The sequence below is a fragment of the Schistocerca piceifrons genome, chromosome X (assembly GCF_021461385.2).
Source record: "Schistocerca piceifrons isolate TAMUIC-IGC-003096 chromosome X, iqSchPice1.1, whole genome shotgun sequence".
Classification (NCBI taxonomy): Eukaryota; Metazoa; Arthropoda; class Insecta; order Orthoptera; family Acrididae; genus Schistocerca; species Schistocerca piceifrons.
Window position 1 is genome coordinate 769749071 of NC_060149.1, and position 144179 is coordinate 769893249.

General features: G+C 41.3%; 1 protein-coding gene across 2 annotated transcripts; it reads right to left on the reverse strand.

Annotated features, from left to right (window-relative positions):
• Positions 1-2848: 2848 nt before the first annotated feature.
• Positions 2849-64677, reverse strand: LOC124721898 (G patch domain-containing protein 4). Of its 2 annotated transcripts, none has more exons than XM_047247051.1 (5): positions 64302-64677; positions 57761-57927; positions 39630-39737; positions 22099-22235; positions 2849-3236 (listed from the first exon to the last, which is right to left on the reverse strand). In XM_047247051.1, the coding sequence occupies exons 1-5, from the start codon at positions 64345-64347 to the stop codon at positions 2954-2956; spliced, it is 741 nt and encodes a 246-aa protein (XP_047103007.1). In that variant the 5' UTR covers positions 64348-64677; the 3' UTR covers positions 2849-2953. The 2 variants fall into 2 exon arrangements, with proteins under 2 accessions (XP_047103007.1, XP_047103008.1); XM_047247052.1 differs by lacking the exon at positions 2849-3236 and adding an exon at positions 7506-7640 and having other exon boundaries at positions 64302-64669.
• Between the last annotated feature and the right edge of the window lie 79502 nt (positions 64678-144179).

Here is a 144179-nt window from a genome sequence, read left to right on the forward strand (position 1 = left end):
GGGACAGCGGCACAGAACAATAAATAAGGTACATCCATCCCAGGGAGTGTATATGACAAAAGAACTTGCGATGGGCCAGCATGCAGCCCTGAGCGGCTATTGACGTCCGCAGGCCAACAGGCAGTGAACCAGCTGCGGTATAAGCCGTCATTAGGACTCAAGTACCGGCCAGGCCGCACAGCAAATGCCGTCTGGAGGGCCCACGGAAAAGCCCACTTCAGCAGCAAACAATGTCCGCAGGCCCCGCAGCAAGGTGGAGTGTCACGCCATATCACATATGCAGTACTCAAAGGGTTAAAGGAATAGGTATGTAATGTCATACTTTCAAGCAAACTGATTCTGCTCTGACAGTCTCTAGAAGCTCAGGCATGTTGAGTGCATGTACAGAAGCAGACCTTTTCACATCTCTCCATTAATTGCCTTTATGATATTGTTAATGTCTGTACATCCCCTTTCTTCAATAATATATCTGCCCAGCATAAGCTCTTCGCTGTAATTTAAAAGAGATGTATAGCTCAGTCACAATCACATACTCCCCAAGGTGATAAGTATTCAAAAGCAGCTGCATGGTGTGCGGTGGCAGTCAATTTCTGAGGATTTTCACCAATTTCAATATTACAGCAATACCAGAAAAAACCCTTTTACAACACAAAGGTGAAAGTTTTACAAAATTTCCCTCTTGTCCTTTCAGAATTATAAAAAGATTGTACGATTTGAACTGTGTTCTAGTACTAGTCCATGATTTTTTCTGGGCACGTGTCTGCATTGAATGCAATAAACATCGTGATCATTACCACTACATTCTGCTCAGGAGTTTACCTCAGTAATGTTGTTCACTGTTTGTATTGGCCAATCAAGGTTGACGCAACAATAGTGTCACACACTGAGATATAAAATTTTTACTCCCCCAGTCCTGTACTAAGTCCCCACAGCCAAGCATTGTATTAGCACAGGGAGATATCAATACTAGCCAGCCACAACATGTAAACATTTTGACACAGTTAGTTGGTCACCAAGAGAGCAACACTGACAATTCTGTGTGAGAGAATAAGCTTAACAGAAAACTGTAAGACAAGAGTACACAAAACTGCCTTCGCTGCTCTTGTAAAATTAAGATGCACTAGATAGAATGCAACGACGCATATTGGGGACCTGACAGAGCTGTTACAGTTCTGCAACAACTCCATTAAGCAAATGTAGCAGAACTGGAGACCACTGACCACTCATAATAAACTGGGCCAATTTGGTCATTACAAATACTGTTGCACAGCAAAGTGTCTCCTCAGTTCAAGAAATACCCCGGCAAGCTGGCCTAGGGGTAGTCAATCAGTATGATCAATCTCAGTCACACTTGATTTTCTATTTACTATATTGTAACATCTTGTTTAAGATTGTTCCAGTGTTGTCACACTGTGCCAGTCACACTCTTGCTACTTGGCATAATGATAGCAGTTCTGCAACACTGGATAACTGATGCTGGAGTCCAGGACTGAAGCTGCCACCAATAGGTAATCCATGGGTCCACTATCACTGTTCCAGTTCAGGTCATGAGATGCTCTGATACTTCGGCATCATATGGACCAGAGGGCCCACTGAACTGATTAAACAGGATCAGCGTACATCAGACATCATGGCACCCAACACAATGGACCTTTGGGTTCTTTGGGGGCAAGAGACCAAACAGCGAGGTCATCGGTCTCATTGGATTAGGGAAGGACGGGGAAGGAAGTCGGCCGTGCCCTTTCAAAGGAACCATCCCAGCATTTGCCTGGAGCGATTTAGGGGAATCACGGAAAACCTAAATCAGGATGGGCGGACGCGGGATTGAACCGTCGTCCTCCCGAATGCGAGTCCAGTGTGCTAACCACTGCGCCACCTTGCTCGGTCCAACACAATGTACCATCTGACAGGACAACACGAGCAGTGATGAGAGGGGGACAGAGCACTCTCAGGGCGGCGCGTAAATCAATCACACAAGCACCACAGTCATCCCTCCTTCTCAGCAGATCTGCTGCAAGGAAAGCACATATGGATCAGCGTGCAGCCACAATATACCACACTGTAAGTTGCCAGCCTAAGCTATGGGTTGACACAGTGACCTCTAGGAAGCCTCCGCCACTGATGACAGCAGATTTCATTACAGCCTACGGAGAAATTGGTCACGGCTGAGGCCACAGCTATGAGATGCATATTAGACTATACAATGATTAATAACTAATTTTGTTTTATTTGCATCAAATGCCCCCCCCCCCCTCCGCGCCCCCGCCCATAGGTCGTCAGGCCAAATATCCTGACAAAAAACAGTGGGAGTTTCCAGCCCAGGAGTGGGCAACACCTACATTAGTAAAGCATAGCACAAATAAAAACAAACAATTTATGTAGAAGGGTATCCAATTCCAGAAACCTATTTTCAGTTTCTGATAACTTTCTAGGTTCAAAGTTTGTGTACTGCACAAATACAGAGTCCCGACTGACTGGCTGTCAATAATTCACTACAAAACCAAAAACCATCAACCAGAGCCACTTTCTGACATAAATGGTCGAAGGAGCTTAAACTGGTTTGTGTATGATAATACAGTCATAACAGATTGCAACCACAGTGAATTGTTGCATGCCACTTCAAAAATAGGACTGCATTTAAAGATCATGCTTTCCACATATTGGGACTAATAAAGCTTTTCATCCTAATAGTGTTCAACAGGATGAAGGAAGCAAACACACACTGCTGTAGTTTGAGGAAGTACAGTAAAACTGAAACAAAGACTGGCAAATCTTGAATCATTTCACCACAGTAACACTGGATCTCATATGACAATGAAAACGTAGAAGAAATGCTCAAACTTGATAATCTGATTTTTGTAAGTAATTTTAATTTTATTTCTGTTAATGGTAACAATATGAAATAAAATACTGAAGGAAGTTTGGCTTTCAGCCATTTGAGAGGCCTGCACTGTTACAAATCTTCAACACACTTTTCCTTTCTTTCTTTCTTCCTTTTTTTCTTCTTTTTCTTTTTCTCTTCTAATGTGCCACAGTCATTTTCTGTACATTTTTCAACAGTTTTTGTGGAATACTTGTCTGCACATTGATTTTCACTACTTTTAGAGGTTTCACAATCAGATGATAATTTTATCTTCTTCAAGTTCTGACTTCCTGATAATTGTTTAAGCAATTTCTTGTCTTGATCTTCAATTCGAGCAAGTTTGCCACTGAGTCCCAAGCCATGTCGAGCACCTCTGTTTAAAATAAATAAATGGAGAAAGGTTAGTATATTTTCAGATGTAAGAAAAATAGGTTACAAATATTAATTTATTGCGATAGTAAAACAATACAAAGCAAAATAGCACAGACTAGGTAACAAGGTATAATAACAAAACAGAAATAATTACTGCATACTGCCCACAACTCAGGACCAGGATTAAAATGGTGGTTAAATATGGGAGCAAATATAGATGAGAAAATCAGTAAGTCAATAAAATGGGAAAACAGATATTGTACTGGGAATATTCAGGTTAGAAACAGGTAGGAGCAATATCACCAGGACCATGTCGACAAACTTTGACAAATGACAGGTCACACATAGAGGGCAAATTTTTGTATAAATTAGATTATTTTCAACTCATTGCTTATTAGTTGCATATGAAATGGCTCTAATGCTCTGATAATGAATAGCTTCAACTTCCTTTCTTTTGTGTGGTAGATCATGCCATAATGCAAAATGAAACAACTTTTCAATACTATTGCAAGTGGTCTTCGTAATGGTGTATAATACTGCACAACCAGTCCCAAATGGTTCAAGTTACACAGATCTAGCAGTATTAAATATCCTGATGAAAGCCACTTGCAACAGAGGCAGATTTTTTTATCAATATGACAATTTACAATTCAAAATAATTTTATGAAAAATTGATGCCAACTACAAAAGACTACACATATACAATAACAATTTTACACACATTACATTGACTGAAGACATTTTTGAATAAATTTGCTCTGTGCCTGATACATGCTGCTGCCTTAACAGCAATGACCATTGTATTGTGTTAAGCATGGCAGGATTCTGTTTTATATCACAAAACTCATCACTTTTGTGGTAAAACAGCTCAATTTGGATGGCAATTTCAGTATTGTACACTACGCTTTCGACATTTCTCCAAATAAACGGAAAATTAAAGTGGCATTAACTCAAGCAAATGTGTTGGTTACACAATTTCTGTTCAATCTATCCAAAATTTCCCAAAGCTTAAAGCCAGCAGTGATTGAACATTAACACTGAAATGTGCTCAGAGTTCTGTAAGGCTTCCTGCTGTATCCTCCAGATGGTTACATAAACTATAACTATAGCACCTGCCACAGCAGGTATTCTGGTTGAGAATGCATAACCAAATCTCTCCATCTTGCTGTCATCAAAATTCAGTGTGTTTATGCCATGCTTCCCACCACAAACATGTTTCCTGAAGAGGTTATGAAGGGCAGCAAAAGAACTGTGATGTTTATATCTCCTGTTAAGAAACAAACGCTCACAGATTTAACAAGTGATCGGTTGTTGCCTCCCATAAAACAACCCTGTAACAATTTTTAGTCCATGCTCGATCTAGAGCATTACATGTAAAAGGAAAGAGAAAACCACACACACACACACACACACACACACACACACACACACACACACACAGAGAGAGAGAGAGAGAGAGAGAGAGAGAGCACATGGAGGTATTGGGGGGGGGGGGGGGGCAGGAAGAGGGATAGAGGGGGTAACAGAGTTGGCTTCAGTGCACTACATACAATAACCAATGTGCCTCCCAAGTCTGAAACTTAAAAATGACTTGTTAAAATCAATTTACCTCTCAAATAATCTGTGTGTTTCCTATTGTCACTTACAGCTTGTTATTTATGGCTTGGAATACCCAGGAGAAATCTGTTTTCACCAGTGTTTTAATAATCCATCAATAGTGTTATGACACAGCACGAACATTTTGTCAAGTGTGGGAGGCAGTCTACTACTGCTATGCTCATACGAGACTCCAGGCACGAATTGAGAATCAAAGGACAGGAGGTGGAATTTGGGATGGTATCTTTCTGATAGTGAGGCTCAAGCAAAGTGCATTGCTAGTTATTCTCCAAAGGGCTACTGCAGGGTGACTGGTGCCTACAAATACTAGATAGTTTGTCCTGTAGTTGAGAGGAGGAGGAAGAGTCCCAACAGCTGTTATAAATCTTTCAGAGATAGTATCGCCTTCAATGCCCAGAATTAAAGCTCCAATGTCTGCCCTGGTATCTTTTGCGCATTATTGGATATACTGACACAGTGAACTCTCATCTTTCTAAATTGGGCAGTAATTCTTTAGTTGTCTGTAGTCTAAGATCACGAGGAAAAATCATCCCTGTCACAGTTACACCCCATAAAGGCCACACTGTGGTGCATGGCATAAAACCAAATTTGTTACTTTGCGATCACTGCCCACCTGCCCATGATAAACAGGAGATAATTTGTTGATTGATCTACTTCTCATATCATCTAGTGAGGCAACTTCACCACATGTCTCATTTCTTCTCGTAAGAAAAGTGGTTGTATATTCAGGAAAGATTCGTCATCTGATGCAGATCCTGTACTGTGGTGCATACTATTCTTCATGTTTCTTAATCTTTTTTCCTCCCATGGTGTAACTACAGAAATATCTTGGGACTGTACCTTTCTACATTATATAAATCTGATCAATCAATCGAGACTGCTGTGGTTGTATGGCCACCAGCTTGAAAAGTTTGAGTCTTCTTCTTCTGTGTTGTTGCCTCGGTGGCCCAGAAGGTGGGAAAAGGGGGCTGGAAGACTGCAACAGGGGTAAGAAGCAGTGCCCAAACGGTTCGAGGTCCCATGCTTGTCATACACATGCTCATGAAAGAAACAAAACCTCCTGGAAGGGGTGGTGGGAGGGGCAGTGGGGACGAGGTTGGGAAAAATAGTACCTTGGCAATATTTCAGCATTAGTTTAAAAAAATTACAAGGCAAATCTCGAGATGTGTGAACTGCAGAGACAAAATAATCAACATGGGAATTTCCAAGAAGCAACATATGAAACATTTCACACTGCTGTTTAATGTTTAGGATGAAATTACTTGAGACTCAAAATAAAACAATGCTGTTTATTTAAACTCCAAGCTGAATATTTAGGACATAACTTAGACAAATACATTATACAGGGTTCAGCAGAACTGACTAAGCAGTTTCTATCCATTACCGCTAGGACTGTGGTGGGAGCAGGCAGTTGCACATTGTCTGCCTTTGTTCAGTCGTTGAACCCATTTCAGTAGCCAACATGGTCTGGACCGGTGCACATCGTGGTTTTGCCGTTCGTACTTATTATGAAAACAATAGATATGTCAGTGCTACACAACGAGCTTTTCGGCGACAGTCCAACATTCCACGCAACAATGGCGTTCCTAATGCAAACAAAATTCGGTCCTGGGTTCGGAAGTAGGAGCAAACTGGTAGCACACTAAGAATAGATACACATGGACGATGCAGATCCATCAGAATGTCAGAAAATGTGCAGCGGTGATTACAGCAGTTCAACAATCGCCGCAACGTTCTGCTTGTGGACATGCTGTTGCATTGGGGATTTCAGACTGCAGTTTGATGAAGGATTCTGCAATGCGATTTGAAGTTCCATCCTTTCAAAATAATGATTGCTCAAGAATTACGCCCTGCTCAGATCCCTCCTAATGCAGCTTTCTTCAGTAGTGACGAGGCATATTTTCATCTTAGTAGGTGCGTGAATAAGCAAAACTTTCACTGCTGCGCTGAAACTAACCCCTGAATTACTCATGAAAGACTGCAACATTCTCCTAAAGTGACAGTGTGGTGTGCCATACCACAATTTGGCGTGGTAGGCCCTTACTTTTTTGAGAAGGAAGGAGTGACCATGACAGTGAATTCCACACATTATGTTTCAATGTTGAAAATTTTCTGCAACCCAGAATGGACGAGATTGTTGAAAAACATGGACTGGTTGACTTGTGGTTCCAACACGATGGAGATACTGCACACACAGCTCAAATTTCACTTGATGTTTTGAGAGAAATGTTTCCAGGATGCCTCGTCTCTTTGAGGGGTGATGTTGAGTGGCCTGCACGGTCCCCATATTTGAGCATTTGTGCCTACTTTCTTTGGGTATATCTGAAGGAAAAGGTTTCCAAATGCTGCCCTCACACCCCGAGTGGATTATTGACAAAGTGAATGCCATACCCTGGCAATACGTGTGCAAGAGTTGCTCGAAACTTCAAGAATCGTCCACAACAATGTATTGATGCTAATGACCGCCATCTTGAGGACATTATTTTCAAAACTAAATGAATGTAAAATGGTATATTGTACTAATTTAGAAAATAGAAACATTATTTCTCTATACATCCAGATTTACTTTTTATTGCTCCTCAAAACTGCTTAGTCGGTTCTGCTGCACCCTGTACAACATACAGATATATAGACAGATGATAAAAATTCTTACAAATCCTTGCGAGCTGAAATAATTGAAATCTTTTCTTGGTACAAGGAACTACTATTTCAAGTTCATAAAGAATGTAGCAATGATAGTCACACCTCCACATCGGTTCTGTTGAAAATGGGTGCTGTTTATATGGTGCTGGAACATGAAACATACAAAGAAGTAGAACAACAAATACTGCAACTGCAACGCCTCTACCATTAGGAAACCTCTACCTTTAGGAAACACGCAATTATCACTGTGAATGCATTTCAGGAAAAGATTTTTTATTTTTATTTATTTTTTGTGGTAGGCATTACTCTTTGACATCAAAGCATACAGTTTGGAGTTTCTAAAGCTTTGTTCAATTATTTACAGACTACCAAAACTTCTTCACAAATTTTGTGCAAAGAATAGGATTAAGCCTTTTTTTATAGCTGCTTTCCACACTGAATCTAAGGCAAGACAGAGAGAATGGTCAGAACATTAAAGCAACAGTTGCAAACAGCTATAAGCAATCAAAACAAGGAAGCTTGTACCACACTTCCAAGGTGAATGAGAAAGACTCGGCAAAACTGCTTCATAGTAAACAGCCTTTCATACAGCTGAAGTTAATGCTACCATCAGATTCAAACCACTATCACCCAGGTATAACTAGATTCAGAGTGAATGGGATGGTATTCTTCAGGCCACCCAGGAAACACTACCTGTGGAATCCACAGACAATTGGTAAGTGTTTGGAATTAACAGCATCACAAGACATCAAAACCAAGCATATCCCAAGTATAACACATCCACCTCCACACCATTAAAGCACCTTTCCTAGTGCCACTAGTTGACTTATGAAAGTTCCAATCAGGCTTCAAAGGCTGCATACTAACAAGTAGCACCAAGCAACGTCCTCACATGATAGGAAGTGCAATATCACAGACCTCTCTGGATAAGGATGCTGACAGGGAAAAAGAACCAAAGATCTTGTCACCAATTGTTCCTTCATTCTGGCCCCTATAAAAGATGGAAGTTTCAATCAAACAGTAATTTATTTTTAAGTTACAGACTTCCAAGAGCGACACTACAGTTATGGAAAGAACACTTTTTCCATTAGCACACATCCACAAGTTGTTGTTGACCTCATCCGTGCTGTCCTCAGACACCTCAGTGTTTACTTCATCATCTAAGCAACCTTGCTTATCTATGTATTTGTTGACAACTAGGCAGCACTCTGACCAGTACAATCTTACTGGACCTGGAGTTGATGTCATTGACATCACCTGGATGGTGCTTCACTCTACTAATTACAAGCACACCCCTCACACTCTCTCTCGTCAGCCCTATCTGCTACTTCAGGCCAGTTTAATAGTTACTGTCTCTTCCATCTTCCACATGCCAACCAAGAAGCTTATAGCTCCTTTCTAAGTTGACCACACTTCTTTTTTTTTATTCCTGTGGGTGAAGATCTGTTCTTTTTGGGTTTCATCATGTCTCTTTCATGATCCACATACTTTTTACTTCATCTGTAACTTTATATATGTGTGGGGTTCAATATACTTGTTGATTGCTGAAGACTTTGAGATAACAGTCACAAATGTAATGTACACAATAATATTAATTTATTTGAGTGTGGAAGTACAAGAAACACCAATCTGGTGAATAACACAATTAATGACCACATTAATTCTGTGGTTCTATCAATTATAATTAGTAAAAGTTAACTTCACGAAGTGCAATGAGTGTGTGTATAGCTACTGAACAACGTTGGAAATATATTTTATATGCCATAATCCAGAAAAAGTAATGAGCTTAAAAACTTCCATTCTGGTTAGTGGGTGATACGGTCTGGCAATGTAAGCTATACTTCTGACAAAGCACATGACATCTGAAGACCTATTCTGATTTTCCAGTGCAAAAAAATTAAGCGTAAAATTAATTTCCATAACCATGGGAGTGGAGATGAAACTGAAATGAAACATATTGGTTCAGTTAATCATATAATCCTTGGAGCTTCATGAAAAAGTACTGACTTGGGAAGGACCAAATGGATAAATATTAGATGAAATAAAGGCTTTGTGAATTGTTTGTCAGTCTTCAACCTGCACAGAATCCTAGGGAGCACAGGTTAGTGATATGCAGAATAAAACTGAAGACTAAGTTAGAAGAATCTTTACTAATTGGGCACATAACTGTTACATGTTTCAGATAACTTCAGTGTGTGTGTGTGTGTGTGTGTGTGTGTGTGTGGGGGGGGGGGGGGGGAGGGGGGGGGGTTGTATGGTTCAGAAACAGACAGACAAGTTTGTTTGCAAGGATGCTATGGGGGAGGTTGTGCTGAGAAATAATTATTAAGAAATTAATTCCCAGTTATTTAGCACTGAAGTTAGTCAATCAGGTCACTGTACGTACAAATTCAAACACTTGTATGCACAAAAAAGTGGTAATGCATAGGGATCTGTGGTTCTGCAAGTTACTACTTGTTGAAATGCCCATTACCGGTTAAAAAGATAGTTAAGCAAAAGCTATGTTAGTTCAGTTTGAGGAAACCAAATGAAGAACACATTTGGTGACATAGCCCCGGACAGGCTGCTTGAACTTGAATGCACGACAACCTGATTGGCTAACTTCAATTGTAGATAACTTGAATATGGTGCAATGTGCTAAACTTTTTCCTTAACAACAATTTCTACCCCTGCAACATCCTTACAAGCTTTTCAGGCTGTTTATGACCAATATATGAGATAAGACAATATAACCAACATTCTTTTGGAAGTCACTTATCATACGTACCACAAACATCAAATTAAATGATATTTTAGATGAATATAACAGTCTAGAAGGATAATGTGTTAAAAAGTACACATTAGCAAAAGTGCAATATTACCGGAAGTGTGCTGCATGCAGTGTGGTGTAGCAGTTAGCACTGCTCACTGGTGTGCTGTGGGTGGCCGGTTCAAACCCAACAATCAGCAATTATATGTTATTTAGTATTTATAATTTCTGGGAAGTTCTTATGTTTGTAAATTCTGGAATACCCAAAGTCTGTATAAATAGCAGCCCTTCCCACCAGTTCTCTTCTGCTCTGGCTGTGCACTGTTGTCAGTAATAAATGTGCTTTCAGTACTAAGTGTTGTACTTTACTGATGACACTACTTTCAGGTTTGGACTTGTTTCTGGTTATGATGTGACACTGTACTGTGAAGACAGCAGGTACTTCAAAACATTACAACATTATGATTCCAATCACACAATTTAAAAGCCGTCATATACATGGACAGGAACTGCAATACAAGCAATATATCATTTCCAAGGCCTGCATATTCAAGAGTCCAATGGATTCCAAATCAACAGTGTCAGCTGCACATCAAACCTCTCAAACAGTGTTTTCTACAGATGTTGGTCAGAACCTAAGGAAATGGCTGGAAGCATTCAATAGTTGCCAAACATAACAAATAGGATAACACAATGTGTTTAGCAAGTGTTGTACTTTTACTTGGGGGGGGCACGGCCAGCATTGGTTCGAGAACAACAAAGAGAAGCCCAACAGTTGGGATGAATTCCAGGCCGAACTGAAGAAAATGTTTGGTGACAATCAGTGACAAGTCCACTTAGCAGAGGAACAATTGAAGAACAGAGCCCAACATCACAGGGAAACAATGCAGTTTTACATACACAATATTTTGGCCCTATGCCATGCTGCGAATCTGAATATGACAGAAGCTGGCAGAATATCACACTTGATGAAAGGTGTCACAGAACACACAAACTAAGCTCTTTTTGTAAAGGATGTTATTATGACACCACAAGAACTCATCAGATTATGCCAGCAATTGTGGAAATGGAACAAAAAGATTTGGAAGAAAGAGGAATGAGTGACTTTTCAATTTAGTTCTTATGGCAGTTATGGAAGACCATCATGATCTCGCCTCTCTCACATGCCAGTCAATAAAAGAAGAGATATAAATATAATAGAGGGAAACAATCCACGTGGGAAATATTTATCAAAAAACAAAGATGATGTGACTTACTAAACGAAAGCGCTGGCAGGTCGAAAGACACACAAACAAACACAAACATACACACAAAATTCAAGCTTTCGCAACAAACTGTTACCTCATCAGGAAAGAGGGAAGGAGAGGGAAAGACGAAAGGATGTGGGTTTTAAGGGAGAGGGTAAGGAGTCATTCCAATCCCGGGAGCAGAAAGACTTACCGTAGGGGGAAAAAAAGGACGGGTATACACTCGCAAACACACACATATCCATCCAAACATATACAGACACAAGCAGACATATGTGTCTGTATATGTGTGGATGGATATGTGTGTGTGTGCGCGCGCGAGTGTATACCCGTCCTTTTTTCCCCCTAAGGTAAGTCTTTCGGTTCCCGGGATTGGAATGACTCCTTACCCTCTCCCTTAAAACCCACATCCTTTCGTCTTTCCCTCTCCTTCCCTCTTTCCTGATGAGGCAACAGTTTGTTGCGAAAGCTTGAATTTTGTGTGTATGTTTGTGTGTCTTTCGACCTGCCAGCGCTTTCGTTTGGTAAGTCACATCATCTTTGTTTTTTGATAAAAGAAGAGATATAGAATTTTATGGTAGCCAGAAATGTTGGACTGAATAAACAAGAGATAATGGCCATTAATGTAGAACCCCCTATGTCACGTGTTAATAGACAATGTTGGAGAAGAGGTGTATCGACCTGTAAGTACCAATCTCCACCACCAATTGAATGTGCCAGGAAGAACGGACTTGGCGAACTTGCACTTATGCCACAACTGTCAAATGACAACCCTGCACCCGAACAAAGAAGGTACAACCAACGTGGAGTTGGTGTAAATATAATGCTCCACAGAAAAACACATTTGGAGGATACAAGGCAACATGTTGGTAAGTAACCACTATGAATACCCTGAACAAGTTGTATGGTACTGCAGAGAAAGAAGGTGAGTACACTGATGACAACTACACTGCCAGATGTCAAACATCGCAATAGTTCTATTCACACCAGTCAACTGCAGGCAATTACAGTCGACCTGTGGGACAAAGTCCAACGCCATATCCCGTATGAAGTTGTTCCCCAACATGCTGTAGTCATTCCCTGTCACAGTACAGAGGTACCTGCTGCTCATCTAGCAGTCAGATCCATGAAAACTAAGCAAGGCAACCATCTATGGGGGTGAGGCCACCCCAAATGGAATTCCTTCATGGACAATAGTCACCAAATGCCAGAAATCTCATTGTTATCTGTTATAACGTCAAGTTGAATACATATATTTCAAAACGACACAACACATATATTTCACTGAGCAAGCTGACAAAGCAAGATATGTGAACACTGTAACATTCGAATGAGCACTGAGTACAAGTCTAGCGGCCGCTGGCTGGCCGCTTAGGTGGCGCAGCTGCTGCATGGCTGGCAGACAGCGCCGCATGTAGAGGACGCGCGTAATTGCGCGGCGGCACTTTGAATGATCGGCAAGTCACAACACTTTTCTCCCCTTTCAAATGTTTTCACTGGTCTTGATGGAGGTGGCCTGTAAATTGCTAATGTCCATAGGCGTTGTGTGACTGGCCGTAAAGTCTCGAGGAGGAGGCTTCCCGTACGGACGGAAGTGTCCCCGATGATAACGAGTCGAGATGACAGGAGACGTAGGAGTCGAATCTGCTAGGGCCCCGTGCGCCAATCTGCCCGTTGCGGCAAGTCCAGTTGATATAACAGGAGACATGGGCGATGTGTCGACGTCCGTAGGAGAAGGAGGCAAGTAGATTGTCTCCGACAGATGATGGTCATCCGGTTTCTGCATGGGCACGTCTCCTGGTGGCGTCCGTTCTTGTACTGGCACCGAGATGACGGTGAGAGGGCTGCGTTGTGAGTAACGAGAGACGCCAAGATCCCGAGCACTCGGTAGAGCTGAGGGTGGTGTAGCGGCATTCGGAACAGGCGTTGCCAGCACAGGAGGCCGAAGCTGGTCCAAATGATGCACTGCAACACCCGTGTCTGTCTGGATTTCATACAGGCATCGGCCACGGTGTCATAAGGCGCGGACCGGACTCCATTTTGGCCGCCTGCCATATCCCCGTACCCAGACAAGGTCGTCGGTGGTGAACCGGCCAAGCGAAGACACCCACGGCCATGAGGTGGAAGGCCGCTGAAGATGAAGTTGCGTGCGGGGCTGTCGGCCATGTAAGAACTCAGCCGGGCTTTGGTCGCCCGTGGGGGTGAAACGGTAAGAAGCCAGAAACTGGAGAAGCACATCATCATTAGCAGAAGAAATCAGGAGTTTCCGCATCTGAGCCTTAAATATGCGGACCAGTCGTTCACCCTCACCGGTTGATTGTGGATGGAACGGAGGGGCCGTGACATGCATAACGTCGTGACGAGCACAAATATCCGCAAATTTGGAAGAGGCAAATAGCGGACCATTATCAGTAACAAGAGTAGAGGGAAGGCCTTCCAAAGAAAAAATGCGGGCGAGAGCACTTGTTGTTGCCGCGGTGGTAGGCGATGTGCAACGGACAATGAAAGAAAAGTTAGAGTAGGCGTCAATTACGAGGAGCCAATAAGTACCTAAAAAAGGTCCCGCGAAGTCTGCATGAATGCACTCCCAGGGCGTCACAGGCGAAGGCCACAGTGACAAAGATGACTTCGGGGCGGCGGCCTGTGACGCACAAGAGTCAATGCCAGGCCAGTACACATGACGGCACGCCAGAGATTCTGTGCGACACACACCCCAGTGCCCTTCGTGAAGGAGGCGCAAAACCGAAACACACAAATACGCAGGTACCACAACACGCGGCGAAACATTGTCGGTAGAAAGGAGGATGACACCATCCCTAGCCGTGAGGTGGTAGCGCAAAGCGTAGTAGTTCCGCAATGGGTCAGAAGTCTTAGCAGACGGACGATCTGGTCAACCTTTCTGAATACAGCGTAAAACCCAGGAGAGGGTAGGATCAGAACCCGTAGCTGCCGCCAGCCGGTCCCCTGTGATGGGGAATCTGTCCACAGCCCGCTGCTCGGCAACATCCAGATGGAAACACAAAAGTTCGTCCTTATCGAATGCCAGATGAGGACCCATGGGAAGGCGAGACAGTGCATCAGCATTTGCATGTTGAGCCATCGGCCGGAAACGAATCTCATAATTGAAACAAGACAAGTAAAGAGCCCAACGCTGGAGGCGATGTGCAGCCTTGTCGGGAAGTGACGTTGATGGATGAAACAAGGAAACAAGTGGTTTGTGATCTGTAACAAGATGAAATTTGGATCCATAGAGAAAAACACCAAACTTATGAAAAGCATAAATAATGGCCAAAGCTTCTTTTTCAATTTGAGAATACTTTTGTTGGGTGTCCGTGAGCGTTTTGGAGGCATAAGCAATGGGTTGTTCAGAGCCGTCTGAAAAATGGTGCACAAGGACTGCGCCGACCCCGTATTGAGCAAGAACAAGATGTTGGCCAGGTCGATAAGTAGCCAGGCATGGGGCCTGTTTCAGCATGGTCTTCAATTTCTGGAAAGCCGCATCACATGACGCGGACCATTGAAAAGGCACGTTTTTATGCAACAGGCGATGCAACGGCAGAGCCACCGAAGCAGCAGACAGTAAGAACTTGTGATAGTATGCTATTTTCCCCAGGAAGGCCTGCAGTTCCTTTACAGATGTAGGGCGAGGAAGGGCATGGATCGCAGCAACAGTTTGCTGAAGCAGACGAATACCATCCCGAGAGAGTTGAAACCCCAAGTACGTGATAGATGCCTGAAAAAATTGTGATTTCTGAAGATTACACTTAATACCGGCAGTCTGTAAGACATGAAAAAGTGTGCGGAAGTTCTGAAGATGTTCTTTAGTGGTGGAGCCAGTGACAACAATGTCGTCCATGTAATTTATACACCCAGGGACAGGGAGCAATAATTGTTCTAAGAATCGCTGAAAGAGAGCAGGGGTGCTGGCAACCCAGAATGGCAATCGTTGGTATTGATAGAGGCCGAAAGGCGTGTTAAGGACCAGAAACTGCCGGGAAGCAGCGTCGAGAGGAAGTTGATGATAAACTTCTGACAGGTCAATTTAAGAAAAATACTGGCCTCCCGCAAGTTTAGTGAACAATTCTTCAGGTCGGGGCATAGGGTAAGCGTCGATGTGGCATTGCACATTTACAGTGACTTTAAAATCGCCACAGAGACGAATGTCACCATTGGGCTTAGCAACGACAGGAGAGGACCACTCACTGGAAGTGACAGGAAGCAAGACCTCTGAAGTAGTGAGACGATCCAGCTCCCATTTTACCCTATCATGAAGGGCCACAGGAATGGGCCAAGCCCGAAAAACTTAGGCCGAGCAGTGGGTTTTAGCGTGATACAAGCTTCAAAGTCGTTTGCATGGCCTAACCCAGGAGAAAAAAAAGGGACGAAAATGTTGTCGACAAGGAATCTAATTGAGCATAAGGAAAAGCATCAGAGACGATATTGACAGAGTCGTCTATGGAGAACCCATAAATGCGAAAGGCATCAAAACCAAAAAGATTCTCTGCGTTACTCTGGTCGACCACAGATACGGGAACAGTGCGAAAGACGGATTTGTAAGATACCTCAGCAGTAAATTGTTCCAAGAGAGAAATCTTCTGTTTATTGTACGTCCGTAACTGCCGAGTGACAGGTGACAGGAGGGGAGAACCCAACTGAAGATACGTCTGAGAATTAATTATAGTGGCAGCAGAACCGGTATCCACCTGCATGCGAACATCCCGACCAAGGATTTGGACAGTGAGGAATAACTTCCCTGAAAGGGAAGAAGTGCAATTGACAGACAACACAGAATCGGAATCAGCGTCATGTTAATGAACATCATGTATGCGGTCGGATTTGCAAACGGAAGACACATGACCTTTCTTTTTGCAATTGTGACACACAGCCCAACGTTGGGGACAATCCTCGCGTGAATGTTTCGTAAAACACCGCGCACATGAAGTAAGTTGCCGGAGGTTTTGCTGCAGTTTGTTACAGGTTGTTTACGGTTAGGCTGAGGCTGCGCGTGGGAGCGTACTGCGGCCATGTCGGGCGGCGGGGACGCACCGCACGCGTCGACAACAGCGCACAGAAGTTGTATTTCCCCGACGTCACCCCACGCCTCTCGCCTCTATTTGCGCCCCAGCGGCGCAAGAAATTTCAAAAGACTGCGCAATGGATGGGACTTCATCTAGAGTCGGATTTGCCAACTGAAGGGCATGTTGCCGAACTTCTTTGTCGGGCACAGACTGGATAATAGCATCACGTACCATGGAATCCGCGTAGGATTCTTTGTGAACGTCAGTAACAAATTGACACTTTCGACTGAGGCCGTGGAGCTCAGCAGCCCAAGTGCGATAGGATTGATGCGGTTGTTTTTGACAACAATAAAAGGCAACACAAGAGGCTACCACATGTGTTTGCTTTTAAAAATAGAAAGACAGAAGTGAGCACGTTTCAGCAAAGGACAAAGACGCAGGATCTTTCAAAGGAGCCAATTGCGACAACAACCGATACATTTGAGGTGAAATCCAGGAAAGGAACAGAGACTTACATGTTTGTTTGTCCGTGACATGAAATGCCAAGAAGTGCTGTCGAAGACGTTTTTCATAATCAGACCAGTCTTCCGCCATCTCGTCGTAAGGAGGAAAAGGAGTTATAGACAATGACGAGAAACGCCCCGCATTTGATGCCGCTACGAAATCGCGAATCGCCGATGTTAGAAGCGTCTGCTGTTCAATGAGACCTTGCAATAGTTGCTCGACAGTAGCCATGGAAACCTGTGGGTCAATGATGAAAAGGAAAAATCCACTACCTCGTCGCCAATTGTTATAACGTCAAGTTGAACACACATATTTCAAAACGACACAACACATATATTTCACTGAGCAAGCTGACAAAGCAAGACATGTGAACACTGTAACATTCCAATGAGCACTGAGTCCAAGTCTAGCGGCCGCTGGCTGGCTGGCCGCTTAGGTGGCGCAGCTGCTGCATGGCTGGCAGACAGCGCCGCACGTAGACGACACGTGTAATTGTGTGGTGGCACTTTGAATGATCGGCGAGTCACAACTTTATCGACAGCCCACTATCTGTGTTCTAGTTAACTCAGGGGTTTGTTTTTCTGCACTGTCAAATGCTTATTGTCAACAGCTAAAGAGGACTGTGTTTCGATTGGTGTTGGTGTGAAGTTCTCTCTCAGTATTCTCATGATACAGTGGTGGGACTGGAGAAATTCCAGGAAAATTTGGCATCTCACTGCAGTAGTTGCCACAAGGGATGTGCCTTAGGGCAGAAGTCCTTTATAAACTGCTGTAGTATGAGCACATACCGAGAAAACTTCTAATGCCATGGATGTGTTGAAGGGTCAGAAAACCTGTGACTGTTTGTCATTTTCTCTGTATCAGGATAGACTCTTTCAATGTTCACTACATGCCTGGGATTTTTATTTCTTGTGTGACAAAGAGGCAATTTTTCAGATTCAGGCATAGGTCTGCAATCTGAAAACAGTTTAACACGATTGTTTGGTAATTTAGATGTCAGATGTCTTCAAAAAATGACATTGTCCATTTAAGACATTGAAGCAGGTTGTCCACTGTAAGTTTGAGGGTGACTAGAGTGTCACATAGTCCAAACAGAATAATTTTGAACTCATACAGGCCATCAGAAGTTACAAAGGCAGCCTTTTTCCAGTCATCCTCATCAATGTTGATTTATCAATAGACTTTCTGCATGACCATAGTTCTGAAATGCTTTGTTCCTCTCAAGCTGTCTAGGGGCTCAGTAATGTGCAACAATGAATAGATATCTTTCTTTGTGAGTTTGTTCAGTTGTTGGTTGTTGACACAGGAAAATCGTGTGGCATCCTCCTCCTTCCTAAGGACAACAGGAGAGGGCCAAGGACTCTCTGAGCATCTAGATTGACGACCGAGACTTGTCATTGAAACAGGAGGATAATGTCTTCAACAGCAAACAACTGTCCAGAACAATCTTTGTTTAGTGTACTTGCTGAAATAGCTTCATCAGTCTGGAGCTCTGATCTTTGACGGTCTATGACAGCTTGTGATGCTTTCAAGATGTCCCATCCAAGAATAACATTACGGCTACAGTCTGAGAAAATGAGAAATTTGAAGGACTGTGCTCTATCAAGCAATTCTAGTTCCTGTCAGCTGGATGTATTTCTCATTTGCAACCAGTCCGCAGCTTGTGGTCTAGTGGCTAGCATTGCTGCCTCTGGATCACGGGATCCTGGGTTCGATTCCCAGCCGGGTTGGGGATTTTCTCTACCTGGGGACTGGTTGTTTGTGTTGCCATCATCATCATCATCATCATTATCATCATCATCATCCATGACAGTGGCTAGGTTGGACTGTGTAAAAATTGGGACTTTGTGCAGTCACTGATGACCACGCAGTTAAGTGCCCCACAAACCAATCTTCATCATTTGCAACCTTCAACACAATTGAAACACAACAGTTCTACAACAAATTCAGGAAGGTGTTGATAAAGTTATAGATTATGCTTCCAGAGTACTCTCAAATTCCGATAGGAAGCACTCTCCAACCAAGAAAGAGTACCTTGCAATTACCTGAGCCATCAAGTTCTGATTGAACTTATTTGACAAACCATTCACTGTTGCGGTGTACCACCATTTTTTATGCTGGCTGACTTAGTCTGTAGGATCCATCAAGCAGTGGTGAGCTGGACACAAGTTTCAGGAATATGAAATCACAGTGGTACACAAAAATGGACACAATCTCGAGGACACTGCCTTTTAAGGACTCCTGTGGCAGAAAACAGCAGCCTGGACTAGATCTCAGTCATTGTTGCTTTAAATGGAAATGATGCTGAAAAGAGGGTGCTGCATTGCTGAAAACCATACAAACCTTGAAGAATGAGAAACTGATGAAAAGAGAACTCAAATTAATAAATGAAGCATTATATAAGAGGAATTATGATCTGACAGGATGGAAACGGTTGCTCATCTTCCAAGCTCGCCTATGGTCTACTATCCTGAAGTTTTTCCACAACGCTTGCACATCTGGTCACCAGGGATTTGTGAAAATTCTAGACAGAACCAGAAGTAGGGTTCTCTGTCCAGTTCTATACCAATCTCTTAGACACTACATGAGCCATTCTAAGGAATGCCAGCAGCGGAACCTCATTCTGCACTTACCGCCGGTGTGTCTGATACCAATTCCACTTGCAGCAGGGCTGGAATTGACCTATTGGGGAGGTTTCAGTAGTCAGTTAATAGGAATCAATTGATAATAGTCTGTACAGACAACTTCACCTGCTACACTGTCACCAAAGCTATGCTGACTGCTGAAGCTACAAAAATTTCAACATTGCTTGCAGAAGACATAATTCTGAAGCACTGAGCACCCTGTGTGATGATCTCTGATCGTTTAAAAGTTTTCAGTCAAGCCTAACATCAAAGGTAATGTCATTCAATGACATCACCCATATGAAGACAACTGCCTACCCCCACAGACGAGTAGTATCACAGTTTGCTTTAAAAAGACGTTGATGTGCTCTTGAAGTATGCTGATGCAGATCAGAGAGATTGGGATACAATACTACCCACTGCAACATTCACATACAACACAGTGAAACAAGACACTATATGTTTCACACCTGTCTTTCTGATCCACGGTTTGAGGCCAAAACAACAACGGATACAATGTTCCCATTTCGACTGGACGATACTCAGGATGACTATGTGAAATTATTCATTACCAGGACCAAAGAAGCAAGACAGCTTGTTTGCATATGATCCTTGGACACCCAGGAGAAAGACCAAGATCGGTATAATGCCAAGCACTGGCCAGTGAGATACAGCTCAGGAAATATGATATGGATTTTTACTCTTGTTCAGAAAGTGAGACTATCAGAAAAGTTACTACAGCAATACTTTGGGCTGTATCAGGTACTTCACTGCTTGGTGGACATCACATATGAAGTGAAGGATTATGACCCTTCATCAACAAGAGACAAGTGCAGAGACGTCACCCATGTCCTCTGTAGGAATCCCTACTACTGTTCTGGGGCAAAGATCAATGATGAGTGTTTCTCATTTAAGGAAATTGGTGAACCATTTGCCAATTGCGAAACTTCAATGAGAGGGGGCTACCTACAATGCTCGACATAGTGAAGATGATGTGACAACAGAACCAGAACACGAAAACTCATCAGTGCTGCCACATAAAGGAACACTGACAAGCGGTAGAACGAGGGTGCTGTAGTTGTCTCCAATGCAAACTTCTGAATTGCAGGAGAGAAATAAATGGCACAAGCTTTAGTGCATGCAGTGTGGTGTAGAAGTTAGAGTTGGTGGTTGGTGTGCTGCATGTCTCAGTTCAAACCCAACCACTAGCAATTACTTGTTATTTAGTATTTATCATTTCTGGAAGGTATTCAAAAGTTTTTTACATTTGTAATGTTTGTATATTCTAGAATATTTGAGGTTTGTATAAATATCAGCCCTTTCTGTCCTGAAGTTCAGTTCTGTTCTGCTCTGCTCTGGCTGCATGCTGGCATTCATGACAAATCTATTTTCAGTACTAAGTCTTCTAATTAATTAATGACCCTACTTTTGGATATCGACTTGATTCTGGTTACAACATGGGAATAGGATTTTCTGAACTAAAACCTTCAAGAACCTGTGTAACAAAGTATGAAAAAGGGGGGGGGGGAGGAGGAGGAGGAGGCAGGGAGAACAAATACCTTGGGTTAGCACCAATCCCTATCAGGTAGGATGTCTGACGACACTGTTGACATACAATGGAACGAAAATTGAGCAATAGAAATGACCATGAGAGGTGGATAAAGCTACAGGTTGTGAGTGGGGAGGGGAGGGTTACACTTGGGAACAGTATGATAAAAGTTTAAACAAAAACAAGGAATTAGGGAGAGGGGGTGGGCTAATACATATATTAAGCATGCACAATATTCACAGGAACACCTGCATTAGATAATTCAAGTACGTGAGAATGCTAATAACAGCCATGCGGGGATAATACTTGAATTTGAAATATCCCACGATATGCTATAATCGGAGCATTTGTCTGTAAAAAAGTAGTAGCATGTCATTTAAAAATGTAAACTCTTGAGGGGTATCACCTGAAGAGTGCTGTGAATTTACTGATCAAACACTGATGCTGCAGTAAAACCCCATTTTGTGTTGTAGTATTAACTTCTGTCACTGATTTCATTATATATTATTCACATGAGCATTAAGATTAGGCACTTACGAGTTATATCATTAGTCGCAATTGACAATGAAAGAATACTGAGAGATCTCTTTTATTTACAGTGAATTAAATGACTTTAACAAATTTTAGCTTAAACACGGCTGCTTTGGGCAAGATATGATACACTTTTTTAATGGGCTTTATACTCTTACTCGGGTTCATTTTGAAAAACCAACCAGTCAACTAATCTTCCTATCTTCCTCTCTCCCTCAGAGAGAGAAAGAGAGAGAGAGAGAGAGAGAGAGAGAGAGAGAGAGAGAGAGAGACAGTGTTTTAGAAAATGTACAGTCTGAGATCAAATTTTAGTAGTAGTGAATTGACTAACACAATATTATTCTTTACATGTGAATACAAAGACTATATCTAATATCTTACTTGTGTGCAGTGCGGCCTCCACATATCCTGAATAGCTCTTCATCTGTCAAAGAGGTGTTAGGCATCTGGATGACATCAGTTTCCTCAGTTATGCTTGGGGTCTCATTTACAGAGCCATCTGCAAGTAATGTTGATGTCTGGAAGAAAGATAAAAAATTGACTAGGTATTGATGTAGATGATACCTAGTATGTTACTGATTTTTCTGATGACACTTTTAAATGTTTCAGACATAGGAAATCAACAAAGGGTAATTGTAATAGTATAGTGTTTAATGAGGTTTTCAGCACAACTAACTCTTAAGATACATATTATTATGAGTGTTAAGGAAACCCCCACAGCTATTATTTTAGGTGCATTTATTAAGCCATGACCAGTTCCATCCTATTTGAACACCCTCATGTGTGAAACTGGTAAATAAGTACACCTACAATAACAGCTGTTGTAACACACCATGATCAGGAAGCACATTCTATAACCTCTGATGCTCAACTTCAAGTCATAAAAGTCATTCTTTCTTACTGCATATGTATGCAGCAATGTTGGCTCATACAATCTACATCTACACGGATACTCTGCAAATCGTGCCTGGCAGAGGGTTCACTGAGCCACCTTCACAATAATTCTCTATTATTCCACTCTCTAACAGCATGCACAAAAAATGAACACCTATAACTTTCTGTGCAAGCTCTGATTTCCCTCATTTTATTATGATGACCGTTTTCCCTATGAAGTCAGCACCAAAAATATTTTCATATTTGGAGGAGAAAGTTGGCGATCGAAATTTCACGAGAAGATTCCACCGCAACGATAAATGTCTGTTTTAATGGTGTCCATCTCACATCCTGTATTATGCCCTTGACACTCTTGGCCCTATTTCGCGATACTACAAAACAAGCTGCTCTTCGTTGAACTTTCTCAATGTACTCTGTTAATCCTAACTGGTAAGGATCCCAGATCGTGCATCCTCCAAATGAGGATGGGCAGGTGTAGTGTAGGCAGTCTCTTTAGTTGCATCTTCTAAGTGTTTTGCCGATATAACACAGTCTTTGGTTTGCCTTCCCCACAACATTTTCTGTGTGTTCTTTCGAATTTAAATTGTTCATAATTATAATTCCTAAGTATTTAGTTGAGTTCATGGTCTTTACATTAGACTAATCGACCATGTAACTGAAGTTTAAGCGATTACTTTAGCACTCATGTGGATGGCCTCACACTTTTTATTATTTAGGGTCAACTGCCAATTCTCGCACCATTCAGATATCTTTTTTAAATTGTTTTGCAATTTGTTTTGATCTTCTGTTGAGTTTACTGGATGGTAAAAAACAGCATCATCTACAAACAGCCTAAGGTGGCTACTCAGAATGTCTTGTAAATTGTTTATAGAGACGAGGAACAGCAGAGGGCCTATAAAATTACCTTGGGGAATGCCAGAAATCACTTCTGTTTTACTTGATGAGTTTCCACCAATTACTACGAACTGTGACACCATGAATCCAGTCGCATAACTGAGATGATATTCCATAAGAATGTAATTTCACTCCAAGCGACATGTGTGGTACAGTGTCAAAAACCTTTTGGATATCTAGAAATACGGAATCAATTTGAACTGCCTTGTCAATAGCACTCAAAACTTCATGTGTGGAAAGAGCTAGTTGTGTTTCACAGGAATGATGTTTTCTAAATCTGTAATACTGTAACTGTGTAGAATAATTATGAAATGGCTTCATCATTTTTATCATATTTTTCTTACAAGACAGAATGATTGCTATAATACATGATATGCTATTAGTAGTTGTAAGGTGATTCAAAATGGACTTTATTTACTACTTTTAATATTTCACAAATTATGCACAAATGTGAATCGTGTAACTTGCATTTGATTATACAGATAAAAAAAGTTTTAAAAATGTTCAATCCCCCCAGCCTTTAATTGTCTTGGGCTGCAAAGGTGACATCCAGAAGATAAGAGAATTCATATCACATCTGATGATAGTTTTGTCCCAAGAGTTCACTGCAGCTGTAATATGGTTTTACAGTCTGTCCAGTATTGGTAGAAGTGGAACATAACATCTTTTATAGACCTCCTGCCCGGTCATAGGGCATCTAACTTCTGTGTACTAGGCCCAATCTTGAGGTTGAAACCTTACAAGTGTTCTAACAGTGTCAAATGAATACTTTATTAACTACGACAATTGCCCTTTGTTGTGCAATCATAATCACTTTATAGATAATAAACATAATGTCCTATGTGTGAAACCTTTAAAAGTGTCAGCTGACCGTTTCTACGAGTCCTGGCAACAACTGAAGGCACTGTCTTTGGCTGATACGTCATGTGAGCCAAGATGAGTCTTATTGTTTCATTCTGGAAACAAGTCTCGACAAGTTGGGATTGGACCAATTTCCTTGGTAGATATGTGTAAGACAAACACATTCACAGGAAGTATATGTTAGGTAGGTAATGCATCCTTTCCCGGAAATGAAGTACAGGCAGAAAAGACCATTGTCATTTAGTAACAAAATCTGGATGATGAGGAAACAGACTGTTACACTTTTTGTTCAAAAAAGAATGCGTAAACAACAATCAGCAAAAATTAGTACAAATTTCTTCGTCTATAAAAAGATCGATGCGCGAAGCAAACTACCACCATCATACTTTAGTACGACATCTTGCCAAGAATATTCTGGTCTTACATGAAATCACTAAGCAGGTTGAAGGCTTCTATCCATTCATCCATTCACTTAGTGACCAGTCTGGTGTGCCAATAGAGGACACCAAAAGGAAAGATGAAGTTTTTAAATTTCATATTTAATAAATCATTTACAAGAGAGAATTGTACAAGCATACCATCATTTAAGAATTGCACAGACTCTCGCACGGAGGATGTAGTAATAGGCATCCCTGGCATAAAGAAACAGCTGAAGGAGTTGAAAAAAATTAAGTCACCAGGTCTGGATGGAACCCCAATTTGGTTCCATTTATTGTGAATGTCTCACCCAGCACAAAGTTACAAGCAACTGGAAAAAAAGTGCAGGTGATTCCCGTATATAAGAAGGGCAAAAGAATAGATTTAAAAAATTACAGACCAATATCCGTAACATTAGTTTGCTGCAGAATTCTTGAAAATATTATAAGTTCAAATATAATAAAAATCTTTGAGATGAAAAAGCTTCTACCCACAATTCAACAAGGATTTCAAAAGCATCGCTCGTGTTAAACTCAGCTTGCCCTTTTCTCACATGATATCCAGCAAAGCATGAATGAAGGGTAAGAGGCAGATTCCATAATCCTAGATTTCTGGAAAGCATTTGACACGGTGACCCACTGCAGATGACTAACAAAGTTACTAGCGTACGGACTATGATCCCAGATATGTGAGTGGCTCAAAGACTTCGTAAGTAATAGAAACCAGTACGTTGTCTTCGTAGGTGGATGTTCGTCAAGAGAAGGGTAATGTCAGGAGTGCCCCAGGTGTGACAGGACCGCTCTTATTCTCTACATCACAAATTATCTGATGGACAGGCTGAGCAAAAAATGGCAGCAGTTTGCTGACAATGCTGTGATGTACAGTATCATGTTGTCATTGAGTGACTGTAGGAGGATAAAAGTTTACACACAACATTTATGATTTGTGTGATGAATCACAGCTCACCCTTAATATGCAAAAACGTAAGCTGAAGTACACTACCAATGTGCTTACTGACAGAATCACATTGGTGAAATATATAGGTGTAACATTACACAGCAGTATGAAATGGAATGAGCATGTTAGGATGGTAGCAAGGAAGACAAATGGTCGGCTTCAGTTTATTTGTAGAATTTTAGGAAAGTGTGTTTAGTCTGTAAAGGAGACCGCTTATAGAACACTAGTGCAACTTATTCTCAAATACTGCTCAAGTTGGCTGGTTTGAGAGTAAATGGACTAAACTGCTGGGTTATCAGTCATGAGCACTGCTCAAGTATTTGGGACCCCTACCATGTTGGATTGAAGGTGGTGGTGGTGGTGGTTATTGGGAGGTTTAAGGTGGACTAAACAGCGAAGGTCATCAGTCCCCCATTCCAAAAACAGGCGAGACATAAATTCACGAAGCAGGTAAAACCCCAAGGGGAAGGAGACTCCCCCCAGGCCCTAAAAGAACACAAATGCGGCAACGAACACTACAGACACGAAGAGTACAGATGAACACCAGACAGAAAGAAACAGAAGAAAAGAAGAAGGCCGGAGACTGGTTGACTGACCATGAGAACAAAAAAAAGGGAAAGAGTCAACCATCCGACGACACACCAAAACAGCAACAAATATTGAGACGCGAGGACAAAAGACACAGAAAGGGAAAGGTGCAGGACCTCCCTAAATGGAACCATAAAAAGGACTACCACGGATAAAATTTAAAACGTCATCAGCCATGGAGGCATCGTCACATAAAATCAAAGGCAAAGTGCCCAGGAGATTAAAAGACTGCCGGAGGGTGCGCAGTCGGGGACACTCCAACAAAATGTGGGCGACCGTCAGCCGGGACCCACACCGACACAGGGGGGGGATCCTCCTGACGCAAAAGATGACCGTGCGTCAGGTAGGTATGGCCGATGCGCAGCCGACACAGGACGACAGAGTCCCTGCGAGAAGCCCGCAGGGAGGAGCGCCACACATCGGTCGTCTCCTTGACAGCCCGCAGTTTATTCGGGGATGTCATGCCACGTCACTCAGCAGTCCACATCCCAAGTACCTTACGGCGCAACGCCAGCTGCTGATCGCGAGCCGTGAGTCCAATCTCCAAAGCTGGGGCGTCGATCGCCCCTTTGGCCAGCCTGTCAACACGTTCGTTCCCCGGGATGCCAACGTGACCTGGCGTCCAAATAAAGACCACCGAACGACCAGAGCGGGTAATGGCGGAAACAGACTCCTGAATAGAGGACACCAGAGGAGAAGAGGTATAGCAGCGGTCGATGGCCTGGAGGCCGCTCAGGGAGTCACTGCTGATGACGATGGACGTACCTGAGCAGGAACGCATATGCTCAAGAGCGCGCAATATGGCCACCAGCTCTGCAGTAAAAATACTGCAGCCAGCCGGCAAGGAGCGCTGTTCAACATGGGCAGCGTGAGCAAAAGCGTAGGCAGTGCGACCATCAACCAGGGAACCATCAGTGAAGACAGTCTCACAGCCCGAAAATGAGGCGAGGAGCGCAAGAAAACGGCGACGGAGGGCCACAGGCGGAACCGAGTCCATGGGTCCCTGTGCCAAGTCCAGACGGATGGACGGCTGGGGCAAACACCAGGGAGGCGTAGGTGCACGGACCCGGAAGGGAGGCAGAAGAGGGAATGACCCCAGTTCCGACAGCAGGGACTGGACGCGGACAGCTATGGAAAGCCCAGACCGAGGTCGCCGTCCGGGCAGATGGAGGACCATGGCAGGGAAAAGCAGGCGATAATTGGGATGGCCCGGCGAGCAATGCACGTGGACAGCATAGTCGGCGAGCAGTCGATGGCAGCGAATCCGCAGCGGGGGAACCCCGGCCTCCACCAGTAGACTATCCACGGGGCTCGTACGAAAAACGCCAGTTGCAAGCCGAAGCCCACAGTGGTGGATGGGGTCTAACAACTTCAACACTGAGGGTGATGCAGACCCATAGGCCAGGCTCCCATAATCAAGCCTGGACTGCACAAGGGCTCTGTACAATCGCAACAGCGTGCAGCGATCTGCACCCCAAGACATGTGGCTCAGGCAGCGGAGGGCGTTGAGGTGCCGCCAGCACTTTTGCTTCAGCTGAGTAATATGAGGAACCCATGTGAGCCGGGCATCAAAGACGAGTCCTAAGAAGTGGCATGTGTCCACCACGGCAAGCAGGTGGCCGTTGAGGTAAAGTTCAGGATGAGGGTGGACCGTCCGACGCCTGCAGAAGTGCATAACTCGAGTCTTGGCTGCAGAGAACTGAAAACCATGAGTCAGAGCCCATGATGCTGCCTTGCGAACGGCTACTTGCAGCCTGTGTTCGGCGACTCCCGTAGTCGTGGAGCTAAATGAGATGCAGAAGTCATCGGCATACAAAGAAGGAGACACCGACGACCCCATGGCTGCAGCCAGACCATTAATGGCCACTAGAAATAAGGAGACGCTCAACACCGAGCCCTGCAGCACCCCATTTTCCTGTATATAAGATGAACTAGAGGCGGCACCCACTTGCACCCGGAAAGAGCGGTGCAATAGAAAGGTTTGAACAAAAGCCGGGAGCTGACCACGAAGGCCCCACTCATGCAACGTAGCAAGGATGTGATGCCTCCATGTAGTGTCATACGCCTTCCGCAGATCAAAAAATACAGCAACGAGATGCTGACGTCAGGCAAAGGCCGTACGGATAGCAGATTCCAGCCACACCAAATTGTCCGCAGCAGACCGGCCCCGACGGAAGCCACCCTGGGATGGAGCGAGGAGACCGCGCGACTCAAGGACCCAACACAAACACCGCCCCGCCATACGTTCGAGCAATTTGCACAAAACATTGGTGAGGGTAATGGGACGATAGCTGTCCACCGCCAGTGGGTCCGCACCGGGGTTCAAGATGGGGACAATAAGACCCTCTCGCCATTGCGACGGGAACACGCCCTCGCTCCAAATGCGGTTAAAGATGGTGAGGATGTGTCTCTGGCAGTCCCTGGAGAGATGCTTCAGCATCTGCGCGTGGATGCAGTCTGGTCCTGGTGCGGTATCAGGGCAATCGGCGAGGGCAGCGAGGAATTCCCTCTCGCTGAAAGGAGCATTGTATTTTTCAGAACGACGCGTGTGGAATGATAACGACGTCTGCTCGGCTCGCTCCTTTAGAGAGCGAAAGGCGGGGGGATAAGTTGCAGTCGCAGAGCTCTGAGCAAAGTGCGCAGCAAGGTGTTCAGCAATGGTGGCAGCGTCCGTGCAGACAGCGCCGTCCAAGGAGATCCCAGGGACACCCATAGGGGTCTGGTATCCATAAATCCGCCGGATCCGGGACCACACGAGCGAGGGGGAGACATGGGAGCCCAAGGATGAGACATACCTCTCCCAGCACTCCTGCTTACGTTGTGTAATAAGACGACGAGCCAAGGCACGGAGCCTCTTAAAGGCAATGAGGGTCTCTAGAGACGGGTGCCGCCTATGACGCTGGAGGGCCCGCCTATGGTCGCGAATAGCCTCAGCAATCTCCGGCGACCACCAGGGTACAGCCTTCCTCCGAGGGAGTCCAGAAGAGCGGGGGATGGCAGCCTCTGCCGCCGAAATGATTGACGTGGTTAAGACACGGACCACCTCGTCAATGTCACCCTGTGGGGGAGACTCGATGGTTGCAGCGGAAGTAAAAGCCGGCCAGTCAGCCCTGTGGAGAGCCCAGCAGGGCAGGCGCCCAGAAGAATGACACTGGGGCAGTGACAAATAGATGGGAAAGTGGTCACTACCACACAGGTCAGGATGCACTCTCCAGTGGAGGGATGGGACAAGGCCGGGGCTGCAAAGAGAGAGATCGATGGCCGAGAACGAGCCATGGGCCACACTGAAATGCGTGGGAGCACCAGTGTTCAAAAGGCTAAGGTCGAGCTGAGCCAACAAATGCTCCACGGCACGACCGCGGTCATTGGAGACAGTCCCACGCCATAGAGGGTTGTGGGCATTGAAATCGCCCAGCAACAAGAAAGGTGGCGGCAATTGGGCTATCAGAGCAGCCAGGACATGCTGCGCGACGGCACCATCCGGTGGAAGGTAAAGACTGCAGACGGTAACAGCCTGTGGCGTCCACACCCGAACAGCGACAGCCTCTAAAGGTGTGTGGAGAGGTACAAACTCGCTGTGAAGAGAGTTAAGGACATATATGCAGACGCCACCAGACACCCTTTCATAAGCTGCCCGGTTCTTATAATAACCCCAATAGCCACGGAGGGCGGGGGTTCGCATTGCGGGAAACCAAGTTTCCTGAAGGGCAATGCAGAAGAAAGGGTGAAGGCTGATAAGTTGTCAGAGCTCAGCTAGATGGTGGAAGAAACCGCTGCAGTTCCACTGGAGGTGGTCCGAGGGACTGGCGAGATCCAGGTCCTCAGCAGACGCCAGAATCTCCACCTCATCTTCGGATGCAGAGTGAGAAGGTTGCGATGGGACAGGTGCCACCGCAATGTCAGTATGCTTGGGAGCCTTTTTCTTGGTCTGCTTTGCGCGCTGTGCCTGAGGTGGTTCTGGCTGGGAGGGCTGCACCGGGTCAGTCTCAGGGACTGAAGACGACCGTGACGCCTTACGACCAGCGACCGGTGGTTGTTTCAGATACTTGCGGGTGTCTGCTGTGCCGCTGGTCGGAACTTGTGAAGGGAGGTCCCCAAGGGACCCCTTCCTTGCGAGAGTAGCCGAAGAAGTCTTACGCTTCTCCGGCTGGGAAGGGGGAACTGATGTCCCCGATTGTTGGGGGGGTGTTGCTCCTGAAGTAGATGGAGCAGGAGCAACAGGTTGTGAAGTGCCCCCCACAAGCAAGGGGGCTGGTGGATGCTGACCGATCTTAGAGCCGAGTCGTGACGATGGAAGAACTGTCGTTGCAGCAGCGGCGTAGGTTGACGTCATTGCCACAGGATGGAGCCGCTCGTATTTCTGTCTAGCCTCGGGGTAGGTCAGGCGGTCCAGGGTCTTATATTCCATTATCTTCCTTTCTTTCTGGAATATCCTATAGTCTGGCGAGCAGCGGGAATGGTGTTCTCCGCAGTTAACACAGATAGGAGGCGGGGCACATAGAGTATCAGGATGCGAAGGACGTCCACAATCCCGACACGTGATGCTGGAAGTACAGCGAGATGACATGTGCCCGAACTTCCAGCATTTAAAACACCGCATCGGAGGAGGGATATAGGGCTTCACATCACAACGGTAAACCATCACCTTAACCTTGTCGGGTAAGACATCACCCTCAAAGGCCAAGATGAAGGCACCGGTGGCTACTTGATTATCCCTCGGACCCCGATGGACGCGCCGGACGAAGTGAACACCTCGTCGTTCGAGGTTGGCGCGTAATTCATCGTCGGACTGCAGAAGAACATCCCTGTGGAATATAATACCCTGGACCATGTTGAGACTCTTATGGGGCGTGATGCTAACTGAAACATCCCCCAGCTTGTCACAATTGAGTAACATCCGGGACTGGGCAGAGGATGCCGTTTTGATGAGCACAGAACCAGAGCGCATCTTGGACAAGCCCTCCACCTCCCCGAACTTGTCCTCTAAATGCTCCACAAAAAACCGGGGCTTGGTTGACATAAACGATTCTCCATCAACTCGCGTACACACAAGGAACCGGGGTGAATATTCTCCACTGCCTTCTTTTGCCATACGTTCGTCCCATGGAGTGGCCAGGGGGGGAAATGATCGTGGTTCGTATTTCCTGCCGTTGAGGTTAGACCTCGATCGCTTAGAGACTGCTGGTGGAGCCCCACCAGCGAGAGATGATGGACCACGCTTCATTGCAGGTCATCTGCCCTGATGCCACCTACTCCGACCAAGGGACCTCCCCACGGGCGCCACCCAGCCGCAGCAATAGCCACCTGGCAGGATGGCCATTGCCGGGAGTCTTGATGCCCCAGAGAGATGGGCATCTACTCCTTGGCATACGTGGGGAGTTAACGGCGCAGGCATCAGTAGAGCGATCCCTGTGTTGTCAGGGGGCTACAACCAACAGGGCACATGGCGGCCCCACCACAACGGACTGGCTACTGTGCTGGATCTTAGGTGCAATAAAGTCCAAGGTCGTCGTCGCAGTTAAAAGCAACACTGCAAAGTGCAGCGTGGTAATCGTACCCAAGAGATGGAAAACGAGTGGGACACCATTGCAATGACGAAAAAGCCAGCTAAAGGTCTCAATGCACGATGGAGACAGTGCACCATGTAAGGCGCCCTTCCCCAATTGGCTCGCTCTTCGGAATAATTTAGAAAGATGGAGGTCAAACCCGAGAGGGGACCATCACATAAGGCCGAAACATTTGAGACTCCTTTTAGTCACCCCTTACGACAGGCAGGAATACCGCGGGCCTATTCTAACCACCGAACCCGCAGGGGGGGATTGAAGGACGTCTTTGAAGTAATTCACAAGCATGCTTGTAGATTTGTTACTAGTTGATACAATTACTGAGCGAATGTTATACAGATGCTTCGTAAACTCAAATGGGAATCTCTGGAGGGAAGATGGTTTTCTTTTCACAGGACACTATTGAGAAAATTTAGAGAACTGGCATTTTAAGTTGACTGCAGAATGATTGTACCACCGTCGTCATACATTCTCCGTAAGGGCCACAAAAATAAGAGAAATTACAGCTCATACAGAGGGAAAAAAGACAGCTGTTTTTCCTCTCTTTATTTGCAAGTGGAGCAGGAAAGGAAATGGTATGGTACAGGGTGCCTTCTGCCATGCACCATAAGGTTGCTTGCAGAGTCCATATGTAGATGGCAGTCTGTTTAGGCAGAAAATCAAGTGCATATTCTTTATGGGTATTGATGGGAAGGATAGGTGGTTCACAGTTAAGACAGTGATTAGAGACTAGAAGCAGCTATCAAATAAACAGGGTAGATGGCTGCAGGTTACGTCTCACATCAGCACTGATGTTATCTGTAATTTTTTAATTATTTGACAAATTATATTCAGGCAAAATATTTCTAGCATAACATTTAAAACATTTTATTATAGTTATCATTAATGTTGAGTATGTATCACCACACTAGAACTGGCAATGTGCAATGACTGTTTCCTCTTTCACATTTTTGGAAGAGGCGGCAACAAAAAAAACAAACTGAAAAGGAATCAATGACCTGGCTCTGATGGCATCCCCACTGAAGTTCTACAAGCCCTTCATTTGAAAATAACTTAATATTTATGCCAACTCTACAATGTATTGTTTACTGCTTATTGCAAGAAAGCAAATGTCATAATCTTGAAAAAGGGTGAGGACAAGGATCCCCTAGCTCCAAAGTACTACAGACCAATTTGCCATCTCAGTACCTTAGGGAAGGTCCTGGATAACGTGCTATGTGGTAGACCACAGGAAAAAAGATTTCTTCATGGAATGAATTCGAAACAGAATGGTTTCAGAAATGGAAAGTCAGCAGAAGATGCTGTAAATGATGTGATATGACTTGTGAGAAACGATCCACATAAATATGTTGTAGCCATAATGATGGAAATAGCTATGGCATTCGATCATTTATAGACGCCAGAAATTTTTGAGCACCTGATAAACTTGGACTGCCCACAAGCGTTATACAACTGCTTTACGAACTATAGTGAAAACAGAGAAGCAACACTGTTGCACCCAGGAGAGACCCTAATAAAAGAAATTTCACAAGGCTACCCACAAGGATCCATAAGTAGCCCTGTTTTCTGGAATCTAGTGCTCGACCCGTATTAGGAAGGCTACAAGACAATGAAGAGGTTGTAGGAGTAGTGGCACATGTCAACGACATATAACCCTTGTGAATGGAAGCTCCAGGAACAGCCTGGAAGATGGAGGTAACACAGTCCTTTTGGTGCCAAAGAGTCAAATTGTATGTCACGCCTGAGAAGACCACGTACATGCTGTTAAATGGGAATATTTTAGGAGACCTGATCATGAAATTAAGCAAAAGGTCCATGAAAAGAAATTTGTCACTAGATACTTAGGTATCCTTTTGGACAAACAACAAAATTATGGTGCACATATTGAAAAAACGAGAGAGAGAGAGAGAGAGAGAGAGAGAGAGAGAGAGAGAGAGAGAGAGAGAGAGAGCAAAGAACATGATGAACAAAATTATTAGTCTCGCCAGTTACAATTGAAAGCTGCAATGCAAACCATAAGAATGTATCATCATGCTACCTCAACTGGGATCATTGGATACTGTTTCAGTGCTTCGGCCCAAATGCTTTTGCTCATGACACCAGCACAAATAATTAACAGAGTACAATGTGGAATACTTCTTTGGTTGGCGGGAGCTATGGCACTGTGTCAGTTGAGATACCGCAAGTAATACTTGGAATGTGTCCACTCAATTTCCAGTTATGGAAAAAGCAGCAACCTATTGGCTGAAGGAAGAAGCGCTGAATTTAATAGGAATACACGCCACAAACAAGCAGCAAATTCAAAATCAGGTTTTCCATCTACGGCAGAAATGATAGAAAGATGCCCAAATAGTGAGGTGCATCTATTGTTCTCAGCCAAATAAAAAACTGAGACTGGGACTGAAGCATCTCAATCCCCAAAGAGGCCTGACACACTTCTTGACTGGCCACAGCCCCTAAGCTGCTTACTGGCACTGAACTGGTAGAAGACAGGTCTCTGAGTGTGCCTATGGTGATGAAGGTATGCCAGAACATACTATCTGGAGATATCTACTGTACGCTGATACTGATCGGCAGCAACTGAATTGGAACCAAAGACTCAATGTCAAGGAGATATCGTGTAGCGAAAGAGAATAGCAGATCTTGTACACCACTGCTGACATTACTTCAGGAAATGCCTGGGTAGCACATTAGCACATCAATCAACCACCGTCTACTACACTACGAGAGGTTGTGACAGGAGATCGAGAAACAATGCAGCCAAGACAGCTGAGGTCAACAGCGGTGGCAAAAGAACTGGGAACACGATATGCACAGACATCGTAACAACATAAGAGAGAAATGCAGCTGTGAGCTGTGTCTCACAACCCATGAAATCAGAATCCGGGTTACAGGCTAGTGTGTGGCTATGCCTGTTACAGGCAACAACAATGCTTTCTTGGTAGAGGGGAATCCTCGTGCCTCACCACCCAAGCAACCAGAACCTGGGTGACATGGGCTAGTGCATGGCTACACTTGTTACAGGCAACAACGATGCTCTCTTGGAACTGGGCAATCACTCCCTGCGACAAGGGAGCCAGCAAACAATGGAAGAGGCTGATTTTTGCGTAAGATTTATTCTGGAAATTGCATAAAAACAAGTGGTATGCATATTACTGCATCATTTAAGGTCAAGATGCGATGTCATGTGATCTAACTCAAACAGAATGTTTGTCTCAGATACAACCACAACACCCTCCAAAAGTACAGGAACCCAGTAGGGCACACCCATTGAATTTTGAACAATGGAGTGTATCGTGGAATCATGTATATTGCACAATTTGTATAAGAAATAATACAGCCTGTGTTTAAATTACAGGTAACAGGCTACAATGGAATGGAATACATAAATAAAATAAATAAATGAAAGTCTCTTTCACACTCTGATGGAGACAATTCATGGAACAGCTTTCTACTAAATTTGGATCTCTGTGGGATAGACAATAAATCATTTCAACTACGTAGTTTCCAAGCTTTTCTGATTCTTATTTTATAATAATATGCATCTAGCACCTAAAAGCTGAATCTAAAAAATGTCTGCTAATGTCAACACATTCTTAAGAATGTAGTTTTCTTGCTCAGTAACAGTAAAAAATACTCAAAGATAGAATAATGTTTCAAGACACACTTAATTTTATAGACGTTGGTGAACTCAGCCGTGAGCTAAGTAAGGATGGCCACTAACCTCAGGGGCAGACGGGTAAGGCCGTGTACAACGTGTGCGACAGGAGCGAGCGGCAGCGCCTGACAGCTTCAGGCGACAAAACACAACAGCAGGTGTAGTTACAGAAGTGTCCTATGTGAGCGACATCTGTGTCGCTGCCTGTCTCTCGCTGCAACTGGCGATGTTTGAATTCAAACATGTTTGAATCTTGTCGCTGCAGCACGCGTGACAGCCATGTGTTTTCTCGGCAAAGCAGTGGAATGGATGTGACGGCAGCTATGAATTACTTAACATCTGATTTTAAGAAAACTATTCGGTGAAAACATTTGATTCTAGCGCAACATATAGCTTGATATCTTTAAACGATACAGGTGTGAATTTATTTTCGTTATTCATCATAGCTACTGTGCTGCATGAAATTGAGTACATGGCTGCCCGAAATTTTTAAGAATTTGCAGAGGTAAAATCACATTGTGTAGACTTTCCGTATAGTTCATCTCTTTTCATTCTTGAGGTATTGGTTGTTATATCCACGGACGGGTCATTCGTGGCCTGTCCGAACCTTTCCTACGCTTCGAGAATCAAGTGGTCGTAAAAATCGCCGTACCTCATAAAAGACTCAAGATATCGAAACAACGAATTCTGGACATGACAGTACGCAGAAAGGACTATTTTATCATATGATTAACACTTGATACGTTTTTGTAAACGCATGAGCAGAGCAAAAACAAGACTCCCTATAACTTACACCATGACTTCTAGTTTGGCATGAAAATATTTAACTGTTTGAAAGTAATCAGGGTAATTAACGAAAACTTAATTAATAAGCTGGGGAAAATTTGAAATATTTAACAAAAAGCTGCTGTAAGTAAAGTGTCAAAAATTTCATTGCTTCAAGACCTAGCTATTTTGCACATAAAAAGATACATTCGTGCAGTATTTAAATGTCAAAAAGGCTTCCTTCGAATCAAGTACGTTAGGAAGGCAAACCTGGAGTCAGTATGATCGTGCTTTCTGAATAAAACTTGAAATTAAAAAAATGAAAGAAGTTAGTCACATATTTTATGAAATGATTTGTGTAAAAGAAATAAGCAGATCAGAGAAACATTCTACATGCCTTTTAATGATGCTCGAAATCATGGACAGAAAATGAGGTGCACCAAATTTTACCCTAATATTTTTTGTTTCATACTTTTAGACAAATCATTACACAAAACATTTCACTTTCTTTTAAAAAATTTTGTAAGCTTTACTTTTACAGAAAATTTAGAGTAATTGAAACGCTTGGCCTTAACACTGAATGCTGATGAATTACGTTCAGAACATCGAATATCGTAAAATTTCATGGTTCATAGTAATTTATTAGGAAGTAAATGTGTGTGATATACTGGGATAGGTGTGACGATCAAGTTCTTTGGCAAGACCTTAAAAATATACTTAGCGATGTAGTGTAAACAGTATACATAAAACTTAGTATACAGAATTGTAACCGAGTCAGTAAAAATATAAGAACTGCTCGTTATCGAACCCAGAACCTTTAACAAACACGTAATCATGAACTGTATACGCTACCTCTAAACCACAGCTAGCTTTTGTTCAGTGGTATCAATCTGTGTACCTATGTTTGTATTTAGCGTAGTTAGTCATGTAGTAGTCATTCCTCTGCATTTATTGGTTGTTAAAAGTTCTTGATCATGCAAAATAACATTCGTATTTAATTTATTGATGAGACAGTTGAATGCTCCTCTGCTCATTCACGTGTATTCGAAGAATTTGTCTGGTGATCTTCGTAGTTGATGATATTTATGAAATTCTCCATGGAGATTCCTCCTTTTGTAAATTTCATGCACAGCATTCCTTTTTGCTTTATTTTCTAGAATAAACCTAATGCTGTAACCTGCTCTCCAGCTACAGTATTCTACAGGTTAGTGACACCGTTTTACAGAAACAGTTGGTTGGCTCTAAGCAGCCATCTTGTAGCACGACATGGTCGCTCCCACGCAGGACACCCACGCTTTTCGCCCGATGCTGCTGCTTGTTGCTGGCTGGAGTGTCGCGTGTCCAGAAGTCACTCGCTGTCGCTCGCTTCTGTCGCTCACATAGGACACGGCCTAAGTAGCACGGTTACTGCAGTGTTGAAGGATGAAGGATGTGAGGGGAGTGTTTTATTGTTTGTCTTCCAGTGCTGACAACACAGTGGCCTGCGCAATTCATATTGATCAGCTAATATGGATGTACCATGGAGTTGGGAAGAATGAGCATTACAGAGACACTCGTCAAATGCAGCACTTATTTGTAGAAAGGAACATTAAATTAATTCAGGCTGTCATAATACAATGAAGTGCATAGAATAAAAATGACATTCAAAACATTTAGTAAGCTTTTGTGATCCTGTAGTATATTGCACAACACATTTAAATAAAAATACAGTTACTGTTATTAATCAATTAATCATCTGATCATACAGGTGACAGAATAGCACTTTCTCAGTTAATTACACTGTCACAACTTTGGGGTCACTGAGGCTGACAGCAATCTGGAATGAGAACAGTCAACATGAAATGTTCCAACTGGTGTTGGCTTAAAAATCAATACATCAGGGCCAGCGGCTATTGCAGGCTTACTACTGTTAGTCTGTGGGGGGATCATTATGTACTTATTTATGTATGTTAGCAATCTATATTAGGATCGGTACATATTGTGTGGGCCAAGGTGCTTCCCCACAATGTAAATATTGACTCTTGAGCAAAAACGTTTGATGATCACTGTTCTATACCACTGCCAACACAACTACCAGCTGTTGTCGTACAGGAGCCCATCCCTACTGCATGTACACTCAATAAGAATATTATTCGAGTGACCTCCACCATCAAACAAGTGAAAAATTTGAAAGCTGATGGCTTCTAGTACGGTATATCACGAAATGTTCTGTACAAATTAAGTTGGTTGGTTGATTTGGGGGGGAGGGGGCCAAACAGTGAGGTCATTGGTCCAATCAAGTTAGGGAAGGATGGGGAAGGAAGTTGGCCGTGCCCTTCCAAAGGAACCACCCTGGCATTTGCCTGAAGAGATTTACTCCTGAATGCAAATCCAGTGTGCTAACCACTGTGCCATCTCACTTGGTAGAAATTGTTCCTGCACTTAATTAACCCCTCTGACACACAGAGAGAATGTGAGGAAGATTATTAGTGTCACAAGAACTCTATGCAGAAAAGCATTCCACACATAAGATGTGATATAAATAGCATCATGTGACAAGTTAAAGGTACCTGAATTTTTCCACGGCACCTACCACAGTGAGGAAGATTACATGGCATAATAATTTTTACATTTAGTACATCAAGCAGAAACATTGTGGAGATCATAAACATTTCATGTTGTAGGAACCTCTCTTTCCAAAGTTTTTGAGCTCTCCTTATCTCAAAATAATACTTTCATTGTTTTTTATGCACAACACGCTTTTCTGGTACTTATTGTAAATATGAGATTCGCATCATTCTCACTATATATGACCATGCTTCAAGAAGTGTAATTAAACTCTACACTGCTTTCACATCCTGAAAAATTACTATTTATTGGTCTTTCAAAGCTTCAGCTGATGCTCTTTGTCCAAATTCTGTTGGAGAGTATCAAAGCCTTTCATAAATTTGTCAGCTGGCATACAGAAAATAAAATAAAGCAATTGTGGGCCTTTTGCTACAGACTTTTTTCTACAAATATTATTGTATCTTTCCTTAATTCTCTTTCCTGGAGGCTACCATACTGGGAGTCCCATACTTAAAAAAACAACTGTGAAAATGGTTGTCCTATAACACATGAATGCAGTACAAAATGTAAGCATATTAATAAACTTTTTTCTGATTGTGGTCATGATAATATTCAGCATATGAAGATGACATCTTTTGGCAATTAAGGTTACTAAACAGCACACACAACAATAGTGAATAACACCTAATCTTCCAAAGTACAATTGAAGACTGTGACAATAAACACATCCATATCAGTAACTGTAAGAGGTGGCATCTGCAACAAACCTTATAAAATCTTCCATGTACAAGTTCTGACTTCTTTTTCTTCCTGTTAGTAATTTTCTTGTTTGAGAGTTCAAGGTCCTCATCACAAACTTTTACAGAAACTCCACTCTGAAAGGAGAAATGTTATATCCAATTATAACAGAATATGTATTTTGTAAATTGTGAATATTAATACAAGCACATGCGCGCGCGCGCGCGCGCACACACACACACACACACACACACACACACACACACACACACACACACACACACACACACACCACCACAGTAATTGGAAAAACAATAGATTTGATGTCAAACAATTTACACATTGTAAGAGACAACATCCACATTTCTTTCACACGTGGAACACGCAGAAACAAAACATGATACACACACTTATCCTTTTTACAGGAGTGAAAGTATTTTTTTTTTTATTTTTACCTCCACAGCATGAATACTACTGGATCCACATGCTTTCATTCCCATACTTTAGAAAACACATCACAGTGCTATTCAGGAAAATGCCAGTGCTGTTCTCATGTATAAAATTTCTGGTCTGATTAAAGATAATATTTCCTAGCTCTTGGATTTTCAATTACAAATCTATTTATACCTCAAATGAATGAATTTACTGTGTCTTTGCCTCTAAATGTTACTAATTTTCTTTGAAAGCAAGAAAGTATGGGGATCATTCATGAAAATGGACTTTGGAACCACGAATATGTATTGTATCAACTAACTATATGAATACTGAAAATCTGAAAACTAGATAATCCATCACAGCATTTGTAAATCTTCTAAGACCTGCATTCCGTTGACAATACTAGAGATGGTATCACAAGTGAGACTAGAAGAACTGGAAGAAAAGGAAACAAATAATCAATTTAGTGTGGAGAATTATGAGTAGAGCACTCAACAAGGGGACACACAAGTGTCCTATATGCGGTCTCCTTTACAGATGAATCACACTTTCCTAAAATTCTACCAATAAACCGAAATTGACCATTCACCTTCCCTACTCAAATCCTCCTATGCTCACTCCATTTCACATCACTTTGAAATGTCATGCATAAATATTTAATCGATGTGACTGTATCGAGCAGCACACTACTAATGCTGTACTCCAACATTACGAGTTCATTTTTCCCACCCATTTGCTATTAACTTACATTTTATATGTTTAAAGTTACCTTCCATTAATCACACAAACTAGAAATTTTGTCCAAGTCATCTTGTATCCTCCTACAGTAACTCAATGATGGCAACATCCTACACACAACAGCATTATCAGCACACAGATCTGACTGCTGCTTACCCTGTCTACAATATCATTCATGCATATACAAAATAACAACAATTCTATCACACTTCCCTGGGGCACTCCTGATGATACCATTGTCTGCGATAAACACTTGCTGTCAAGAACAACATACTGGGTTCTGTTACTTGAGAAGTCTTCAAGCCACTCACATACCTGAGAACCTGTTCAATATACTTGTACCTTCATTGACAGACTGCAGTGTGGTACGGCGTCATATGCTTTACAGCACTGTCTCCTGGACACATTGTAATGAAGAAGACCACTACAGTGTGCCGTAACTGCTCACTGAGTCTATATTCCAGCATCAGTGTCATAAAGGAGTGTGACTACAATATAAGTTAAATATTTATTTGACACTACCATAGTGAAGCCATAGCCACAGACCATAAAATTTTTCTTTTAAAAAAGAGGTTAAATTACCGGTTTCAACGAACTAAATTGTTATTTTCAAATGTAAAACATCAGTTGGAGAATATATAATGGAACTGTGAACACAATTACAACAACAGTTACGAAAAATAATGAGACCAGGCAACCGAGGCAATGGTGGCACAATCAAGTCACCACAAGTTATGCCCATCCAACTGCTGGACAAGCATAGGCATAGCTCTTAGTTACTTGATTGTGCCACCGTTGCTGCAGTTGCCTGGTCTCATTATTTTACATAATAGCTGTCAGATGTATGGTCACAATTCCCATTATATATTCTCCAACTGATGTTTTACATTTGAAAATGACGATGTAGTTCATTGAAACTGGTAAAGCTCACTGATAGCTACACCCTGTCTTTTCCCAGTCTTTAAACTACCTTATGCTGAGTGGCCAGTCCCATCTGGCTCTATAGTCATGATGAGGAGATTAGTGTTTAACGTCCCATCGACAACAAGGTCATTAGAGACGGAGTGCAAGCTCGGGTGAGGGAAGGATGGGGAAGGAAATCGGCCGTGCCATTTCAAAGCAACCATCCCGGCATTTGCCTGAAGCGATTTAGGGAAATCAAGGAAAACCTAAATCAGGATGGCCGGAGACGGGATTGAACCGTCGTCCTCCCGAATGCGAGTCCAGTGTGCTAACCACTGCGCCACCTTGCTCGGTGCGCTATAGTCATGATGACCACAGACCATGTAATGTCCAGCTTTTTGTGCATGACTGGAAGACCTTTGGCAACATGCTCCACAAGTTCATTCATTTCCACCAAATAGGTAATATGATACGTTACTATCACACCCTAGGGCAGAAAAGGGGAAGAAATTAAAACTTTCTTACATTCACACTAGCACAGCCACAGGTAACACAGGTGCAGAGGTGGTGCCATAGCTATGCAGCAACTGGTAATTTGGTTGCTTATGTGAGCACACATTGCTCCAGCTTGTATTTAGGTTTTGCAGAGTGGTGTATAGTGGCACTGAAAGGAAAATGACCCATAAGAACAAAAATGGTTAGTCATGAGAAAATTATAAAGTAAGTAATTTTTTTATTATTTAAAACGCCAGTATCATATGATATATAGGACTTCAGAAATATTTATAACTAACATCTGAACAAACACTGTCTGACATAAGTAGTGAAGCACACAGAAGACATGGTCAAATGCCTATTTGACTTGGTATATGTATGGATCATTGACAGGTATGTATATGATTTGAGTTGCAATTCTGTCACAGGTATAATGATCACCAGATGCATCAATGTTGTTCATGTTTAGTGTTGTTACTTGTCCTAGTAATAAACATAAGGGGGCAAGAACTGTGTCAAATGATGAGTGATCACTGCAAAGGACAAGGAGATGCCATGTATTCAGATCAAACAGTGTTATCAGCACCTGGCAGTTTGAAACAGGCTTCAATGAAGGTCTTCATTTGGCCAGCTGGTTGAATCATGCAATATCTATATTCATCAGGGATTCAGTTGTGACCATAGCTCAAGGTAGGACTGTACGGGAACATGAGGGCAGGCATACTTCGCATCAAAGGAGGATCATGTACTGTGCGAGAAGCACACCATAACCCCATCACAGCTGCACTTGCCGTCCAAGAAGAAATAATGGATTCCCTACAACATTCTGTGTCATCGCACATCACTGGACAGAGATTAGTGGCAACCAGGCTAGGGAATTAGTGCCCTGTGTGTGTGCTGCTGTTAAGACAAGAACACAAATTGCCAAATTTGGAGTAACGCTGTGACTGGAGAACATGTATTGCTGATGAATGGCATCACATTGAGTTCAGTGAAGAATTGCATTTCTGCGCTACCCCAGATGAGCATTGTTGGCAAGTATGGTGGCAACCTGGAGAGAGGTCTCATTTTTTCAATGTTTTGGTGTTATTTAGCATTAAGGTGCAGAGAGCAATTACATATGGCTTCAACGTACAGATAGCATTGATTGAGGGAATCCTGATGGCACAACAGTATGTCACAGACATTCTGTGTACTCATCTAAATCTACATGGATACTCTGCAAACCACACTTAAGTGCCTGGCAAAGGGTTCATCCAACCACATTAATAATTCTCTATTATTCCAATCTCTAACAGCGCATGGAAAAAACAAAACACCAATATCTTTCCCTGCGAGCTGTGATTTCCCTTATTTTATTATGATGATCACTTCTCCATATGTAGGTCGATGCCAACAAAGTATTTTCACATTCGGAGGAGGAAGTTGGTGATTGAAATTTCTTAAGAAGATTCTGGGGCAACGAAAAACACTTTTGTTTTAATTATGTCCACCCCAAATCTGGTACCATGTCCGTGACACTCTCTCCCATATTTTGGGATAATACAAAATGTGCTGCTCTTCTTCGAATTTTCTCAATGTACTCCATTAATCCTATCTGGTAAGGATCCCAGACCGTGCAGCAGTACTCCAAAAGAGGAAGGACAAGCATAATGTAGGCAGTCTCTTTAGTAGATTTGTTACATTTTCTAAGTGTTCGTTCAATAAAACGCAGTCTTTGGTTTGCCTTCCCCACAACATTTTCTGTGTGTTCTTTCCAATTTAAGTTGTTCATAATTGTAATTACCAGGTATTTAGTTGTATTAATTGTGGTGCCTCTCATGCGACAACATCGTGGTTCCATTTTTCAACAGGATAAAGCTTATCTACATATGGCAAGTGTGTTTATGAACTGACGGCATAATACTGAGGTACTCTTGTGGCTAGCAAGATACCTAGATCTGTCGTTCATAGCACATGTGGGACCAGCTCAGATGTTAACTCCATACTAGTGCCACTAAGCACAACATCAAGCACCAGTTACAACAGTTGTGGGCTGACTTAGGAGAGGATACAACAGCTTTATGACACACTTTCCCACAGAATCACTGCATGCGTCTAGGCCAGAAGGGGTGAGATGTGGGCTCATACTGACAAGTTCTTTGTTCATTTGACTCAATACTGCAATCACTGAAATAACAACATGCACTTTCAACCTGTGAAGTTTCATTTAGTTTCCTCCTTCCCTTCCAAGTGCTTAAATTTTATTTGTCGTGCAGTGTATGTTCTAGAATGTCTCGATAGTTAACTGCAAGCATTGCACATAATGTAGTATCACATATCCTTACTGAAACATACTATGGCAGTACATTTATGGTGGTTGCACTTTACCACACTACATACAGTACAAAAGAAATGGATCTTGGTACATAATGCATAGATTTCACTCACGATTGCTCATTTTATGAGCCTGTGATGGGCAACAGGGACACCACATTTCCATAAGGAAGAAGCTGATAAGGAAAACGTAAATTGTTATTAAATACAAGGTGAAATGATGTTCTCACTTCCTCATGAAAATTATAATGCATGCGAAGTAATAGGCTACTATTCTATACAGACAACAACGATTGTACAAAATACTGGCTGCAGTGTGTTGTCACATACTTCAAACAGATTCAAATCTGCCTGTAAGCATGGATGGTGGTCCACCTCAACCTCACTGTATAACATGTCATGGTGAGTGTACACGCAATACAACATGCAGACAATAATCCAGATAAAAGGATGCAAAAAGTGGGAAGTGAAACAGATGCAAGTGATATGTCTGTGATACATTTTATTTGCTTGTGCACAACACGAACAACTTTCAAAGTGGTACAGCAACCAAGCAAGGCTGATATCCACTCACAGACAGAAATTTGCACATAGTTACTTCACAGATCATTATCATACCACCCCCCCCTCCACCCCCCCCCCCCACACACACACACACACACACACACACACACACACACACACACACACACACACACAAAAAACATTTGTTACAAATGTAGACACAAATGGAATTCTAAACTAATTTACAAGTATTCACAGACACTTATAAAATAAAAGCATAAAAACAGGTGAACCTAGTTTTTCACAAAAACTGAAGCTGCGGGTGAATTAAAAAATAAGGAAAAGTGGGGCAGGATGAAACTTGCATTGATGTGGCAGAAATTAAATTTTTGAGAAGCACACATGGATATACTTTGTTCGATACATGGAAAACTATTGATGTTAGCAAAGAAAACAATATAGTACCACCACTTTATGAAATAAAAAATTCAGCACAAATGCTGACAGTATTTGCTAAGGCTGATTTGATATGGATTAGTAGCAGTAATTCCTCAAATCAAATGATTATATTCAAAATGAGTATGAAAAAGGCACCAGAACAAGCTGCCATAGTCTCATTTTCCAGGAAAATAAAAATGTAGGACTTGTGGAAAAGGGGGGGAGAGGGGGGGGGGGGGGCAGGGTAGGGTGGAGAACAGAAAAAGTTGTATCAGATACGAGACTGGGAACTGAAATCTAATACCTCCAACTTGGGAACAGAAAAATAAAAATCTAGTTTTTGACCTGTCAGGATAGCCCTACACATTAGCACCCCGCTTTCTGGATTAAGGGGAGCGTGCCAGCCACAGACTGAATTCGCCCATCAGATTAACGAAGAGGGCTGGTGTGCTAGCTAACCTAAATGTGGTTTTTACACAGTTTTTCACACCTGACTAGGTGAATACCAGGTCGGTACTCATGGACCACCTCAGTTACATGATTTGCAAACATTTAGAAAATGTTTGTACACTTTCACATTGATAAACGTAATCACACACAGATGGGGTACACGAATTCTGTCCCATGGGGGAAGAGGTAGTTACAGGAAGAGCACCTGAGCACCCGACCACCCCCTACTTCTAACATTGCCAAATCCTAAATAACAAGCTAAACCTATGAACAGACAGTGTATGACCAGGGAAAAGAAGAAGAAAAATACGAAGATGATTTGTTAAGTCTGGTCAATTTCCATCAGAGAACATCTTTGCTGAGCCTTCATGCTTGGTAAGCTTGATTTTTCCAAGAATTTTATAAAGAATTTCAACATTGTGCAGCATACAGTTCACTGTTGACAGCCGTCTGAATGGGTCACACAGTCAACTGTGATTGAAAAATGGAGAGAATCAAGTTTCATGTTGCTATTAAACATTTTCATTTGAAGGGTTGAAATATGGTATCCTGGCTAAGACACAAGTTGAAATATGGTCACTACTTTTTTTATTTACTTAAATTTGACATATTTCGTGACAGTACCTTTTCCGTTAAATGTTTACAAGGCGATATTGGTCTTGGCTTCAGTTGTCTAATGGAAGTATGATTCCACAATGCATCTTTGTCGGCTGCAGAAATGACCTGGTTCAATGTGTTTGGCTCATTTTTGGTGCTTCAAATACTATTTCTTCGAATGTAGTTTCTCCTTATAGTTTATATAAAAAAAATAGTAACATAATTCAAAATTATTTATGACGGCGACCTGCACATTCTTCTTCCGTCAGCACACACCAAGAGTTAACTGCCGACTGACTATAGTCAAAGACGACTCCAGCGTCAAAGACATTTTACACAACACACAAGCTTCCACTTGTAATCACTCTCTTTGCTATTCTTCGACACATTTACTAATAGTAATCAATATGCTTTCACTCTCAAAAAATATAAGTAAATTAACATATAATAAGGCAAATTATAATAAAAAATTCTGACAAAAAATGTAAGAAAACATTTACAATTTGGTATCGACAAATCCGGTAAAAAAAATAACACATCACCCAGATCCATTACAGGGTTCAATTGCCACATAAATCAAAACAGAATTTAATGACATTCATGCGGACTCTGCACCATCATCAACCACTTAATATTGGATTAACCAATTTAAATGTGATCGGACAAGCACCAAAGACAAAGCGGGCACTGGCCATTCAACTGAGGACACCGCAAAGGAAACCATTGAAAAAAAAATTCACGATACAGTAATGCAAGATGGCTAAATAAAAATTCCTGAGATTGCTGAGACTGTAGGCATCTCAGCTGAGTGAGTATAATATCCTGCATGGAGAATTGGCTATGAAGAAGCTGTGTGTAAGGTAGGTGCCACGACTGCCGACAGTTGACCAAAAATGCACCCGACACAATGTTTCAACACAATGTCTGGCGATGTTTAATTTGCAATCTGCTAGACTTTTTGGCTGATTTGTAATTGTTGATGAAACCTGGATCCATCATTACACACCAAAGTCAAAATGGCAATTAAAACAATGGACAAAGGCTGGTCAAAGAGCACCGAAGAAGGAAAAGACCATTTTATCAGCCACTAAGGAGATGGACACCGGTTTTTTGGGATTCCCAAGGAATAATCCACAGACATTACTTAGAAAAAGACAGAAGTAACTGGACCCTATTATGCTTCACTGGTAGACCATTTGAAACTTGAATTGGCTGTAAAACGACCAAGGCTGACATACAAAAAGTGCTCTTTCTCCAGGATAATGCAACATCCCATACATCAGCGATAACAATGGCGAAAGTGCATGAATTGGCCTTTGAATTGTTTCCTCATCCAATGTATTCACTAGACTTAGACACAGGTGATTTCTTCCTGTTCATCAACTTGAAACTTTGGCTTGCTCGGAAGACTGCAACCATGCCTGCCTCATCAAATGAGGCAGTGATGGTTGCAGTCAACGAGTATTTTGCAGGGTTTGACACAACCTATTTTACTGATGGGATTAAAAAGCTGGAGGATTATTGGACCAAGTGCATATCCCTCAAAGGGGACTATGCCAACAAGTAAGGTGAGTTGTTTACAAAACGAACATTTTTCCTTGTTTTTCCTAACATACGAGGGTTGGAACTTGTGGCAACTATTTATTTACAACCGATACAAAAGAGTTACAAGTTTGCACCTGTTACTGTCCTTCAAAGTAGTCACCAGTGTTGTGTAAAATCCGTTGCCAGTGATGTGGAAGGCGAGTACACCGTTCGCAGAGCCTGTTATGTTGATGATGCGAATGGAGCGGTCTACCACCTGTCGAATCTCTGAAACAGTTCCAAAGCAACTGCCATAAAGTGGTTCCTTCATCTTTGGAATCAAATCAAAGTCACAAGGATTTAAGTCCGGGGAGTATGGTGGATGGTACAGTACTTCCTAGCCCCATCGACCGAACAGAGCAGCCACAGCTTGCGCTGTATGCGCCCATAGATGTTGTGGAAAACGATGGGTGGGTTGCATAGGAAGTGTCGCTGCTTCTTTCACAGAGCTGGTCGCAAGTGATACTCCAAAAACGAACAGTAATATTGTGCACTGACGGTCTGCTGTGGAGGAACGTAATGTGTTGGGATAACATCATACAGTCGTACACGAGAATCATCATAACTTTAGACCGCTCCATTCGCACCATCAACAGAACAGGCTCTGCTAATGGTATACTACGCCTTCCGCATAGCTGGCAATGGGTTCTACACAATGCTGGTGACCACTTTTAAGGACAGTAACAGGTGCAAACACGTAACTCTTTTGTGTCAGTTGTAAATAAATAGTTGCCACAATTTAAGTAAAATTCTATGTACCGACTTGACAGAAAATCCTAGGAAGTTCTGGTCTTACGTTAAATCAGTAAGTGGCTCGAAACAGCATATCCAGACACTACGGGATGATGATGGCATTGAAACAGAGGATGACACGCGTAAAGCTGAAATACTAAACACCTTTTTCCAAAGCTGTTTCACAGAGGAAGACCGCACTGCAGTTCCTTCTCTAAATCCTCGCACAAACGAAAAAATGGCTGACATCGAAATAAGTGTCCAAGGAATAGAAAAGCAACTGGAATCACTCAATAGAGGAAAGTCCACTGGACCTGACGGGATACCAATTCGATTCTACACAGAGTACGCGAAAGAACTTGCCCCCCTTCTAACAGCCGTGTACCGCAAGTCTCTAGAGGAACGGAGGGTTCCAAATGATTGGAAAAGAGCACAGATAGTCCCAGTCTTCAAGAAGGGTCGTCGAGCAGATGCGCAAAACTATAGACCTATATCTCTTACGTCGATCTCTTGTAGAATTTTAGAACATGTTTTTTGCTCGCGTATCATGTCATTTCTGGAAACCCAGAATCTACTATGTAGGAATCAACATGGATTCCGGAAACAGCGATCGTGTGAGACCCAACTCGCTTTATTTGTTCATGAGACCCAGAAAATATTAGATACAGGCTCCCAGGTAGATGCTATTTTTCTTGACTTCCGGAAGACGTTCGATACAGTTCCGCACTGTCGCCTGATAAACAAAGTAAGAGCCTACGGAATATCAGACCAGCTGTGTGGCTGGATTGAAGAGTTTTTAGCAAACAGAACACAGCATGTTGTTATCAATGGAGAGACGTCTACAGACGTTAAAGTAACCTCTGGCGTGCCACAGGGGAGTGTTATGGGACCATTGCTTTTCACAATATATATAAATGACTTAGTAGATAGTGTCGGAAGTTCCATGCGGCTTTTCGCGGATGATGCTGTAGTATACAGAGAAGTTGCTGCATTAGAAAATTGTAGCGAAATACAGGAAGATCTGCAGCGGATAGGCACTTGGTGCAGGGAGTGGCAACTGACCCTTAACATAGACAAATGTAATGTATTGCGAATACATAGAAAGAAGGATCCTTTATTGTATGATTATATGATAGCGGAACAAACACTGGTATCAGTTACTTCTGTAAAATATCTGGGAGTATGCGTACGGAACGATTTGAAGTGGAATGATCATATAAAATTAATTGTTGGTAAGGCGGGTACCAGGTTGAGATTCATTGGGAGAGGGCTTAGGAAATGTAGTCCATCAACAAAGGAGGTGGCTTACAAAACACTCGTTCGACCTATACTTGAGTATTGCTCATCAGTGTGGGATCCGTACCAGGTCGGGTTGACGGAGGAGATAGAGAAGATCCAAAGAAGAGCGGCGCGTTTCGTCACTGGGTTATTTGGTAACCGTGATAGCGTTACGGAGATGTTTAATAAACTCAAGTGGCAGAGTCTGCAAGAGAGGCGCTCTGCATCGCGGTGTAGCTTGCTCGCCAGGTTTCGAGAGGGTGCGTTTCTGGATGAGGTATCGAATATATTGCTTCCCCCTACTTATACTTCCCGAGGAGATCACGAATGTAAAATTAGAGAGATTAGAGCGCGCACGGAGGCTTTCAGACAGTCGTTCTTCCCGCGAACCATACGCGACTGGAACAGGAAAGGGAGGTAATGACAGTGGCACGTAAAGTGCCCTCCGCCACACACCGTTGGGTGGCTTGCGGAGTATCAATGTAGATGTAGATGTAGAAGTTCCAACCCTAGTATTTATCAAACCACCCTTATATAGCTTTTCTTCAAAGTTGGTGCCAAATGAAGGTTATAAAAAAAACTGAAAGAGAAAGATGTCTGGTGGGGGTCTCCATAGAGGCGTTACTACATTTCTGACTATCATGATTTTAAAGATTTTTTTTGTTAAGTGTAAAGCAACTTGGTTTGTTCCTATTAAACAATAAAAATAAAATGGAACAACAGAAACAAAGAGGCTAACATGCTGCTCCTCCTCCTCCTCCTCCTCCTCCTCCTCTCTCTCTCTCTCTCTCTCTCTCTCTCTCTCTCTCTCTCTCTCTCTCTCTCACACACACACACACACACACACACACACACACAAAATAAGTTAAGAGAACCATTTGGTCCATTTTACATTATGTTTTTAATTTCACGTTGAAAAATAGTTCAATTACGTGATCCTTTTGTAACTTCTATCATAGTGATTATGGTTACCACAGTTCATAAACCAGTCAAGAAGGCTAGGAGAGAGTTTCTGATAGAAAGGGCAGACAAGCAGTTGCTAGCATCTCACTCAGATAATGAACTGACAGCATTTAGTTCCAGTATGATGTACATAGAGGAATTATGGCCGAAGTTTAGAGAGACGATAACTCCCGCTCTGGAGAAGTACGTGGATTACGGAAGGAAAAGACCCACTGTGGCTTAAACAATGAAATTCAGGAAATGCTAAGGAAGTAAAGGCTGTTGCAACCTCATAAGAGAACATTCAAATGACAACAGGCAAAGGTTAGTAGTGATTCCTGTGTATGTGAAATATAGAACCATCACAATCATACATTAGCGAAAGATCTGGCTGAGAATCCAAGAAAATTCTAGTCCCATGTAAAATTGCTAAACAGGGCTAAAGCTTCCATTCAGTGACTTGTTGACCAGTGTCACGTGGCAGCAGAAGATAGCAAAAGGAAAGCCAAAGCTTTAAATTTCATGTTTAAGGAATCACTCACGAAGATGAATCTTACAAACATACTGTCATCTGATCACCGTACAGAGTCCTGTACGGATGACATAGTAACGCATCTTTGACATACAGAAACGACTGAAATAGTTGAAAACAAAAAAGTTGCCAGGTCCGGATGGAATCTCAATTCGGTTTTATGAAGAGTACTCTGGAATTGGTTCCTTACTCGGCTTGCATTTATTGGGAATCTCTTTCCTGATGCAAAGTCCCAAATGAGTGGAAAAAAGTGCAGATGACTCCTGTATATAAGAAGGTTAACAGAGCAAATCCACAAAATTACAAACAAATATCCTTAACATCAGTTTGCTGCAGAATTCTTTAACATATTCTGAGTTCAAATATAATAAATTTACTTGAGACCGAAGCGGCACACTTTTAGAATGCATCACTCATGCAAAACTCAAGTTTGCCCTTTTCTCACGTGATATACTGTGAACTATGGATGAAGGGCACTAGGCAGATCCCATATTTCTACATTTCCCAAAAGTATTTGACACAGTGCCCCACTGCAGACTGTTCATGAAGGTACAAGTACATGGACTAGATTAACATACATCAGAGTGGCTCGAAGAGTTCTAAGTAGTAGAACACAATACGCTGCCCTTGATGGCAACTGTTCATTAGAGACAACTGTATTGTCAGGAATGCCCCAGGGAAGTGTGACAGGTCTGCTATTATTTTTCATATACATCAATAACCGGGCAGATGTTTGCTGATGGTGCTGTGGTGTATGTGAAGGTGTCTTCACTGAGTGACTGTAGGAAGATACAAGATGACTTTTCGTTGGTGTGATGAATGGCATCTAGCTCAAATTGCAGAAAAAATTGAATTAATGCAGATGAGTAGGAAAAACAAACCAATAACATTCAAATACAGTTAATAGTGTCCTGCTTGACACGGTCACATTGTTTAAATATCTGAGAGTAACGTTGTGAAGTGATATGAAATGGAACTAGGATGTGAGGTTTGTGGTAGGGGAGGTGAATGGTAGGGGGATTTATTGGGAGAATTTTTAAGGAGTGTGATCAATCTGTAAAGGACACCACATAGAGAATGCTAGTGTGACTTATTCTTGTGTACTGCTCAAGCATTTGGGATCTGAACCAGGTCAAATTAAAGGAAGACATCATCGATGAGAAAACCGTTTGCCTTTGGTGGACTTCTACGACCTTTTCTGGTTAGAGGAAGACTCGGGTGGTGTTTGGCTGGATGGACAGCGGAAGTCTTCAGGGAGTACTCCTCCTGTCCTTTCTGGCCTACCGGTTATGTATCTGGTGGCTTCGCCCCTTGAGGCAAGAGTTTGACGGCTTGTTGCACAGCTGGACGGATTGGGGGGGGGGGGGGGTTATGCTACCTTGACAATGGGCAATTTCACAACCTCAGAGCTGAACTGGATGTCACACGTCTGCGTGGCCATGTCCTTCGTGGAGTGAGGGGTAACAAGAACAGAACTATAGGTACCAGACGGGAGGACGCAGGGTTTGCGACTAGCCAGTAACTTGCGAGCAACTGGATAAGGCACCTTTTCCTTTACCCAGTTCTCTTGAACAGTCCGCTCATCGAGATGAACTGGACGATCCCGAGAGGAGGTGCAGTCGATACATAGGGGAGAAGGAGGTGGACAACCACCCTCGTGCACATCCCTATCACAGGTGACACATTTGGCTGCGTGTCGACAAGACGTTCTAGTGTGGTTGAAACAGTGACACTGGTAGCAGCGCATCGGGTTCGGAATGTACGGCCGGACAGTGATAACTTCATAGCCTGCTTTGAACTTGGACAGAAGCACCACTCTATCAAAGGTAAGAAAGAGAGTGCGGGTGGGCACCAAGGAGGAATAGACCTTTTTCATTACACAATGGATGGCAATGACACCCTGATCAGAGAGGTAACATTGGATTTTGGCCTCGATTAGACCATCCAGCAGCCTGGTGTAAATTACACCATGGGAAGAATTCAAAGTTGTATGGGCCTCAACACGAACAAGGTAACAGTGGAGAAGTGAGGCAGCAATCAGTTGTTGTGGGTGAGAATCAGAAGTGGTCTCCAAAAGCAAAGCGCCACTCTGTAAACGAGGGCAGGATGTCACAGGGCCAGCAATTGCATCTACACCTTTCTGAATAATAAACAGATTTACTGTGGTGAAGGACTGACTGTCTTCAGTACGTGAGACCACGAGGAACCGTGGTGCAGTGGGAAGCGTCCTTGAATCACTAGCCTCATTACGTTTACGTTTTGTACACGTTGAGTGGGAAGATTATTGACTCATCGCGAGGAAATCTCCATGATTGCCAGTGTCTCCGATGGCCCGCTCCTTCCAACTGGGGGCCCCCTTCACAAGGGGGCACACCTACATTAGGCGATTGTTCACACCTCCCAAACACCTGACAGAGGGACCAATCAGCAATTTGGGAAGGTTACAGCTCATGCAATCACCCCTCCCTGGGCCTGGCCTGTACCAAGGGGCACGAGCGAACCCTACCTGTCAACCTGGGGCTGGAAATTAAGCATTATCCAGTCACCTGTTACACGTCAGACGCATGGATCGGCCTTCAGGAGCACACAGGGAGGAAGAAGGGAAACAAAGGAGGGAAAAGGGAGTGAAAAACAAAGGTGAAACTGTGCGCATGTCAGCTTCAGAATGCAGAACATTCCCAATAATATCCCAGACATGTTCCCCAAGGGAGGGGAAAAAGAATAGCTAGAGGATAGACATGCAGCACGGGAGGAAAAAATGCTCCAAAGGCTTGGGCCCTGTGGTAACCAAGTACGAACCTGCCAAAGAGTGGCGAGCTGCCTGGGGGTGGGGGTGGGGTGTCGACAACATATAATGGGGGATGCACACTGCAATATGGGAATGACAGAGAGACATTCCACTTATCTTATTGGTTGCTGCTGGAGATGAGAGAAAACAAAGCAGAAATGTAATGGAATTGTCTGAATTTTGTTCTGCATATTATGATTTACATTCATTTTAAACACATTTTAGTCTTTTGTTAAAGCTTGAGAAGATTAAAATTAAATTCGACATGGAAAATGCTACTGGAATCAGTTAACATCTAAACTTCAGGAAAAATGAAGTTGCCTGTCTTTGATAATGAGCTCCTCTCTTTAACACAGCACCAAATAAGTATATTAAAAATAAAACATTACTGGTGTCATCACTCTACAACTTCATCTAATTCCAGTCAGTGGATATTGTTTAACATGCCACAACATTTGTCTGTTATCATTAACTGCCACCTTCTTCAGGGGAAATAAGGACCCCCCCCCCCCCCCACTCCAAACATACACAAATGAAAACCAAATGTGAGAACAACAGATGGAACTCCTCCTTTAACAAGTACCATATTTTATGGACTATGAGATGCAACAGACTGTAAGAAATACCTTAATTTTAGGCAGTTTTTTTAAATAACATTTTTACCATTTTTGTTGTTAGATTGCAAAGCCAGACTAAAAAAAAATCTTATTTTTTTTAAACCGAACTGACCAAAATCCCTGAAAATCATCATATGATTTTTCTTCTTTATATTCTTCCTCTTTGTCTATAAGATTGTCTTTGCTGCCATTGAGAGCATTACTTATACCGCACTTCTTGAAAGATAATAATGTCTTCTCTCAATCTACACCACAATTGTTTTATTCACTGACACATTTGTTTGATTGTAGGTCATTTTAAAGCTCCCTTCTGCATGAATTCGTGTTGGGTTTCATCCAGAATCCATTTGTTCCATTCCTCTCAAATATGCACTTTAAATGGTTTATCTATCAAGACATAAGAGGTTGCACTTGTGAAGTAAGTCCTCCTGGAATAACAGCAAGCTCTGTATTTACCTGTCTCAATTTCTCTTTCACAGATTTTTTCAAATGACTACTAAACTGATCTAGCACAAGAAGAGAACTCTTCTTCAATAAAGCACCTTTCCTTCTTCCTTTTCTCCCACACTTAGTTAATCCATAATTTCATACCAGCCTCATCCATCCAACCCTTGTCATGTACGTGAACACCACCATCTGGCAGTATTTCAGAAGGTTTTGGCATGTTTTGCACTTGAAAATGATCATTGGATTAAGTATCGTACCATCAACACAACATGAAAGGACAATAGTGTAGTGTATGTTTTCATGTCCACTTGTTTTTATAGCTACAGCTTTAGCACTTTTCATGGCAACAGTTCTGTTACTCGGCACATCATATATCAGAGGAGTATTGTCCATATTTGCTATTTGGCTTAGTCCCACAATGGTTTTCTTTTGATGCTGAATAATAAAGCTATGGAATGATAATATTTCCTCTTCATAATCTTCTGGCATTTTCTGAGATATTTTGGTTTTGGTTCGCAAGCTAAGTCCATGAAGCTTCATAAACCTGTAGCACCAGCCATGTCCACCCTTAGAGTCTCTGAAGTTCCACTGTAGCACTAGCTTATGAGCATGTATTTAAATCATTTTTGTATTAATTGCCGTTACATTTTGACAGTGTCCTTGAATCCATTTCAATGTGTCATCATCTAGTTTTGGCCATTTTGCTTTCTGTCCTCTATTTGCACATTTAGTCCTCCTCATATTTTTCAAATCTTCTACTAAACTAGCTACTGACAAACATATTGCACTGTTACCAATAACACAAACCATTTTCCATTCAAGTTCACTGGCACCGTAGACTGCAATGACGCGTCATAGGCTAGACAGTGTTCTGCGTTTGTTATGGCAGGGCAGGGGGGAGACAGTGTAAGCAAGCTTGTGACTCCCTGCTACTCATGGTCGTTGCATTGGTCTACTGCTGCTGCCAATTGAATCCAATGTTGCCAGAGATAGGTTTCCCATGGCACTGAACAGATGGCTATTTTTAAGACTGGTGGGAATTTTAAATCAAGCACTGGACATTTTTATATTAATTTCAAGCATAAGATGCACCTGAATTTTGGGGGCAACTTTTGAAGAAAAAAGTGTGTCTTATAGCCTGTAAAATACTGTATGATTGTACAGTAATCTGTGACATAACCCATTGAAGCAGTAGGCCATGGGTGAAATTTGAATTCAATAAGGTGCGTACTCAATCAAAAAAGTTTACCTTTGATTACATTTCTACTAACTAGGACAATATTTCATACCGAGATCAGTGGCAGTCTATAGTTACACATTCACAAACTGCTTCCTTACTGGCCCATGTTTACTGGAATGTTTTGCTTCTATTAGTGTATAGTTCCAGCCACATGAGTTTTTGCTATTACTTATAATACACCATACCGTGAATTCAGCTATACTGGGTCTCTCTCCTATGGGTCATTAGGCACATTTTCTATGATGTTTCGGCAGATATTTGCAATTTTCTTTTTGCAATGTGTAGCTGCACTCAGCCCAAGCAAATACTGCTCATCACATATTTAGCACAACACCCTATGTTTACACAACATGTCAATTTGTTTCCCCGTTACAAAAAAAATGATTTTTCAAGCAGAATTTTACATGCCCATTCGACAGAGCTGTTCCATATTAGTCTAGTGTGCACTTGTTTTATCTACATGTATGAACAGAGTCACTAAAATGCAAAGAATATTTGGTGCCCCAGCAACAACTAAGCGGAGTTTCTCTACGGCAGCAGCAGCCAGTCAAGGTCAGGGTAGCACTTGAGTCGCTGCTGGAGTACTGGTTATTCTTCATGTTTTACTGCTCCTGCTAATAGATATCAATAAAACAAGTGTCACCCTAGACTAATTTGGGACTGCTCTATCGAACAGGCACATAAGTTTTGCTTTAAAAATTATTTTGTTAGTAAAAGGAAACAAACCGATACTTTCCACAGACACCAGAAAGATGTGATATGCAGTATTAGTTTGGATTCACTCCAACTACACACTGCAAAAACAAAAGTGTTAATATCAGCCAAAACACCAGATAATATGCACGTGATGATCTTAAGAGAGACACCCTGTATATGGCATATGTAATATTCTTGAATAAAACAATCTTGGTCGCTAAAACATTGCTTTAACGATATGTTTTGCCTTTCTTCCTTTTGTAGACAATCTGATGGTGCCCTATAAAGGTGAAACGCATAATTAAAGCATTATTTTTGCAACCAAGATGGTTTTATTAAAGAATAATCTTTATACGGTTTATGTACAGTTGTCCAGATGGAGTGACAGATACTTGTTTGTAAGAGTTATAAATTTGAATGTTGCTTACCTCATTTGACTTAACAGCTACATTTTTCAAGGCACTATCATAAGCAACTTCCCACCAGTTGTAGGTGAATTCTTCTGAATAATCATGGCCAATACCTGCAGTGTCAAACTTCAGTTTTGGAGTTATGGCCTTTGTCATACCTGTTTCATTTCGACCAAGCCCTTTCCCTGTGAAATGTAGTAAAACAAAAACTTGTAATTTATTGAACTGTCTGGTTCCACATAACTAAAATGACACACAAATCAGATTATTTCACAGAGTACCTCATCATTTGACGGTTCTGAGAGAGAGAGAGAGAGAGAGAGAGAGAGAGAGAGAGAGAGAGAGAGAGAGAGAGAGAGCATAATAGAAACTGCAATGGCAAAATTGTGATACAATGAACAGCAGTGAGGAACAATATACACCTTAATTGACTACAGTAATTTCTTGCAATATCTATTATATGTACACTGATGGAAAGAAATTGCAACGACAAAAAGGAGCTGTGAGACATAAATGAAAGTTGGCAGGTGTGTATCCACGATTGAAAGATGTTGTCTATTTATTTTGTGCCAGTCGCATAAGAGTGGCACTAGATGCAAATAAGGTTTGTTTTAAATATACACTTTAATGGTCATGATCTTTAGTTACCTCTGAGACTGTACATAATGAGTTTATGTTCGTCAAGAATGCTTTTAAGGCGAGAAAGATGGTATTATCAACACCTCAGTTTCAAAGAGGTAGTGTAACAGGGCCACAAGAAGCTGGATGTTCCCTCTGCGAAAGTGCAGAAAGACTTGGCAGAAATGTAACCACTGTATATGATTGCTGACAGAGGTGATCACGAGAATGTAAGGTGCCAAGAAAACAGGGCTCCATATGGCAACATGACAACATGTACAGCATATGGCTCTACTGCATCATACTGCATCTGCAGCAACAATTTGAGCTGATGTTAGTACCACAGTGACAAAATGAACTGTTACAAATTGGTTACTTCAAGGACAGCTCCGAGCCCGATGCCCTGTAGTGTGCATTCCACTGACCCCAAACAACCACCATTTGTGACTTCAGTAGTTGTCAAGTGAGTTCAATGGAGGGCAGGGTGGAGGTCTGTTGTGTTTTCTAATGAAAGCTGGTTCTGCCTCAATGCCAGTGATCATCAAGTGTTGGTTAGGAGGCGGACAGTTGAGGGCCTGCAACCAATCTGTCTACATGCTACACACATCTGGACCTACACCTGGAGTTATGGTGTGGGGTGCGAATTAGTAAGACAGCTTTAGCACTCTCATGGTTATCCCATGCACCCTGACAACAAATTTGTTGTCAGTCTGGTGATTCAACCTGTTCAAGAACAACATTCCAAGGGACGTTTTCAAATATGATCCAGCATCATCCACAAATGACATTAACCATCCCTGTAGTGACCGACCAAGTGCAACAGGCATGGAACTCCATCCCACAAACTGACATCCGGCACCTGTACAACACACTGCATACACGTTTGCATGCATCCGTTCAACATTCTGGCAGTTACACCTGTCATTAATGTACTGGCATTTCACACTTGCAATTTCTTATCTCGTGCTTACATCGAACTGTGATCTATCAATGTTAATCACTTAAATATGTTACCTACACAAATGTGTATTACTCTATATTTACAATTTTTTGGTGTTGTGATTTTTTTCCACTGGTGTAGAAGTGAGTACTCTGTGGAAAAAAATGTTTCCATTAAATTAAATATAAAACTTTTTCCCAGATGTTTTTATGTGTTTACCACAAAAGGTTAACATCAAATGCAAATGTTGCTGATTTTTTATCATGTGACACACAGTATGAACTGGCCACACTGCAATATCAAAATGACAACTAGTTTAGGGACAATCTGTCAACAAACAATTGTTCATAGCACAAACTACACTCATTCTATCAGTATCTTCATTTGTGAGCATGTCTTCATTTAAACAAAGGGTCTCACTTCTGCCAATGAATAAAACTCAATCACAATGTTTATTAACAGAAAACAGTATATTCAAGAATTGAATACAGGTGCACCTTTGCACTGGAACGTGAAGCCGTGCATTAATGACATGCAGGCAATGCGTAAATATTAACTTCAACTTTATACGTCCTTTGCAATTCAACAGAGGGAGCCTATTGTCTTGTTGCGAGTTTCACATGTCAAGGCTTATTTTCACTAACAGGCATATTATTCTTTGGGTTAATAGCATAACTGCAACACGGGGATAGTACACTGCAAGACTGCAACAAAATAGCAGGACATTCATGGAATCCCCAGTGGTGGAGTTGATGTAAATAAATTATATCAACTCTCAGTAGTGTCACATTAATTCTCTAAAAAGAGGCACTAATCTACGGTGCTTATGAGATAAGCACTGCCTGAGGTAAAATGATACGTTTTTGAACACACAAGGGAAGGAACTCAACACATTTGGTAAGAGTGACATAGTATCAACTACTTAAAGTTGTGTGATCATTACTGGGTTCCGGATAGCACAGCTCAGAGGGCTAGGACACTGTCCTGATTATCCATCCACCCACCCATTGCCCCCCCCCCCCTCACCCCCATTACTGGTAAAGTGATAAATGACTGAAACACAAGCATTAGTGTGCATTGCAGTTGTAGATAGTCAACACAGGTCTGGACAAGATGAGCAAGGCTTTGATGCTCGAGTGGGCACGCCACTTTTATGACACGAGCGGATGCGCAGCGCACTTTGTACACATGTAAAGAATAGCTGTCTTTATGTTACTAAGGTAAACATGTATGAGCAAAATCACAGCTTAATCTTAGTTTAATTGAACAATGATAAAATGAACTTACATTATATCTCTCTGATGCCACATACAAGTGTTATCCCGGAGTAATGACTAACTCGAAGGATTAAATAGCACAGTTGCATCAGATCAGAGCAAATCGCTTATTCGATTGTTAATTATCTCACTGTGGGATTGTGCCGCTAGCTACTAATCTAGGTCAGCTTCTCGCACATATTGTACAATTTTTCTCGCCTAGCTCGCTGTTTGTTTTATATTACTGCTGTTCACTTGGCTCTTTGACAGCACAAGTTAGTTGTGTGATTGCTGAAGCTCACAATTTTGAAGCAACCATGGAGCGGTACAAGACAATATTATTTGTGGTTGGCACACTTTACGCATAGGCACACCCACTCGAGGGTTAATCATGATGCTGTTTTACCAAAACAACAGCAACAGTGCTGTAGCTCTTCATGAATACCAATGCATTAAAGGAATATGGAAAGGTCATCTTTCTGCACTGGGGTTGAAGAACTTGATTCGGAAGTTTGAATTACCTGGTGATTCAGGAATTGTTCCTGCGATCTCTTCTGGCAAAAGTTTAATTATAATCACTCTGTAAATTTTGTCAAGTTTGCTACAGATTCTAGCTCCGACATGGATAAAAGGCAATTACATGGTTATGTTAGTGAACCAAGTCCAATCTCTCCTCCTCCGTGGCATTCTAATCGTGTTGGAATGTGGGATATTTTGTCACATTAGAAGTTCTGCTGTATGAAATTCTACCACGGTTTGTGAAATGAAGTACGGTGATAAAGTATGAAAAGCCTTTTGGAGAGTATGTGCATTTGATAAGACCATTACCACCATGACAAAATTTCCATTTCCACATGAGAAACTACACATTGTCATCACTTTCTTCCTTGTAACTTCCTGGTAAATTACAATGTCACGTGTGCAAAGTATTTTTTGTGTGAAATACTGTATTTGTAATCATTCATTAATTTTATCTGAATTTCTTTGGTTAATGTAGTTTCATACAATGAACCATCCTTGCAGATACTATGTATCTCACTGAATTCATCTGGAGATCACTTTTTATCCAGTCATACATTTTCTTCCATTCTCATGCACTGGGTGTTTAGACATTTTGATCCAGGCTCGAGGTTCACTACTAAGAAAGCACCTATTCATAAACATGGGCTGAAAACTGAACTAAAAGGTATTTAGTGCCACTCAACGAAAAGTATATATCGGCATGTCAATAACAGTGACAACAGGCAGTAACAGAGTGTAGTCAACATTAATTTTTAACAATGAGAGAACAACCACTCAGAACAGAACGCACTATGCATCAGGAGGAATGTTTGATATGGGCTGTTGGCTTCCGTTACATCACCTTTTGGTGCATATATTCACAATTCTGTTGTTAACTGGTGAAGCCAACGAATGTGGGGAAAAAACTGGTTGTAATGACAGATTGATCTGTACCTTAGCCTGAGGTATAGATTGAGTCGGACGGTAACAGCCTGATTTTTTTTTTTTTTTAAAAAAAAGAAAAGACTGTTTTATTCAGTTGTTCGCTCCATTAGTGATCATGCCTGGTCCCAGTGCCCCCCACAATGGACAGGCACCACTACTCGGCATGGGCCAGGCATTGATACTGCCATCATTGAATGAGTACCTCACAATATCCACATGGACTCGCTCCGTTGAATGACCTTCACAACACGGCCCACACAAAATGTAAATTTTTTTGAAAAGGTGGAGGTTAAACCCAGATATGGGAACCGAACATCAGTTAACCATAACAAGTGGTGTAAAATTATGAAACAAAGTGGGAGAAGCCAGAATTGACTTCCTAAAAGTGAGCTACGTTTCAGAAAGGATTCTATCCAACAGTGTAGGTCAATGAAAAGATGTAGTCAGAAAGAAAAATTGTAGCACTGGAAATGAGGAAGTACTGCAATGACTTGCAGCCAAATGTTCACCATGCACATAGTTTCAAAATCTTTGAGCATCCCCTTGTGAATCAGACACATAGGTTCACATTTACATGTGCGATTCAGACCACAGTGCAACTACTTTTTCACATAAATAAACGATTAGCAAATTAAAGTAATTAACTGCCTGGACAAAATCTTCAAAGAAATATCGCAGTCTTAGTTTTGTAAGGTTCAGTTACTCTTTGTCCCCACTCCCTGTTCAAGAGCTGTTAAGTATTCTAAAAGCAACGTAATTATAACCACTACAGCTGCTGCTGGAGTTTTTATTTATTTCTAATTATGCTCTTAGATCATCATTAGGTAGTACATCAATAAATTTGGTAATCATCAATAAATTTGGTAATCATCAATAAATTAGTAATGACATCTTACCACATAGTAGGCAGTTGTAAGACATTTTGTCAAAACCTGAAATGTGTGAAGGGTAAAACACCATACAGCTTCATTATAATACCTATAACTTGGGCACATAAGAACCATGTGCAAAGTCGGACTGTCTACCTTAGAGTCAACATTTAGAGAAACCTACAGCAGACAAACTGTGCATTTGTTTGTCACATGAGTTACTCACAAATGTAGCTATATGAATGTTTTCCCTTCCGGCTTACCACGGTTTGGCAGATCACCTTTTAACGATAAAATTACGGCCTGCTACATGATGCAACCTGATGGATTATAGTATTTAATTCAACAATGTGTACCTGTGCCATCTAACAATGATACACAACTGGAATTAAAAATGGAAAGAAAGAACTAATTTAAGCTGCACCTGTGATGATTGTAATTAGCTAGTTGATTCTTCCAGTGCCCTAATTCGACAATCATTCAGAGCAGAAAAATAATACTATTCCCAATATTAATCATGCTGATAGTGGTACATATGAATAAGACTGCAATATCAAACAAAATAAATAAATAATACATCATGAGAAGCAAGAGAAAGCCAATTCACGAGTTCATTACCAAGACTATCCCAAAGACGACAAACAAACAATATTAGCTGTGTACCAACCAAGTTAAAAACGAATAAGCATAAATCTTTCCGAAACTGTGACTGAGAAAACTGATATCTGCAAAACAGTGGCACATTAGAGCAATTGCAGTACGATACCAGAGTTTATAGTCTACTGAGAATCAGTAAACACAAACAGGAAATTATTCTGGTATAAAATTGTTGGGGTCAGAGTAAAATAAATTCTAATGGCATCCTTAAGACGTCACAACATTTGTCACATAACATGTGAAATGATCGCTTCCATACACAGGTAGAGTTTACAGGTCACTGTGTAGATGCAGTTGAAATTATTAAAACTGTGATTCCATGTTATGATCTAGTGATCGGAAGTTAAATGTGTGTGGCCTTTAAACATTGTGTGAAAGGAACTACTTAGTGTCCAGGATAAATTGGTTAGGCCCTCAGTGATTTTCCATTACACGATTGACATTGTGTACAAAGCATGACATGAAAATATGCTACAATTTTGGAAAAACTCATTTTAAATAGCGCCCTCGCCTTGCATTTTTTCATAGTGTAGTTATAATATGTGTAAATAATACACATCACAGTAAATGTGGCTTCACTTGTAACGGCGGTGACATAGTTTCTGGTTTATCAGTTTACAGAATTAGTGAAAATGTGTGACGTAGTACATTGGTGTTTGCTACATTTACAGAAAGCGACAAAGATAACCAAATCTAACCACTCACATATAATAGCATATCACAAAAGCATTTGAGTTTTCGTGTTCTATAACAAGGATTTGAACGTTACGTACCTTCCTTCCATCCATATTTCTCCATTTCACGTTTGGCGAACTCCATTGTTAATAACGAAAGTATTCTGGTCTTCTGTGTGTTGATTTTTACATGCCGACAGAACACTCCAAATTTGAAATTAAAATGTACAAAACACTCTGTAACTGCATTAATTTAATAGGAAATGGGTATCAAGAACATCCTCTTTTCACTGATGTACACAGGTAACGTAGACCAACTTCCAAACCACATATAGCTGTTTCCCAAACACACAACACTGAACACAACACACATTCAAAACCCTTGCGCGTCCCACTAGAATTTCAAAGGTTACAATTATGTGAGCAACCAAAGTTACTTTACTCTCTCTCAGGAGCGCTGCTCATCAGGTGTGTGGCCGCACCAAAAATGGGGAACCGGGACTTTGAAAGGCACTGACAGATGACTTTGTTGTCACGATGCTCATTCTAGCAAACATATTAAAGCAGCAGTTAGTTACATCTTGAACTCATACATTTATTGCAATTTTGGAAGCTATTTCTGCTGTTCTCCTCCTTTGAAAGTGAGATTATACCAACTCCATACTCATTATTTACGCATGTATTGCGAAAACTAACACGAAGGTCGCACGATGGTGTTATTAGACACTAGATCCTACTTCGATCCTGCACAATGGGTCTGCCAATTAAGTGACTCTCCTCCGAACGTATCGGATCTTTCTTGCTTTGAAAATGCCATTGAGAATTTTTCTTTGTTCAGATTTTAGTGATGCATGTTTTCGGTTCAGTGGGATGAATTTGGAAATTAACGTAGTGTAAGGAGGTTGCTACAGACCTGACAATATTATATGTGTGGCACCGTTTTTATCCTCGTTTTGCAGGTCAAGGCGACGGTAGCGACCTTTGACTAAACTATTTCCGTAATACTCAAGAGCTACTAATTGAGCTGGGTTTACCGATAAATTTTTTTCTAAGCGTGCATAACTTCCCCATGTAGTGAGTCTACATATCTTACTGCACTGGCGCTGCAGTGATGCTCGTCAGTACGAACATGAGATGCGAAAGGAACAAACCGTCTATGATGCAGTTTCGGAATTCTTCTGACACTTAGGATCAAATAAACATAGAAAAACTAACAGATGCAATGAACTCATTTGGTACCTAGGTGTTTTATTTGTTCCATTCTCACATAATCTAAAACCATTCCATTAACGTTTTTCTTCTTCTTAGTGACTTTATCAAGTACCGTACTTGCATGGTGATTCCAACCTTGGGGCTGCTAGCCTCGATATCTATTTGTCATTCCGTTATGTTATATTACCCACAATTTTTTAGTAAAGCAGAGGCTGATGAGCAATAATATAAGGATACTGGTTGATGTTCCCAGGACCTATCTCGAAGGCATTACTCTACCTCTACAGTAGGTTCCGAGTATTTTGACGGGTTTATGTCATGCCAAACACTTTATGGGTTCACATGGGTTCAAATAAAACGACTTCCTTTACCTACTGTTAAACATTCAGCTAAATCTCTCTGTCAGAGGGTTTAGCTGAAACTAAGAACGATATTTACTTAACACAACATTAGATTACGTCTAGGCACACAATTTACATTGTGTCCACACTCTGAGTGTGATGGTCTGAAACTATTCTTTATCGTCATCATGACAAAGTCTCCATGTGTTATAGACGAAATTGTCTACCGATGTAACCAAATGTTCAGTATGACTCGGTATTTAACCAGATTATATATTCACAGGAAATTTTAAATATTGTTGGCTGAAGCAGAAAAATGCTGACAAGTATGTAATTTATAAGCTTTTCACCTTCAGTTTTAAAATGTACTGAATAAACTAAGTAAAGGATTAGAGAGGGAGCAAAGCTAGATAGTCACATAACCTGATACTGAAAACACTGAAAGTGCTACCATTATTGTGACTATTTACTACAGAAACACTAATGAATTAAATACTTAATTCGAAATGACAATAGTATTAGCAAAAATTGTGACTTATGTAATCACAACTCTAGATTAAAACGGTAACATACACTTACTCCCAGCCAATACAACTTTGTATCAGAGAGGTACATGCTACATGGAAATTAAAATATCGAATAAGATGCCAAATGACACAAAATGTATACTAAATACTAATGATTTGGGAGATCCATAAGAGAATATCCACAGTACAACTGCTTCTGTTCAGTATGTGATCACTTGAATGACAATAAATGTACACACATCAAAAAAAGGTTTGCATCACCCTGGTTCCCAGAACTTATGAAGATAGACGTTGACTGTTGATATTGTATCACAGACACAAGTCACTTTACTGTTCGGAAATGTCACTAAACCCGTCCAAAGATATAAACAACCATGCATGAGCAGCGCCTATTAGACGGAGGGAGTCAGACAGCCGATTGGTTCCAGTCATTCCACCAGGAAGGAGGTACACAGCTCGTGTTGTCTGTAGTTCAACCATGCCTAGATGGTCAATACCGCAGTTCGAACACAACCGCATTTGTGCCAGGAAAACCTCTCAACAAGGGAAGTGTCCAGGCGCCTTGGAGTGAACCAAAGCGACGTTGTTTGGACCTGGAGGAGATACAGAGAGACAGGAACTGTCGATAACATGCCTCCCTCAGGCCGCCCAAGGGCTACTACTGCAGTCGATGACCGCTACCTATGTAGTATGGCTAGGAGGAACCCTGACAGCAACGCTACCATGTTGAATAATGCTTTTCGTGCTGTCGCAGGACGTCGTGTTACGACTCAAACTGTGCGCAATAGGCTGCATGTAGCGCAACTTCACTCCCGACGTCCATGGTGAGGTCCATCTTTGCAACCACGACACCAACCAGCGCAGTACAGATGGGCCCATCAACATGCCGAATGGACCACTCAGGATTGGCATCACATTCTCTTCACCGATGAGTGTTGCATATGCCTTCAACCAGACAATCGTTGGACACGTGTTTGGAAGCAACCCGGTCAGGCTGAACGCTTTAGACACACTGTCCAGTGAGTGCAGCAAGGTGGAGATTCCCTGCTGTTTTGGGGTGGTATCATGAAAGCTCGACGTACGCCGCCGGTGGTCATGGAAGGTGCCGTAACGGCTGTACGATACGTGAATACCATCCTCCGACCGATAGTGCAACCATATCAGCAGCATATTGGCGAGGCATTTGTGTTCATGGACGGCAACTCGAGCCCCCATCGTGCACATCTTGTGAATGACTTCCTTCAGGATGACGACATCGCTCGACTAGAGTGGCCACCATGTTCTCCAGACATGAACCCTATCGAACATTCCTGGGATGAATTGAAAAGGGCTGATAAGGACGACGTGACCCACCAACCACTCTGAGGGACCTACGCCAAATAGCTCTTGAGGAGTGGAACAATCAGGACCAACAGTGCCTTGATGAACTTGTGGATAGTATGCCGCGACGAATACAGGAATGCATCAATGCAAGAGGACGTGCTACTGGGTATTAGAGGTACATCTACATCTAAATATACATTTATACTCCGCAAGCCACCCAACGGTGTGTGGCGGAGGGCAGTTTACGTGCCACTGTCATTACCTCCCTTTCCTGTTCCAGTCGCGTATGGTTTGCGGGAAGAACATCTGCCGGAAAGCCTCCGCGCGCGCTCGAATCTCTCTAATTTTACATTCGTGATCTCCTCGGGAGGTGTGTACAGCGATCTGGAACACCACGTCTGAAGGTCTCGCTGTATGGTAGTACAACATGCAATGTGTGGTTTTCATGAGCAATAAAAAGTGCGGAAATGATGTTTATGTTGATCTCTATTCAAATGCTGTGGTCCACCCTCTGTGACATGTAAATATCATAATTAATAAAATACTCTGGTCTATTATGCAGTGCTTGAATGTATTTTCCATTAAAACCCAACGTTTCGCCCCCAGCTGCAGAGCATATTTTCAAGGGGGGTCGTAGTTTCTTTGAATGCCCGATTCACATGCTGGCTCGCTGCTGTCTGACTGACTCAGTAGCGAGCTGGGGTGTGAAACTGACAATCAGAAACTATGACCCCCCTTGAAAGTGTCCTTCACAGATGGGGACGAAAAGTTGGGTTTTAATGGAAAATCCATCTGACTACCCATAATAACTGGCCCATCTTCTGTCGTTGCCATAGTAATAGCTAACATAGATAATTTGCGGTCGAAAAGACGAGAGTAGTTTTATTTTCTCCATAGAAGGGCCTTCCTGCAGTTAAAATCACAAATCTGATAACCTGATGTCACACCTTACTTGAAAATCATTGGCGCACCTTACTTGAAAATCATTCAGATTATTTAATACAACTGACAAGAAAATATCAAGTGAACTTAGCAGGATAACTCTGTGCCATTTTAGGAAGTAACTTGATGATCATAGGGTTGCCAAACATTTTATGTGATGTTGCCAGCTTTACTAACCACAGGAATAATATCTTTACACTGGTGATGGTTTCCCTGTGTGTGCTTGGGAGTGCAGAATGTAACCTACATCTCAAGGATGGGTTGCTGAGTTGAGCCAGGGCCGAAATATCAACAGTATTTATTAACCAATGACGTTTACTCTGATTCCTGTAACTGGCTTAGGGTCCAGAGCGTAGATAGTAGTAGCACTCAGATACACTGACTGTAAGCTGAAAATCGTAAATCAATGCTGTCACAATGATTATTGTTTTTATTTCTTAAGCATACTGCAAACTGAAATCTCATTCACCAGACGTGATTTACTCTCGTTGAAGCGTAATCATTATGGGCGCTTAACACACATTTTGATCTTTATAGACTTAAAACGGATGTTGCTTGAGAGCAATATTGGCACTACTCCCAAAAGAGAGGAACGCAACTGAGAAGAGACTAACAGAGTATCGATGTGCAAAACGTGAACATCACATAGAAGTTCCGTAAGCTACAAGTAATAAAAAGCCTCATGTCATACAAGTGAATTGTACAATGAATCAATGCGCAATTACCCAAGAAACACACTGCAAAGACATACAGAGACTGAAGCAGGGAGTGTAAAGAGGAACACACTAGGCTGACAACATTGTCTTCAATAAGCCATTCTAAATTAAAACTGTCACTCAGTCTACAACAGTAAGGAGAACGCAAATTACTTCTTCCCATAGAGATTACAAAACGATATTTGCTGATAAAAGCAAAAATGTTCTTATGAATAAACTGTTCAATTTGTGGTACACTTATGACAGAAATAGATAGAAATAGCAATAAGAGGCTTATCTAGTTAAGCGTGGGACATTTTTGCAAAGTAATGCCTCGCACCCAGTGCAGCTTTTTCAGGAGTTATTACCTGATGGTTTGATATTAACTTCTCTAGGCCATAACAGTATTTATACGAGAATCATCAAGGAGCAATTGCTAGAACAGACTTATATGTTATGTGTCAGTTTACAATGTAAGTTAGTGCTCATTGTTTGATCTCAGTCCTTGAGGCGCTCTACATGTCCCAGAACAAACATAAAGCCTGTAGACTGTTGTATGGATTTGATAATGCATTGAGCACATTTACTTGTCTACAGACGCAGCTCACCAGCTTATCTGCACTTAACTGAAAAACAAACATGAAAAGGTCATTGGAAAACCGTAAAATGAAATAGAAATATACATCGCTTAATCCCCTAATTGTATCCTATAGTGACATCAGAGATATCATCAAAACAAAAAAATCCGAACAAAACATTGTGATTTATTCCCATTTTAAAGAGCGCCATAATGGCCACTAACTCCTTTAGCTAGTTATTTGTTGTGAAGGCTGCCTTCGCTTAGTTACGCCATCTTCTGTCCCTTGAAGACCTTGAAGAACAAAACTACCGATCACTGTCAAGTCAAACGCTTCTACTCCAAATCACAACAGTCGCCTTCAGATGTCGGATACTGGCGATGTAATTCAACACCCACACACAGAAACATAACTTATTCTTGCAGTTTTTCCATACCCAAATGTGCTTGAGCAAGCACTGTGGTTTCCAAATTCAGTTTTGATAAATTGATATACTAACGAAATAAAGACCTCTCTTGTATCCCCAGCAAGAGACAACAATCGACTCGTTTGTTCCCTTCGGCCACAGATACTAGAAGACTGGTCTTGCTGTGCAGAAGCTAGAGGGCTGGTGTGGCTCCAACATAAACCACGTGACTGTTGGCAAAATGTGGCGGGATTTCAAATCAGCGGTCTGCCATCCTATTTTTGTATCGTATTTTCCCCACATTTCTCAATTGACTGCCAAATGCTTCCAACGAAAATTGTTTTCCCTTTTGCGAACAATAATGCCATAACTACATTTGATCTGGATTTGTTCACAGTATCATTTATAAAATCTAACAAATACATCAAACGCCACTCTGGTGGGCAGTGGGACGAAATTACTATAAACTACCAAATTCTTTTTTAAAAAAAAAGAGGAGCTTGTGTCAAAACTTAAAACACTGGATTCGCCGCGTTTTGAGGTCTAGACACTTATAACAGAAAATGGGATATGGGAATTATGTCAATTAAAGGTGCCAAAATTGTCGACTTTAGGAGCAGGTCCGTATTAGCGTATCAATTTTAGGTGCACTTCAAAGGTTCAGCCCAAACAATTTTTACAAAAGTTTAAACTATCAGTTTAAAAAAACATGATATTTTAGATGAAAGCTAGGACTTTGAACTTTCAGAAAACAATTTTATAACCTACAATTATTTAATAGTATGGCCGTAGTATTAGAAGGTAGAAAAAATTGTCTTAATGTGTCGACTATAGGCGCTCTTACCTTATTATAATCTCACTTCTATATACAAATCCTTGGTACCGGTGGGTTATTAAGTACCTCAAGTTGAATAATGCATATATCAAAGTGAATATTGTGCACCATAGTAAAAGCTGTCAATTATGACTCAAGAAACACCTATAAACTTTCAACTGAGAGTCATTGCAGCTCTAAATTTAACCAGAGCAGGTCATAAAAAAATTTCCAAGAGCCTATGCAATGATTTTAAGTTTTTACAGGTAATTCTTCACAGTTGATGAAAACAATTTGAAGGAAAACTCTTTTCAAGGTTAAAACACTGTTGTCAACTTCTGTGTTTAGAAAGACATTCTGTGGGGAAACAAAGTGCAGAATAATTCTCATAATGAACTGTGACAGTATATAATTTTTTAAGAAAACTATCTGAGGGACGCTTTCCACTCCTAAATTGCAAAACTATACTGACCCTCATCCAGATGAAGAGCTATTTTCCAGGGCACAAACAGACTAGAGTTGATCTGCCAAAACAAAAGCAGTGAGCTTACTGCTTAAAATAAAGCACATCCCATAACATTTAGCGTACTCTCAGTACAATAAGAATTGGGCCCCTTATTTTAGAAAAATAATGCCTGTACAGCGATCTGCTTTTGCACTGACACTGTGAGGGATCACAACGAAATTTTTCTTTGCCTCTGAATAATAATCAGGTGAGTATAAATTAAATAAAACTTCCTTTAATTACATATTAATGTTTATCAATACAGTTTGTGCACAATCTGAATAGCTTACTACAAATGCAGCAGAAGACAATAGAGTTTAAAAACTCAATTTTTTAACAGGAATTTTAGGCTTACCTTAGGAGTAACGTTTAAAGACAGGAAAAGTTGTTCTTACACTGAAAAGCGAGGTGTGTTTTCTGCAGAGTTCATAAACTGCCAGTGCCATGCACAGTGTCACATTTTCCTGAAATTTTGTACCAAATTTTGGAAACTGTTGCATATGAATGAAATATACATATCTGTACTTGCTTCATTCAAACAGCATTCAGAGTTTTTTATTACAAGTGCATGTGACAAATCCTTAGTACCTGGTGTCTGTAGTGGATGTTTTTTGCCAAAGGTGAACACTATCCATTGCAGTAACAAGTGAGGTAATATAAATACTTTTATGCTTGACTCTAATGATATTTACAAACATGCAACTGCCAGCACCATGCATAATCTCACATTTTCACTAAGTTTCGTAGCAAATTTTGGAAGCTGTTGCATATGAATGAAATATATGTACCTGTACTTGCTTCACTCAGAACCTACTGAATTTTGTATTACAAGCTCATCTGACAAATCCTTACTACCTGGTGGCTATTATGTACCTATAGTAGATGCATTTTACCAACGTGAGCACTATCCATTGAACCAACTACAGTTGACTAAGAATCAAGAAACTGGTTTAAACTTTTACCTGAAACAACTTTTGAGGGTTTGGGTTTCTCTAGATAACAAGAAAAGAAATACGTGTTGATTCTTATTATTTTCCAACAGATTTATTTCTTAAGCCCATATTCTAAGAGCGTAGTTTAATGGATAAAAAGATATACAAGACACTGACAAGAGAATAAATCTATTAATAAATATAAGGGCCCAAACAAATTAACAACACAACATACAGACCTAGAAGAAATAAAAAATAAAAAAAGACCGTACATAAATATATATTCTGTTAAGAGAAAAAGAATATCTAAGTTTACATAAAACAAATGAATCCAACTGGTCTGAAAACAGAAGTAAAGCCCAAAGGCTTAGTGGACACAGTATGGGCACTTAGAAAGGCTAAGAATTCCTAATACCTCTGTCTGTACTTTGCGTAGACCATCAAGATTCAAACATTAATAATAATAATAATAATGGTAAATAACATCAAGTTGGCAATTATTAACTCTGTACTGTAATAGCGATCAGGCATAGAATATTTAATGTTCCTTAAACAACACAGTTTTTGTGTATAAACTCCTCACACAATCTTTCCGGAATTTTTCTGTCACAGTCTTTCCAAAATGGTGATTTCTAATTTTAAAATACCCTACTCAAGTAAAATTGACTTAATTAGAACATTTCTGTGGGCTCAAATTCCATAATATGTTCGTTGATGGATTGAAAAACACTACAATCAACATCTGCCATAGCATATGAAACAAGAACAAGCGAAACACTTTTCTTTTGCAACATTCCCTTCACCTGCCGCAACCAATAAGCTTGCTGTGCTGCTTTCCAAATTTTAATAACATCAGCAGAAGGCGTAACTAAACCTCCCACATTCTTTCTTCTGATTAGGTCAATGTCACTGTCTACTGCCCCACATTAGGAATTTGCACGTTCTACACAATGTACTGATTACGCACAATTTACGCACAATGGATCCTGCTGTGCGCAACACGAAACAACCATGTTTTGCCAACATTCACGTGCCTTCAGCCCAGAGATGTTGGAGCCACGAAAATAACGTCAGGGTCAGTCTGTTATATTTATTCCACACGTTTCCAGCGTTCCTTGAAATTTTTAAGATTCAATTTTTCGGTAATCGGCGCTGTAGCTACAGTTAGTTTATTTGGCATCTTGCCGCACCCACAGTTGTCTACGCTAGTGTAGCCTATTGTTGCCCTAAAGGTAGTATTCTACAGTGTGTTGTATTATGATCAAAGCTCAAGTAACTCTCCCAACATAAACATCAGAAAAGTTCTCATGGTGTCATAGGAAACCATCACATCAAGTCAAGGATAGGAGACAAAAGTGGATTCTAATCATCAATGGCTGTATACAAATGGTGGCATCCAGCTTGCCAACCAGTCTCAGCCAGTGGCTCATTGGAGATGGAAATTAAAGGTAACTAAATATTAGAAGAAACGTTTTACATATTTTTGGGAAGATGCATAAGGTAACATTAGAGGAAAGGAGGGAAATGAATTTGATATAACAAAAAAAGCCTTAATAGTTCCAAATGGTTTATTACTTTTTCAGTATGTAGGCTGAGAGCAAAGTAAAGAGAAATATAATATTAGAAAATATATTTAAAAGAAATTTATGTCAATTAAAAAGGTAACTTAAAGGAAAAATAACCCAGATTTTATTATTTGGGGTTTGATACCTTTCTGTTGCCTAAGTGATCTTCGACTGGTTCTCACTGACAGAAAATTGAGCAAAAGAATAAGAAAGAAAATAAAATGTTTTCAGTGCTCTAATATCTTGTCCAGAATCCCCCACTGTTTCTAAATTTAATCAAATGGCTTAGCACGGAATCTGTGAATAGTCGGATGTAATTGCTAGAAGAGACAACTTCCTCTCAGGCTTCCGTAATACAGACTCAAAGACAGTCGCATGTAGGTGTTTGGTTTAGTCACAAATTATCTGACAATTTTCGTGCTATCTCAGCTCAAATGTTCTCCATTGTCTGCGTCCAGATTTTCTCGCCTCAGGACTGTGTGTATGTGTGTGTGTGTGTGTGTGTGTGTGTGTGTGTGATGTCTTCATCATCGAAGTGCAAGTCGGTGAAATGAGCCGGCCGTTGTGACCGAGCGGTTCTAGGCGCTTGTCTGAAACCCCACGACCGCTACGGACGCAGGTTCGAAACCTGATTCGGACATGGATGTGTGTGATGCCCTTAGAATAGTTAGGTTTACGTAGTTCTAAGTTCTAGGGGACTGATGACCTCAGATGTTAAGTCCCATAGTGCTCAGAGCCATTTGAACCATTTGAACCGAAATGAAGTGAAATAAAACGACATGCACCAGGTGGCTGAACATCCCCAGATGGGGTCTCTCAGTCAATAATGCCGTACACTCATTACATTTTTTCCTTCAGTGTAAAGTATTCGCTTTGAGGGAAGCACCATATCTTTCATTGTATGGCGTATTGTCTGTTATCAGATGTTCTCTCAACTCAGTGAACTATTCCTGCTTCTCTCGCAGAAATTCGACTCCAGCAGAAAACTGATAAACACAAACTTCTCATTGTTTATGATGCATATTTTTCGCGGCCTTTAAATTACTCGTAAACCATCGTTGCTCGTGGAAAACACCTTCTCGCCAGTGAAAATTATGTTTTTCCAAGCCACATTCGCATGGAGCTACATGAATGCCAGATAGTATAAAACATTTTCCTCTCTGAGTTCCCGTTTCACAGTGGATCTTTGTGCATGCAGTTCAGTTTCCCCCAGTCTTGTGTGAACTGCGCTACTGGATACAAGGAAGTTAGTCCATCACGGCAACTGCTTCTCATTTAGGATGGGAAACTGTCGTTTTTCTTGTACAAGCCCTCTATCCTCCTGGTACGTTTCCAGAGTCTTCCCACCTGAGGCAGGAACTCTTTGGTAGTGTCTCTTCAAACATAATTCCTCCAAGATCTCTTTGCAGTCGTAGGTGGCACATTATACCTCCTGTAAGCTCAAATAACTTCCAGAGAATAAAGTGAAGTCTCAAAACTACCAAGGAACTTTACAAATTCAAGGCCTTGTTCTAATACAGGATATCTTTTTAGCTCTTTGTGTGATGGGTCGCTCATGTGGATAGGCTTTTGGCATCACTGACTGAACATAAAATTCCACACAGGAAAAGGCATACATACAAAGACTGGCCATCAGCAAAACAAAACAACATAGTTCGTGAGTCCACAAGTGGAACTGACAAACCAAAGGAAGCTCAGTTAGGCTAGACAGAAAAGGAAAGGCCCTCCACCATTAAAAAACTAACAGAAACCCTAACTTCCTGAATATATGTAGAAACTACTGAAAGTTTAGTATTCCCAGCAGCAGACATACAGGTTGATGCAGAGAAGCTGGCTTGAGTATGGTAGTGGAATAGTACACAAAGCTGCCACAGAGGGTGTGGGCGAAAGGCAGAGCCACTGACCCAGATGCTTTTACCTGCCGGTAACAATAGGACTGGACTGACAGCTCTAATACTGATTTCATCACGTGCACACCAAGCCTCTGCCTCGTGCAGTGCTCTGTTTTCGTGTGCTTAGTTGTCAGCCAGTTGTTCTGGTCACAATATATGTCTTCCTCAGTGCTTGCTCCGTACATAGTGTCTGGACTCTCTACTTCCCTGTAGATTGAATCGCCAATCGAGTTCTGTTTCCTCTTCTGGGGTTCAGCTCACGGCTTGTTGTTGAGCAACAATCAGCTCATATAGTTCTAGCTGCCTGTGATAGTTCACACTTCTGTCACGCCATGTATGGATACTAAAGTGACGACATCAGACTTTCTTACACGTGTAACACTCTTCTTTTTCTAGAGTTAAATTGTAGCCATCATGGACCTGGCATTTTTTCAGTGCTGAATGGAGCATTTGTGCTTCTAGGAGCAGCAACAAAAGCTGCAGCAGGAACAGATGCAGGTTATACAGAATGCATGTTATACAGATTGCAGAATTGCTCCACACTCACACCATGCTGATAATGTGCCAGGCACCTGCTGAGAACGTACCGCCAAGTAAGGCATATCATCAATCCAGATGATAAGGCTGCCTTGCTAATGTTCAGCAGTGTGGGATCATATGAAATTATCTTGAATTTCAAGCCCCCTACATATCCTGAGCCAGTTAACTTTGAGGATTTCTGTCAGTTACTCATACAGTATTTTGGTTATCAAACCCATGTGGTAGTGACATGGTTACTGTTCAACCAACACCACAAGCGTACTGGGCAGTCACACATGGTATGGTTCACTGACCTGCAAAGTCTCTTACGAAATGTTGGTTTGAGTGTACCCAGGGTGCTACCTCGTATGTGGACTCGCTCATCGAGGACGTGATTATCTGGTTAATACCAAACCCATAGATCCAAACTAGGACATTGACCTTGTACAACCCATCTTAAGCCAGAGTTGCTAGGATTGCTGAATCACATGTACTTACGGCAGTAGCAAGGGGTGCACTTTCTGACAATTGGCAGGTGGTAATGTTCGACATGCATGGTAAACAGCTCCTAGCGCCCTGTGGTGTAAGGCAGAAAGCGTTACCTTCCACTGAGCTGCCATGTGATGACGCTCTGGACAATTCGAGTGCAGCAGTGTCATGCCGCTGCCCATGCCAGGCTCAGCAGGTATTCTTAAATCGAAGTCTCATGATCCCCACTCATGATGTTTGTCGTATTCCTGACGTCACTTCCCTTCCATACCTGTTTTGCTCATTGAGCCATCATGCGAAACTGTTCCGATTGCCATTTGGTGCATATTCGAAGGGGCCGCCTTCACATCAATACCATGTGTGGGATATGCCACAAATTAGGCCATTTGGCAACTGTTTGTGACAGTGGACGAGCTGTGGTGCAGCCGTGAGAGGCACCAGTGTTTTCCATAGGCTTAGAGGTGCTCTTTAATGCCCACAAGCATCACCCCAGCGTCCTCTTCTAACGCTGGAAGTGAATAGGTGACCAATACAATTTCAGGTAGATACAGGATTAATAGTCAGCTTCATTAACTTAGAAAAGTACTGGCTATTGTGTTACTCTGCATTATGATAACCATCGCATCAGATTGTGTCTTACAGTAAGCAGTGTATTCCTTTTACGGGGCAATTATCTGTCACTGCAGGTTATAAGAATGTGGAATGGTAACTTACATTGTTAGTAGTAGATTCACCATTTGCGCGAAATATTTTTAGGTTACATGCCTATTCTGTTTATTGACTTCCAGAAAGTTGCAAAGTACATTTAATGTCTCAATCAGTCCTCTTTCACAATTCGGCTCCTTATTACGATCGTTCAACCAATTGTTTAAGAATACCTTGAGCTGGGCAAAAAATTTCGAGGCCCACATCTCCCTTAAGTTGCTGGCGAAACCTAAATTTTGTCATCCCCCCTACTATTTTCCCTTCACCTTGTGCAACAATGTCAGTGCTGAGCTGCGTCATTGGCAGGAAATTGGCATCATTTTTCCTATTTCGTCAAGGCAGTGGGCCACCCCTTCAGTGGTGAATCAGATGCCAGATGGTGCCATGCACCTTTGTGGTGATTTTAAACTGCCAATCAATGTGCAATATGTCACAGACTCATATTCAGTTTCATGGCCAGAGGAGTTGCTAGCAAATCTCCCAGGGGGCCAGTATTTTTCACACATTGACTTTCTTAATGTTCAACAGCACATTTGGACTTTATCATTTTAGCTGTTTGCCTTTTGAAATTTTGTCTGCTCCCCAAATTTATCAATGATAGCAGTGGTACACACTATGTACTAGCGCCCTTTATTAGTGCAAGTCGCATAGATTCAGGGGCAAGCATACATTCAGAGGCAAATCTATTGTTCACTTTCGATTGACAGGTCCTTAACCTATCGTTCTGCTAATTCGATTATGACTCCTGGGGATAATCCGTCCTTCCAAGAACCACCCACCCTTCCCCATCCCCCCACCCCACTCGCTCCCACTGCTTCTTCTCCACCCCTCTGGGAATTTCCCTTGCCAATACAAATACATTTCCAGGCCTGAGTTATTTGAATAGCGCACTCCTACTCTATCAATTTTATTGGCTAATTAATTAAATTCTTCAATTAATTAAACCCTATCACCCTGGCAAATCCCCCAGTGCTCTCTCTTCACTTCCCTACCTGGAAATTGGCGGGAAAAAGAGTCAGTTGATTGGCCATTTGGCAGGAAATGGATTCAAGTGTATGGAATATTGTTTGAACAAATACTAGTAGGCAAGACAGTGTGTTGAATATTATTTATTTAAACAATTTATGGGGCACAATGCAGTGTATGCAATACACTTCATTTATTTAAAGACTCTAATGGAAAAGCACTTACAATGTATGGAATATTGTTTAAGAAAATTACTGGTAGACAAGGCAATGTGTGTAATATTGTTTATTTTAACAGTTCAAGGGGTACAAGGCAGTGTTTGAAATTAGTTTATTTATAGAATTTGTCAGGAAACTGAATACTATGTACGGAATGCTGTTTATTTCTACAATTTGTGGGTGACAAGGCAGTATAGATGATTTAAACAGTTGAGGCACAATTTATTTTGATCATGCAAGGAAATGCTGAGTGGGCTTAGCTTATATTTGCTGCTGGAGTCAGGGATGTCAAGGCACTTTTCGAAGTGCACTAGTGTCTAACCACAGACGAAAAAATCAGAACAATTACATGTATAATAGTTCAAGACATATTTCGAAACACACAACGGATCTTGGAAAAAACATAGACACACAGCAGATGGGTGTCTAAAAGGTTCTGCTAGAATTCGAAGCACTGTCCTTCAGACGAGAAAGATGGCTGGAATTTTCAGTGAATTTTCGATGTTCTCCAAATGCTGGATTGGAGATGTTCTAAAGCCATAATAGCAGGTGAGGGAGAGCATCCCAACTGTCTGACACCAGAGTAGGCTGGTATGCCTGGACTTGCCTCTGAACACTTGAACAAAGAAGACATCACGTGACTCTCTGACGTCACAAAACTTTCTGTAGCTACCTTGCTTTGCCCCCGTCTTGTTGGAACCTGTCTGTAGAGACGCCTATGTCTCCACAAAGGAAGTCTTGTGACTGTCTGATGCCATTGAACATCCTGTGAATGGAGCATTTTGATTGGTTGTTATTGAATTTCCCACCCAATTGCTGCTGCAGGAGTGGGAACACTGTCCACTGCTTTCTCCCAATGGACAAATTAAAGAAATTTCAGTGGAAAACTATTTAGTATGGATCGTAAAACTTACGGCACTCATATTGCACTGACAATTAAATCTTGCAAAAGTGGTCACCAGATCATGAAATATGGAAAATATCGCCTCAGACACTTAGTCAATTGCACTGCTCTGCTGTTGACGAGGAGCGGTCGAATTTTACAGCGTTAAACTGATCTTCAATCAGGCTATATCAACATGAACGATTGTACCACCATAGCATACTGTTGTAGTAAATTCAGTTCGTATCCTGCACCATACAGAAACCTCACTTCTGGTTCCTGTATAAAGCTATTGACCACCACACATATACTGTGAAGATAGACAGATGCGAAAAAACATAAGCACATACACCATATATAATCAAATGTTCAAATGTGTGTGAAAGCTTATGGGACTCAACTGCTGTCATCAGTCCCTAAGCTTACACACTACTTAACCTAAATTACCCTAAGCATAAACACATACACCCATGCCTGAGGGCGGACTAGAACCTCCGTCGGGACCAGCTGCACAGTCCACGACTGCAGTGCCTTAGACCGCTCGGCTAATCCAGCATGGCCATATATCATCGCAGCAGCAGATATTCCCCACGAGGTCGGCGGTCATCCATTGCGGCCAACGGTCATGAAGCAACGGCCCCCACCACGCTGGCCTGATGTGCGGTCAGAGCGCCCTCCACGGACAGCAGCCACTCTCCAAACTGGCGTGCAAGTGCTGAGCCAGTTGCCCAATCACAAAGGCGTCCGCTAACGGTACTGTTTCCGGTCGGCCTGCTTGCTGCCATGGTTTGTGCAATGAGTTGCGCTTATTTCCAGACTCTAGGATTACAAGAACACGTACTTTATGAGCTCTAGCGATGATAAACGCTTCCTTCATCACGAATTAATGTATCGATATCGAAAGCGATATCAGCTGCAATATCCGACTTTACACGCGAAAAAAGGATGTATGTATGACACTTTTATGCTAAAGTCATTGAGTAGTAAATCATAATTTCCGGAATTTCATGTATTTTCTCGTGGTTTCACAGGATATCATACCATTTACGCGATTTTTCTCGATATCAACCATATCGCAGTATGCTACTGATCGCTTGCACAGTGTAGTTCTGAAGGCGGAAGTGGTAATTACATCACTAGAAACCCGAAACCTTAGCGAGGTTATTATGTGGAATGTGCAGAAAACTTCTTAGTAACCAGAAAATTATCTCGTCTGTGAAGATATTCACCTGAAAACTGGAGGATAGAGGAAACTGGTAGTTCCACTCATAATTTTTAACGATACTGATGTCTCTTATATAACAGACTCCAGATCATCCTTGTTCTTTACGAAGTCAACTAAGGCTTTAATATTCGTAATCGTATGCGTTTCTCATGTCTAGAGAACCAGAAAACGTCTCTTCTACCTGTTTTTTACCATCTACAGTCTTGCTCATAAATTAAGATAATGCTGATACATGGTGAAACAACGCTCTGGTGGGCGGTTTCCGGGTTTAAATCACCTCGGGGTATAACCATGCGGTGCATTTGACCTGCGGTCATCACACGGTGGCCCTGGCAGCAGTCCACATACGCAGAGGTGTGTTGGTGCATGCCAGAGTACGGTGCAGCGAGTAAGTGTGCAGCGTTTTCAGACGTGCTAATGGTGACTGTGTGTTGAAAATGGCTGAAAGAACCCGTATTGATGACGTTATGAGGGGTAGAACACTAGGGAGATTGGTGAAACACAGCAGGTTGTAGCACAGGCCCTTCGTGTGCCACAAAGCGTAATTTCAAGATTTGGCAACGATACCAGTAGACAGGAAACGTGTCCAGGCACTACAGTACAGGACGTCTACAGTGTACAACACCACAAGAAGACCGATATCTCACCATCAGTGCCCGCAGACGGCCATGGAGTAGTGCAGGCAGCCTGGCTAGGGACCTTACTGCAGCCACTGGAACAGTTGTCTCCAGACACTTAGTCTACAGACGACTGAAGAGACATGGTTTATTCGCCCGGAGACCTGCAAGGTGCATTCCACTGACCCCTGGTCACAGGAGAGCCCGTAAAGCCTGGTGTCATGAACACAGAACTTGGTCATTGGAACGGTGGTCCCAGGTTATGTTCACAGACGAGTCCAGGTATAGTCTGAACAGAGATTCTCGCCGGGTTTTCATCTGGTGTGAATCAGGAACCAGATACTAACCCCTCAATGTCCTTGAAAAGGACCTGTATGAAGGTCATGGTTTGATGGTGTGGGGGTGTTATTATGATTGGTGCATGTACACTCCTGTATGTCTTTGACAGAGGAACTGTAACAGGTCAGGTGTATCGAGACGTCATTTTGCACCAGTATGTCCACCTTTTCAGGGGTGCAGTAGGTCCCACCTTCCTCCTGATGGATGATAATGCATGGCCCAACCAAGCTGCCGTCATGGTTGAGTACGTTGAAACAGAAGATATCAGGCAAATGGAGTGGCCTCCCTGTACTCTAGACCTAAACCCCATCGAGCATGTCTGGGATGCTCTCGGCCAACGTATCGCTGCACATTTTCAAACCCCTACAACACTTCAGGAGCTCCGACAGGCACTGGTGCAAGAATGGGAGGCTATACCCCAGCAGCTGCTCGACCACCTGATCCAGAGTATGCCAACCCATTGTGCGGCCTGTGTACGTGTGCATGGTGATCATATCACATACTGATGTCAGGGTACATGCGCAGGAAACAGTGGCGTTTTGTAGCACATGTTTTTAGAGACAGTTTTCTCAACTTATCACCAATACCGTGGAATTACAGATCTGTGTCGTGTGTTCAAATGGCTCAAATGGCTCTGAGCACTATGGGACTCAACATCTATGGTAATATGTCCCCTAGAACTAAGAACTACTTAAACCTAACTATCCTAAGGACAGCACACAACACCCAGTCATCACGAGGCAGAGAAAATCCCTCACCCCGCCGGGAATCGAACCCGGGAACCCTGGCGTGGGAAGCGGGAACGCTACCGCACGAGCACGAGGTGCGGACTGTGTCGTGTGTTCCCTATATGTCTATGCTATTAGCTCCAGTTTTGTGAAGTGCCCGCCGGCCAGTGTGTCCGAGCGGTTCTAGGCGCTTCAGTCTGGAACCGCGCGACCGCTACGGTCGCAGGTTCGAATCCTGCCTCAGGCATGGATGTGTGTGATGTCCTTAGGTTAGTTAGGTTTAAGTAGTTCTAAGTTCTAGGGGACTGATGACCTCAGATGTTAAGTCCCATAGTGCTCAGAGCCATTTTTTTGTGAAGTGCCAGGTTGTGTGGCACCACATTCTGCAATTATCCTTAATTTATGAGCATGAGTGTAGATGCAAACAACACACCACAATCGATGTTCTATCAGTCAAATAAAGATGGGAAATGTGTATAATGACAGTACAAGCAGTCAGCCAGTCAATTTATGTGGGAGGGAATAATTGTCCAGTGCAAGCACTCGCCTGCCGGCCGAAGTGGCCGTGCGGTTAAAGGCGCTGCACTCTGGAACCGCAAGACCGCTACGGTCGCAGGTTCGAATCCTGCCTCGGGCATGGATGTTTGTGATGTCCTTAGGTTTAACTAGTTCTAAGTTCTAGGGGACTAATGACCTCAGAAGTTGAGTCCCATAGTGCTCAGAGCCATTTGAACCAGCCAAGCACTCGCCATATTAAACCTTCTGAACTTTTTCCACATAAGAATCGGAGAATACTCACAACATATGGAATCGCAAAGGCTGCACAACACATACTGAGTATTAGTTTGCTATTCACCCACCAAAAGGGCGACACTGTTAGGTCAGCTGCAAGCTTGTACATTTCCTGTAAAGTTGAGGCGGGTCAGCAGCGGCTCCTACATTAAGCCAGAAATGTCAGTTCGTTCCAGTCACCAGCTACCTCTGCCATGCACCCGTATGTCAGGCAGAATCGTCCTAGGAAACTAGCCACATATTTATCAGTGTAATTACAATTAAATATTACGGTCGTAGCTTCAATCTGGTGACATTCTACAATGAGCGTAGTATTGGAAATACCTTGTCCTGACGACTGTGGCTCTCGAAATATTAATATCTATAGCATTATTATGACTGGACATAATTTTCCACGAAAAATATTTCATCCCCCTTATGGCTAACGATGCACTGAAACCGCAATTTTAAACTTCAGATCTTCAGCTCCATTACTATTAAAGTAGTCATTTTTTTTGTACATATTCTAACACAGGCCATAATAATTTTACACTGCAACATATACACATTTGAGACAAGCAGTGCAGTTATCGTTTATATGTGTATAGCACGAGAAAAAATTGTGGTAGGCTATGTCCATACTCACAGTGGCTAGGTGTCTGGATTCTCCTTAGTTCTAGGAAATTTCCTCACGCTTCCAGTTAGTGCTTCCAGAAGGTGCTGCATCCTGCAAGACGCTCTCAAACAAGTGCTGTAAAGCACAAGCGTCCAGCACTATGTGATAATCAACAGGGCTCCCATGCGCAAAGGAGTGGGAAAGACATCACCGATATAGATTGTTATATTGTAATAAACATCGTAGTCGATAGTGTAACAAAGAACACGTGAGTATCTGTTTAGGGGAGCCAATGAGGGGACATTCCATGTATCCATTTTGTTAAAACTGCATCGCTCGTCTTGTTTGTACATTGTAGCAGATCCGGTTGAACCCTTGCATTGCTATATTGCGCAGCTGTTTACGAAATGAATCTATCGCCTTTTACAGTCAAATACACACTTCAATGCATTGAAATCACAATTCACCTCGTCAAATCTATCCTCCCCTTACAACTAGACACACGTAATTCTTTTACGTGTGTAGTATTTGATCACGTCCCACAAACGTCTGGTGATATGTCGGAACATGAGCCGCAGTACCTCTACGTACAAGTTTTATAGATTCATTTCATGAACAGCTACACAATATAGCTATGCAAAGTTTCAACTGGATCTGCTATAATGTGACGCTGAAGCAGCGTAATATTTACAGGTGTATAGCTACACAATATAGCTATGCAAGGGTTCAACTGGATCTGCTATAACGTGACGTTGAAGCAGCGTAATATCTACAGGTGTATAACGTCCGAGAAAATTTATGATACGTCCACTCTCGCACCAGCTGGGTGTCGTTTTGAATTGCCCGGCAGCAAAAGCCCCCCGCCACATCATCATCCTCATCACATATTTCTCGAGGAATGAAGGGTGTAATTACAACTGAAAAAACCCTGGCGTCTTTTTTATTTTCTCGATTTCGCCACTTCCACGGACCCATTTCATATTTTTGATACTTGTAAATCCGGCCAACAGAGCGGCGATTCTGTACATTTTGTTATATTCCATCTTAAACTTCACCTCCTGAATAGTATTCATATTCAAAAAACCTAATGTCATTTGCGTCATGCGCATCCTTTATATACACAATGCAGTAGGGTATAGTTTTTTTGTAAATAACAACAAGAAAGACGTATGGTAACGAATTTTTTCATTTATTCAATTCATACAGACACAATTTGATTTTTGAGATACAATTGTCCTGAGGTATAGTACAGTTCTTGAGATACAATTAGACTCTGATATTTGAATGCAGAGACACTTTTAACTTACACGCTACAACAGTAACACTAGTTGTGAATATTTTTTTTACAAATTTTTTCCAGTTGCACTGAATGAGAATATTTAGAATTTTTTTATATATTCGGTCCGCCAAGGAGGAGTTAATTTCCATTTGCCAAGCAAATGGGTAGAGAAACGTTCGTATATTGCAAAGCCATTCTGTATCGAGTCTAAGCACATTTTAAGTTCCTGTTGCTAAGCACCGTACGTGGTTAACACTTTGAAAGAGGAAGATCGCTACGAGACAGACATGTTGCAGTTGCAAAATTGAGTTTGTCACGAAAGAAAAGAGCGCCTGAGAGCGTCAGACAAAGATTTTTGTGTGGTATATGTGCGAGAAATGGTGACTTAATGATCCATACCTGTTTAGATCCTATAACATGTTTGTGGGAGCTGGGTTTTCAAAAGCGAGTCCATATTATGGAGAAACGTCCCACAGGCCTGAATGCAAAGTATGTTTTATTCCAAGCGTACAGTAGGCTTCCGTTTGTCCCTCAGCACACCACCTATATGTGACTGAATAACCATTATAAATCCATCGTGATTCAGTTACTCAGTCTCAAGTGTGTGCAGGATGTCTGTGAACTACGTAATGCTGTAATTCTAATAGTAAATTTGAGGAGTGGTAGTGAGTGTATTGTGAAAAGTATGGTCGTGATTGCTTAGGTTCATGTTTTAGTTATCGCTATTTTAAAGCTATTGAAGGAGAATAGTGACTGCACAACTCTGCTTTATTCAAGAACACAACTGTGGCCACTCATTAGAGAAAAATATTCTACACCTCATAGATCCTCAATATGTTATGATAATTAGCCTGGAGGATTATGGATTCGCTGGGAAAAGAGAATGTTACTGCTTATAACGTGTTTGAGCGTGTGAAATCAAGAAACGTGCGTAATGTGCTCTCGGATATTTATATGAAACTGATTACGAGTCGTCGCCACTTGGACTCCCTTGATTAGTACATGTTCCCTACACAACATGTGATACATCGCATAGGTTCCGTTTGCTACCTGACACGTTTAAGGGCAGATGTAGGGCGCCCCCTCTTTCTATGCTGTGGTCCACACCTCTTCTACTCTAGAAATTTTTTGGCGCTAATTTTTCTTTCACAAAATCTAAAAGAACTACAGATGAGTTTAGAAGACTATTTGTTTACAACGTGGTGTTTAGAAGATTGAAAGCCACTGTGAAATGTTAACAAACTGACAGACAAGGAAATTTGCTCTTTACAGTTATATTAAGGAAAAGCTATCAGGGATAACTTACATAGTGTGAAAACAATGCAGCAAGCCGTGTGGGTAATATTCTTTCACAAACTTTCCATAGATGATAATCCTCAACATTCCCTTTGTGACATATTGTGGAGCAAATATCTTCAGACAAAAAACAGTGGAAAGTCATACACCCACAAACATGGTTCGCCACTTGCTGGTTAAGGTGTTATAAAACTATGTTTCAGATACGTAGCCAATCCTGAACTGCTAAAAAAAATGTGTACATGGGAAAACACAGAATACAAATGAGAGCTACAATCACCTAATATGGATGTGTTGTCCATAAACAGTATTTGTATCCTCAATTGTTGTGAAGATAGCTGCATGTGATGCCTGTCTAGTGTTCAATAGTGGCAATGTAGGTAGGAGTAAGTGGCTGGAGAGATTATGCTTCCATCCAGGCGCATTAACACTGAAGATACTCAGAAGCATTGATGAAGAGTGACTGGACAAAGCTCAGGCAGCAGGAGAAAAAATGCAAAAGTTGGCTAGGCAAAGGAGGCAGGGGAAGAGATTACTCTAGACAGACGGGGAAGAGAATAAAGATATATGGACAGCATTAATCACTAGAGATACAGTAATATTGTCCAAAATTGAAATGAAAACTTTAAATGCGAACTGCTGAGTACTGACTTTTTTGAGTTGTGATGCACCTTTTCTCAGGAATTATAAAAGCTAACATCCTCAAATTTGGCACAGTTCATAAGAATTACTTGCTGAATAGTGCTGTGCAGCACTTTTCCGTTATCTTTTCTCTGAGGAAAGTTCTCCATTAAAATTTGAGAAAAATAGAGCAGTCGCGGTAACACAAAACTAAAAAATAAATTTCAAAGCAACTATGTCTTTCAACAAAAATCTGTTCCACACGTTTTATTAGCCTCTTATGTAGATGTAAACTGCCAAATTCCAGTTTTATTGCCTGATTAATTCATGAGAAAAGGTACATTATAGAAACAATGGTTACCATTCAAATCCTTATGAAATGTATGTCGATGCGCATTTTCAAACAAAAATTGCACAGAAAATCAAGCATTATGTTGTACATAGTAGACCCAAGTTTTACTATTTTAGCTGTAATATTTTTGGAGATATATATGTTTACGCACAAGACTGCATTTTGCCCTACATCTGTCCTTACAAGGGATGAACACATTTCAAAGTATGAGCCCCACTTCAAGCACTATGACTCGAATGTGCAGTGTCAGATTAATGGAACACCATCGATTAAGATGCATTGTGTTCGATATATAGCTGAAAAGATCAGTAATAATAAATCATAATGTCTGTTCTGTAGCCAGTGAAGATACTACACCTTTTTTTTAATGCACTATTGCTTTCCTTCGTGTTTTCCATGATGATGAGCATAGACAGTATATATTTAAAGATATTGCAGACGCAAAGGTACTGATACAACATCAGGTGGTGGTAATCCTTTGATATTTGACACCAGAGAAATTCCTGTCGAAACACATGCTCTCCCTCTCTCTTTCTCTGTCGAGTAGTTACTTCCTGTCGCAAGACTTAAGTTTCACACGGAATTTGCAGTCTCCCCTCCACAACGGCCACAGGCCGGTCACGTGATTCCACCTCCACACGGACAGGAGACGCGGCGTGACTGCCAGCGCTCCTGGTTTTACTCGAGTGTACTATGTTATTCAAAAGAACAAGTTTCCGAAGCTAATAACACACATATATTTTGGATATGCAATAGATACATAAGGTAATTCATAATAACGGCAACAGAATTTGTTATGGCAGCAAATATATGTGGTTATTGTGCAAGGCTTTAAAACCATTGAGCGGTTTGCTGAGGACGACTGTATGGAAAATATTGACAGTTCAATAATTATTGTATCCTATTTGAGCAGCAAATGGACAAAATGTTGGAAACTCATTCTTCAGCCGACTGTAAGACTCTGAAAAGTCACATCCCATGTATTGCCAAACTATGCATTAAATGTTAGCCTAAGACACAACATATTATGAACATAATGCTTGAAGTACGCGTACAAAAATCTCACAAGAACAGCAACTTTAATAAAGAAACGAAACGAACAATGAACTGTTTGCATCTGCTAAATGTTCATGTACAAAGAAATAGCCAACTCGTTACAGCACGTTAAAGTGAAAATTTCACGAACTTAAGCCTTTTTAATTGCCGTACACGAAATTAAAGCCGACTCCTTCGGCAATTTTGTCACAGACATTTTATTTTGAGCAATAAAAACATCACAGTAGATACTCATGTGCAAACATGAGTTAAGTTAATAAGAAAAATATTTATTTCGAGAAACAAAACGGAAAAACAGTGCAAACTTTTGTTAAGTCACTTAATCTTCTAGGCTCTTTTTGGGATGTACGTTTTTAAACAACTCGTAGTAAAAACCTGAAAAGAATCTGTGCAATCTGGCTGTAGTGCACTTTGCTGGTTTTGCTTAGAGAATACACAGACACAAAGCAGGCGAGAGTGTGTTTGTTTACCGGCGGGAAAGGCAACATAGTACACTCAAGTAACACCAGGAGCGCTGGCAGTCACGCCCCGCCTCCTATCCGTGTGGAGGTGGAATCACGTGACCGCCCTGTGGCCGTTGTGGAGGGGAGACTGCAAATTCTGTGTCAATTGTCAAACTTGAGTCTTGACTTCCTGTCACATGCTGCTGTTTGGGGGAATTCTGACCAATCTGTCAAGCAAGGTATCCCGAATACAGCACTCCTGTTGGCTAATGTTGAGCAGGTGTTCCACAACACTCTGCTCCTATTCGCGGAAACTGAACCATTGAAGGTATATAAAGCCTATCCCCTTCATTCCCAGCCTCGTCCTGTTTTCAAATGCCATTGTGAGGTCAGCTGTCTTGTTCCTGCTCGTTTACATTAATCGCTAGTTTGATTCACTTAACATGAAGCGATCAACAGCATCAAGTAGCAGTGGGAGTGCCAATGGCGGCAAATGGCAGAGGCTGTTAGAGCTGGATAGAGAATTACCTGGTAGGTACAGATTGAAATCGGTAACTGCAACTTTTTCTCCCACTAAGACTTTCGTAGTGGCCGTCTTAAATACATTTCTTCTTATTGTTTCAGCAAATATCCACTGAATCGTGGATGAAATGAATGCTAAGGTGCGACAGCGGCAGCAAAAACAACAGCAACAGCACTGGCAGCAGCTGCACCAGCAGTAACAGCATTGGCAGCGTTATATATATATATATATATATATATATATATATATATATATATATATATATATATATATATATATATGTTGTAAATGTAATATGTTGTGACCAACGAATCTTAGGTTGTTGGAGAAGATATTGAGGGACCAAAATCTTTAAATCGCACCCCCCTCAGATTTAGTTATAAGTTGGCACAGTGGATAGGCCTGTAAAAAGTGAACACAGATCAATCGAGAAAACAGGAAGAAGTTATGTGGAACTATGAAAAAAATAAGCAAAATATACAAACTGAGTAGTCCATGCGCAATATATGCAACATCAAGGAGAATGTGAGCTTAGCAGCACCGTGGTCCCGTGGTTAGCGTGAGCAGCAACGGAATGGAGGTCCTTGGTTCAAATCTTCCTTAGAGTGAAATTTTAATTTTTTTATTTTCAGACAATTATTATCTGTCCGTCCGTCTGATGCGATCACTTTTTTGGGAGTGATTATCGCATCCACACGAAAACCTAAATTGGACAAGGTAGAAGAGTCTTTTTATCCATTCGCCAAGTGTACAAGTTAGGTGGGTCGACAATATATTCCTGTCATGTGACGCACATGCCGTCACCAGTGTCGTATAGAATATATCAGACGTGTTTTCCTGTGGAGGAATCGGTTGACCTATGACCTTGCGATCAAATTTTTTCGGTTCCCTTTGGAGAGGTACGTCCTTTACTAATCGCTCGGTTTTGCGGTGCGGTCGCAAAATACAGACACTAAACTTATACAGTGAACAGAGACGTCAATGAACGAACGGACAGATCATAACTTTGCGAAAATAAAGAAATTAGACTGTCCATTCGAGGGAAGACTGAAACTAAGGACCTCTCGTTCCACAGCTGCTCACGCTAACCACGGGACCACGGCGCTCGTGAGCTCACGCTCTCCTTGATTTGCCTATGTTGCTCATGGACTACTCAGTTTGTATATTTTGGTTATTTTTTTCATAGTTCCACACAACTTCTTCCTGTTTTTTCGATTGATCTGTGTTCAGTTTTTCCAGGCCTACCCACTGTGCCAACTTATAACTAAATCTGAGGGGGGTGCGATGGGGAGGTTCCCTTGTAAGAATTGCATATTGTTTCAGTATATATCCATTAATGTTTTTCACCGCCACAGTAATATGTATATATAAATTCTATTTAAAAAATTCATTGAATATGTAATATGGTGCATATTCTTTGTTGTAGATGATTTCCTGACAGAAGAAGGAGAACAATGAAGGGTATGTGTTGATGATAAGCAGGAACCATCGCATTCTCATGTAAGTGCATTTTTCCTCCTTAATTTTTTTTGCATGTGTATATGCTTTTTCTGTTAGGTCATCATGTTGCAGGTGATGTAGGGGAGCTGAACAGGCGGCTCTTCACCAGTTCAGGCGAGGACGAAACGACATAGTGGGTGGAGGAAATATAGAGACAGCTTCATCGGTGTGAGGAGGTGCCTGATGACCTGAGGGAGGTACCAAGGAGCCAGAGCGAAATAGTTAATACTCTGCTTACAAATAACCAGTATTCTTTCTTTCCTTGCAGGACCAGCAGAAGGTAGCAATGTATGGAACATTGTACTTAATTGTGTTTGTTATTCTTTTTCTACAGCAGCACCGTACTTGTAATACACTGTGCTGTGGGTACGAGGGACAGTGAAGCCTGCCTTGCCAGAGTGGGGCTGGTGAGGCATGGGGCAACCTCCCTCTGGCAAGTGGGTCAGGGCCACAGCTAAGCAGCAACCAGGCTGTTCATACTGGCCCAATGCTGCAGCATCTGCTCCTCCTCTGCCACAACCTTGTCCTCGCCGATCCCACAATGTACGACATATACCCCTCAACACATCACCGCAAGCAGCTTCATCATCTAGTTGTAGTTATACACTACTGCCCATTAAAATTGCTACACCACGAAGGTGACGTGCTACAGACGCGAAATTTAACCGACAGGAAGAAGATGCTGCGATATGAAAATAATTAGCTTTTCACACAATCCACACAAGGTTGGCGCTGGTGGCGACACCTACAACGTGCTGACATGAGGAATATTTCCAACCGATTTCTCATACACAAACAGCAGTTGACCGGCGTTGCCTGGTGAAACGTTGGTGTGATGCCTCGTGTAAGGAGGAGAAATGCGTACCATCACGTGTCCGACTTTGATAAAGGTCGGATTGTAGCCTATCACGAATGCGGTTTATCGTATCGCGACACTGCTGCTCGCGTTGGTCGAGATACAATGACTGTTAGCAGAATATGGAATCGGTGGGTTCAGGAGGGAAATACGGAACGCCGTGCTGGATCCCAACGGCCACGTTTCACTAGCAGTCGAGATGACAGGCATCTTATCCACATGGCTGTAACGGATTGTACAGCCACATCTTGATCCCTGAGTCAACAGATGGGGACGTTTGCAAGACAACAACCATCTGCACGAACAGTTCGACGACATTTGCAGCAGCATGGACTACCAGCTCGGAGACCATGGCTGCGGTTGCCCTTGACGCTGCATCACAGACAGGAGGGCCTGCGATGGTGTAGTCAATGACGAACATGGTTGCACGAATGACAAAACGTCATTTTTTCGGATGAATCCAAGTTCTGATTACAGCATCATGATGGTCGCATCCTTGTTTGGCGACATCGCGGTGAACGCACATTGGAAGCGTGTTTTCGTCATCGCCATACTGGCGTATCACCCAGCATGATAGTTTGGGGTGCTATTGGTTACACGTCTCGATCACCTCTTGTTCGCATTGACAGCACTTTGACAGTGGACGTTACATTTCAGATGTGTTACGACCCGCGGCACTACCCTTCATTCGATCCCTGCAAAGCCCTACATTTCAGCAGGATAATGCATGGCCGCATGTTGCAGGTCCTGTACGGGCCTTTCTGGATACAGAAAATGTTCGACTGCTGCCCAGGTCAGCACATTCTCCAGATCTCTCACCAATTGAAAACGTCTGGTCAATGGTGGCCGAGCAACTGGTTCATCACAATACACCAGTCACTACTCTTGATGAACTGTGGTATAGTGTTGAAGCTGCATGGGCAGCTGTACCTGTACATGCCATCCAAGCTCTGTTTGACTGAATGCCTAGGCATATCAAGGCTGTTATTACGGCCAGAGGTGGTTGTTCTGAGTACTGATTTCTCAGGATCTATGTACCCAAATTGCCTGAAAATTTAGTCACGTCAGTTCTAGTATAATATATTTGTCCAATGAATACCTGTTTATCATCTGGATTTCTTCTTCGTGTAGCAATTTTAATGGCCAGTAGTGTAGTATTAGTAATAGCAACAATCCTGTGGCTAGTGGCAGTTCTCCCTCCCATCCTTTTAGTGAAGGACATCAGGTCAGTGACACCACACCACAGTTAGAATACTCAGTGATACAGATGCCTTAGAGGAGCAAATTTCATTCATGGGCTTAAGAATCCAGCAGGAGGGTACCATGATCTTGTTAGGTTACTATGAGCTTGCCTTCCTGTCAGGGAAACAAAGCTCCTCAAGGTAGTCAATGATCCATGGTAGCCCATTATTAAATGTCATGCAGTGTTGTCCATCAAACTGTCACACTCTACAGCCCCTCCCCTCCCCTCCCATCCAAAGTTGCCCCTGGTGTTGGAAAGACAAGTCTTCATTATCTTTGGGGGGATAATGGTGTGATAACGTGCAGGAAATCAATCACCAAGTGATTTTGTGAACCCACCTTGAGAGCTGTGCTGGCCGAGTTTTCCAAGATGGAAGTTAGGGGGTCAGCTAAAGCGCTCAGCCGAATACTACACCTGGACATCCATACACATGTCTATGATCCGGTCCAGCTATATCAAACTCCCTAAGGATACAGCTGATAAGAGGGCATGTATTAATGTCGAAAATAAAAGATCAGGCTTGTTTTGCATGGTCAATTCTGGCTTGTGAAAGAAATTATGAGAAAAATGTGCAGTGTATGTCTCAATACAGTAGATACCCTAGACATTATAACTTTGACGGTATCTAGTTTCCTGTCAATATCCAGAAGATACTTATATTTTAGGTGCAGAATACAAGAATATCAGTTCACGTTTATGGCCTGAAGAAGAAAAGCAAGTCAGATGGGCAGGACAAGCATATAGTCGTCAGCCGCATCCATTTCTCAAAATTTGCCAGTGAGCCTAAGATGCATGTAAACATGCTGTTCTTCTCTGAAGGTGATAATCAACATTATGTCTGGATCAAAGACACATCCTGATTCCTATTCTCTCAATTGAGTATCCACAAGTATAAAAAGCATATTTGTTTAAGGTGCCTCAGTGCCTTTTCCTCAGACAAGTTACTAGCAAACCATCTAGTAGATCGCGCTTCCAAGATCTTTGTACATGTTATTATGCCTACTGAGGTAAACAAATTCATAAAGTTTGAAAATGCTCACCATCAGAAGCAATGCTTGTTTTTGATGTACATTGACATGTTGGGAATACTCCTGCAGTTTGGCTGCTCACTGAGCTTGAAAAACTTTCATGGGAAGTTGATAAGCTTTACAGTGACAATGTCCCAATGACCAAATCGTAGGAAAATGAAGATATGTACAATAATGTAGTTGACTGTCATATCTGTGGGCTGCCATTAGGTGGAAAAGTGGAATCTCCCCTTAAGGACCTCTGTCATGTTACGGGGAAGTTCTGCAGTGCAGCACATAATACGTGCAATTTGAAGTACCAGCTACTAAGGCACATACCTGTTTTATTCCGTAATTTAAGCGGATATGATGCTCACTTTCTTGTCAAGCACTTGGCTTATTTCGGTGTGGGGAAAGGTCAGGTCAGTGTCCTACCTGAGAGAGTTGAGAGATATATTACATTCTCCAAATGAATGACAGCAAGAATTATGCTGTGCTTCCCTGACACACTACGTTTTATGCAGGTACCATTCCAGAAACTTTTTGAAACTCTACTTCACAAAGATATGCATTCACTCGAGCTGCATTTCCCGATGAGGAAAAGTTTCAACTTGTGTCTAGGAAGTGGTTTTTCCCATATAAGTATCTGGATAGTATGTCAAAACTTAACAGAACCAGGCTATCTGGCATAGCTACATTCGCCAGTAACCTTACAGGCGAAGCCATAATGGATGCAGAGTATGGGCATGCTGTGAAGGTCTGGCAGGAATTCAACATCTCCACTTTAGGAGAGTATGCTCGACTATGTACACAGACGTGCGCTTGCTTGCAGATGTTTTTGAGAAATTCCTGAGTCTATGCATGACCTCGTATTCTCTAGATCCCACCTTTTATCGCACAGCATCTGAGTTGTCTTGGGACGCAATGCTCAAGAAAATAAAGTGCAGCACTGAATTATTGACCAATGCTGACATGCTTTGTTTCTTTGACTGACAGATCCAGGGGGACTTTGCTCATCTGTCCATAAGCACGCTAAGGCAAATAATCCATGGCTGCATGACAGGTTCAATGCATCCTTTGTTTCGAGTTGCATCATGTACTTGCATGCAAATACCTTATATGGGCATGCCAGGCAACAACCACCGCCAATTGGTGAGCTTATATGGGTGCCTGAAGATGAATGCAACGGATTAGTTGGAAAAAATCAATGGGGATATGGTGGCTGATTTTGATGAAAGGTGTGTGGTGAAGGCAGAATTTACATATGCTATTGGTTTGTATGATTTGAATGCTGATTTTCCGCTGTGTCAAGAGCAACTGATGATTGAAGGAGTATATTGATTTGAATACGAGGCAGTGAGCTTCCATGACACGTGACTCCAAGAAAGATTTTTATAAAATAATGAATAATACAATTTTCCGCAAAGTGATGGAGAATTTGAGGGAGCAGTGTGAAATTTTGATTAGAACCAAATGGGATAGGCATTATGGTATAAGAAAATGGATTGTCAGACCAAATTTTAAGCAGGTCACCATATTCAATATGAACTTTGTTGCTGTTGAGATGGCGAAGACGGCAGTATAGTTCACAAAACCTATCAATGTGGGGATGTGCATACTAGACCTATCCAAACTCCACATGTACTGGTTTCATTATGAGTTTGTGAAAACTTATTTTGCAGACCCTAAATTACGTTATAGGGATACAGATAGCTTCATCTATTGGGAGAAAAAATTGCAATCCATGAAGTAATGAGGTACCATGGTAACGAATTAGGTATGTCCTCATACACGGCTCATAATCCTTTTGGTATTGTTCCACAGAACAAGAAGTTCGTTATCAAAGATGAGGCAAATGCACTGCCAGTTGTGGAGTTTGTAGGTCTGGGAGCAGAAATTTATGCATATCGCATATTTGAAGGTGCCACCAAGAGGTGCTAAGAGAGAGCATTGTATGGCATCGAGAGCCCTCTCTGTCAAGGACTATTTGTAGTGCCTGTACAGTAGTGTTCATGGTGATGCACTGCAGCCACCACATATGCTACAGCAAACTAGTATTTGATCGAGAAGATATGAGGTGTACACTGTGCTGCAGTCTAAAATCGATGATAAAAGGGTCATTTGTGATAATGGGACTGAAGCTCTCCTGTACTCACACTACTCACTTGTAGCAACACAAGGGGTGGGGGACTCAGATATATATATATATATATATATATATATAATAGAGGGAAACATTCCACATGGGAAAAATATATCTAAAGACACAGATGATGTGACTTACCGAACGAAAGTGCTGGTAGGTCGATAGACACACAAACATACACACGAAATTCAAGCTTTCGCAACAAACTGTTGCCTCATCAGGAAAGAGGGAAGGAGAGGGAAAGACGAAAGGATGTGGGTTTTAAGGGAGAGGGTAAGGAGTCATCCCAATCCCGGGAGCGGAAAGACTTACCTTAGGGGGAAAAAAGGACTGGTAATACCTGTCCTATATATAAGTCTATATACACTCCTGGAAATTGAAATAAGAACACCGTGAATTCATTGTCCCAGGTAGGGGAAACTTTATTGACACATTCCTGGGGTCAGATACATCACATGATCACACTGACAGAACCACAGGCACATAGACACAGGCAACAGAGCATGCACAATGTCGGCACTAGTACAGTGTATATCCACCTTTCGCAGCAATGCAGGCTGCTATTCTCCCATGGAGACGATTGTAGAGATGCTGGATGTAGTCCTGTGGAACGGCTTGCCATGCCATTTCCACCTGGCGCCTCAGTTGGACCAGCGTTCGTGCTGGACGTGCAGACCGCGCGAGATGACGCTTCATCCAGTCCCAAACATGCTCAATGGGGGACAGATCTGGAGATCTTGCTGGCCAGGGTAGTTGACTTACACCTTCTAGAGCACATTGGGTGGCACGGGATACATGCGGACGTGCATTGTCCTGTTGGAACAGCAAGTTCCCTTGCCGGTCTAGGAATGGTAGAACGATGGGTTCGATGATGGTTTGGATGTACCGTGCACTATTCAGTGTCCCCTCGACGATCACCAGTGGTGTACGGCCAGTGTAGGAGATCGCTCCCCACACCATGATGCCGGGTGTTGGCCCTGTGTGCCTCGGTCGTATGCAGTCCTGATTGTGGCGCTCACCTGCACGGCGCCAAACACGCATACGACCATCATTGGCACCAAGGCAGAAGCGACTCTCATCGCTGAAGACGACACATCTCCATTCGTCCCTCCATTCACGCCTGTCGCGACACCACTGGAGGCGGGCTGCACGATGTTGGGGCGTGAGCGGAAGACGGCCTAACGGTGTGTGGGACCGTAGCCCAGCTTCATGGAGACGGTTGCGAATGGTCCTCGCCGATACCCCAGGAGCAACAGTGTCCCTAATTTGCTGGGAAGTGGCGGTGCGGTCCCCTACGGCACTGCGTAGGATCCTATGGTCTTAGCGTGCATCCGTGCGTCGCTGCGGTCCGTTCCCAGGTCGACGGGCACGTGCACCTTCCGCCGACCACTGGCGACAACATCGATGTATTGCGGAAACCTCACGCCCCACGTGTTGAGCAATTCGGCGGTACGTCCACCCGGCCTCCCGCATGCCCACTATACGCCCTCGCTCAAAGTCCGTCAACTGCACATACGGTTCACGTCCACGCTGTCGCGGCATGCTACCAGTGTTAAAGACTGCGATGGAGCTCCATATGCCACGGCAAACTGGCTGACACTGACGGCGGCGGTGCCCAAATGCTGCGCAGCTAGCGCCATTCGACGGCCAACACCGCGGTTCCTGGTGTGTCCGCTGTGCCGTGCGTGTGATCATTGCTTGTACAGCCCTCTCGCAGTGTCCGGAGCAAGTATGGTGGGTCTGACACACTGGTGTCAATGTGTTCTTTTTTCCATTTCCAGGAGTATATATATATATATATATATATATATATATATATATATATATATATATATATATATATATATATAGAGAGAGAGAGAGAGAGAGAGAGAGAGAGAGTCATCTAAATATTTATTTATTTATTCATGTACACCATACATGTATTGTGTGTACAAAAGAAACCTATCTACAACTGCATTGTGTACATAAAGGATACTGATGACACAAACGACATTATTTTTCTTTTTAAGGTGAATACTGTTCAAGAGTGAAGTTTAAAATGGTATATAACAAAATGTATAGACTCACTGCTCTATTGCCCGGATTTACAAGTGTCAAAAATGAAAGCGTTCGTGGAAGAGGCAAAATCGAGAAATAAAAAAGACGCAAGGGCATTTTCAGCTGTAATTACACTCTATATTCTTTGACAAATATGTGGTGACGATGATGATGTGGCGGTGGGCTTTTGCTTCCGGGCAGTACGAAACGACACCCAGCTGGAGCAAGTGTGGCCATATAATTTTTCTCAGACGCTATACACCTGTAGCTGATAGTCAGAAATGTTATGCTGCTTCAAGGTCACATTATAGCAGATCCCGTTGAGCCCTTGCATAGCTATATTGTGTAGCTGTTTACAAAATGAATCTATCAAACTTTTATGTAAAGGTACTGTGGATTATGTTCCGACATATCACCAGATGTTTGTTGAAAGTCATCCAATACAATCCACATAAAAATATTACGTATGTCTAGTTGTAAGGGGAGGATAGATTTGACATGGTGAAGTGTGATTTCAAAGCATTGAGGAGTATATCTGACTGTGAAAGGCGATACAGTCATTTCGTAAACAGCTGCACAGTATAGCACTGCAAGGATTCAACTGGATCTGCTACAGTGTACAAACAGGACAGGCAATGCAGCTTTAACTAAATGGATACACAGAACATCCTCTCATTGGCTCCCCTAAGCAGATCCTCACGTGTTCTTCGTTGACCAATCAACTGCAACGTTTATTACAGTACAACAATCCATATCGGCGATGTCTTTCCAGCTCTTTCGTCCATGGGAGCCCTGTTGAATATCACATAGTGCCAGACACCTGTGTTTTACAACACTTGTTTGAGAGAGTCTTGGCGACATGCAGCACCTTCTGGAAGCACTGACTGGAAGACTTAAACGTCAAATAATTTCCTAGAGCTGAGGAAAACCGAGACACCTAGCCATGTGGATGTGCCATAATTTTTTCTGATGCTATACACATATAAATGATAATTGCACTGCTTGTCTGAAATGTATATATATTGCAGTATAAAGTTACTGTGGCCTGTGTTCCAATACGTGCAAAGAAAATGACTACTTTAATAGTAGGAGAGCTATGGATCTGATGTTTAAAACTGTGATTTCAGTGCATCGATGGCCGTAAGGGGGATGCAATATTTTACGTGGAAAATTACATCCAGTCACGAGAATGCTATAGATACTGATATTACCAGATGCCAAAAAAAACAAGCACATACACCATATATAATCGCAGCAGTAGATATTCCCCACGAAGTCGGTGGTCATCCATTGCAGCCAACGGTCATGAAACAACTGCCCCCACACGTGCTGGCCTGATGTGCGATCAGCCATAGTCATCAGGGGAAGGTATTTGCAACACTTCGCTCATTGTCGAATGTCACCAGATTGGAGCTACGACCGTAATATTTAATTGTAATTACACACTTGTGTCTGATATGCAGGTGCATGGCAGAGGTAGCCGGTGACTGGAACGGACTGACATTCCCGCCTTATCTGCAATAATGATGGAAGCAGAAGAAAGGAATCAAAACCTGCGCCATGGCCGGGACTTGAACCAACACCTCCTTGACCTGGACAACAAGCCAGTGTGTGCACTTGTGACATCACATACTGATGGCCGGGTCTGTGACGCACCCTGCAGCTATACAAGTTTTAGTACTGAAACTGCATAGGTATTCCCATGCTTTCCTCTTCTACAAGGCCTTATAACGAAAGTATTGAAATTTACATCATTTCGAAAAGTAAATGAACAAAACTGCCCTATGTTATTTGAGCAAGTAAAATTGTTTTGACGATTTACCTTAAATATGCATTTCTAGGCTTGAAAACAAACTGTAATTTTAAATTATCTTATGCCTCAGGAATTTGCAGTAAGAAACTGATACTATACAACAACAAACAGACGTTTTCTGTTTTAAATAAAGCAGCAGGAGCTCCTACAGAATTTGTTTCCCTGGTGATTTTCGTAAATTTTCCTCTCCACTCCAAAATTTGCTGACCTCATAGGAAACTCAGGTCATTTGATGGAATGGAGCACCTCCTGACATAATGTTTAATAAATGAAAAAACATGAAAAAAATTTTATTTTCCTGTTTCTCCAGAACTTTAGGAATCTTAAACATGAAAAGACAGATTGTTGTATATCCTTGACTGAAATTCATGTCACAGAGTGCTATTAATTTGATCATAATGCTCTTACCTCGAAATTCTGTTTTCTATCCTGCTTAATCTGTCAAATATTGAATTGATGGAAGCAAATTTCTAAGGTAATTTATTTAAATTCAAAATTATTTTTGGATAGCTGTATTTGTACAATTGAACAAAACGATTCTGTAGCTCTTTCAAATAAAAGTACTGGAAACTCAATAATCTGGTAGGAATGATAAGGAATACTAAACATTTTTGAGTCACAGAATAAATGGAAATTTTTTTCTTCAGCACACAAAAGTTGTATGACAGTATGAATCAGTAAACCATTATAAAAATTCAGACAGTTGCATAACACACATGTAGCAAAGTAATACAAGATATTCAGATGTTTTTCTCATTGTAGAAACAAAGCTATTTTCCTTCATTAGAATATAATTAAAATGAAGACAAAATATTTTGTTTCTTGAATACTAGAAACACAAATCATACTAGAAACACAAATCTGGTTGAAAATTAGTCTACATACATCAAACACAATTTAAATTTCTTACAATTCTCCCATAATTTACACTGGCACTGGATGAGGGAATGTCAGACTCAGATATGAGCACACACTTTAACACTTGACACACATTTCACTGTTTGGCACATTGCTAATTGAAGGAAGTTGTGCGCAAAATACAATGCACACTTCATTGAAATAAAACTATGCTCACTCTGACTTTGTCGAACGCCTTACTGAAACACATTTGGACTTTTTCATAAAAACATAAGCATGATATATAAGAAAGATACGTTTCTCATATAACAATAGATAAATGATGTTTACATCATCTGAAAGCCATAGAAATTGAACAGAGACTCCAAAATGAATAATAGTATCACATTACTGTAGTTGTAATATAAAGAAAGGTGAGGTGGCTATATAGCCTACATAGAAAGTGCAATAAAGTTGCAGGCCAGTGTCATAAACGAGTACTTCAGTTAAGTTACTTTAGATCTGCCAGTTTAAAAGGCCCACACCACAATTTTTTCTAAAACTTCACAGACAATTAGAGTATTAATATTACTTAGTAGAAGTAACTAGGAAGTCGCTGTAAGTGCATATTCAATATTAATTTCATGTAGGACAGTGCTGACTCTACTGAAAGTAGTGATTCAGTGCACTGCTTCCTGACTTTGGTTTCTTCCTCACAGTAGTATTTTCAACTAAGAAATGAGGACAGAGTCCAACAGTGATTGATAATTTATTTATAAATCTGTTTTCCATGAAACAGATGTGAACTCCACAGTAAACGGCTTGTCTGACTATGGTGATCATATGGGAACAAAAAATCATCTTCATCAGTCATGTGTTTTGGAGAAGAGAGAAAGTGCAGTTCCTCAGAATCACAAATGGTGACTCATTACCCACCATCCAGAGAGAATTTCTTACCTCAACAATGGGAAGAAGTTTGTTAAGGCCACGCGGCAAATGAGTACTTTATCTCCAAAAATACTATGAATCCAGTTTACCTTTAAAATAGCAGTGAAATAATTGAAGTAGAAACAGAGAAAACGTTTCTAGCATACTTTCATTAAAAAGCCTAAGATGTTACTGGCAGATACAAGGCAAAAAATCAGAAATACTTAGACATTCACAACAAACTAAAAGGATACCCTACTAGCTGCCCCATATTTATCAGAATATCTGGACTCTGATATATAACTTCTCGTTTACACTAATGCTCATATTAACTAGTTTGAAATTGTTCCAGTGCAAAGACTGATGATAATGTGAAAGGTTACATAACTGATTGGTAAAAACTTAGTAGACAAAAACAGCAACTGGATATCACAAAAGCAAGTGCTTTGGCTTTTTCTTCTTCACGGCAACTACCTTCTTCTGTCATGATTTTTGTTATTTGTGTACTGTACAGGAATAACCTACAGTGGCTCCATCTTCCTGTTAATGTATATATTGACTTGTTTGCAGATTAAGATTTACACAACATGATGCATCAAAAGACACATGACGTCACAAATATGGCAGAATCAACCATACACTGTGACTCTAATATGGCGCCTATGACGTCATTACGTAAACATGACCACAAACACGAAAATACATTGATAAACCAACACACACACATTCCACAAAAAACCTAATGAAATTAATGGGACAAGTGTGGGAAATTGGAGTTTTTGGGTGGGGACAAAGTGAATATAAACAAATTTAGACGCACACCACCATACCAAACCACACAAAATGACGTAAAAAACCGACAACACAGAACTCTCGAAATTCCACTAAACACAATATCCTCTGGAATCGGACATTTCCCTTGACCTATATAGCTAAACAGCAGCTCCCGATCCCACACATTGAAATCGAACACTTCCCTTGACCTATATACGTCAACAGAAACTGCCGATACCAAATCACAAAACCCAAAACTACAACCACATATGCCGTCCCTGGTACGAGATGCCAGAACTTTAGTAAGCCTCATTTCTTCATGACACACTGAACACTTCACGACTTCATCCAAAAATCCAAATAGAGACAACACACTGTCCCCTATCATCGCCGACAACCGTAAAGTGTTGACCTTGCCAGTCATATCCATAGGCCTGCCTACCAACAAAGACATTAAAAAAGCAATTTACCAAAATTCACACACGACGAACAGAAAAAACTACAATAACGTTGACATAACAAAACCAAAATCGTTAACTCACTGAAAAATATTCCACTGAAAGCACAGTCACTACCGATACCACACACGTGCAATGCTACCATGCAAATGAACCCCATACGCCATGTAACACGCTACCCATAAACACACCACCAGAGAGAACCACCGACCGCAAAAATACACCACCTATAAGCACGTCACACACGCAAACTAAACCAAAAACATTACCTAACACACAACACATAAACACCCCACCAGAGAGCACCACTGATCACATCAAAACAACACCTGCAAACACGCCACTCTCACAAACTAAATTCTGTGGCGTCGTGATGTCACACACACAACAGCTTTACATCAAGGATCAAAACTGACTGGTGGGATCTGACACTTCGGTCGACCCTTCTATTTTTTTTAATGTTTCCAGCTTTCTCTTCCTACCATCTTTTGACTTTACACCTGCTGTCTTAATTTTTTTACTGCAGTAGTTTTTCAATAATGAATTTTGGCAATCTGTATAATCATTTTGAGAATGTTTTCAGTCATATGGCTGCCACATAAATCAAGTTCCTCCACATTTCAAGACAAATTATGTATTATGAGACTGGTAGTCTGTTGTCTTTGGTTTTGCTCCTGCAGGATTTTTTTTTTCATATTCAGGACTAACAAGCTTAGAAATAGTGATATAACTTTATATGAGAGCATGAACAACAAATGGCCATGGATAGGGTAAACCACCTCTATCTAAGTTTCTTATAACTGGAAGAACTCCACATAATGCATGACTTTTATCCTTGCATACATCACATTTCAATTTTCTTGTGACTGTGTATGCACAGCAGCCAGCAAGGTATGTTATTACAGAAAGTGACTGCTAATGCCAGTAATATCAGAGTCTGTTACACAAAGAGAAGCAAAGTTGTGTATTTTCTGCATTGTATTACCTCCTTGGTTCTAAAGGTTCAAAATGATTTACTTTGATTGGTCCATCTGTTCCAGATTTTAGAGGGATTTTTAAAATTGTAGAAAATGAATGGGTTTTCCTCCACTTCAAAAATTTGCCTGATTGATACATGGTATTGCGCTCCTGCCAATTGGCTGTACTTTCCAAACCTCTCCTCAAGAAGGTCAATTTGAAATTTTCCAGGCAAAATGTATTTTAAAGGAAGTTCATCCACACAGTAATTTGTGATCTCAATAATAGTGTGTGTAGACAACTTCAGAGCACATAATGTTTCTTTTGTAATGGTTCCTATACCTTTTGCCAACTCTTCCCACTTATCTAGCCAAGCTGAAAAATTATTTAAGGAGATGAACCACTCATCTGTGTCTGAATTAGTCAAACGTTCCTGCATTTGATCACTCTTCAGTAAGCCTTTGTGAGGAGTCTTAACACTCAAAATTTTCCACCACCAAGCAAAAATCCTGACGAACTCTGCTGCACCTGTGTTAAAGTTATTACATTGACCCAACATCTTTAATGCTTCCACAATGCAGTCGTTGAAAATTTGGACTACTAATTTCACATTTTTCTTTTCTAGAGAAGAAGGATAGAGTGTTTTCAGTGACAAACCACAACCATATTTCAGTAATTTGTCAGATCCCAAACTGTACAGTTTTTGTACATCTGAGAATGAACATTCCAAAAGCAAAGCTAAATTTCCATCAAATTGAGGAAATTTGAAAGTGTACCCATCAGTTTTCTGGTTAAGCCAGTTATTTCTAACACACTTCAATAAGTGCACAGGATCAGTTATAAGAAAGAGGGGTCTTGTGCTGTCTGCAGGATGTGAATACACAATACTCAGCTTAAACTTGTTTGAGAAATACGTCGTAGCCTTCCTGTTTACAGCATTATCATCACTTACTACTGCAAGCACTTTGAACCCTATGTCTTCCAATTCAAGAACTACATTCTTCAAAACAGTGTGCAATGTTTCAGTAGTTATAGTCTCGACAGGCAAAATGTGTACATCATCTTTGAATGGAGATATAATACTGCTCATGATAAATGTGTGTGGACTTGTAGCTAACTCTTGGGAATCAAAAGCACTTCCAACAACATTACCATCTTTATAATCAAGATACAGTTTAATATGGATTTCATCAACCATAAAGTTACAATCATATCCTGGAACTGCAAAAGAGGAACTTTACTCTCAATAAAGAAATTGCTGTCAAGTTCTTCCAATTCAAGACCAACAAAAAAAAAAGTTCAAATGTGTGTGAAATCTTATGGGACTTAACTGCTAAGGTCATCAGTCCCCAAGCTTACACACTATTTAACCTAAATGATCCTAAGGACAAACACACACACCCATGCCCGAGGGAGGACTCGAATCTCTGCCAGGACCAGCCGCACAGTCCATGACTGCAGTGCCTTAGACCACTCGGCTAATCCCGCGCGGCCAAGACCAACCATCAGTGCAGAACAAAGTCTCCCTTATTGTGCTTTGATGGGGCATTACCAGGTTTCCAGATTCCCTCATGGACCTATAGGCGGCTGGAGAAATAATTTGCAGTAGAGAAAAAAAAAAACAACAAGTCTTCTAGTTTGTATCTGAATCGGTGCATGCTACTCACAAGTTGTAGTTGAGACTTCACAAACCGAAAAAAGCCTTTATCATCGGAGTCATCAGTAAGCTTATTTTAAATAGCTTGTATTATCTCTAATTAATTCTCTTTATCTTCATAATCTGGATATGTACTATTTTCAACAGACTTCAGTATACATTCAATATCAGAAAAATAATTTATTTTCATAGGAAATTGGTATCTGTTCTGGAAGTTATTCGCTGATACTCCTTATTAAAAACAAACTTCCAACTGTTCATTAATAACTACAGAGTAACATAAATTAGGTATAGATCTCGTTGTGTCAATGTTAACAAAAATTACACTGTCTGTCTTGCTAATGACAGTCCAGAGCGAAGAAAAGTTCACTTTATGCACCCCTGTTAACTGAAATATATTTGAAATTTTGTTTTCACTTTCGTATTAATCAGCAGAATTCAAACTCTCACTCATCGCTCTCTGAAGTTGTGCTGCTTCCAGACGCATCCACATTTCATTAGGCGATTTCGGTAAAGCCAGCTGCGATGACAAGTAGGAAAGCCAACCTGGAAATATCGACGTTTACAGTTAAAATTGGCCCTGTCTTCTCATCAAAGCAGCTTGCTGTCCACACAATACTTTCTGGTTGGAAATGTTTGTGACAGATCTGTAACAGCACAACACTAATTAATATAACTATTCTGTGAAACAATTGTTGCATTAATAACCTTCAAACCATTCACTCTGAGTCCAGGAAACTAAATGCATCCAAACGTTGTCAAAATGGGGCCTGGCTACCAGCAGTAGACTTACAAACAACTCAAGATATCAGCTGTGTAGAAGTGCCCTTAAGAAGACAATCTGAACCCTCATCTTTACTGCCCAGGGTTAGCAAAAATAGTCTTCTGTTCTTACATAATAATATACAGTCTTTAAGAAAGAAGTTGGAAGAATTGCAGTACTGGTTAGAAACTTTCAACTGTGGTATACTTAGTGTAAATGAGCACTGGCTATATTCATCAGAAATTGACCTCAATATTCCATTTGGTTACTCCTTAGCTAGTAGTTACTGACAACAATTGGACATGGGGGTGTTGCAATATATATTAAGAATAGACTAAATCTACAATACTTTACTATTGATGTCACAGACCTGTGTATAGACACCATCTTTGAGGCTGCAGTTGTACATATACCTAAACATAATATTATTGTTGCATCTGTATATCGCACACCATCTTCTAGTGAATATGAATTTATGGTAAATTTAAAAAAACTGTTAGTCTTAATAACTAAGTCTAAATATAAATACCAAAGAATCTTAATTTTTGGTGATATTAATATGGCTAAATGATTAGCCTACAAGATATAATGCATGCTTAGACAATATAATAAGTAATATCCATGAAAATAATGTTGAAATTGGAGTAGTGAAGTTAGGCCTAGCTGACCATGATGGCCTATGGATTACAGTTCCAGTCAGCATTCCAGATGAACAACACAAAACTGTTAGACCTATGATCAGTTAACTGGAATGACATCTTATACAAAGATATGTGTGTGAATAACACAAGCAAATTATTTATAGAGGAAATTGCAAGAATATTTGATGAGTGTTGTCCCAGATTAGTGAAAAGACAGAATAATAACCGAGCTCATAAACCACAGAGACTAAATAATTGGTTTACGCCATACCTCAACAGCATCAGGATTATGCTTCTTATGTTTAAGGACAGATCTCATAACAGCAACGAGTACAAAGAGATGTACATTAGAATAAGAAAAATTTATAGATCTGAAATAAGTTTGGCAAAATGTAGGGCGAATGATAACTATATTCTTAAATCCAGAAACAGCTGTAAAGCTGCCTGGGAAGTAATTAAAAGTGAAATAAATAGCTATACCCATAGCCCCAGATATCTTAAATTCACACTTTGGATACTTCAGTTTACAACAAGATTTGTCTCCCCTCAACACCATGCTTGATGCTAAAACTCTTTTAGGTTCAAATAAGTATGTAGTCCATAAATTCTGCTGGGCAACAGTAACTGAAAATGATGTTAGCAAAGCAATAGGCAAACTAAGTAGTTCCAGAGCAGAGGACTTCTATGGTCTGTCAAACTATGTCATAAAGAAGATATCAAGTGATCTTCTGCCCCCTCTAACCACTCTCATTAACCATATATTACAGCAATGGATTTTCCCTGACTGTTTGAAAATAGCAGTAACTATTCCCATATTTAAGAAAGGAGATAAATCAAATCCAAGTAACTATCGCCCTATCTCATTATCCCAATAATATCTAAAATAATCGAAGACTGTGTTCACCAACAAATGAATCACTATTTTGAGAGGAATAATTTGTTAAGTAACTCACAGTATGGATTCAGGTCTAAACTATCCACAGTTAAAGCAGTTGAAAATATTGTTAGTGATATATATGATGGCTTTGAAAATAAATTAATCTCATGTGCTACTCTCCTAGACCTGAGTAAAGCATTTGACACTGTATCTCATAGTACTTTGATCATGAAATTAAGACACTACGGCACAGAAGAGGACACTCTGAAATTATTAGAATCCTACTTAAGCAACAGAGTACAATTTGTTAGTGTAAATGGGCAGCTGTCAAACCCACAAACAATAAAAAGAGGTGTGCCACAGGGCTCCATACTTGGGCCCTTCCTGTTTGTAGTGTATGTTAATGATATGACACAGTATTTACCCTGTAAAACAGTCCTCTATGCAGACGATACAACTTTTATCAATTCAGGACAGACTCTTGAATCCGTATGAGAAAAAAATAATACAATATTTGAAAAATCAGTTCATTGGTTTAGTGCAAACTCCCTATTCATAAATGAAACAAAAACTGAGGAAATATTCTTTAATTTGAAGGTATCAAACAAAGAAAATAAGTCCGTTAAACTGCTAGGAATGATGACTGACCAGAAACTTAGCTGGGATAAACACATCACATACGTCTGTTCTAAACTTGCACGTGCTATGTTCCTACTTTATAAGCTTAGGAGTAATGTCAGCCAAAACTTACTGCTGCATTCATATTTTGCTTATATCCACCCCCATCTTTCTTATGGTATTCTGCTCTGGGGAAATTCTCCCAGTTCAATATCAATTTTCAGATGGCAAAAAAAAGCTCTTCGATGTGTAGTGGGTTTATCTCCTAGGGATACATGCAGGGAACATTTCAAAAAACTTATCATCATGACAGTTCCTTGTTTGTACATCTATTATTGCTTACTACATGTAAAAGAAAACATAGCTCAATATCCCCTTAGGTCATCTGTCCACACCCACAATACAAGACGAAACCACATAATTGATCTGCCATACTCTAGACTGTCTAAGATACATAATAGTTATAAATAGGTAGGCCTCGAACTGTTTAATATGCTCCCTAAAATTGTACAAACAGTATCTAAAAGTAAATTTAAGACAACATTGGGTCAATGGTTCAAAGGTAAAGCATTTTACTCAGTTGATGAATGTAAAGATTGTAATATGACAGATTTGCTGTTTTAACATAGAGAAAGGTACCTCTGCCTGTAGTAGGACCTAAATTTGTATCAATAGCTTAGGATAATGACATAGTGTTATCAACATGTATATGATAATGACATAGTGTCATCAACATGAATACTCCCTGCTTAATATAAATCTGTATAATGTTTTCCTTTTTATTGTAAAATTAATAATATATAAAATTCCAAATGTGTGCTATTGTACTACACTAAATTTCACATGATTTATATATACATTGTTAAGAGAATATAACCATCTTTATACTGTAATTGAACTTATTGACAAAGCCCATTGTATAAGAAAATACTGAACGGCTAATAAAGATTCTTATTCTTATTCTTAATTAGAGACAATTAACTGCTATACTCATATTAACCTTGCAGCAACAGTCCAGAATTAAGAAACAAATGATACTGGTACAGCATACATAACTGCTTTTAAAAACAATTGACAAATGTGGTGCAGTGGCAACAAATAACATGTCATAAATTTTTTGTCATTTACTTACCCTTGAATGATGCGTAGGCACAGATTCCTGTCTGGGAATGGCTGCAATCCAGTGAATTCTCAACTTCACACTTTGAAACATGTACATTTTCATGTCTTTTTTTGGATATACAGTTTGCCTGGCAAAAGGGAACGCAGCACTTGTACCCCATACTTTGAAGAACTGTAGGTGAATACTGTATGAAATATATACCACTTTCACGCGGCACAAACTTGCAACACAACATACGGTATGGGAAGTGCGAACTATAACTTGGCATGCGGGTCCCCGAATTGGAAACTATCGGTAGCAGTTGGCGGATTTCGTGGCGTAGCGATTTGTACATGTTGCCAACTGTGCGGCATAGACTGCTTTGTTGCCTGCTACGTCGGTCGCTTAGCTGTGCTGTGTGTGTAGTATCTGCATTTTCACTGTTTTGAAAATGACTAACGATCCGGTTGCTGACCCATCGCGGGAGTTACCGTCGACTCCAGTTCGGAAAAAGAATCTGGTTATAAGGAGCGCTTCTCGTAAAATGATGATGAATGTAGTAAAGTGCTGTGATAGTGGGAAAAAAAAAAAAAAAAATCACTGTTAATGCTTTTATTTAATATGTCAGTACAAACAGTGATCTCAATTTCGGTAGCACGAAGTATTTAACTGACGATTAACTTTGTCCTACACATAGCTGCTTTTGTGGGAGTTTAAGAAACACGATTGTGTTGCCTGCACTGTGTGCTTGCAATACATGGAAGCGGAGCTCATTACCCTCCTTACCCCCCCGCCCACCCCCCTCCCCCCCCCTCCTTTCCCACACCCTCAGCAGCCAGAGAGCTCGCTCCCTACTCTCCGCACCCGCCGCTGTGCGATGCCAAGTAATAGTTCGTGGATAGTATATGCCAACAGGACTACCGACTAGAGATAAGATGTCCAACAGTTTGTGACGTCAAGTGCCAATATGGCCGCTGTGCATAGGCCTTGTATCTAGAAGGCTTTGCTCAAAGCCAGGTATTGATGTTTAGTTTGATGTAATCGTTATTATTACTGCTTCATAAGCAGGGAGACCCGGATTCGAGTCTCAACTATGACACAGATTTTAATTCCTTTATTCTGCTTCCATCATTATCACAGATAGGGAAAACTTTTAAAGACTTATAGTTTATGCCCTAATGCAGGAGCTGCCCGAACTTGGCAGGCAAGGTACTAGCTTGCAGCGGACCTAACAGTGTTGCCCATAGGTGTGGGAATAGCAATCTAATACTCAGTATATATTGGGCAGCCTTTGTGATTCCATATGTTGTGTGTATTCTCCGATTTTGATGTGGAAATTTCAGAAGATTCAATATGGTGAGTGTTTGCACTTGGCAATTATTCCTTCCCATGTAGATTGACCAGTCAACTGCTTGTACTGCCATTCTACACATTTCCTGTCTTTACTTGCGTGAGAGAACATTGATTGTGGTGTGTTGTTTGTATCTAGATGGTGAAAAACAGGTGGAAGAGATGTTCGCTGCTTCTCTAGACATGAGAAAAGTGTACAATTATCAGTATTAAAGCCTTAGTTGACATTGTAAAGTACAACAATGATCTGGAGTCTGTTATATAACTGACATCGGTTTTGTTAAAGAATATGAGTGGAACTACCAGATTCTTCCATTTTCCAGTTTTCATGTAAATATGTGTCTTTGCAGATGGGATAATTTTCTAGTTACTCAGAGGTTTTCTGCACATCCCACCTCACTAACGTTTCAGGTTTCTAGAAATAAAATTTCCACTCTTAACCTTCAGAATTACACTGTGCAAGCGATCAGTAGCTTACTGTGATATGGTTGATATGGGGAACAATCGTGTAAATGGTATGATATGTGAAAATACATGAAATTCAGGAAATTTTCACTAGCTACTCAATGACTGCAGCATAAAAGTGTCATAAATACGTCTCTATTTTGTGTGTAAAATCGGATATTGCAGTTGATATCGGTTTCGAGATCAATAAATTGATTTGTGATGGATGAAGCATTTCTCATTGCTAGAGCTCAGAAAGTAAATGTTCTTGTAATTCCTGAGTCTAGAGATGATCGCAACTCATTGCAGAAACCATGGCACCAAGCAGGCCAAACGGAAACAGTACCATTAGTGGACGCCTTTGTGATGGGGCAAGCGGCCCAGCATTTGTACACCAGTTTGGAGAGTGGCCGCTGTCCGTGGAGGACGCTCTAATCACACATCAGGCCAGCGTGTGTGGAAGCAGTTGCTTCATGACCGTTGGCCACAAAGGATGACCGCTGACCTCGTGGGGAATATCTACTGCTGTGATTGTACAGGGTGGTCCATTGATCGTGACCGGGCCAAATATCTCATGAAATAAGCATCAAACGAAAAAGCTACAAAGAACGAAACTTGGCTAGCTTGAAGGAGGAAACCAGATGGCGCTATGGTTGGCCCGCTAGATGGCGCTGCCATAGGTCAAACAGATATCAACTGCCTTTTTTTAAATAGGAACCCTCATTTTTTACTACATATTCATGTAGTACGTAAAGAAATATGAATGTTTTAGTTGGACCACTTTTTTTGCTTTGTGATAGATGGTCCTGTAATGGTCACAAACGTATAAGTACGTGGTATCACGTAACATTCCACCAGTGCGGACGATATTTACTTCGTGATACATTACCCATCTTAAAATGGACCGTTTACCAATTGCGGAAAAGGTCGATATCATGTTGATGTATGGCTATTGTGATCAAAATGCCCAATTTGGCGTGTGCTATGTATGCTGCTTGGTATCCTGGACAACATCTTCCAAGTGTCCGGACCATTCGCTGGATAGTTACATTATTTAAGGAAGTAGGAAATGTTCAGCCACATGTGAAACATCAACCACCATCTGCAAAAAATGAGGATGCCCAAGTAGGTGTTTTAGCTGCTGTTGCGGGTAATCCGCACATCAGTAGCAGACAAATTGCGTGAGAATCGGGAATCGCAAAAACGTCGGTGTTGAGAATGCTACATCAACATCGATTGCACCCATACCATGTTTCTATTTGCATGGCGACTTTGAACTTCGTGTACAGTTCTGCCACTGGGCGCAAGAGAAATTATGGGGCGATGACAGATTTTTTGCACGAGTTCTATTTAGCGATGAAGCGTCATTCACCAACAGTGATAACGTAATCCGGCATAATATGCACTATTGGGCAATGGAACATCCATGATGGCTGCAACAAGTGGAACATCAGTAACATTGGTGCATTAATGTATGGTGTGGCATTATGGGAGGAACTATAAATGTGCCACGTTTTATCGATGGCAATCTAAATGGTGCAATGTATGCTGATTTCCTTCATAATGTTCTACCGATGTTACAACAAGATGTTTCACTGTATGACAGAATGACGATGTACTTCCAACATGATGGATGTCCAGCACATAGTTCGTGTGTGGTTGAAGTGGTACTGAATAGCATATTTCATGATGGGTAGGTTGGTCATCGAAAAGTTGAAGGATATTTGCTATCGTGATCCACTGACAATGCATGACAACATGCGTCAGCACATTGTCAATGCATGTGCAAACATTACGGTAGGTGAACTACTCGCTGATGACAGGAATGTGGTTAGACATATTGCCACATGCATTGGGGTTGACGGACATCATTTTGAGCATTTATTGCATTAATGTGGTATTTACAGGTAATCACTCTGTAAAAGCACGTGTTCTCAGAAATGATAAGTTCACAAAGGTACATGTATCACATTGGAACAACCGAAATAAAGTGTTCAAACATACCTATGTTCTGTATTTTAGTTTAAAAACCTACCTGTTACCAACTGTTCATCTAAAATTGTGAGCCATATGTTTGTGACTATTACAGCGCCATCTATCACCAAGCGAAAAAAGTGGTCCAACTAAAACATTCATATTTATTTACATACTACATGAATATGTAATAAAAAATGGGAGTTCGTAATTAGAGAAACACAGTTGATATCTGTTTGACCTATGGCGGTGCCATCTAGCTGGCCAACCATAGCACCATCTGGTTTCCCCCTTCAAGCTAGACAAGTTTTGTTTGTTGTAGTTTTTTCGTTTGACGGTTATTTCGTGAGATGTTTGGCCCGGTCACGATCAATGGACCACCCTGTATATGGTGCAAGTGCTTATGTTTTTTGGCATCTGTCTGTCTTCACAGTATATGTGTGGTGGTCAATAGCTATATGCAGGATCCAGAAGTGAGGGTTCTGAATGGTGAAGGATACGAATTGAATTTACTACAACAATATGCTATGGTGATACAATTGTTCATATTGATATAGCCTGATTGGAGATCAGTTTCACGCTAAAAAATTCGACTGCTCCTCGACAACAGCAGAGCAGTGTAATTGTCTAAGTGTCTTAGGCGATATTTTCCATATTTCATGATCTGGTGACCACTTTTGCAAGGTTTAATTGTCAGTGCAATATGACTGCTGTAAGCTTTACGATCCATACAAAATAGTTTGCCACTGAAATTTCCGTAATTTGTCCATCTGCAGAAAGCAGCGGACAGTGCTCCCACTCCAGCAGCAGCAATTTCCAGGTGAAATTCAATAAGAACCAATCAAAATGCTCCATTCACAGGAATTTCAATGACATCAGAGAGTCACAAGACATCCTTTATGGAGACGTAGGCGTTTCTACAGATAGGTTCCAACAAGATGGGGGCAAAGCAAGGTATCTACAGAAAGTTTCGTGACGTCAGAGAGTCACGTGATGTCTTCTTTGTTCAAGTGTTCAGAGACAAATCCAGGCAGACCAGCCTCCTCTGGTGTCAGACAGTTGGGATGCTGTCTCTCACCTACTATTGTGGTTTTAGAACATCTCCATTCCAGCATTTGGAGAACATCCAAATTCACTGAAAATTCCAGCCATCTTTTTTGTCTGTAGAACAGTGCTTCGAATTCTAGGAGAATCTTTTAGACATCCATCTACTGTGTGTCTGTGTTTTTTCCATGATCTGTTGTATATTTTGAAATATGTCATGAATTTTTAGACATGTAATTGTTCTGATTTTCTCGTCTGTGGTTAGACACCAATGTGCTTTCAAAAGTGAGGAAAATAAAAAATAAGTGCCTTAACATCCCTGACTCCAGCAGCAAATATAAGTTAAGCCCACTCAGTGTTTCCTTGCATGATCGGAATAAAGAGAGCCTCAACTGTTTATGTATTCCAAACTGCCTTGTAACCCACAAATTGAATAAATAAACAGTATTCTGCACATGGTAGTCAGTTTCCGACAAATTCTATAAATAAATACATAAATAAATAAACTATATTCCAAACGCTGCCTTGTATCCCTTATACTGTTAAAATAAACAATATTCCACACGTTGCCTTGTCTACCAGAAAGGGCTTAAACAATAATCCATACACTGCAATCGACTTCCTGCCAAATGGCCAATCGACTGACCTTTTTCCCGCCAGTTTGCAGGTGTGGAAGAGGAGAGAGAGGGCTGGGTATTTCCCAGAGGGGGAGGGGTTAATTAATTTATCAATTTAATTAATTAGTCAAATTGATGGAGTGGGAGGGGGCTATTCTAATAACTTGGACCAGGAAGTGTACTTGTATCGGCAAGGGGTGGGATAGGAGGAGGATGGGGAGGGGTGGATGGTTTCTCAGAATGGTGGGTTATCCCTGGGGGTCTAATCCACTTAGCAGAACAATAGGTTAAGGACCTGTCAATTAAAAGAGAACAATAGGTTTGCCCCTGAATCCGTGAATGCATACTTGCCCCTGAATGTATGCAACCTGCACTAAAAATGTGCTAATACATAGTTTGTGCCACTATTAGTTATATTTGGAGCAGTTGATTCAGGACATTCCTTGTTGATATTGGGACATGTACAATGGAGAATAACCTTCACTGGAAATTGAAAAAAAAGGGAGTCTTTTTCCCCACAGCTGTATTGGGTCATGTCCTCAGCAAAGATGCCCTCAACCCTATGGGTCAGTATGTCATAGTCATTCGTCTTCTTGCTGGCACCCAAAAACATGAGAGAGCTCCAGTTAATTCTCCAGGCCGTGCACATCTGTCATCCTCTTAACTGGTTTCACCAAACGAGCATTAAATTTGTCTGGTCCATTGATCATCAATGGGATTTTCAGTCCCTCAAGTGGTGTTTTCTCTGTGCTCCCTGTATGCCTTCTTTTACCCCAGGTAACCCTTTTTAAATCCTGGTCTGTGCCATGTTCTTGCATGGCACTTGTGTGGTCCTATCACACCGGAACCTGGATGGCACTGAGCAACCCATCACTTAGGCATCATAGATGCTTTTTGTGGCACAATGTAATTATTCACAGGTGGAAAAGAAGGCACTATTTATCATTTTCGGAATTATAAAGTTTCACATTTTCTTGAATCACACAAAATTCTACTCATCACTGACCACAATTCACTGATTTCCTTATTCAGTCCTCATTCCAAGCTGCTGAACAGAACTGCCCGCTGGTTGCAGAGGTGTGCGCTCTTCCTCAGTAATCATTGTTATCACACTGTTATGACATATGACACCAGTTGAGCACTCACCATATGAATGTGGATGCATCATCACAATTGTCAGTGGGGATCTGGATATCAAGTGACAGGGAGCTCTCATTTTCACCTCTGCAGCAGACTTTGCTGGATTTTAATTTGACAGCATGGGAGGTCACAACTGCCAGTCGCCAAACTGCTTTTTTGGAAAATTGTCTCAGCTATCCAGATGGGATGGGGTAGCCAGAATGTGCTCTTTCAGCAGCAGATTTAGCATAATGTTTTTATTTATTTATTTATTTTTTATTTTACTACATGTTTGAGTCAGCATTGTCAAGGAGGTGCTTCCCATGGAGCAGCAAAGATGTTGAGTGGTCATCCCTACATTGTACCCTTGCATACTGCGGCTACGGCTTGCTTCACACTTGGGTATGACTCACATGAAGGCTTTGCCATGTCATCATGTCAACTGGATAGTGATCAGTTGCTACACAGAACACCTTGTGTGGGCTTGCATGGTATGTTCACAAAACCAGGCTGTACCTCCATGTCAGTTTTCTCCTTTCCCAGTCCTCAAGTGTCCTTGGGACATGGTGTACATCAACTTTGTGTGCCCAGTTTTGGGAAGCATGTGGTTGCTGGTGGTTGATAAATCACTAAATCACTAAATTTACCATATGTCGCCTATATGTGCCGAAAAACTGGGTTACGGACAGAAAAGACCCACCATGGTTTAACATCGCAATTCGGAGAATGCTCAGGAAACAAAGACAGTTGCACTCACAGTACAAGAAAGATTGGGAGCAGTACAAGAAAGATCGGGAGAATGAGGACAGGCAAAAGTTAGTAGAGATTCGTGCTGCTGTAAAAAGAGCGATGCGCGAAGCATACAACCACTACCACCGTCATACCTTAGCAAAAGATCTTGCTGAAAACCCAAGGAAATTCTGGTCTTACGTAAAATCGGTAAGCGGGTTGAAGGCTTCCATCCAGTCACTCACTGATCAGTCTGGCCTGGCAACAGAAGACAGCAAAACGAAAGCTGAAATTTTAAATTTAGCATTTGAGAAATCTTTCACGCAGGAGGATTGTACAAACAAACCGCCATTTGAGTCTCATACAGATTCCCGTATGGAGGACATAGTGATAGACATCCCTGGGGTTGTGAAGCAGCTGAATGGGTTGGAAATAAATAAATCGCCAGGTCCTGATGGGATTCCAATTTGGTTTTACAGAGAGTACTCTACTGCATTGGCTCCTTACTTAGCTTGCATTTATTGCAAATCTCTTGCCCAACGTAAAGTCCCGAGCGACTGGTAAAAAATGCAGGTAACGCTTGTATATAGGAAGGGTAGAATGACAGATCCTCAAAATTACAGACCAATATCCTTAACATCGGTTTGTTGCAGAATTCTCTAACATATTCTCAGTTTGAATATAATGAATTTCCTTGAGACAGAGAAGTTGCTGTCCATGCATCAGCACAGCTTTAGAAAGTATCGCTCCTGCGAAGCGCAACTCGCCCTTTTTTCACATGATATCTTGCAAACCATGGATGAAGGGTATCAGACGGGTGCCACATTCCTTGACTTCCAGATAGCATTTGACTCGGTGCCCCACTGCAGACTCCTAACTAAGGTACGAGCATATGGGATTGGTTCCCAAATATGTGAGTGGCTTGAAGACTTCTTAAGTAATAGGACCCAGTATGTTTTCCTCCATGGTGAGTGTTCATCGGAGGTGAGGGTATCATCTGGAGTGCCCCAGGGAAGTGTGGTAGGTCCGCTGCTGTTTTCTATCTACATAAATGATCTTTTGGATAGGGTGGATAGCAATGTGCGGCTGTTTGCTGATGATGCTGTGGTGTACGGGAAGGTGTCGTCGTTGAGTGACTGTAGGAGGATACAAGATGACTTGGACAGGATTTGTGATTGGTGTAAAGAATGGCAGCTAACTCTAAATATAGATGAATGTAAATTAATGCAGATGAATAGGAAAAAGAATCCTGTAATGTTTGAATACTCCATTAGTAGTGTAACGCTTGACACAGTCATGTCGATTAAATATTTGGGCATAACATTGCTGAGCAATATGAAGTGGGACAAGCATGTAATGGCAGTTGTAGGGAAGGCGGATAGTCGTCTTCAGTTCATTGGTAGAATTTTGGGAAGACGTGGAGACCGCTTATAAAACACTAATATGACCTATTCTTGAGTACTGATCCAGCGTTTGGGATCCCTATCAGGTCGGATTGAGGGAGGACATAGAAGCAATTCAGAGGTGGGCTGCTAGATTTGTTACTGGTAGGTTTGATCATCATGCGAGTGTTACGGAAATGCTTCAGGAACTCGGGTGGGAGTCTCTGGAGGAAAGGAGGTGTTCTTTTTGTGAATCGTTACTGAGGAAATTTAGAGAACCAGCATTTGAGGCTGACTGCAGTACAATTTCACTGCTGCCAACAAATTTTGTGGAAAGACCACAAAGATAAGAGAGATTAGGGCTCGTACAAAGGCATATAGGAAGTCATTTTTCCCTCATTCTGTTTGGGAGTGGAACAGGGAGAGAAGATGCTAGTTGTGGTACGAGATACCCTCCGCTACGCACTGTATGGTGGATTGTGGAGTATGTATATAGATGTAGATGTAGATGAAACAGTCTTCCATGACGTCAACAGAAAATGTTCACATTTTTGCTATCGAAGGTACACCAAGCCCTTGTATCCAATAACAGTCAGCAATTTGTGTCGTGTGAGTTTGAAGACTTTCGCATTCACTGTGGTATCCAGCATTTGATTACCACCCCACTTCACCCAGCATTTCACTCAGAGGTGTGTACATTCAAGACTCAAATGAAGAAGTCTGTGCCTGGCTTGTCCTGAGACAATGCACGGTCATGTTTTCTGGGTATGTACTGGGGTACACTATTTAATGGGTGAAATCAGGTGGAACGATTGCATAGGCAGCAGCCACAGGCTCTTCTGGATTTGTTGCACCCCGAGTTGAATGCCGCAGATAATCACACTTCTCTGTGTTTTCCTCACAGGGCTGCTGGCAGGGTACGGTCTTTCACCTAGCAGGAAGGTTGGCTACCAGGTTTAGTGGTGGGCCACAAAGGCTGGCAGTTGTTTGAGGTGGATGTCGGTCTGGAGCAACTGATTCATCGTTCCACTCATTTGTAGCTGTAACCATTAGAGCTTCAGTGCCACCATCTCCACATCAGCTGGACAACAGGGATGACTGTGGCATTATTCTGGTGGTGGGTACCAAATTGCAACAGCATACTCACCTGCTGCTGCCTGCAGCGTGCCCTCAGCCATCCTACATTCGACTGTGAATGGGCTGAAGGTAGGGCTACCTCTTGTGCCTCCTACCACAGAGCCAATGGTATTTGAACTGGTGCCCCTGCTCACCAGTGGCAGAGTCCTTGCCCTAGCCCATGCTGCTGGACTAAGTGTCACCCAGCCTCTGGAATTTTCCACTCCTCCGATGGAGCAAGCTCCACGGGTATTGTGTCAATGGTCGATCTGCTGCCATGGAACCTTCCACACTATCTGGTCTTGCACCAAAGATCGTGACACAAACTGGGCCTTTTCAGCCCTACATGACCTCTCCAGGGGGAAGGGATTTAATGTCCCTGTCATCTGACATTGAGACTGATGCAGAGGAACTGGAGTGCTTTTCACAGTGGAATAGTACATAATGCTGTCACAAAGGGCATGTGCAGGCCTAGCTTGGGCAGAGCAACTAACCAAGATGTTTACCTGCTGGTGGCAAAAGGTCTGGTCCAGCAGTTCTAATGCCGATTTCAATAGCCATAGAAAATCCTTGACTTTGCGCAGAGTTCTGTTTCCATATGCTCAGTTGTCAGTTGGTTGCACTGGTCGCATATTGTGTTTTCCTCTATATTCACTACCCACACGGTGTTCGGACTGTCTACTCCACCGTAGATTGAACCACATGTCGAAATACATTCTGTCTTCCAGGTTTCAGCTCCTGGCATGTAGTCGACCCACCATTGGCTAATATTGATACATTTGTGCCATTAGTGACTACTTCACAGTCTTGTCATTCCTGTGCCAAACTACAATTAGAAATGTAAAATTGTATCAAAGAGTAAAGTAAGATCTACCGCAAAGTTATTAAAGATTAAATAAAATGAGGTACTGACGAAAAGTTCTGGAAACAGAAACACAAGACACAGGTGATATGGAATGTCATCGGATCTGAAAAAGGCACAAAGCCAGTGGCAAAAAGTGTTAGTTTAAAGCAGGAAAATGGATACGAATCTGATACTACTTTAGTAGTTAATAGTTTGAATGAGTACTTCAGGAAAATAGCAAATCATCTGATCCAAAATCACTTTCTAGCTCTTCATATGCGCCACACTGAAAACCCGCCAGAGCATCTATGTTTCTCAGTCGTGTCATACACAATCAACCCATTAATATCTACCTCAATATCTACATGATTACTCTGCAACTGAAGCTCAAGTGCCTCGCAGGGGATTCTTCAAACCACCTTCTGACTCTTTCTCTACTGTTCCACCCTCTAACAGCATGTGGGGAAAAATGAACACTTAAATCTTTCTGTATGAGCTCTGATTTATTTTATTATGATATTCATTTCTCTCTAGGCAGATTGGTGACAGTAAAATACACTGGACGAAAGAAATTGCAATGTAAAGCTGGATGTTGCTTCTGCGATACTGCAGAAAGACTTGGAAGGAATACAGCCACTGTACATGATTGTTAGCAGTGGTGATCAAGAGGATGATAAGTTGTGAGAAGACTGGGCTCCAGGCAGCTATGTACCGCTACTGAGGGAGAATACCATCATGTTCAGCATATGGCTCTGGCATAACTTACTGCACCTGCAACAGCAATTTCAGCAGCAGTGGGCACCACAGGAACACAATGAACTGTTACAAATAGATTGCTTCAAGGGCAGCTCTGAGCCACATGTCCTGTAATGTGCATTCCACTGACCCCAAAACATCACCATTTGTGATTTCAGTTGTGCCAAGTGAGAGCTCGTTGGAAGGCAGGATGGAGGTCTGTTGTGTTTTGAGTTGAAAACTGGTTCTACCTCAGTGCCAGTGATGGCCATGTGTGTGTTGGTTAGGGGGAGGCCAGTTGAGGACTTGCAACCAACCTGTCTGCACCCTTCTTCGGTATCCGTCAGTCCTACCTGGTAAGGATCCCATACTACACAACAGTACTCTATCAGAGGACGGACAGATGTAGTTTAGGCAGTCTCTATAGTAGACATGTTGTATCTTCTAAGTGTTATGCAAATTAAACGAAATTTTTGGTTTGCATTACCCACAACATTATCTGCATGACCATTCTAATTTAAGTTGTTTGTAATTGTAATTCCTATGAATTTAGTCAAACTGACATAATTTAGATTTGGATGATTCATCCTGTGACCGAAATTTAACAGACTTCTTTTAGTACTAATGAGCATGACCTCACATTTTTCGTTATTCAGAGTCAACTGCCAAATTTCATACCACACAAATATCATGTCTAAATCATTTTTCAAATGGTTTTGATCTTCCGATGATTTTACTATATGATAAATGATAGCATCATCTCCAAACAATCTGAGAGGACTGCATAGATTATACACAATGTGACCTTTCTGACAGGAAATCACAAATTCAGTTTCACAACTGAAGCGGTACTCTATAGACACACAATTTAATTAGAAGTCTATTGTGGGGGACAGTATCAAAAGCTTTCGGAAAATCTCTGAATATGAATTCAATTCGAGATCCCTCATGAATAGAACTCATTACTTCAAGCAAATAAAAAACTAGTTGTGTTTCACAAGAACGATAGTTCCTGAATCCATGCTGACTATGTGTTGGCAAATAGACACCAATGATCAGAGTCTGTGATCCATTGGATTATTCCTACTTCCTCTCCTGAGTGTTGGTGTGATCTGTGCAACTTCATAGTGTTTTGGTACAGATCTTTCGTTTAGCGAGTGGTTACTCTGAAAGGAACCTAGCTGGTATAGGCCTGCTATCTGAGATGAAGGCTTGCCCTTATTAAGTAATTTAAGCTGCTTTGTTACACCAATCTTATCCACTTCTAAGTTACTCATGTTGGCAGCTGTTCTTGATCCAAATTCTGGAATATTTACTTTGTCTTCTTTGATGGAGGAATTTCGGAAAACTAATAACTCCACTTTAATGACTCTATCATCGGTAATATTACCACTGGTATTGCACAGTGAAGGTATTGATTGTGTCCTGCCCCTGGTGCAGGCCTACTTTACATACAATCAGAATATATTTGCATTTTTTGTCAGATATCGAGACAGAGTTTTGTTTCAAAAGCTATTAAAAGCATCTTGGACTGAAGTCTGCACTAAGTTTCTGGCTTCAGTCAAACATGGCCAATTTTGGAAATTTTGTGTTCTTTTAAATTTGGGATACTTTTTTGTTGCTTCTCTTAAAGTGTTCTGACCTGCTTTGTGTATCATGGGGGATCAGATTAAAGAAACTGTCATGTGGTTTTGCTGACATTCTACACTGTATTATAAACCAAACACTACATTATATAATAGAACCTCTGAAGCATATTATTACTAACTCTTTTCACTGGTACATTTCTAAATCTTCTAAAGGTTGCGAAGATCACCCTCATGCTCAGTAGGAAACCACAGGCAGTATTAACAGTTACAGGCCTGTAGCTCAACTTATGGGATTCTCAAAGTTTTTAATAAGCTCTTTGCTAGAGTTTATTAATAAAGTTCTTACAGCTGAACTATTGTCTACATGTTATATACTGTGGATATAAAACACACACTGTAACAGAAAAACAGTAGTAAAAGTGCATTATGCATATTTCCAGTCAGCAATGAGATATGGAATAACATTCTGGTGGAATTCACTTTTTAGTCAAAAAATAAGCCATCAGAATCATTTGCAATATAAAGAGACAACATTCACGTTGTCTTTTCCCTACAATTAACATACTGAACCTTCCATGGCTGAACAACAGAACAATAGTTTCTGTATGTGAATGTTTGTGCACTTCAAATACATGTCAGCAAACCAGCTCTGTGCACAATTATAGAGTAAATAACTGCAATAACATTTATGTCTCCTACGACAGAACATTGGTCAATCAGAAACTTATCCATAATGAATAGAACATAATTATAAAATCATCTTCATAACAACATGGCTGAAGTAATTTCTGATGGACCACTGTTTCTACTCTGTAAATCAATTACTTTCCGAATGAAGTTGAATTTTACAATATAAAATTACCACGCATATTTTAGCAATAATGTGTGTGATGAATTGCATTAATTGTATGTACAATTAACGTAGTCATTTGCATTTACAATCAAACTTATCTATAGCCATCACTTGCAGTAAATTCTATTAATGTTATTACATATGTGTAATCTTTATTGCCTCTGTATTTTCTATTGACTTGCTCTACGTCTGTACAAGATCTCACAGGACCAAAGCAAAAATAAATATGAGTGTGCATCATGCGCCACATAAATCTGGAGGATAGCCATTGGCAAAAACTATGTACTGAGGCACTCTTACTTAAAACATAGACTGGTGTAATATACTGAGCCTGCAATACAAGAATACAATTTGGAAGAGAAGTTTGACATCGGGTGGGGCAAGACAGTTATAACAGAGTGGTCAAAATTAAATTGTTCTGAGACGGGCAGTTTGTAATAATACACTCCTGGAAATGGAAAAAAGAACACATTGACACCGGTGTGTCAGACCCACCATACTTGCTCCGGACACTGCGAGAGGGCTATACAAGCAATGATCACACGCACGGCACAGCGGACACACCAGGAACCGCGGTGTTGGCCGTCGAATGGCGCTAGCTGCGCAGAATTTGTGCACCGCCGCCGTCAGTGTCAGCCAGTTTGCCGTGGCATACGGAGCTCCATCGCAGTCTTTAACACTGGTAGCATGCCGCGACAGTGTGGACGTGAACCGTATGTGCAGCTGACGGACTTTGAGCGAGGGCGTATAGTGGGCATGCGGGAGGCCGGGTGGACGTACCGCCGAATTGCTCAACACGTGGGGCGTGAGGTCTCCATAGTACATCGATGTTGTCGCCAGTGGTCGGCGGAAGGTGCACGTGCCCGTCGACCTGGGACTGGACCGCAGCGACGCACGGATGCACGCCAAGACCGTAGGATCCTACGCAGTGCCGTAGGGGATCGCACCGCCACTTCCCAGCAAATTAGGGACACTGTTGCTCCTGGGGTATCGGCGAGGACCATTCACAACCGTCTCCATGAAGCTGGGCTACGGTCCCGCACACCGTTAGGCCGTCTTCCGCTCACGCCCCAACATCGTGCAGCCCACCTCCAGTGGTGTCGCGACAGGCGTGAATGGAGGGACGAATGGAGACGTGTCGTCTTCAGCGATGAGAGTCGCTTCTGCCTTGGTGCCAATGATGGTCGTATGCGTGTTTGGCGCCGTGCAGGTGAGCGCCACAATCAGGACTGCATACGACCGAGGCACACAGGGCCAACACCCGGCATCATGGTGTGGGGAGCGATCTCCTATACTGGCCGGATACCACTGGTGATCGTCGAGGGGACACTGAATAGTGCACGGTACATCCAAACCGTCATCGAACCCATCGTTCTACCATTCCTAGACCGGCAAGGGAACTTGCTGTTCCAACAGGACAATGCACGTCCGCATGTATCCCGTGCCACCCAACGTGCTCTAGAAGGTGTAAGTCAACTACCCTGGCCAGCAAGATCTCCGGATCTGTCCCCCAGTGAGCATGTTTGGGACTGGATGAAGCGTCGTCTCACGCGGTCTGCAAGTCCAGCACGAACGCTGGTCCAACTGAGGCGCCAGGTGGAAATGGCATGGCAAGCCATTCCACAGGACTACATCCAGCATCTCTACGATCGTCTCCATGGGAGAATAGCAGCCTGCATTGCTGCGAAAGGTGGATATACACTGTACTAGTGCCGACATTGTGCATGCTCTGTTGCCTGTGTCTATGTGCCTGTGGTTCTGTCAGTGTGATCATGTGATGTATCTGACCCCAGGAATGTGTCAATAAAGTTTCCCCTTCCTGGGACAATGAATTCACGGTGTTCTTATTTCAATTTCCAGGAGTGTAGTTTGATAACTTATTCACTATGTCAACAGTGGCTTTTCTGTTCATGAACTAGGTCAATACATTTCATTTCATCCTCGAGTATTTTCCAGTCCAGTTTTAATTTGGCCTCCATTCATCTCGTCACATATTATGTTGGCTAAATATTGTATTAGCCACCCATCAAGCATTTCTTCAAAAAACATGTGTGCAATGTACAAAAGTTCAGCTCTTTCTTGGCATATGTATGTTTTGATCTAACTTAAGCTTTTCTGTACAAAACTAATAAGTGTCCATCAGTGGTCGTCTTAAAAGAAACTACTCTTTGAACCCAGAACCAATTACTGGATGTTTTTCTCTACATATTTGATTTTATTGACAAGTGACTTGTGTGAACCAGACACTAAGAAAAAAGTAGAGTCACAACAGATGAATGTTACTTATTCTACCATTTCAATAAGATAAAGCAGTGAACTATAGTTCTGAGCAAAAAATTTGTAATATGTAGCAAACACATTTGCTTTTGGATCATTTTGGAAGAGTATTCTCTGTAGGTGCCCTGCACCTGGAGAGGACAGACGTTATACATTTTTGAAAAATATATTTTTTTCTTTATTGAGAGTCTTAACTAGCTTGGATGCCGGGCAGGCACCCACCGTCTCACACCTTCAGCGAGGGATGCTTACATATTACGGTTCTCACAGTGATGTGTGCTGAATGAGAAACACCTTCAGTGAACTTTGTTCAACCTCCTCAACCAATGGGATGGCATAAGAGGAGTCATGTGGTGCCTTGAGTGCAGACATAAGGGACTACATGGAGACACAACTACCTCTTGTCTGTTGGCACCTGGAGTCTTAGCATATTCTTTTCCACTCCCCAGTGCTGAATGTTAGACTTCCATGAGCTTAATTTTGGGTTTCTGCTGTTGCCTACCCCCTTCTCTAGGCACCAATGTATACCCACTTCCGGAAATAAACCTATTTGGGGATCAGTGTTTTGGTAGTTAACCTTCTGTCATTCATTTGACCACCATAATCCAGATGCCTGTTCCCTCACCTCTCCTGTTACCTTGCAGGATTATCTCAACATCTGATCCAGAGTATTGTTCCTGATTGTCGCCAAAATCTGACATGTTAGCAATGGACAAGTGCTGGGCACATCTTTTCATGTGGCCTGTGTCCACCTCTGGCTCGAGTTAGGCCTATGCTAATAACCTCAGCAGTAAGGGCCTACAAACTGCTTCCAGTTAAGCCAGTGCCATATAGCATGTGTGTTCTGTCACCACTATGCCCACACTTGTGAAGGTGGATGGACTGTCTTGCTGTGCATGGGGTATCTGGCTCTCGCTGCTTACACTGCTGTCCTCAGCTGCGCTGAATTCCGGCCAACCAGTACACTGCTGCCGCCCAGGTCCTGTTCAACCCACTGGTGGTTGCTGCCTGCTTGCTGTTCAATGCAGTGCTGCATTCAATACCCTTGCTGCCTGTTCCTGCCATCCCCAGGCTGCCACTGTCATAGAGCCTATGATGTCTGTGCCATAGCCATGTGCCACCACTGCCACTGCTGTTGTCACCACTGTCTTCATGTGGCACTGTTAATGTGAGTGTTGCTCTCCTCTGCCTTTGCATCCTGTTGCCGACCTGCCAGAGAATTCATGTGCCACCTAGCTGCCTGAAGGCATAGGGAATCTTAGCCCTGTAGGGTTTGGTTTATTTTCTGTGCTATTTTGATTCATATTTGTTACTGTAACCCCCCCCCCCCCCATTTACTGTAAGCATGACTCCAAAAATGCAACATCAGGGTGAAAACTTCTCAGAGAGTGAGGATAACAAACAGTGATTCCTTACAGTGAAGAGTTAAAGATGTCACAGTCAAAATGCAGATTTAGGGGAGAAAAATGCTAAATTGTGAAGCCTAGCAGCCCAAGCAGCTCCACCAAAGGTAGATTTCAGTGTTTGAGCTACCCTTGGTGAAGCCAGAGGAGTCAAAACTAGCTTGGCTACTGCCTCACCTAAACTCTCTGCTACTGCCAGCAGTTTCTATGAAGTCAATTCTATTCCCTCCTTCTTTGGAAAACCCACAGATAATGTGAAAACCTTTTTACAAAATATCCATGACATGAGTCATATTTGCGCATGGCCTGACAGTTTTATGCATAATGTCGCTGATTAAACTTAACCAGAGATGCACACATCTATGTACAGCTTGTTGACACCTTAAAATAGGCTAACAGATTTGAATCCCTGGAAAAAAGTTTAACAGAGCACTATTCCAACAAGCGTGGTGTTAATACCATGACAAACTGTCCACCCTCAGACAGAGGTCAGGGGAAGATTTTGAACAATTTGCAGATCTCCTAAGAACAGCCTCATTCAAAACTTATACCTTCTGGTTCACATATAACCCACAATGATGTACGTTGCCACCCTAGTGTGCAACTGTTAGCTGTGCTGTATGTTTCCTGATGAATCACTTTCTGGCCAACGCAAACATTCTAGTCGTAAGGTTGATACCTGTTGAGCACCTTATTATCATAATTGTGAGGATTTGGGCACACAAAACTGAAACACATCATTCTGTGGTTGTGTGCATTCTAATCGGGAAAATGGCCAGCGGGCAGGCACTACCACCCCATCCCACTCCCAGTAAAGTCATTTAACACTATAAATTACCACAGTTTGAAGAAGGTAGCAAATGTGACTGTCGGAGGAGAAATGTGAGGAAAACCAGCCCAAATTTTAGTGCATACAGGCACCCAGATAAATCTAGTGTTTCTTTTTCCTGGTGACAAGTGGCCATTGAAACCACTCCAGTGTCGCATTAGTTGTTTGGGTACTGAAGTTATAAATCCTCAAGCTGAATGTTCAGTTAAGCTGAAAATCAATGACACCACCTATGAGTTTGAGATGATAGTGGTAAGGCAGAGGACGCCTGATTTTGACATCTTGCTGGGAAAAGATTTCCTGTGCCAATATCAGGGTGTGATTGATTTCTGGTCTCTACTCCACTCTGTAAAACTTAGTGAAGCAATTTACCAATTTGGGGTGACAACACCTCACAGGCGTGGAGAAATCTGGGGGCCCTTGCCCAAAATGCCAATAAACCACATATCTTGCTGTTGAATGCATCCACCCCTGTCATGATAACTGGCAGCACAAGAAAAATTCTCTGGTTGACTGTCAAAATCCAGGAGCTTAAGAGGTCAGTCTTTTTGACCACTCACTCAGAATTATGTGCTTGACAGTATACAAGTACATGTCAGATGAGGCCTGTGCAAAGCAGAAACTGTGGAAGAGAAAATGCTAATTCCTGTGTGTTCAGATAATTTTGGACTCCAACATGTGACAATACCAAACTACACTGACCTGTATGCAAGAAGTAAAAAAGAATGAAGAATCCATTGCCAAAAAGAGGGTAATAAAGAGAAAAATTATTACCAGTCCAAGAAGTGTACACTATCGTGCCACTGCTGAAGCTACAGTTGCAGAATAAGATGTCCCATTTAAGCAACTGTGAGCAAAGTTTATTATACCCAATTGTAGAGTAGTATTTGTGGTTATTCAAAGAGAGGCAATACTTACCAGCTACTGATCTTGTATAGCATGAGATTCCAACCAGAAATGCAAAACCAATTTACTAGAAATTGTCCTGAATTTTGTATCAATTACAGTCTCGGAATTATTCAACCATCACCCAGTCTCTGGTTGAGCCTAATTGTCATTGTCCAGAAAATATCTGTTAATGTGAAGAAGATCTTCTGCCTATGTATGGACATGAAGCGTTAAAAAATGTCACCAGTACTGAAATCAGTCCCTTGCCACATATTGGTGAAACTCTGAATCAGTCAGGAAATTTTAAGTTTTTCACTACACTTGAAATGTGCTCAGGCTACCATCAGATTCGATGGCCCCTGGGGACCGAGCTAAAATAGCTTGTGTTGTACCTTCTGACTTGTGCCAGTTTTTGCAGATTCCTTTTGACCTAAGAAATGCACCTTTCAGATTTCAAAGGTTTAGTGATTGGTTGTTAAGGAGGTTTGAAGCCAACCACCTGTCTGATGTATCTGGATGATATTACCATTTTCTCTAAAATTCTTGAGGAACATGCAGATCGATTGAAAAATATGCTGATGAGGTTAAAGAATCCCCATCTAAGTTTGAAGTGAGGAAAATGCTCTTTTGCAAAGTCACAGGTCCAGTACTTGGGACATATTATCAGCTTTGATGGGATAAATCCGCACCTGCGATTGATGGAATCCATGGATAACTTCCCTGCCCCAACCAATGTAAAGGAATTACAAAGCTTTCTGCAGTTAAGTAATTACTATCACTGTTTCATGAAGGGTTATGCCACTGTGACTAATCCTTTAACAAGGTTATTGAAGAAAGAGGCAACTTTTGAATGGTCCATAGAATGTTCAACTGTCATGCGAAAAGCTAAAAACAATTTTGATGTGTTCACCTATGTTGAGGTATCCTGACTTTGTAAAAACATTTGCGCTTTCATGTGATGCCTAAGACTTTGCTTTCTGAGTCATTTTGAGTGAAGAACACAATGACAGAGAAAAACCTATTGGCTATACTTCTTATCAGCTCAACAAAGCTGAAATCAATTACAGCACTGCAGAAAAAGAGTTTTTGGCTTTAGTGTTTGGTGTCAAGTGCTAAAATATGGCAGGAAATTTACCGTTGCCTTGTTGTGGCTGTTATATTTAAAGAATCCCAGTAGCTAACTCACACGTTGGGTTTTAAAACTAGTGGAGTATAGCTATGAATTACGTCATAAACCTGGAAAACTGCACCACAAAGTCGATGCCCTCAGCAGAAAGGTCATCCTGTCAGTAATTGATCAGTTTTACAAATACCTAATATTAGTGTCAATAGACAACATGATGGCTGACACTTATAAATCATCTGTTACTACCATTTGGCAACCTTGACACTATTCTATTGATCAGGGAACAAATTTTATGTCGTCATTATTTGTAGAAGTGTGCAAACTGTTTAGAATTAAAAAGTGGAGAACTATGCCCTTTCATCAAAAGACTAAAGGCCATATTCATAACACTTAAACGAATATTATCATATGAGGGTTATTTGGAAAGAAAGATCCGACAGGTCGCAAAATGAAAACGTCAGTGAAAATCTGATGAATCTTTGCACAGATATGTTGGGCAGTGTCTCTAGTATGCCTGTCGATCCTGTCACATCGCTCTTTTGAGTTCTGAGCATATAGTGAGCACATAAAGATGCCTAGACCAACAGTGTCTCCTGCCAAATATTGGTACCCACTATAGGGTTTCGCCCAATTTCATGCAACCCCATGTAACATACTTGTTGTGCATTTCCTTCTTCGTGACAATTCTCAGCTGCGCATTACAATGGCAATGAGTATGCCCCTGCAGTGTTTTTGATGGGAAGTTTATTTATTTATTTAGCAGCTTATGATGTACATCTATGGAGTAAGTCCAAGTACATATTTGCTTTGTCAGTTTTCCAATAAAATACATTACTTTTAGTTATTCTAACTATAGTTTTGCTCGGATAACTAACAAATTTTAGCCACATCATTTGCGGAAATTTACAACATAGTTACAAAATTTTAGATACTATAAACTGAATGGATTTTATGAGGCATACATAACCAATGTACCTAAATTACAGAACATTTAATTGCAATAATTCTATACTATGGGTCCATCATCTTATATATGCGGTATAATACAGTCATGCAGCACATACATATTCTAAATCCTGTTTTGTTTACATTTACAAAAAATAAATAAATAAATAAATAAATAAAATAAAAAAAAATCAGCAATAGTACTGTAGAAAACCTAAATCTTTAGATAAAACAATGCTGTTAAGAAAGTAACACATTTTATATTTTCTTTTTCTCTATACCTGTGCACACTTTTCTTTTAGTCTACTATGCCTGTTTGCTTCAGTTATTTTCGTTTGAAAGAAATTCTCTGATTGAATATAAAGGGGTTTCTAATAGCAGTTGTTTGATTGACTGTTTAAACTTATCGTTCGATCTGGCATTAGTGATAGTGATGGTAAAGAGTTGTACAACGTTACTGCCATCACAAAGCAACTTTCTTTTGATGGAACTATCACACCGAAGCCAGATGGTAGGGGAAAGCATAATACAAGACGCATCAAAATTCCAGATGAAACTGTGCAAAAGGTTCATTGTCACATTGACAGTTTTCCTGCACGAGAATCACATTACAGTCGACGAGACAACAGCAATAGACAATACTTGCGTGCCAACCTCACTACCAAAGAAATGCATCATTTGTACATGGAAAGGCATTCTGAATCTCCAGCAGAATATGATTTTTACTTATGGTACTTCAAGACACACTTCAACATCAGATCTGGGCACCCAAGATCGGACAAGTGTCAAAAGTGTGTGACTACATACAAAAGGAACTCAGTGCCTCTTCTATCTCAGATGAGAGACATAAGGAGCTCCAAGGTGCCAATCAAGATATTAAAGACAAGATGGCACTTGCACAATGTAATAATGACACCGAGATGTTGTGCTTTGGCTACCAACAAAATATGCTCCTCTCCAAAGTTCCTTCTGCGGACGCATTTTATAAATGCCAGTTGTGGGTCCATAAGACTCAAAAACATCATTTTTGTCTCTATGACGAAACAATTGGATAAAAGACATCCAATGAGCCAATAAGTTTTATACATCACTACATCAACCACGTTCCAACACATGATATCAAAATACTTTACCTATTTTCTGATAACTGTGTCTCACGAAATAAAAATCATTTGTTAACGCAGTACCTGTTTTAGCTTGTGAAAAGTCGCTGCTTTACAAAGATCGTTCATCGATTCACTGAACCGGGCCACAGCTTTATGCCCTGTGACAGAGCATTCGGTAATATAGAAAAGTGTTTGAGGAAGATGGAAAGAGTTTTTCTTCCAGTGGACTATGCTCGCATTATCAGAAGAACCAGCCCCAAATTTCATGTCACTGAAATGGACCAGGGATTTATTTTCAACTTTGTTGACAAGTTGAAGAACTTTTGTTTAAAGAACACTTACATATCACTATCAAACAAGAAAAGAGGAAAATATTTAATCACTAAGTACAAAATATTCGTCTATGAGCAGCCATACATTGGTAAAGGGATTATTCAACGGAGTGCCACCACAGGGATGACTGTCTTCGATAATGCTCAAATTTGCAACCAAGGACCTGCGAGTCTCATAACAATGGACCACCTTCATCAAGCTTATGATTGTCTCCTCCTGCTTAAAGACCTAAAGTTTAAAGATGTCAAAGAGCTAGCCAGAAAGTATGTTGGGGAAAATGATATGTGGTTTTATGACCAGTTGACGTCAGATGCTTCAAATGAACCTGAGGAGACTGAGGGGGAGAGCTAGAAGACCGAAGAAAAACAGCACATATTGATGCATTATGCCAATAATGTTGTACTTTCTTTATTAATAAATGTTTTTAATCTGAAATATGGTTAATTACGGAGAAAATGGTCCAAAAAAAGAGTTTTTTCATTCACTTTGGAGCAAAACAGAGGCAGCTCCAAAAGTCAAAACTCCATTGCATGTACCTGAGTGCATGCATTTGTGTGTATTCTGGTCAGAAGTATTAGACATCCCATAACCCAACACAAGGCTGTCTGATTTTTGTTTTGGTGAAAACTGAATATTTAAAACTCCTTTTTTAATTTGCCACAAATTGGGAAAAGTGGAGCTGCCTCCTTCTTGCAAGAAATCCTTCAATTACGTCTGGAACTGAATCAACACAGTTTCCATACACAGAGTGGATAAATTCTGCACCCCCCTCCCCTCCCCCACTCCCACTCACCACCTATGCCTACCAGTACCACTGCGAGCAGATAGCAGCCATGTATTTGTCACCATCTGTCAAGTTCACAGTCAGCGACATATGGCTTTGAGAAGTCCTTTGCTTCAAGACTGATACATCAACAATATGCTTTCATGCAGTGTGTAACAACACTGTGTGGCATGTAGGGGTTTGTGACAATGCATCTCTTGAAGAAATATGTGCAACCTTTGCTTTGTTGCCATAACAATGCATTGATTATGGAGCTGACTGTTCATGGATGGACTATTGGTTGTTCTTGAAAGTAACAGGCAATAGATAGTCAGGCATTGGAACACACTGTAACGAGTGTGCCTGCCTCTGAACTCACATGTTGGCTTGACTTCCATTACCTGCTGTGTGAGTTTCTACCATCTACACAGTCAATCAAGGTGATGTGTGATATTATATTTCTCTGATTAACCACTTTTGTTGGGTCATTGACACTACATATCCATCCATCCCCATCAGGAGTGTAACTTGAATGTGTAAGCAGTCTGCTGTATACACCACATCAAGCTGTAATCCTTGCAGAAATCATTTCATAATGAGGAGGCTAAATTTTAGTATGTGACTAACAAACTGATAAAATATGAGCGTGCTTTAGTCAACACTAAACAACCACCGTTATCTATGAGATTTACACTGAAGCACCCAAAGAAACTGGTATAGGCATGGATATTCAAATACAGAGATATGTAACAGGTAGAACATGGCGCTGCGATCAGCAACGCCTATATAAGACAACAAGTGTCTGGTGGAGTTGTTATATCAGTTACTGCTGCTAAAATAGCAGGTTATCAAGGTTTAAGTGAGCTTGAACATGGTGTTACAGTCGGCGCACTAACGATGGGACACAGCATCTCCAAGGTAGCGATGCCCATTTCACAAGTGTATTGTGAATACCAGGAATTTGGTAAAACATCAAATCTCCAACATCACTGCAGCTGAAAAAAGATCCTGCAAGAATGGGTCCAACGATGACTGAAGAGAATCGTTCAATGTGACAGAAGTGCAACCCTTATGCAGATTGCTGCAGATTTCAATTCTGGGCCATCAACAAGTGTCAGCATGTGAATCATTCAATGAAACATCAATATGGGCTTTCAGAGCCCAAGGCCCACTTGTGTACCCTGGATGATTGCACAACACAAAGCCTTACACCTTGCCCGGGCCCGTCAACACTGACATTTGACTGTAGATGAGTGGAAACATGTTGCCTGGGCGGATGAGTCTCATTTCAAATTGTATCAAGCAGATGGATGTGTACGGGTATGGAAACAACCTCATGAATCCATAAACCCTGCACGTCAGCAGGGGACTGTTAAAGCTGGTGGAGGATCTGTAATGGTGTGGGGCATGTGCAGTTGGAGTGATAATGGACCCCTGATATGTACAGATATGACTCTGACAGGTGACATGTACATAAGCATCCTGTCTGATCAACTGCATCCGTTCATGTCCATTGTGCATTCCGATGGACTTGGACAATTCCAGCATGGCAATGCGACACCCCACACATCCAGAATTGCTACAGAGTGGCTCCAGGAACACTCTTCTGAGTTTAAACACTTCCACTGGCCACCAAATTCCCCAGACGTGAACATTATTGAGCATATCTAGGATGTCTTTCAGCATGCTGTTCAGAAGAGACCTCCACCCCCTAATACTCTTACTGATTTATGGACAGCCCTGCAGGATTCATGGTGTCAGGTCCCTCCAGCACTACTTCACGTTGTGTTGCAGCACTTCTGTGTGCTCGTGGGGGCCCTATACGATATTAGGCAGGTGTATCAGTTTCTTTGGCTCTTCAATGTAATTAAACTTGGTAAGAATGAATGTGAATGGCTACACAACATTGCTGATGCTGTACTGCCCCATTGTGTAAAGACAGCATGGTTTAGTGCAAGAAGATCTGTACTTAAAACTGACTATTATAGTGCCAACTGATGGGACATCGCTATACACTATGCCACTGCCCTTTGAAATAGTAATCATGACATTCTCACCTGTCAATGGGTGTGACACACACATCTAGAAGACAATTGGCTTGCCCCCACTCAACACATTCCAACAGTTACCACTGCATTGATGCAACAGTATGAGATATTTATAAACACTGTTGCCCAAGATATTCTGTTGATACATGAGGATTTATCCAATCTCACTGCTGCACTTGAATTCACAAGAGCTACACAAATTCTTCTCTACAACACTCATGCAGCTCTGTTACAAGTAAACATTTCGCATACTACTATACACCTAGGCTTTCAACATGAACTCGCTACCACTCTTCTGCCTGGTGATTTGTTAATGCCTGTATTAACCAATGTCTCCACTCACCTTTGACACCTTCACAAATGATTTACCCTGTGACTGAATCTCACTTGTCTTATTATTACACTGCTGCAAAGGTGGAAATAATCCACCTTGATGAGAGCCTCGTGGTGCAAATAAAACTACCCATCACTTGCACTGCCTGTGAATTTGTTGTGTGGGAATTATTACAAAAATACACGCTGGCAGACCCATGTTTACCTAGCAGCTAGTAAGGACTGGCAAACACATGCCACCTTAATGGTTGCTGAGTTGCAACAATGTGTCCACAACAATAATTATTTGTGTTCAGATCTAACAATTTGATCAGATGTATCCAGCTGTGAGACAGCTCTTATGTTAGCTGAGTTTACCAAAACCTCTATGCCCTCAAATTGTGACCAAATTGCAGTCACCTATATTCATTCCTGTCAGTATTAGCAGGTTGTACTCTATGGCCAAAGCATTAACTATTGTCCTAGCCTGCCACAACCATACCCTGATGCCTTAAACTTAATGTGTAACCAGTAAGGATTGCTGTTCAACAGCTCCCACTGTGACATTTTCACTCCCTCCTTCAAACTATCTGCTCAGGCAGAATACCACTTTAGCATTAGTGTGAAACAATTTCTGTCGTATCTACCAGACATGCCTTTAGAGGTGTGCTCCCATGACAGTTGGTTGCTGCCACTTAGTGTTTACAGATGAGCACTTGTTAGTATCAATGGACAAGCTTAATACCCAGGGTAAAGAACATGCAATTGTATTTGCTGCTGTGAACACTGACTGTTTGTGAGGTACCTGACTTCAAACGGCTATTGCATGCAGTTTGCTTCACAGTGTTCCCTCAGAAACTGGTCGAGACTGATGCACAATCACTGACAGTAGCAACTAGTGTTTGATGACTAGGTGTGGCACTTGTCTCCAGTCCATGTTGGTTAAGATATTTTTATGACCACAGTTTTTATGTTATGTTACATAGCTGTAAGTGGTACACCATTTCTTGCAGACACACTGCACCACCCATGCTGATACAACAACAAACTGGGCAAATCACAGCGTGGTGATGAGCACATTCAAACATGTCTGTTCACTACTGCTCTTCTGCCACAGCTCAACCTCAACCCACACAGCTGCAACGACTCTGTACAACTGACTGGCATATGCACACCATTTCACTGCCATTACTTACGTCACTGCTGGAGGGTTATGTGAGCGCCTGGTACCTGGTCTACATAACCCGCAGTGCTCCAAAGTAACTAGTGCACTCTTTTAAGATAGTTACTAATATTTTCTCTGGTGAGCTTATTTAGTTAGCCACAGATGGAGATATCTATGACTTATTCACAGTGTCTGATTGTATGAACCTGAACTTCAAAAAAATGTATGTCTGCCATATGTGGTACAATAACGGAGTCTTTTACATCTTACTGAAAAAAAAAAGAACAATTCTGAAACTTACAACAGACAGTTTCAGCAACTAAAAGTTTTTAACATGTCATACACAGACCACCTGCTTTGGGGAAGAAAGCTTGAAAAAGGAAGCTCGTTTATCTAGAAATGAGTGATGTGCAACATTATTTGAAACAGGAGGCCAAATTATTTCTTTTTGTTGATGGTACAAGAATAACTGTTGAAGCAAATACAGAAGTGAGAAGTGTTAACAGCGAAGATTTTAAATGTCATTTTGCACAGTGCTTTTCCTGTCTCCCAAGAAATATCATTCCCTGAATTTAAAAACAGTTAATGAAGTTGGGTATGTTTAAAAAATAGCATCAGTAAAAAAAAATACTCCATCTGAAGAGGCCTTGGAAGGCCCAACAGTACTGACTGACTGCTGTATCATCTCCACCGATAGGCGTTGTTGCATGTGAATACGGAGGGTCATGTCGTTAGCACACTGCTCTCCTAGCTGTTGTCAGTTTTCGTGACCGGAGCCACTACTACTCAGTCAAGTAGCTCCTCAATTGGCCTCACAAGGGCTGAGTGCACTCTGCTTGCCAACAGCACTCAGAGACCCAGATGGTCACCCATCCAAGTGCTAGCCAGCCCCAACAGTGCTTAATTCTGGTGATCTGATGGGAATTGATGTTACGACTATGGCAAGGCCATCAGTAGTAAATACAGCAACCTCAAAAGAATCAGAACTGTGGCAGTACATTCTACTTTGCATGGTTACATTTTCCAAAAACTTAAATTGAGACACTCATACAACGACACCCTTAAAACTTAAGATTTAGTTACTTTTGCAACAGGAATAAGATGGAGGCATAAATCAGAAAATAAACATTATGTTCTTGTGTAAATGTCCTATGGTGTAATACTGTGGGAAGATTCTACGTTGAAACCCAAAATATTTATCCCACAGAAGAGTATAATTAGAATTATGTATGGCATTCCAACTCACAAATCTTGTAAATATTTACCCAAACAATTATGATAATTATGTGAACAGTATATCATGGCAGTCGGGAGCAATCATAAATGAATGAGAATTTAGACTGTCTGAGGGCAGAGGAATAATTTGGTATAAATAATCACTTCCAGTTTGAGAAGAGCTTGGAAATTCATAAATAAACTACTCAGAAAACGTTGTGCGCCAGGGAAGTTTCAGATCACAAAAATAAAATTCATGCAAGTCATAAAATTACTTTATCGACGAAAAAGCTGAAGGGTACGCTTCCCCCAGAAAAACAGCACTGACAATACTGAAAGTAAAAATAGAAAGTTCAGTCACAATAATGTGACCACCACCTATATTTGATGTCAACATGCAATAACCACTCACAGATGGCAGGGTATGTAAAGCTTGTTGGTGGGACTAGGAAAATGATGCAGTCGTTGTTATGCTGTGGTAACGGAGCGATTTATCTGAGGCCCAAAAGGGCATTATCATTGGCTTTTGGGCCAAGGGGGAAAGCATTTCCAAAATGGCTGAGTTTGGAAACTGTCTGTGTGCTAATGTGGTTAAAGCATACCGTGTATGACAAAATGGTGCTATCTAAAACTGGTACAGGCATCTGTGGTGCACCACAGGCCATAGGTGACAACACAAACACTCAGTCATCTTGAGAACTTCACAGACGTACAGGTGGCACCAGTACATGATTAAGTTAGACAGACATTTCAGTTCAGCTTAGAACTCTCTCTCACTGTGCTGACCTGGAGACAGGATTTCTAAAATATTTTGCATGCCTTCACTCAGTACTGCCCTATGCCATATTCTTGTGGGGCAATCCAGCTGAGGTAAAAAAGTACCTTTTTATTCTGCAGAAGCATGCAGTAAGAATAAAATCGCAGTTGAGCACCCCACAAACCAAACATAATCATTATCTTCATCTATGAACTCCATATATGGAGCCTCAGTCAGAGTGTGCTCACTGATCACTTTTATCTGTTTGGGAATGTGTAATATGAGTCTTTGCAAGATTAAGCCTTAAGTAATTGTAAGCCTGTTACATAATTCTCCTGGTGGCATCTGGTATGGGTGTGTTTGAGCCCTTTAGCAGATTATTTTTTCAGTAGCAAATATCACCATTTTTTAATAGTCTTGTAACGCCCATGGTAAATTGTTTATGTAGGTCAACAACAGGAGTTGGCTAATTGTCAAACCTTGCAAGAAACTATAATTCAAGGTTTCCCACCTTAAATATAGTGCTAGTCTTGTGACATAATTTGTTAATATGGCCCCCCTCTTTCCTATAATTAAACTATGACTCCAGCTACGCAAAGGGAATACCTATAATGCCATGACATTTTCTTTTTCTTAGAAGAACTGTATGGACTACACAAAGTGTAGGTAAGATCAAACGTCAACAGACTAATTTTCCTTGTTTATTTCTACTAGGATGGAATTTTGACATAATACTTGGATATCACTATAGAAAAGACTTTACGGAAGCCAAACTAAGCTTCTGTTAAAGATTATTATCAGAATGGTAGTTCAACATTTTGTTACAAACTACCTTCTCAAATTGTTTTGAGAACACGAGGAGGACAGAGATGTGTCTATAACAGAGCTCACCTGCTTATTCAGACTTTTTAAATAAATATTACGAATGCAGATTTCGAATTTCAGGAAATATATCGTGGCTCATCAAATGATTACAAAGATAATTCAAGATTTCAGTTGGCACAATTACTTTTTAGTGACCTACAGAAATTTATGACCTCATTGACAACTTGATATGGTAAAACTACTGTCTGCTGGTGGAGCAGACAAAGTCTAAAGAAATCTAATGGATTTGTTTTCCATCGTCCAGTGTCAGGAAGAATTCACAGAATTTTGTGGCCAGTGGTCTGATGTTAAAACATCATCTACCTCACTACTACTGTCATCTAGTTGGTAAATATGATTTGCCTTACCAAGTTTATTTATTTCATTCCTAATAATGCTGAAAATAGGCTTTCCGATGTTCATAGAAATTTTAATTTTTTTTGATCAGAGCACGGTTTTGATGAGACATTAAAGAATTTCCCAGTATCGTTTGTACATAATGTATTTTGGTTGCAGTTATCCCACTGCACCGAAGTACTGCGTGCCCTGGGCAAACGCCTTTCGATTGAACCTTGCTGGCAGATTAAAACTGTATGCCGGTAAATAAATACCGACAGCAAGAAAACGAACTCTACTAGTCACTGCATATATATATATATTGTGTTAAAAGACTCGCTTAAAAATTGAATCTATGGTATATACACACAACGGCGAATTGAAAAAAAAAAAAAAAATCAACAGTGCACATTATTTAACGCCGTGTGACTGGTTTATGAAGATCTATCAACATCTGAGGGGAGAATATTGTCAAACAGTCAATATTTGACCTCACACATTCTGTATGTATTGACAATACTAAAAATATTTTGAGGCCCATCAGTACTGCTCACCAATATTTCTAAAACTGGAATACGTCAATACGCTCTATCAGACGGTCAACACATTGATAGTTATACCTCAATGCAGACAGGCGTCTAAAGCTAGCCAAATGAGGGATGCTCAACTACCAGACCTACCGATAGATGGCTCTAGCGCGTGCCGGCGAAAGATTATATCATTGAGTGTTCACTAGAAATCACTGGTGTCCGCCATATCTGAATTTGGCAAAGAACGGAAGTGTCAAAACACGGATGAAAATGTTTTTCGTTCTGCGCCCTCATAAGTTTTTTATATTGGATGTTCTAGACATCTACACATCAACATAATGAAGTGTTTCTGATCTAGCGAGAAAAAACAGTGACAGTTCTGCTATGAAATTCCTAAATTCGAGTGTGTTTTGGTAGTTTGAGAAGCTGACCTATAAATCGTTTACTATGAGTACTTATTTGCCCATATTCAAACACTATTTAAGATTCAATGGAGGTCAACTAATTACCTTACTTCCCAAAGCTTTTAACTACAGGTATAATTCGGAAAATCAAGTTTGGAAAACAGTGAAGACGTCTCTTTTTTTAAAAAAAAAAAAAAAAAAAAAAAAAAAAAAAAAAAAAAAAGTGACATAGTTTGCTTAGGGGTATCTTTACTGACAACAGAAATTACAATTGAACTATTAAAGTATTACTTACGTATAAACGGAAAAATTGTTATTTTTCTTTATCTGAAGTGATGCATTACCGATCTGCATATATGCTGACACTAATTGCAACATGCACTTACGAATGTGGCCCTCTCTTTGATCAGAAATGTAAATGCCATGATTTTATTAACGCCTGTACGTGGCATGGTGTATTTTAACTGAGCAATAAGGTAGAAGCACCAGTGTTTGACAGTGCTTCAGTCTTTGATACGAGACAAGAAATACATTTACATGAGACAAACATAAAGGCCAACGTTAAGGCTCCTCTTAAATGCATGACTTGCATCATTTGGAAGTTAAGTCTAGTAATAATATGATACTGGACTGATCCATGATGTAGAAAGTGAAGGAACTTGTTGAAAATAACATCGATCACAGCTTTTAGTTTTAAGGTTGGGGTGTCTTAAAACTGTAATTTTCCAGTCTGACACCCAAACAATGACTGGTACCATGGTTTTATTTTAAAATTGAATTCAAAACATGTCAGTGGGCAAAATTAATTACACTGTGACTTACAACATGGAATTTTATTTCTGTGAATCTTGGTTCCAGTTTATGACATGGTGTCAATCACTGGAATGACTGGTTGTCAGTATAGGGCCCAAGCAAAAAACAAACCTGAAAGCGAAAGCTGCAGAAGCTGGCCAGACAGGCACCCCAATGGCTGCTACAATCTGTGCGAGACAAGGGTGACATTATATTGCAAATTTAGTGTAAAAAGTTCCATATTGCCTGAATCTGTCCTATACTGACTGCACATTCTAGTCCAGTCGATTTTCTTCTCTGCAAAAGTACACTAGTCAATACCAGTGGCACAAAGGTAGTGCCAAATTACAAACTATCCGGTAACAACAGAAGTATTACTGGACAATGTACAGTAAATAATATGTAATAACCTGAAAAATTCAGAATTGGTTTGAAGAAATAGAACAGTATTTGGAAAGAGAGTAACATTTTGAAAATAACAAATGACGCAAGTAGAGTTTTCAGTTCTTATAAAAGCTCACTTAATTTTTTTTTTCCCCGTCTCTTCTCCATTCTCAAGGGGAAAATGTGATAACATAAAAGTGCAAGAAAGTTGTGTACAATGTTGGAAATGAAAAAGAAAATCTCACTATGCTTTAACAGCATATGCTGCTGTAAAGCTTGCTCCTCCTAAGAACATGATTTCCTCACATCTCTCTCTCCCTCCCTCCCTTCTACATGTGAAGAGTATTCCTGTAATAATAGCTAATAGCATACGAAGAACATGAGGGTGTCACAGTGGAGATATGTTTTCTGGTACAGACGTCTGATACAACTATTCCACAGCAAAACTTTCTTTCAATAAGTGTGGTACGAGTGCACTCCCATAGGATAACAGAATATCATGTCCTCCAGGAATCACATTGGGTACACCACATTGAGCATAAACTGTACAGCAACTACAACATTTTGTGAGCAAGTAATACCAGTCAGTATCTTTAATTTTAACATAACTCTTGACTCCCATAATTACCTTCTTATATGAGTGCTTGTACTACAGGTTATTGGTAAAGCAAATACTAACTGAATAGGTCTTCGTACTTTCAATACTTAGCAGAAATTCTGAAAAAGTAAATTGTTTTATTACTGTATCACCTCTATGGTGACTTAAGAGGTACTGACTGGTTTATTTGAACATTTAATAGAAGCCTTTTTACCTGCTATTGATAAAGAGCCATTCCAAGTTCTGTACTGAACAATCTCTCGCTTTTTTGATGAGGTTTGTTATTCTGTATACTAATATTTCTTCTTCTAAATGGTAAATAATGCATTCAGACATGGTTGGTATTAAAGATAATTCATGAAATAAGTTATATTTGAACCAGAAAATTAAAGGTTCCACATGGCACATGAAAAGTACCTTGCTACACACATGTATGTTCAGATTCCAAAATGTCTGTGAATGAGTTACAAACTTTTTTAAATAGAAATATGAAGAGCACAATACTTTGGGTCTGCAATAACTCAAATGTAAAATACTTTAGCTCCCTATGGGAAACTTTGTTCTTTACGTGACTCGTGCAACTGCTTTCACTGTTACTGGAAAACTAAATGGTTTATGTTAAAGTTAACTAGCAAAAAGTGTAACCATTGTTACATAATTTCTGTGAAGTAAGACTCCTTAATGTTAATTCCTTCCTTTGTCATCATAACTTGATAATTTCAGGTCCGTATGGGACATATGAACTAACAAAATGAAATGCTTTTATTACTATGACCAAACAAAATCTTTTTAACATGTAGTACACACTTCAAATCAGCAAAAAGGGTAACTGTATAATTAAGGTAAATGTTGATGAAAATTAGGCATGTAACATGAAGACTGAAATTTCCTCGATTTCCAAGTGTAACTGTAATCACTGTATTCTGTACTTTGTGGTGCTACAAAGATAATTCTATATGATTATTTGCATTCCCCCCCCCCCCCCCCCCCCACACACACACAGGAACATATAATAGGAAGACCTCCTAGCAAAATAAAGACAAAATTCAGAAAATTAGGTTTTGCCTTACTCAGGCCCCATTATTCTAGAATGGTTCTAAAGTAATAAGAATGCTTACGATCAATTGGAACATTGTGTTCATTCTAGGAAGTATTACAACAAGAATTAACAGAGTAATGATTTTATTGCTCTTATGTTGCAGACTATCCACGAAACATAGGGCTACTGCGTACTCCATTAGATCACACCCATCCTGTGATTAAACTGTTTTCTTAAAGTGAAAAATTCAAGTTAACATAGTTATTGAGGGAAATATTTTCTCACACTGAAAGCCATCTGTCAAATAAGTCTCAGAACATTTTTTTCATTAATTTCACACAAATCACCTGTTTTTAATGCAAGTGCATATTTTGTAACACCAAACATCTTAAAATAAGCTTCTATAATAAACAATTATAATTTTGTTACAATATCTACACAAGATGTAAAGAGTTAATTTTACTTCAATGTGA

Excerpts from the sequence above, each read along its gene's own strand:
- LOC124721898 (XM_047247051.1), bottom strand. The coding sequence starts at position 64,347 with ATGGAGTTCGCCAAACGTGAAATGGAGAAATATGGATGGAAGGAAG. Across the intron at positions 57,928-64,301 it reads GAAATATGGATGGAAGGAAG|GGAAAGGGCTTGGTCGAAAT; the intron begins GTACGTAACGTT and ends TACATTTCACAG. Across the intron at positions 22,236-39,629 it reads TACATGGAAGATTTTATAAG|ACATCAACATTACTTGCAGA; the intron begins GTTTGTTGCAGA and ends TCTTTCTTCCAG.